Below are 144,179 nucleotides of genomic sequence, written 5' to 3'. Positions count from 1 at the left end.
AAGCCTCTGACTCTTGATTTCAGCTCTAGGCATGATCTCAGGATCCTGAGGTCAAACCCCTTGGAGAGCCAGCCTTGAGCCTGCACGCACCTCTGTTCAGTGCTCAGTGGGGACTCTGCTTGAGATTCTTTTCCTCTGCCTTTCCCTCTGCCCCTCCCTTTGCACATGCTCTCTCTCTCTCAAATAAATAAATAAATCTTTAAAAAAGATGAATGAATACATACATATTAATTATAAAAAGTGACCACATATTAAATGAGATTTTAAGATTTTTCAGAACATAGGGGCTAAAGAGTAACGACAACAATATTTAGGCTATTTTACATACACATTTATTTTAATCACAGAATTTGCACAATTTGCCATGCTGAAATTGGACTTAGACCCTCAGAATGTTTGATCAGGAGGGAACCTTAGACATTATAGTTGGAGGAAATACCTAGTTGTGTTTGATGTCTAATGTCATACAGTAAGTAGTAAGAAAACTTACGTTGTTTCTGAGATACTTCTGTCTACTTCAAGTGCAGAGAATAAAAAGAGAGAGAGAGAGACAACAATGATACCAACCTAGAAGAAAATGAGATTTCGCTGGAGTAGTTTTAAGAGTATCCTGGGAAGTTGAACTCCTTGTGTGAGAAGGTTAGCTCAGGAGATGTAGTGTGCTATGTATCTGCAAGAAGATATAATCATAGCAATACTTCCCTAGGGGTCAAAAATCAACCCATTCAGTTAGGATTGACAGATAAAATATAAGACACATAGTTACATTTAATTTCAGATAAGCAACATTTTCTTCTTTTAGGAGCAGTATATCTCATGCAATATTTGAGACATACACCAAAAAAAAAAAAAATCTTTTGCTTTTTATCTGAAATCAAAATGTGTCTGGGTTTTCTATATTTTCATTTGGTAAATCTGGCAACCCTGTATTCAGGGTGTTTCCTGGAGAGCAGGCATGTAGTTGAATCTAAGCATAAAAGCAGACACCAAGTGTCTCTCAATGCTCCCTAGGAAAGGCGATGTCGTCAATGAGTGGGGGGATATGAAAGGATTTTTAAAGCTATAGTGACTCAAAATTATCTATGCCAATAATCTACAAACTTTAAAAAATATTCTTCATTTAACTCTGGAGTAAGAATATCTTTATGCTATTTTCCAAATATCTCTCAAGAATTCTGTGGGGAGGGAGGTTATAGAGCAATTTTCTGTTAAAATAATTATCTGCAGAATAATAATTATAAGACAATGATTTGAGCATTACAAAAAAAAAAGTCATGGCTTTCAATTTAAGACTAAATACTCTCACCACCATAATACATGCCTAGTTAGGTTAATGTAAAAGATTTTAAATCAATAATCTGTAGCATAACTTCAATTCTTGCACTTTTAAGCACAGAGGTTATAGTCTTTGTTATGTTGACTTTGTTGGGTACTTCATAGAGAACGTGAGATAGATTACTACGTTTGAGTAGTCCCAAAACAATGATTTCTAGTCATTTTCTCTGTCTCAACCCATGTAGCTGCTTCATTATAATATAAATTCATCTTAATTATTCGACTACTTACAAAGGTACAAATTGATGACAAGACAAAATAATAAATCAGTAATGTTCCCAGTGTCATTACTCGCTTCCATTGACATTTCTTGTTCAATTTAATATCATGAGCTTTGTTTGTTTCTACAGGATGGTTTAGGTACTTTTGGAAATTGTAGCAAAGATGAAAAAGGGACAGAGTTGTGATCATGCAACATAAAAAGGATTCGCTCAGGTTCCAAGTGTGGACTGGATTAGTTCAGGTGGGTGGTGGTCACACACTCCCTGGGCCTACTACAATTAACCAACTGCCAGCAAATGGTAAGGTGAGAAATTGTGTTTTAGATTTTAGGTCAGTTTTCCATTCATCTTCACATCTGCACAATAACTCTGTAAGCTAGATTAAAAATGAACAAACCATGACTCAAAGTATTTAAATAAATTCTGATGACTGCACGGCCAGAGACTGACCTTATGAAACTTTATTCCTGGTCTTGCCGTACCAGAACTCAACCAAACTCATGATTTTTTTTCGTCAGCTTCAGGAAAATCTAATTTGTTTTAAATTCTTTCAGGATTTGCAATCCTATAAACAGGTGAATCCCTAGCTAGTGGGGAAAAGGTGGTGAGTATGACTATAAAGGGGTAGCACGTAGGAGATCTTTGCGGTGACGAGGTAGTTCTGTATCTTGATTGCATTGGTAGTTATAAGATTCTATACAAGATCAAATAGCACAGAACTTTACACATGTTTTACCAATATTGATTTCCTAGTTTTGACATAATGCTATAACTAGGTACAATATAACTATTGGGGAAACTGGATGAAAGGTACACCAGACCTCTCTACTATTTTTTATAACTTTGTGTGATGCTATAATCTTTCCAAATAAAATGTTTTAAAAAATTATCCTCTCCATCTTAGAGTCCTGGCAATTGAGATGACAGGTGACTTTCCAAGCTTCATGTCAGATATAACTTATTCTGTCCCTTTTCTTGCAAACAATCCTAGAGAATTTTCAATGTCTACCTGAGAAGCAGAAAGAATTAGAGGTCCATGGAAAGCCTTCTTGACATAAGTAAGATAAATCATTTAGGTCCCTAGTCATCTTGTGATCTATGCCTAACCAGTACTAGTTGTCCAATGCACATTTCTTGCAGAACTTCCTAGAATATGCAGAAGAATAGACCCCAGTAGATAATGATGTTGAGAGAACAAAAAATGTAAGAACAACCAGCCACTATTAGGCCAGGAGATAGCCCTACTCATATCAGGGACAATAAATCAGGGGTAGAACTCCCAGTACTGGTTCAAAGTATTGACCTGACACACATTCTTGAGTTATCTTTGCAGGATTTAAACCTCTGTGAGCCCTCAAATATTAGACAAACTAAAGCCAGAGACTTGATGATGTTAACCCTTTGCTAGCCATCATGACTTCAGTCTGGACTGTCAACCTAAGATGACTTCTGCCCCAATTCCATGCTTACTTCCGCATTGCACAAGTCCTTTCATGGATAAGTATGCAACCTTAATTTGAAACTTCCCCAATTTTGTTGTTTAAGAAGATGCTACTTTAAGGAATATCCCCAGTGTTCTCCTTTACTTGTTGCAAGTAAAACCCTTCCTTTCCCTATTTTTGGCTTGGTTGTCTTTTGGTTCACACCCACCAAGAGGCAAACCCAGTTTCAGGTAACATGCTTAAAAGTTGAATTTGTAGGGGAGGAAAAATAATTCTTTCTTTACCCTTCTAGGTTCTGGGCTGAGCCCCTCTGTAATAAAATAAAGTAAAATACGAAAAGGAAAAAGAAAGAGAAAGAGAAAGAGAAAGAGAAAAAGAAAACAAACAAACAGGTTAACAGGAGAGAAAAAAAGCTTACCAACATATATACCTCTTTACACTTGGAAAACACCCAGGAAAACTGAGCAACTCCTGAGAAACCACCCAAGTTACTATCTTAAATACCATCTTCAACTAAAAACAAAAGAAGATGTTGGGAGGGAGGCAGAAGCAGGTTGTGGTAGATTGTCAGGCAAAGCACAGCAGTGAACAAAGGTAAAATTGTTTTGCAGATTTAAGTCTTTGCCTTCTCCACTGACAAAAGTTTCTAGAGATTTAGTTATCCTCCTCTTTGTGGTACAGAGAGAAAGAAACCCTTAGAAATGGAGATTTATCTTATAAATGTAAGGGTAACCTCTACTAGGTTTCATAGCTTCTGCATCTGCCATTTCTTAAAAATAACCAGCTCAGGATAATCCTTATGCCAAGAAGTCCTATTTTAGGGTTGCCATTTATGCTCCCTTTCAAGACAAACTGGAATCTTTCTACATTCTGATTTTAACTGCAAAGGGAATATTAGCCCAGCAACTGGCCTCCCACATATTCAACATGACACATTGTTATGTGTTGAATTGTGTCCCCCAAAATGATATGTTGATGTCCTAACTCCTTGTACCTCTGAATGAGAACTATGTGGAAATAGAATTGTTGCAGATGTAATCAAGTTAAGATAGTTGATTAGGGTAGTCAATTAGGGTGAGCCGTAATCCAACACAACTGGTGTCCTTATCAGAAGAGGAGCAAAGACACAAACATAGAAGACCATGTGACAACAGAGACCAACTTTGGAATGATGCATCTGCGAGCCAAGAAACTCTAGGGATTGACCATTGTCACCCAAAGCTAGAAATAGGTAAGGAAGTACTATCCCCCAGAGCTAGCAGAGAAGCATGACCATGCCTACACCTTAATTTTGAACTTCTAGCCCCTAGAACTGAGTCAATAAATGTCAGTTGTTGTAAACCACCCAGCTCATGGTAGTTATGGCAGCCCTAGGAAACTAATCCATATCAAGAGGTCCATAAACTTGCCCCAAAGTACCAAATTACTGTTTATAAAAAGAATATTCATGGGACGCCTGCGTGGCTCAGTCGGTTAAGTGTCTGCCTTTGTCTCAGGTCATGATCCCAGGGTCACGGGACTGAGTCCCATATTGGGCTCCCTGCTCAGCGGGGAGCCTGCTTCTCCCTCTACCTTCTGCTCCTCCTGCCTGTGCTCTCTCTCTCTCTTTCTCTCTCTGTCTCTGACAGATAAATAAAATCTTAAAAAAAAGAATATTCATTATAGAGAAAATTAAAAAGGAATAAAACTATTTGATTCCTAAGACCTGTAATAAAGCAAGTCCTCTAAAATATAGTTGTAAGAAAAATTTTATGCATAATTAACACGTGTCTTTTTCATGTAAGGAAAAAGGCAAAATTGAAGCTATAGCATTCATAATACAATATCTTTTATGATACCCTTTTTCACTGGGTTCACATTTTGTCTCACATAATACAAATCATGGGACAAATAATTTTTAAAAACCTAAAATCATTTATTGTTTATAAGATGCTAGTTTTTTAATCAGGACCTTTAATTGAATATTTTCTCCTCCCACATACACACAAAATTATGCATCTGTAACAATAAAATCACAGCAGTTTGTTATATTATGAAAATGTGTTTGTTAATCAAAGAAAACATCAAGTTAATGTATTGTGTTGTGTTAATGTTTAGCTAATGGATACATTTGGTATTATGTGAGCATCTGCTGTGAGGTTTTTGTTAAAGAACTTTCTCCAAAGAATTGCTGATTAAAATTAAAGCTACTGGATTTCAGTAGTTTCATGCAAATCTCTTAAAGGAAAAGGTATACTTGCTAAAATCTAAATCCTTTCTTTGATTAGCTCAATAAAATGAATGACTTTCTGGCAAAGCTTTGAGTCACACACATTTTGACAGACATGTTTAAGTGCACATAAAAACTAGTTTTTAAGAAATGGCTACGATAAATGACCTGATTCATTTCCTAAATAATAATTAAAGTTAACGCTAGACTTTTGATGGTAAAAAGTGCTTCCTGATAATCCTTTATATTTGCATGAGGTTTAACAGATCACCAAACGTTTTTGTATAAATTACCTCAACATTGTCACTAATACGGGAGTCAGTGGATGTTCCTTTCATTTCTGATGAAATTGCATTAGAAGAGTAAAGTGACTTCTTCGAGATATTTAAACTAGTGAAAGGCAGAGATTTTATACTTTATTGCCAGTGCTCTTTTCATTTCTGTATAGATGGCTGTCAACCTATGATCTCTTACACTCTAATATGCTGCTATCTGACAAAATGCCCTCTCATTTTTTCACTCTTTTTCCCCAATCACACTTGTTCTCCAGGGACATTTCAACAACACCTTTTGTTTGATTACTGTTCCATTGTTTCACCTGTTCCACTAGCTAAATCCCATGCCTAAGTATTCACAAATTCTTTAACCTGGGTAAACTGTTGTATTCTATTCTATCATTGTATTTAGATAACTAATCACTGAAGGACAAAATTGTACAACTTGGAAATAAGAATCTCCGATTTTTAATCTCCGTTATACCTATTATGTCACTTGGCAATTCTTTTTATTTTGAATTGGCCCTCTCTCACACTTCTTCCAGGGTTTCTCCTTTTTAAAACTTATCCGTCCATATGAGCTCTTTTGTATTTATTTGTTTGTTTGTTTTGTTTTGTTTGATGAGAAATGGGAGTGGGAAGTAGGGCCAGTTTATCTTTTTCCTTTAAAAAATTATTAATGTATTTGAGAGAGAGAAAGAAATCATGAGTGTGGGGGTGGGTGGAGGCAGAGGGAGAAGACTCTCTGCTGAGCAGGGAGCCTGACACGGGGCTTGATCTCAGAATCCCAAGGTCATGATCCTAAGCCTAAGGCAGACGTAATAGACTGAGCCACCCAGGTACCCCATCTTTTTCCTTTTTTGAGGTATAACTTACCTGTGGTGGTAAGAAGCACAGATCTCACGAATCCAGTTCACTGAATTTTAACAATTATATATATTATATATATATATATATATATATATATATACCACTAAATAAAATATAAAGACTTTCTATTCTTCAGAAATTTCCATTATATTCTTTTCTAGTAAACATCTGCCTTCCAGAATTTGATCAAAATGAGTTCAGGAGAGAATGAAAGAAATATTATTTGAGACAGCAAGTTTACAAAACTATTTCATTAATGACATTATGATTTCAATTGGGCAGTCAATGGAGAAGACTAGATATTCAAGATAATTTATTTTAGATGGACAAAATAACTGTATATAGCTGAGAATGACCATTAAAGAGAGGGATGTTGATGCAGAATACAGTGATGGTAATTGAAAAACTGGTATATTTTAGAAGGCAAAGGATGAAATCTAGTACATATACTGATAGACTAGCTTAGGTAGAATACAAACCTTAGCTTCATTGTGCCAAGATATTAAACAAAGTATATGGATATGGGAATAGATGGAATTAAGTTGGTAGATCTGTCAAAAAAAAAAAGCATGTGGTGATTTTTGGTTTTGTTTTTTCTGATTTTTAATAATGACTTTTAATAATGAAATCAGAAGCATTGCTACCAGCTGAAAATGGGATAGAGAGGGAATTACTTGGCACTTGAAAACAAAAGAAAAGAGATGGAAGAGTCTTCTTGTACAGAGGAGTAAATGTAACAGGGAAACTTCAGGTTGCACTTAGGACTCCTTCTGTGTTAAGGGTCATGATTTTTTTTTTTAAGATTTTACATATTTATTTGAGAAAGAGAGAGAAAAGCACAAGCAGGGGGAGGGGCAGAGGGAGAAGCAGGCATCCTGCTGAGCAGGGAGCAGAGCTGCTTCGGGATTCCATCCCATGACCCCAGGATAATGACCTTAGCTGAAGGCAGCCCCTTAACTGACTGAGCCACCCAGGCTCATGAATTTAAGGGAAACAAATTGGTATGGTTGTATGTTTTCCTCCAACAATGCTCATTGAGAGGGCAGATAATGGAGCAATATAAACTGTTTTGTGCAATTAGCATTGATATTTTCCAGGTGGACATCATAAAGAGAAAGAGGCCAGAGAGCTAAGAAACTGAGACAAAAGGCTGATTACCATAACAGACCATTGGCCTAAATTGGATAAAAAGAAAGTGAGAATGTTGTGTGACTGAAGGAAAGTGAGATGATGGTTGAATCAATGTATGGTTACATCTTTTAAATGCTTTTAAAAAATCAGATTGAGTGTGTATGTGTTCATGTTTGTATTTTTATTATAACTAAATGCATCATTTTCCAAACATCAGAGGGTACCTGCTAAGTGACATATCCAGAAATTTAGGACAAACCCATCAATCTTATTCTTATTTATTGCATATTTTCAAATAGGTTAAAATTTTTGGTTTTTAGACTAAGTATTCCGATCTTAACCTACCATAAACTGTCTTGATCATCTAACTGTCTTTCTCTGAATTTCTATCTTTTCATTTATATCTTTCATTCGTGGAGTAACAGCTGTGCTGACTTGTTCATGTTAAAATTTTGTTTGTTACTTTGTTTTTAACAACACAGTCAAAAGATAATTTCTTAAAATACACATCTTCAGGTAAACATAAACAATCCCTCCAATACAAAAAATTTTTATTTTTAAAATTTTAACTTAAATTAAAAGGAGCTTTTTGAAAAGGTCAAAGTGACTTCCACATTGCGGAGGCAGTGGCCAGTTCTAGGTGAATATGTTGAATCACCCCAAGCATTGAATGTAGTTAATCACTCATCATTCTTGAAATGCCTCTTTCTCATGGCTTCTTGATCCTTCTCTTACTTCGCTGGCTACTGCTTTCTCACAGGGCTCCTTTACTTGAGAGCTCACTCAGTACTTATTCTCTTCTTTATTTCTACTCATTTTATGGGTCATTCATCCATTCTCGTGGTTTTAAATACAATTTATATTATGATTTATAAATGCACTTCTCTGACCCAGATCTCTTCCTGTGAACTCCAGATTCATATATCTAAGATCTCAGTCAACATTTTCACTTAGATAGTGAATAAATTATTCAAACCTAACATATCCAAAGCCACACTTTTTATTTCCCCTCTCAGAATTAAATGCTTGTTTCCATTAATGATACCTTCACTTTTCCAGGTATTCACTCTGAACATCCTGGAGGAGTCAATCATGTTGCTTTAATCTATCAGTATTTTCTGTTAGTTCCACCATCAAAATACAATCATAATCCAATTACATCATCCAAATCCAACATTAGCACCTGTTTTTGTCCTCCCAAATTCATTATGTGGAAATCCTAACCCCCAAGTGATGGGATTGGTACATGGGGGCCTTTGGAGCTGATTAGCTCATGGAGAGGAGCCTCATGAATGGATTATTCATCTCATAAATAGTCACCACAGAGCTCCCTTGACCTTTCTTCTCTGTGAGGAGACCTACTAGAAGTCTGCAATCTGGAAGGGCCCTCACCTAACCATGCTGGCACACTGATCTCAAAATTCCAGCCCCTGGAACTATGAGAAATAAATTTCTGTTGCTTTTAATGTATGCAGTATGTGCTTTTTGTTTTTGACAGAGAAAGAGAGTGTGAGTGGTGGTGGGGAAGGGCAGAGAGAGGGAAAGAGAGAATCTTAAGCAGGGTCCACACCCCAGCACAGGAGCCCTAGGTGGGGCTTGATCTCATGACACTGAGATCATGATCTGAGCCAAAATCAAGAGTCAGATGCTTAACTGACTGAGCCATCCAGGCTTCCCACTGGTTTTTTATTATAGTGGCCCACATGGATTAAGAAAAGGTTCCCAACATTCCATAATTATTTACCTGGATTATTGCTATGGCCTTCTGAATGTTCTTCCTGTTTTTCCCCTTACCTCCTCTAGAGTTTATTGTTTAACAGTCAGTGTAATCCTTTTAAAACATAAATCAGATCTTATCACTACTCTGTCGAAAAGCTTTGATTAGCTCCCTTCTCACTTAGACTGAGAAGTCCTTACCAGGACTAGCAAGCTCTACAAGGCTTGGTCCTGCTGTCTCCCCAACCTCATCATCTCATCTCCAGTTGCTCTCCTTTTCACTCACTCAGGACCAATTCTATTAATCTTCTTGTTCCTCAACACTCCAAGTATGATTCCACCTTAAGGACTCTGCACTTGCTCTTCCCTTTGCCTGAGATGCTTTTCCTTATGATATTCACATTCCTAACCCCAGACTTCCTGCAGGTTTCTGTTCAAATGTCATTTTTCTGGAAAAGCCCTCCCCGAAAAAAACATTAGCAATCCCTACCCTGATACTCCTCCTCTGAAATTTATTTAAGTGTACTGCACTCAAATGTTCTTATTAAGTGTTATACTCTCAGTTTATTGCTAAAAGAGGAGGTAACTAGCACTGTGGTCCAAGAAGCTAATTTCAACTTGGTCTTGAATTAGACACAGATTGTTATGCAGAGTAGGTTTCTGATTCAGGAATTTGAGTCTGACAACAGTCAGGGATCAAATTCCAGAAACAGGTAGGTGAGCGGTGGTAGTTCTGAGTGATCCCAGTGATGTGGACATTCAAATTATTAGCCAGGGTCCAAGGACACTGGTGCCACATTAACTGGACCTCCTGAACACAACACCACCATAACCTAGCCAAGGAGCCCAGCCAAGGAGCTTATCATTCAGCACAGCACTCCCATTTTCATGAAGGTACTAAAATGCTAATCGTGATGAAGACAAGACACAGATTGCAAAAATACTGTGAAAATTAGGTTATGGCTGTGGATCTGAATAAACCTATGAGTTCAGGGCTCAACGTGGCATATAGGATGTTGAACTGACAATAGTATGACAAATTTCAAGCCTCATAGGGCAGGATATTTGAATCTAGTAATGTTAGTCAGAATTATCTGAGCCTATCAAAGCAAGGTCTGTAAAGCAGAAGCCTAGGATAGTCCTGGATTCACTGAAAATCCTTCTTTATTTAGGCAGTTTACTTTTTTAGGGAGGGGACTGTAATTTATGCTTAATATGATGTAATGAGTACACAAGAGGAATAATAAAATACATGAAGACTAAGGACAGAGACAGCATATTTAATTCCCCTAGAATGTCTATTTTGATTATATTACTGCTAGGCACTTAGAATTCATCCCATAAATATGTGTTGCATTGAAGGTACTATATCTACTTTAATATTTATCTGAAAACTATTTTAAGCAAAGATATTAACCAAAACTGTAAAACAAAAAGATATTTAAGTAGTTACAAATGAAACTTTACCATATCCAAAATAATCTCAAGTTACATTAAAAATAAATATTAACTAGAAAAGAATTTAATGCAAGTGGCAGACAAATAACACTATTAATCTTTTATGAGAACATACAAATCTTTAAGATGAAAACATATGCCCCTACAGAAAAATGTGCAAAAGGCATTAAAAGAAAATTCACAAAAGAATAAGTGTAAATGACCCATGAACATATGAATGTTTGTAGCCTCATTAGCAATAAAAAAAAAAAAGTAGAATAACGTGAAAAAAGTTTTTTTCTGCATCTAAAACTAATGATGTCCTAAGATAGCTACAATTAGGATGATTTCACTCTCTGCCCCTGTGGTGTAAACTGATATAACTTCCTAGAATTTCCTTGACAAAATTATCAAGAGGCTTAAATATGTTTATAATATTTGACTCAGCAATTGTGTTATAATATTTTAACCTAGGAAATAGTAGAGCCTTGAGTTATGTATTTTTAGAGACAGCATTGTAATTTGCAATAAGGAAAATTTATAATAGAGAAATCCAAGACTTTTGGAAATTTTAAATAGAGTAAAATTTTTCTAGTTCTGGCATTCTGTAGTCATTAATAGCATGCTTTTAATAATAGCCAATAACTATGTATAATACTAACAGCTAATAATAATTTTTAAATTGTATAGGGTATGTTATAGAAAAAGGCAAGGTTATAAAACCATATACAGTTTACTAACTTTTTTGAAAAATAATTTACACATGTACAAAAGAACACAAAGGCAAATTAAATTGTGGATGATAGTTAAACATTTAGATGGTAAGAATATTGTGTGTTTTTTTTCATACTTTTCTCAGTTTTCTACCTTCCAATAATGAACTTTTTCTACTCCAGCAAAAAAAAAAAAAGTATGATAGTTTGAAAAAAAAAAAAAATAGGCCTCAAAGAACAGAGAAAACAAACATCATGTTATCCTATGACATTTCCTGTTGTCACCAATAAGAAAAAAATCAATGGTATCAAGCTGTTGCTATAAGCCATTATTACGGACTCAATGTCTAGCTTAATTTTTTTTAACAAAAAGATTACTCTGAAAAATCTCAAGACCTTCAAAACACTTGTCATGAGTAAGTCGTGCTGCTCTCTTTTTTTTATTATATTATGTTAATCACCATACATTACATCATTAGTTTTAGATGTAGTGTTCCATGATTCATTGTTTGCGTAGAATACCCAGTGCTCCATGCAGAACGTGCCCTCTTTAATACCCATCACCAGGCTAACCCATCCTCCCATCCCCCTCCCCTCTAGAACCCTCAGTTTGTTTCTCAGAGTCCATCGTCTCTCATGGTTCGTCCCCCCATCCGATTTCCCGCCCACCTTCGTTCTTCCCTTCCTGCTATCTTCTTCTTCTTCTTCTTTTTTAACATACAAAATATTATTTGTTTCAGAGGTACAGGTCTGTGATTCAACAGTCTTACACAATTCACAGCGCTCACCACAGCCCATACCCTCCCCAATGTCTATCACCCCGCCACCCCATCCCTCCCACCCCCCACCACTCCAGCAACCCTCAGTTTGTTCCTGAGATTAAGAATTCCTCATAGCAGTGAGGTCATATGGTACATGTCTTTCTCTGATTGACTTATTTCATTCAGCATAATACCCTCCAGTTCCATCCACGTCATTGCAAATGCCAACATTTCATTCCTTTTGATGGCTGCATAATATTCCATTGTATATAAATACCACATCTTCTTTATCCATTCATCTATTGATGGGCATCTTGGCTCTTTCCATAGTTTGGCTATTGTGGACATTGTTGCTATAAACATTGGGAGGCATGCACCCCTTTGGATTTCTACGTTTGTATCTTTGGGGTAAGTACCCAGTAGTGCAATTGCTGGGTTGTAGGGTAGCTCTATTTTCAACTTTTTGAGGAACCTCCATACTGTTTTCCAGAGTGGTTGCACCAGCTTGCATTCCCACCAACAGTGTAGGAGGGTTCCCCTTTCTCCGCATCCCTGCCAACATCTGTCGTTTCCTGACTTGTTAATTTTAGCCATTTTGACTGGTGTGAGGTGGTATCTCATTGAGGTTTTGAATTGGATCTCCCTGATGCTGAGCGATGTTGAGCACTTTTTCATGTGTCTGTTGGCCATTTGGATGTCTTCTTTGGAAAAATGTCTGTTCATGTCTTCTGCTCATTTCTTGATTGGATCATTTGTTCGTTGGGTGTTAAGTTTAATAAGTTCTTTATAGATTTTGGATACTAGCTCTTTATCTGACATGTCATTTGTAAATATCTTCTCCATTCTGTCGGTTGTCTTTTGGTTTTATTGACTGTTTATTTTGCTGTGCAAAAGCTTTTTGTCTTGATGAGGTCCCAAAAGTTCATTTTTGCCCTTGCTTCCCTGGCCTTTGGCGATGTTTCTAGGAAGAAGTTGCTGTGGCTGAGGTCGAAGAAGTTGCTGCTTGTGTTCTCCTTTAGGATTTTGATGGACTCCTGTCTCACATTTAGGTCTTTCAACCATTTTGAGTCTATTTGTGTGTGTGGTGTAAGGAAATGGTCCAGTTTCATTCTTCTGCTTGTGGCTGTCCAATTTTCCCAACACCATTTGTTGAAGAGACTGTCTTTTTTCCATAGGTCATTCTTTTCTTCTTTGTCAAAGATTAGTTGACCATAGAGTTGAGGGTCCATTTCTGGGCTCTCTATTCTGTTCCATTGATCTATGTGTCTGTTTTTGTGCCAGTACCATACTGTCTTGATGATGACAGCTTTGTAATAGAGCTTGAGGTCTTTGTGATGCCACCGGCTTTGCTTTTCAACATTCCTTTGGCTATTCGGGGTCTTTTCTGGTTCCATACAAATTTAGGATTATTTGCTCCATTTCTTTGAAAAAGTGGATGGTATTTTGATAGGGATTGCATTAAATGTGTAGATTGCTCTAGGGAGCATTGACATCTTCACAATATTTGTTCTTCCAATCCATGAGCATGGAACATTTTTCCATTTCTTTGTGTCTTCCTCAATTTCTTTCATGAGTATTTTAGAGTTTTCTGAGTAGAGATTCTTTGCCTCTTTGGTTAGATTTATTCCTAGGTATCTTATGGTTTTGGGTGCCATTATAAATGGGATCGACTCCTTACTTTCTCTTTCTTCTGTCTTGTTGTTGGTGTATAGGAATACCGCTGATTTCTGCGCATTGATTTTATATCCTGCCACTTTACTGAATTCCTATATGAGTTCTAGCAGTTTTGGGGTGGAGCCTTTTGGGTTTTCCACATAAAGTATCATATCATCTGCTTTATTTTCTATGTGGACAACCTGAGGAATGGTATAGGATTTGAGGAAAATATCAGTTACAATTCTCAAGATTTTTAATGGCCAATTCTGCTTTTTCTCAAATATACAGGATTCACAGTTTGGGTAAAGGATATGAATTAGATTTTGGTCAGTATATAAAACATTTTTTTTTCCTATAAAGTCATTGTACTTTGTATGACTGCTATTGGCCTTATACCAACCACATGCCCACTGAATGATGCAGCAAATACAGAATCAAGACACTTAGGACAAGTTTAGGGGATTCTTATGCACAATCACCTTCTAAGGAGAACAGTAAGTTTGCATTATCCTCCCTGTGGACACTGTCAAGTTCATTGTTTTTCTATATGTTGGCTAACAACATAATTTTTAAAAAAAGGAAAGAAAGAAAGAAAAGAAAAAGAAGAGAAAACTATTACTTTAGCCCTTTATACTTTACTTAAATTTGCCCATAGTCTCTTACATATAATTTGAGTAAACATTCAAAGAGGCTATTTTTAGTGATTTTTAGATGTTATATTATCTGATATCATTAGTCCAAAATTTGATCTATCTAAATATTTGGAGATATATATATTTGTTGTTGTTGTTGTTTAATCCACAAAGAAATTACTTGCTATCCAAGAATTTAAAACCTAAAAAAGACCAAGTTAAACTCAACAACAGAAATAATGTCCTAGTAATTTTTGTACCTTAAAATGTTACAAAAATATAAGATTGTAAATATCTGTGAAATTGATTTTACTCCATTGTATATGTTTTAATTCCTAATTTTATTTTATTTATTTTTATTTATTTATTTATTTTATTATTATGTTCAATTAGCCAACATATAGTACATCATTAGTTTTTTTAAATTTTATTTATTATGTTGTGTTAATTTGCTTTAAATTAATATATACAAATCTATTTTATAAATAAGAGAGCACCGTTCTTTAAGCCTATTTTCTTTACAAAAGAATTCTCAATAAAATTGCATTCAATATCAGTTACCTTAGCACTTTTACAAATATGAAAATTAAATATGATTCCATTTACAAAAAATATTTGTGTGAATTTTCTCAGTTGTGTGTCAAACTGAGTATATAAGTTGCACTACTCAAGTATCTCTGCTACAAATTCATCCTTCTTTAAATGTGACCAAGTTAATCTTCCTAAAGCATAGGCCTAAATAATCACTTTATGCCTTAAGTTCCTTTAATGGTTTTCCATTACTGCTACATTCTATACCAAGAATACTCCTGGGATATTCATCATGTTCAACCACATACCTCCTCCTTAACATTTCCAATCTTCTTTCCCATGGGTTCTTTATTTTCATTTTTTCTCTCCCACCAGAATAGCCTGCTCCCCTTTTATCTAGACTATATCCCAAATTCCCTTACCTTTTATTGTTTTGCCTATACTTTTCCTTCTACTTTTATATCATAATTTCCCCACTTTTGTTGTTGACATATTTCCCATCCTTCAAAAGTCCAAAGTCTTTCCACATGCTTTTAAACTTCATCTTATTTTCTCACTATGAATTGCATTGATTATTCTATGTCACTGGCACATTCTACAATTTGCTTTGGTTATATAGATGTTTATATCAGTCTAATTTTTCCATAATCTGCAGAACTAGCAGAATACTTTGCTCAATAAATATTTGTTGAATTGAGGAGCAAGGATACACTAAATGGATGATGTAAGGAAGGAATGACAGATATAAATGGGTACAGCACAAATATCCCTGAATGAAATGGGGGAGAACATAGAGTTGGACTACAGAGGATGTGGCCATTATGTAAGCCAGGAAAATCACATCCAATTTTAGATACATTATTAGTTTTTTACTAAGAGTATGTTCTATTAGGGCAGAGAAGGATAATGTTTTACCCATCTTTGATTCATTTTCTAGCATTATTAACAAATCACTACTGTTTATATTCATTGGTGGACTCACCTTGAACTCCCCCAATATATTCAAGAATACACTAAGAATTCATTGGCTTTTAATGGAATTTAGAAGTTATGGTTTTAAATGTTCAAAGCCATATAATTTATATTGTTATGAGAACTAAACTGCTTTTTTTTTTCTTTTTCCAGAGCAGTTTTAGGTTCACAGTAACAGTCAGTGGAAGATATAGAGATCTCTCTTATATCCCCAGATCCCACATATACATGGTCTCCCGCATTATCAACATCCCCAACCAGAGCGATACATTTTTTATAATCAATGAACTGACACTGACACATCACAATCACGCAAAAATCCAGAGTTTACATTACTGTTCACTATTGGTGTTATACATTTTATGAGTTTGGCTGAATGTATATAATGACATGTATATACCATGTAGTATCATACCGAGTAGTTTTACTGCCCTAAAAATCCTTGTGTTCCACCTATTTATCCCTCTCTTTCCTCTAATTCCTGGCAACCACTGATCTTTTAACTGTTTCCATAGTTTTTCCTTTTCTAAAATATTATGTAGTTGAAATCATATACTATGTAGCCTTTTCAGATTGGCTTTCTACAATTAGTAACATGCATTTAAGGCCCTTCCATGTTTTCTTTAAGATTTGATGGCTCATTTCTTTTTAGTACTTAATAAAATTCCAGTGTCTGGATGTACTACAGTTTATTTATCCACTCATCTACTAAAGAGCATCTTGGTTGCTTCCAAGTTTTGGCAATTGTGAATAAAGCTGATATAAACATGTGTGTGTAGGTTTTTGTGTGGACCTAACTTTTCAACTTTTTTGGGTAGATACCAAGGAACATGATTGCTGGTTTGTATGGTAAGAGTATGTTTAGTTTTACAAGAAACTGTTAAATGGTCTTCCAAGTGTCTGTATCATTTGCACTTCTACCAGCAATGAATGACAGCTCCTGTTGCTCCACATCCCAACCAGTATTTGGTGCTCTCAGTATTTGGGATTTCGGCTATCCTAATTAATGCATAATGATATCACATTGTTGGTCTAATTTGTAATTCCTTAATGACATTTGATGTGGAACATCTTTTTATATGGTTACTTGTAATCTATATATCTTCTTTAGTGAGGTGTCTACTGAGATCTTTTGCCCATTTTTTAATAAGATTGTTTGTGTTTTTATTGTCTTTAAGAGTTCCTCATATGTTTTGGATAAAAATTCTTTATCAAATATATCTTTTGAAAATATTTTTTTCCTAATCTGTGGTTTGTTTCTTTATCTTCTTGACATTGTTTATTGCAGAGCAGAAATTTTTAATTTCAATGAAGTCTAGCTTATCAATTCTTTCTGTTATGGATCATGGTATCTTAAAAGCATAGTATCTAAAAAGTCATTGTCATATCCAAGGTCATCTAAATTTTCCCGTTTGTTTTCTTCTAGGAGTTTTTTGCTTTTGTATCTTATAGCTAGTTCTATGTCCATTTTGAGTTAATATTTGTGACAGGTTAAAGGCTTGTGTCTAGGTTCATCTTTTTGCATGTGCATGTCCAGTTTTTCTAGTATCATTTGTTAAAAAGTCTATCTTTGCTTCATTGTCTTGCCTTTGCCCCATCGTCAAAGATCAGTCTACTATATTTATATGGGGCCTTACGTCTTTAATTTTTTTGAGTATACTTGACGTGTAATGTTACATTAGTTACAGGTGTATAACAGAGTGATTCAGCTTCTCTATGTGTTATGCTGTGCTCACCCCAAGTGTAGCTGCCATCAGTCACAATACAATTCTATTAATATATCATCAACTATATTTTCTACAGTGTGCCTTTTATTCATATAAGACCTTACATTAAAAACAGAAACAAAAAAACTTCCCATGGTTGTCCTACCCAAAGCATGTAATCACAACATTGACTTATGACATTTAAAATTTTAATTTAAACTTAAAAATTTTGAATATTTAAAAGATAACATTTTTTAGCTATTTTTATATAAAATAACACATTTATTGAAGAAATATTATAAAATCTTGATTAAAGAATAAGGAAAAAATGTTATAACACCATTATCCAGAGATAATTGTGGCGTATGTTGGTACATATATTTTTTTTTACCACTTTTCATATATTTGTGTCATTTTTTTTTCAAAAAATTAGAAACTAATCTTATACCATCTTTTTCACTAATATTCATATTGGAATATCTTTCAATACAAATAAATATACTTCTGCAAAATGTCATTTGATGGCAGAATGCATTTGGTTTATTTTGATATTTTACTTCTTTAGATAATTTTAGGGCTAAATCTTTTTATAATGTTTGATTATTTGATTTGTTATTCTTTTTTTAAAAGATATATATTTTTTTAAGATTTTAAGAGAGAAAAAGAGAGAGAAAGCACAAGCAGAGAGAGTGGCAGGCAGAGGGAAAAGTAGGCTCCCCACTGAGCAAGGAGCCCAATGCAGGACTCGATCCCAGGACCCTGGGATCATGACCTGAGCCAAAGGCAGACACTTAACAGACTGAGCCACCCAGGCATCCCATGATTTGATTATTCTTAATATAAGATCTTCAAAATGACATGTTGGTTCAAATGTCTCTCTCTTTCTATGTCCTCATACTTTAGGGTTTAGTTGTGTTTATCTAAGTTTCTTTCCTGAATCTCCAGGTCTGGATCACTAAAGAACTGGAAGTCTTTGGTGCCCTACTGGTTAAGGCAAATAAGATAAGCAAAAGGGACCTCTGCAAATTATGCTGTCAGGTCACTTACCTATGATACTGAAAAATACTTCTTAAATAATTGCCAATGTGGTCTTTCTTTCTTTTCTACTATAATTTGGACTCAGTCATTAAAACTAAGCTTCTCAGGATTTAAAACAAAAACAAAATGTACCAACAAAGTACCATAGACTGGGAATTTATTTCCTTGCAGTTCTGGAGGCTAGAAGTCCAAGATGAAGTTGCCAGCAGGGTTGGTTTCTTCTGGGAGGCTCTCACCTCCTTGTGGATGATTGTCTTCTTCCGGTGTCTTCACGTGGTCTTCCCTCAGTGTCTATTTCCAAATTCCCTTTTTTTTTTTTAAGGTCACTGTCATATTGGATTAGAGTTCACTCTAATTTCTTCATTTAACTTTACCTCTCTAAAGACTCAGTCTCCAAAAACAGTGACCTTCTGAGGTAGTAAGGGACAGAACTTCAACATGAATTGTGAGGGAATACAGTTTCCTCATATACATATTTTTATATCTTTTCTTTTCTTCTGGAAGAACAATAGTGATCTTATTTTTCTAAGGCATAATGGCAAAGATTTAACATAGGAACATTTTGTCAATCAGTAAACAAATCCTTCCTCGTTTAATCATTAAAATTCATGACAGCTGGTACTGAGTCTGTCTTGTTCATTTTTATCCTCATCGACTAGTATGTTTTCTAAAATAGAGCATGTACATAGTAAAGATTTGTGGATTAGATGAATAAATGAAAGATATATCCATTTACTTAAGAAACTGATAATTGGTGCGAGGGAAAATCAAGGAAGTACTGTGTTGCTTTCAAAGAGTGTGTAATATCAAGGGAAGGATTATAACATTTGAAGTCTGATAATAAAGTCATATTGAGAACTCAAATGCCCTCAAGTGTTAGGGAAGTAATTTAAATGTGTGAAGCAGCTATAAATAAGAAAATAAGCAATGATAAGGCCTTCTAAAAACTAGAAAATCAATGCTAAACCTAATACAAGTATACTTTCTCAAAACAACCACAATGACACTGTGCTACCAAACAAAATATGTCTGAGGGTTTGTTTAGGGTCACAGGATATCGGTTCTCTATTCTTCTTTAGGATATGCAGTTGCATTATTTTATAGACTTATAAAAAGATAATTAAAATTAAACACCCAATGAATAGCATAGATTCTTCAATATATATGGTAGGTATTCTCAAATTTAAAAAAGCACTATAGGCCTGATAATTCAATTTATACATCAAACCATTGCCAGACAGCAATATGATCTAGGCAATCTCTAAATGTCTTCACTCATTTAAAATATGAATTCCATGCAGAAATTTTTACCAATCTATAGTGTGTATTAACTAATGATAATTAACTTAATTTTTCCCAATTATAATAATCTACGTGTCCTTGAATATATATGATTAGCTAATTGTATTTAGATTTTACTGAGACAATTTTTAAAATGTGTTTCCATTGTTCTGCAGCGGCTTATAGGTTATTTACAGAGATTCTACAGAGATTCAAATCACTTTGGATCCATTCCCATGAACTAATGTTATATCTTTGTTTTTTTTCATAGCCACTATCAATTCCCTCCCTGTTGAGTTATTCACGTCTCAAATAAAGAAGTATATTTATCAAATGTTGAATGAATTCCTCTACCAAAACATATTCTCTCATAAAAGAGAAAGTAAATGATGAGTCTTTTATATTCAACATTAAGCCCAGCACTTGATTTAACCTAGGGCTATATGCACATATAAATTTTCATAGACACAGTTAATATGTTTCCATTTTTATAGCCCTCTCAAACTTTTCAGATAGAGGTGAAGGGCTGTTTAATCCCTTCTCTTTGATTTATGAATAGAATATATGCTTACAGAGCTTGACTTCCTGGTTCAACTGTTGGCTTTTTGTTTGTTTGTTTGTTTTTGAATCAGATATTAATTTAGGAAGACATTTTAAGATTTTCAATAAATATTACATGTTGCTGTTTAACACAAGAGGGATTTTCCCTCTCTGTATGAATTTAGTATTCCTAAAAGATTTCGGGAGAGGATTCTCTGAGATGCAAAATTTACAAGATGCAGCCAGAAGCAATGGAAACTTCTCTAAAATGCCCAGTTGAGGACCCTGCTGAGCTAAAACATCTCCACAAGTTTTCCTTCTCATATTTAGAAGAACTGTAAATCGCTGGAAACAGCTACTTCATTTCTGTTCTCTGGCCAGTGCTTGAGTCCTAGGAGACATTCCAGGGGATAGGGGCTTGATAGCTTCAGCACATCCTGTGGAGAACTCCCCATACAAATCCCAGCTGAGGTGGCCGCCTTTGGAAAGGACGTTTCCAGCCGGCAAGAAGACTGCATTATCTCTTCTCCCTAGGGAGCAAGATCCCTTTTGATCAAGTTTGCAGTTACTTCAAGGTCAGAAAGGAGCACCTTGCACTAGTCTTGCTGGCTTTTTCCCAGCCTCCGAGTGGAGTCCATCTGCTTCCTTGCCAGCACGTGTTTAAACCTAAGCAATGGCATTAAGAAGGGAGGGGTCAGGAAAGGGCTAAAACTTAAAAGAAATCCAGGTATAAACTGGTGACCAAATGTTTCACTTGGAGGGGGCAATCCCCGCAATCGAGTCTGTGCTGCTGAACTACACCACCTTTCAGCACCCCAAATCTTTGTGCTCTCTCAGATTTAGTGTTCATTAACTTCCCCCCTTTAGAAGCGCTTTTGCAGGACAACACGTGAAGGAAGACAGTTTCCTGTCTGATAAGATCAGAGTACTTTGCCTCCAGGAAAATTCCATCCATTTATTAAAACAAATTTTAAACTAAAACTTTGAATTCAATTATCTTTAAAAGGAAAAAAGATTTTATTTTATAGGTATTTTTCTAATAATACAAAACCACATTCTATGAAGCACTTACTTTACCTATGGAAATTTGTTCCATGTGCATGTTCAAAGGTTTAATAAATCACCACACATGGTATCATGGGTGATTAGCAAAATAGTAGGTAATTGACTTTTAATTAGCAACAAAACTCCAAAATATTAGCAAATATGGATCTCATCACCTTTTCTGAGGAGATTTTTTTTTTTCTTTCCTCTGATGAGTACCAGCGAGTTTCTCTAGATTCCAAAATGAGATGTAGACATTACTGATGTTTGAAGATCTACTGGAGGGAAACATTGCTGATTGTGGCACAAAGGACAGTGGGGTGAGAGTTAGGGAAGTTGATTTTTCTAATCTGTCACTAACTGTATATACAAGCAACATGGAATGATTGCCTTGCACTAAATTAATGCCTGTGACTTCTTTTCTTCATCTGTACTCTGAGGGAACTTTGCTTTTCCAAGCAAGGGCCGCAGACCAGCAACCCCCAAACCACTCCAGAGCTTTGAAAAATGCAAGCTCAGAGTCCTGGTAACAGAACCACGGATTCAGAATCTTCATTTTAGCAGGTGACTCTGTGATTCATACACCCATTAGAGTTTGAGAAGGCACCATTTAAATTAACTTCAAGGATCCCTTCTTCCATAATCCAAGATGACATGGAATAAAAATCCCATATGGTGTTGTTCTGAATTTAGCTCAAAGAAAGATTCATGTCCTTGCTCTTTGCAGAACTGGAAAGCAGGTGACCACTGTGGACATTTGTATTTTTTTCATGTGAGCACATGTGCATGGTGCTTTTGTGTTTTAGGCTGGGAAGAAGGAAAGTCAAAGTGACTAGGAGAAGTCAGACAATGGAGGGAGTGAGATGATATTTGTTCTCCATCTGTCTTCATCTAGTTTTGAAATTCTAACAAAGAAGGCATATAGTCAGAAGTTGAGTAGCGTCATTATAATTCATGATGATTTGGCCTTTGGCAACAATTCAGAGCAGAAGCACCCTTCCCATTTTCTTCAGGAAGAGCCAGGAACAGCATCTATGGGCATCGTAGAGCAGCAGAAGTAACTGCTGTGCCCAGAAGACTACTCAGGGAGTCATCCTGGCTAGGGAGCATGGCACTGGCAGTAAGCCTCCCTCGGATTGCCTTTAATTATCTTATGGATGTTATAGAACAAATGAAAATGCATAGACGGCTTTGGGAACCCATATACACACTGGGGATGCCTAGAAATAATTGCCCTATAGTCAAGATCTAAGAGTGAATCCATCTTTCCCTTCACACCTGCAAGTGTTTTAGTGGATTGTACTTCTATCCAACCAGTTGCTCAAGCCAGGAACTAGGAATAATCTTTAACTTTCCTTTCCCATCATTCCCACATTAGTCAATGAGCAAGGGTGATCAATTAAAAATCTTAAATACTCTTTATCTCTATTAGCTTCCCTCTAATTCTTACTATTATACTTCCCCACTCAAAGCAATATCATGTCCCAGGACCAACCTTGCAACTTGCCACCTTGAAATTGCTTTGCTTTTCTTCTAATCCATTTGTCATGGTTTGGAAGTCCATTTTTGATCTTGTCTCTGCATAGCTAACTAGTTCCATCTCCTTCCTTTACCTACCACTTATGTGCTATGTATGTATATGAATTTTAGTTTTCAGATGTAGTGTGGTTTAGTTTCCACTCTTAGTCTTTCTACATGTTTCCCCCAGTTTGGTGGGCTATCCCTTTTCAATTGAGCCAAAGTATTACTTATCCAGCAAATGCTAACTTAGATTAAATCAAAATAAAATAATTAATTTGCATTCCTAAAACATATAGATTCTTACAGAGCACATAACAGGTGGAGGTTGCCTCGTTTCAGAGATCAGAGGGGTCCCTAGAGGTTTCCTGGCACCTCATTTTTAACAGTAAACTAGCTAAATGCCCTATCAGAATATTAATAGGTGAATGGTACATTACCTTCACAGAACAATTCCTCAATAGCATCATCTCAAAACCACTTTTTGTTCTTTCAAACAAATAGAATATAAGCTGGAACTAATTATAAGAAAATCTAAGTGACTAAACGGACTGTAATACTATTTCTAGTTAATCATGTTCCCTATATTAATTGTTTATACATGACTTTGAGCAAATAATATCACAAAACAATAATCCCGTTAAAGGTTATCAGAATGGCTTTGCATTAAGCTGTTTCTGGTTGAAGCAGACAACTTTGTGACACAGAAAAAAGCATGGCGAATTATAGCAGCCTTGTTCTCCATGCTGATCCTCTTCACCACCAGTTACATAAACAAGTCTAGCAAGTGGATTAGTAGGCTTCTCTCTCCCTTGCATTCTGGACTTTATTCTAAAAGAGAAACTTTTAACCCCAGAACTAGAGCTCTGCACAGATCCATGGTTTTACTTCACATGAGCTGCTTGTGACCAGTTCTCTCTGATGTTTATCACATGATTGTATATATAGACTTGTCTCAAGATCCAACAATACCATCAAAATGAAGTTAAGTCCTCTGAGATAGCTGAAATTCTCATATTCCCACTCAAGGAGAATTGCTATTTTTGTCCTTTTCAGGAACAAAATTATACCATGGAGTACATGGTCAATTTAAAAGAAAAAAAGACTAACAGTCCTTCTGCAAACATTCTCTCCCTTAGTGGACTCACAATTTAAATTATTTTAAGGGAGATAGAAAAAAAAAAAGAAAAAGACAATACAGAAATTCAGAGGACTATATTTGTAGTACTTTTGGGGTGGGGGTGGGGAGGATGGTCCTGATTGACTCCCAGGTATGTTTTTACCATAAATGGATATCAATTCTAACTCCTCTAACATGCACACGGTTTCCAATACACAGGGAAATCTGAAGCCAAGTGAGCTTTTTGTCTTTCTTCTGGTGAACATTTTACATAGCTGTTGTGAGATGGCGTCTTCAGGAATTCCTCTCTCCGAGATTCTTTTTACTGGACATAATATCCCTCCCAACTTGGAAATGTGAGCAGGCCTATATATTTCCCATTTCTTGACTGTTCTGGCAATTTTCCCTGAAAGGGAGGAAAAGCCCTATAAAATTTCTCTGGGCCCCCCAAAGCAGAAACATCTGCTGGAGTCATGAGTAGCTTGTTGGCGCTGCTGCTCAGTCCCAGCCTGGACTTGATTATCTGCGTTTCACCAGCGTCCATTCACTCGGTGAGGAGCGCAGAGAGGTCTCTGGGAAGACTCATTATAAATAATGAGAACACGGAAGAAGAAAGAGGGAAAAGGTTCAAGCTACTTTGGCTGATGCATTTTGTGAATTTCACAAACTAAAATCATTAGACCACCAAGCTGTTCAATTAGGAATCGAGATTTAAGAAATCAGGCCGTTGCTTTCTGTAAATACAGCTGCTTGGCAAACACAGTGAAAAAGAGTGACAGATTCTTTGCTTGATCCTTTTTTTCCTGCCAGAAAAGAAAAAAAAAATTTAGTTATTTTAAGTGACACTCTGGGGAAAGGATTGGTTGCTGACCTGTCTGGAAGTTGCCGATTGCATGCTACGTCACAGTGGAGCTGCCAGGAAGTAGCATTTTCTGGCTTGAGTGTGCAGGCATTTTTATTCTTTGAAATAGTCTAACAGGTGCAAGTCAAGTCCTGCTAGGAATGCTTATGTATGACAATGTATTGAACTCTTTCCTAAATTAATTCATTCCATCCAATGTACAATATCACTTGTTGCAAAATTTTTGGTGTGCTGTCAGTTCAATCGATTACTTAACAGATGAAAATAACCCTAGTTCTTTGCATCCTCCAGCAACTGACAATTTTATTACTTTTCTACCGTTAGTTTTCTTTTTTTTATTTTTAGATTTTTTTTACTGAAGTATAATTATCAGTGTTATATTAGTTTCCGATGTACAATATAAGGATTCAACAATTCTCTACATTTCTCAGGGCTCATCATGAGAAGTGCACTCTTAGGCCTCTTTATCTATTTCACCCATTTCCCCAACCCCCAATTTGTCCTTTAGCAAACACCAGTTTGTTCTCTGTATTTTGGAGTCTGTTTTTTTTGTTTGTCTCTCTCTCTCTCTCTTTTAATTTGTTCATTTGTTATGTTTCTTAAATTGCACATATGAGTGAAATCATATATTATGTCTTTTTTGACCTTTTTTTATTATGTTATATTAATCACCATACATTACATCATTAGTTTTTGATGTAGTGTTCCATGATTCATTGTTTGCGTATAACACCATTAGTTTCCTAATGTTAACAACAGACAGGGTCAAAAGGCTCTCTGTCATTCTGATAGGATTTGCAGGGAAAACCACGTGAACTGATTAGATTTTAAAGGATTCACATTTTAAGGTAGACCTCATAGGTACACAAGGAAAGTTAAAAACGAGTGAGTCACGAGACAATGTCTGTGGAATCAAGTTCATTCTTGGGGAATCAATGTCTGTGGAAACAAGTTCATCAAGTGCAGGTGACTTATTCTCTGAGACAGAAGTTCTCACACTTAACTGCATCAGAAACCCTGGAGGGCTTGTTAAGGCACATATTGCTGAGTCCCAGTCCAGAGTTTTTCATCCAGGAGGTCTTGGGTGGTGCATTTCTTACAGGTTCCCAGGTGCAGGACAGGGAGCTGGCCTGGGGCCACACTTGGGGACCCAGTGCTCTAAGAGACAGTGGGAGAAGCCAAGGCAAAATCCCTGCACGCTTATCTCTAAGAGTTAGGCTTCCCAGATTTCCAGGTAAATGAACTGCCCTGGGTGCCAAGTGTATCTTCAACTTACTCCACCAAGTGAGGGTCCTATTTTAATGCTAGGATAGCCTAAGGTGATTATTTGACCCAACCATTCTCCTTGTCACATCTACATGTCTATATGCTATATATATATATACACATATATAGTTGTTATTATTATATATAATTATTATATATATAATTTTCTTCAATTGTAGCTTTTTGACAATTGTTGTGATGATTTAGTGACTTTTAATTCTTTTCATATTAAAGTCAGTTCTACCCCATTACCCACCTCACCCTCCCCCTGTAAACACTTAGTGTCATAAACACCACAGGCAAGTCTCACCTTACAAATGAGTTGGATTTCTCATCACATACTGCTATCAACTTACCTGTATAGTCCTGGAGGCAAATGTCAGCCTACCTCATAGGTTTCCTCTCAGACTCACACCCTAGAGCAGAGTGCCCTCTGTCCTGTTCTCCACCAGCACTCACCTGCCTCTGAAACCTTCTCTTACTAACTCCTCATGTTCCCACTTCTTTAATAAACCTCAGCCAACACCTCTGCTCAACAGACACGTACACAAACACCTGATTTGCCTGGAGTCTTTGTTTTGTAGTTTTGTTAATTTTTCACTGAAGACTGCCTTTTAAAACAATTTTCATGATAATGTTTATGCTAATATAGAAGTTTAACTGAAAGCATTTTTGATAACTGTTTTATCCTAATAAACCTATATTTTAGTAGTTTATTATATTCCTATGGCTTATTTTAAATAAAGACTATAAGGATCTTGAGATTTTTTAAGATGCTATAAACCAAATGGCTCCAGGCTGAGACTGATTTGTGAGTACTTGCATCTTTTAATTTTTAAAATTTTATTTTGAACTAATTTTAGATCTGCAAGAAAGTCACACAATGGTATAAATTCTCCTTATGTCCTTCACACCACTTCCTCTAATGTTAATATCTTACATAGCCAAATCATTAAATATAGCAATTATCTATAACTTAAAAACAAAGCAAGGTCAATATAAAGCTTTTATATTGTACACTGATCTTTTTGGATATTGTCAAAAGTGACTGGGTAAAACTGAATGATCATTCAAAGATCCAGGAATAAAGTTCACTCCACACTGATTTTTCTCAATTAATATTTTTCTCAATTTTCTCCCACACTCTAAGGTGTGAGAATTACCATCTCAGGCATGTTTTAAGCCTATTCCCCTCCTTCTTCTTATTAGAACAGCCTAGAAATATAAATAAACATTCGTGATATTAAAAGAAATGAGGGAAGGAAATTTATCATTCAGTGCAGCCTGAGAGGTCCTACAATGCCCATCGCTCATGCCAGACGGATCCACTGAGGACAAAGCTCTAGCTTTGAAAGGGCAAAGCGTGGGCACAGAGGCCTTTGTGGAGGCTGGGGGCACCAGTACTGCACACCCAGACTTCTACAGGCATCTCGTAAGCTATTGTTCTGCACACTCCCGTCACCTCTCACCTGGGTGCCACGAGGAAGTGGGGCACTAATCAGGTCAGGAGCTACTCAACTCCTGTGTCCTCACCACGTGGAGGGATCTCCCGTTGTGGCAGCTCCAGGCACTCTCTCCTCGCCTTCTCCAATTATCCCCTTTTATCTTCTCCTTTTCACAAAACATCTCCCATCTTAAAGAACCACTGAGAGCTGTCCATTTCAATAAACTAAAACATGAAGCTATTCTCTGACTTGCAGGGTGTGGTTGGAGAATGATGTGCTAACCTCAATACATTTTCTCCTTCATAACATACTCTGTAATATATTTATCTTCAAAGCCTACACTATAGTATTAGGAACGTTAAGTATATTGAATTGCTTTAGTCCTTGACAGATTCCATAAGTAAATACTTTGTTAAAAAAAAAAAATTCTGGACACCTGGCTGTCTCAGTTGGTAGAGCATGCAACTCTTGATCTCAGGGTCATGAGATTGATCCCCACACTGGGCAGAGAGAATATTAAAAAGAAAAAATTCTAAGTTTAAAATTACCAAAACTATACAGAAGGAAAAGAGAACTCATATTAAATTTTCAAACTTTTGGTTTGGGGAAAAATAAGAGGGAAGGAGGAAAGCAGGCAAGGTAGTATAGGAAGGGAAGTTAATAGGGGTGTCATTATTGCAGAGATGATCAAATATTTAAAAAGTAAGATGCCTCTAAATCTCTAAAGATAAAGCTGTTCCATTTTGCATATTGCTATGCATTAATATTTAATAATGTTTTAGTTTTATAGATATGGCAGTCCCTAATTTATTTAAATCAGGTTTGGCAAATATATGATACATTTGCCACCATTTTGTATCCATTTGCCATGACAGCTATGCTAAGTGATCACAACAGTCTGTAGTCCTGAATCCTAAGGAATTCTCAGAATCTTTTACCATAATGCTCTGAACACCCATTTGTGGATTGGAGTTAATAAATGGCCCTGCCGAATCTCTGTGTTTGCCTTGGGGAAGGCTTTATCATTTTAGTATATGTTTCATACGTTGACATTGTGTTACTTAAGTTAAACTGAAATGCTATAATAAATATAATAGATATTATATTATATATTAAATAATGTAATAAATGTAATGCATAAACTCAGAAATACATATTGCTGGAATGCAATGGGTGTTTCCTTTCTAGGTAACAATCTAAGGTGTTTATTTCGTTTGCAAGATGTGCATTAACATTAATGCTAATATTCAATGACCTAGGCTCCTTATACCTTGTGACTCCCCTTTAATTGCTTCATCCAGCCAGCAAAAGAGAAAAAAGAACATGGAGGACACAAACACCCATCTTCAAAGCCTTGTCTCAAAGGTAACTCACATCCCTGCCTCTCTCATTCTACTGATGAGGTCTAGTCATGAAGACTCATTGACCTTTAAGAGAGCCTGGAAAATGTATTTTAGCCATGATCCCAGCTGCAATCCAACCACTGTGGATGGCCAGCATGGGTTTGGGTGAGGGCCAGCAAACTCTGAAACAGGTATCACTGTCCTCTGATGGCAGTTGGTGGAATCATAAGCAGTGATTACACAAGACAGCAGTCCATCCCCATCTTCTAGAACATATCATGAGAATGTAGATGTAGGTTTGGACAGTTGGGAAGCAAGCACAGGGACATACTTGAAGACAGGCAAAAAGATAAGGATGAGGGGCACCTGGGTGGCTCAGTCATTAAGCGTCTGCCTTCGGCTCAGGTCATGATCCCAGGGTCCTGGGATTGAGCCCCGCATTGCTCCCTGCTCAACGGGAGAACTGTTTATCCCTCTCCCTCTCCCCCTGCTTGTGTTCCCTCTCTCGCTGTCTCTCTCCCTGTGAAAAAAATAAATAACATCTTAAAAAAAAGATAAGGATGAATTAAACCTTTTAATGCACATAAATACATCAATGTTCACTGTACTATAGGGTCAAAATCTCACACTTGAATACGTGGGAGCAATAAGGATTTATTTTCTAAAAATTATACTGAACTTAAACTGCTAAATTTGCATTAGAATGTTTAGACATTTGTAAAAACTAGAAAAAGTGATGTTTTCCATGACTTCTAAAAGATTTTGTATTTTTATACATTCTAATAAATTGTTATATAACATCTCATTGGTGCCAACAACAGGAGTAAATCCAAAGGAAAAAAATGATTTCATATTTACATAAATATATGTTAGAAACTCCAAAGGTAAAATGTTGGTTATTTTCCACTTTGAATCCCACATATTCTAATAGTTGCATCTCGAGATATTAGAATGATATAGATGTAGTGATATTTCCAATGCCAAGAAAGCCATTATCTGAGAAACAACCTCATGGAAGTCCAGAAATAATTATAAACACATGGGTGATCTGGCCTACATGGGAAGAAAAGGGCTGGAAAGCAATAAGGGAGCAGCGTATTATTTTTTTCAGGTTCATCGAGATCTCTGCAGTTGTGGACTAAAAGTGTGTGCACAGCATTATACACCATATGAATAACATCTCACAATGTCTCCCATCCTGTTTTCTTCTCCCAGACCTTCTATTAGTTTTATAAAATACAAAAACACATGGAAAAACACACATGCAAATGTCCAAGTTTTACATCAGAACCAGAATGTACCCTGGAAAATTCAGCTACGACTGATCATTGCACATAGAACTAGACAACTATCAAAAATTTCCAAAAATTGAACCCTGGACTCCTCTATTTGCCTATAACTATAAAAGCTTTCCTCATCCAGTAAGGTAATCAAATTGAACTTTTAAGTCTCTCAAGAAGAAAAAGGGCAGGGCGACTGGGTGGCTAGTGGTTTGGTTAAGCATCTGCCTTTAGCTCCAGTCATGATCCTGGGGTCCTGGGTTCAAGCCCCACATCTGGAGGCCCATCAGGAAATCTGCGTCTCCCTCTTTCTGTCTGCCTCCCTCCACCCCCCACCGCAACTCATGCTCTCTCTATATAAAATAAATAAAAGTAAAATCTTAAAAAGAAGAAGAAAAGGGACAAACATTTTTAACCTGTTATTCATCCATATTTGATTAGAATTATAAACAACGGTAATATTAATTATAACTATAAAATAATCTACACAAAAGGACTGTTGTGAGAACTCTACGTATATAAAAGCCTAGATCAGTATCTGGCTAGCATGCAGAAAGCATTTTTTTAAAGATTTATTTATTTATTTATTCATGAGAGACAGAGAGAGAGAGAGGCAGAGGCAGAGGGAGAAGCAGGCTCCCCGCCGAGCAGGGAGCCCGATGCGGGACTCGATCCCAGGACTCTGGGATCATGACCTGAGCCGAAGGCAGACGCTTAACAGACTGAGCCACCCAGGTGTCCCAGAAAGCATTTGATAAATATCAACAACTGTTAAATATGGGGGAATATTTGGAAAATATTTCTAAAAATAGAATGAATATATTCGTTTTTATTTTCAAACTCATATGAGAAACGTTAAGGCAAATCCTAGCATTTGTTCATGGAAGAGCAACATGAATGATAATTCCCTTAAAAGTGATCCCCCATATCTGATTGCCACACCATTGCCTCATTAGAAAATGAAACACACACCCACCCTACACTTAGCACATGAGAACTCTGCCAGCATGGAGCACATTAAGCTTCATCAAAATGCTTTTGGAGTCCATGAAATGCTCTGCTATACGGAAGCCACCAGAAGCAATTATTAAGTGACTGGGGAGATAAATGTAGCTATTAATACTGCACACCTGCCGTTCTCCCCTCTGCACTTTGATCTAACAGATGATGATTTGTAATGGCACAACCTCAACACTCGCCCACCTGTAGTTTATTAGGAAACCAGCCAAGTAACAGTATTGCTTCGTTACTAGGAGCAGGGAGCTAGACACACACCGTGAATTTTTGTCATTTCAGAGGTGATATTTTCCTCCAGAAATCACCCTGAGCACCTGCGCTGCCCTTTGGCGAGCGATATGCAAATTAAGCATCCCGGTTGCGCATACATGCTTCTTCCTATTCAAAACCTCTGGCTTTATGGATTATTGTATTGTTTTAAAAATAGATATTAGCATGTATTATTTTTGCACAGTGTATCTTTGCCCAGTTTATGCCCCAGGAAAGTAAACCGCGTTATATTTTTTTCCCTTGGTTAGTGTTTTTTTTTTTTACACACTACTTAAACTTCATCTACAGGTGGGGCCTTTAAAGATATTTTAAAACATTGGAATAACCACATAACTGCTTCTTCAGCTGCAGGAGGAAAGCTATTAGGTTATTTTCGCATTGAACAATGTGGGAAAAAATCGTTGCATGACAAAAAGTTCAGTTGTCATGGAGCATTTGAATTGACTTGGCGGGTTCATCTGTTGGATTATTAGTTAGGTTTTATTTGCCTCAAAATACCCTCACCATAAACAAGCACTGTAGAAGCAGAGACATTTTTTATGGCTATATCTTTAATGTTTTGTTATCATGGAATGAGCATAAGCATCCAGGAACAATAGACAAAGAAACACCAGGAGCAGCAGGAAACTAAGTCGTTTCAAACCAAAAGACTTCAAAGCCCAGGTATGCCTGCTAACATTTTGTGAAAATTTATCATACACTTAATGTCTTAGAGATGAATAAAATAGATGTAAACCAAATGATGCTTTTTTTCAAAGCATCTAAAATATGTATGATTGTATTCTCTTTTTGACATATCTTTTCATTTGTAGACAATACTCTGGTCATTATCATTGAAATTCCAAAATTGTGAGGTAAGTTAATTTGTGGTGTGTGTGGGTATGTGTGTTTGAAAGACACTTCAGACACTTCATCCAGATTTATTGCCAATGTCACTTGGAAACTTTTAATACTTCTACATTTTTTTCTTCCTAGAGTCATTTAAATTTTTCCCATATGAAAAAACAGGAAATAATTCTTTAATCCACTTTACAATGATTTATCTGGTCATTTTCCTTTTAACTGTGGAATCACTTAAGTGACAAGTTCTTTATAACTTGGTACTTGTATGCTTCCATGGAAATTTCAGTAGCTTCATGGGGAAAAAAACCCACTCAATATAGGGATTTGAGTGATTTAGTCTGATTTGACTTTGATAAACTTGACATATGAAATAAACCTACATAGTCTAAATTGAGTTTGTGAGAGTAATCCTTGATATACAATCACAATTCTCAGTCCGCAGGGAAACTACAACATTACAGTGGCTAAAGTAACATAAAGATTTATTTCTGCATGCCCATCACAGGTCAGCTGGGCTCCTATACTGAGCAATGTTTTTGTCAGAGATCAAACCATCAGGGCAGGGAGGTGTAACTTTTCCTCAGGAAGGGTCTGTGAATGATGATAACCTTTATTAAATGTACTCTACTTTGCTACAATTTCATAAGGAACAAATGTTATATATTTATAAGTAAATACATGGAAAAGCATAAATTATTTCTATTTGAGAAACTTGCTAGTTGATCATTTAAAAACTCATCTAAACTATCTATAGAAAATGTACCAAGACTATATAGTGCTGATTTACTTGTTCCCTATAGAAACAATGTATTAAAAAGGCAGAAATAAATGCATTAGAAATTTTGAAAGAGCAGAAAAGCTTATAAGTATTACATAAATCAGTGAGAATAAATGTGTGAAATGATAGACTTAAAATAGCAATATAAAAAGTAAATTCCAATTTACAACTAATGTTTTTAAAATTCCAAGACACACATGACTTTATATCTAAACATTTTCTTTAAATGCAGCAATCAGCTATCTCCAATCTAGTCTATAAGGAGGTGGGAAGTTGCCACTCTGTCCTAATAACAAATAAAAAGCTGAACAACTAAAACATCAACAACTCTTCTTAGATTGTCAGAGAAGTGACTGGTCAAGGTGCTTCCCCCAAAATCAGAGAGACAGAAAAGCAGATAGGGAGAAGCATAGTCAAAGCAGAACCTCCCATGCAGAAACCACCACTGGAACCAATACTGAGGTAGCAAAACATGAACTATAACTGATGAATTGCTACAGGTTTAGTGAGGACAAGATTGAGAGATTAAAAACTCCATGGAGACCCAATCACAGGAGAGCCCTCATATTTACAAGTCTTACCTCCAGAATTTGGAACAGGTAATCACAGTAAATTTCAGAGAAAAAAATCTCCTTATGCTTCTGCTAGGGGGAGGAGAAAAAGAACCATTTTGAAGTACCCTAGAGCATTCTGTTATTAATAAGACCTGCCTTCAAAGACACTTGTTTTCCAGAGACTAAACCATTGGTTTTATCAGAGTCTAATTGACGTGAGGAAGGAAAATACCAAACTCCAGCCCACTCTACCATCCTATCTCACTTAAAGGGGGGGTGGGGAGTGGGAAGCACTTGTGAAGTTCACCGTCCAGAGGCATGGGTTCACTAAATAAAACTAACCACAGGACGAGAAAACACTTTCTCTCCCTCCACGCCTCACCACCACATTACTTAAGGACTATTTACCGCAGTACATTTTACCCAGTATATCATGTCTGGCCATCAAAAAAACAAAACAAAACAAAACAAAACTACATGGCACACTAAAAGGCAAAAAAACAAAACAACAACAACAACAAAAAAAACACCCCACAATACAAAGAGACAGAGCATGCATCAGAATCCGACATGGGAGAGATATGAGAATTATAAGACTGGGAATTTAAAATAACTATGATGAATATGGTTAAGGGCTCTATAGATAAAGAATACAGAATAGAAGAACAAATGGGCAATGTAAGCAGAGAGAGAGAAATTCTAAGGAAATTCAAAAAGAAGTACCGGAAATCAAAAACACTGTTAACAGAAATGAAAAAAAAAAAAAGCCTTTAATGGGCTCATTAGTAGATTCAACATGGCTGAAAAAGAATCTTTGAGCTTTAGAATATGTCGATAGAAACCCCCAAACTGAAAATGAAAATAGAACACAGACTGAAAGAAACAAGAGAATATGTCCAAAGATGTGGGACTACTACATTTCATACATGAAATGGAAAGGCCAGAAGGAAATGTAAGAGAGAAAGAAAACACACACACACACACACACACACAAGAAATATTTGAGAATATAATGATGAAGAATCCCCCTCCCCCAATTAATGTCAGCCACAAAACCACAGTTCTAGGTAGCTCAGAAAGCTTCAAGCAAGATAAATGCCAGAAAAACTACACCTAGATGTACCACATGAAAACTGCAGAAGATCAAAGATTTATTAAACATCTTGAAAGAAACAAAAAGAAAGAAACCTTACTGATAGAAAATCACAGATAAGAAATTTGTCTCTGACTGCTCAGAAACCATGCAAGCAAGAAGAAAGTTGACTGAAATATTTTAAGTGTTTAAAGGAAAAAAAAAAAAAAAAAACCTAGGATTGTATGTCCCGGGAAATTATCTTTGAAAAGTGAAGGAGAATTAAAGACTTTCACAAACACACAAAAATTGAAAGAATTTGTTGTCAGTAGACCCTCCTCACAGGAATGTTAAAAGAAGTTCTTTAGAGAGAAGAATGATAGAGGTCAGAAACTCAGATCTATAAAATGAAAGGAAGAGAACTGAAAAAAAAGGTGAAGGTAAATTAATTTTTAATATTTCTTATTCTTAATTGATCTAACAAAGAACATTTTGTTCAAAATAATAATACCAACAACATACCTGATTATGTGTGCTTTTGTATATTGTATACATATATATAGGTTTAAGTATGTTTATATGGAAGTGAAATGAATCACCAAGGAAGGAACAGAGGAATTAAGATTTTTTTAATTATAAGGTACTCATCCTACCTGTAATGTGCTAATGTGTTATTTGAATGTAGACTTGGATTAACGGTAAATGTACACTGCAAACAATGAGGCAACCACTAGAGTTTTTTTTTTTTTTTTTTTAAATAACGTATAACCAGGGGCGCCTGGGTGGCTCAGTAGTTAAGCATCTGCCTTCGGCTCAGGTCATGATCCCAGGGTCCTGGGACCAAGCCCTGCATTGGGCTTCCTGCTCCGTGGGAAGCCTGCTTCTCCCTCTTCCACTCCCCCTGCTTGTGTTCCCTCTCTCGCTGTGTCTCTCTGTCAAATAAATAAATAAAATCTTTAAAAAAAAAAGATATAACTAGAAAGAAGAGAAAGGAAAGAAAATGGAACCATATAAAATGCTTAATACAAATAAAGGCAGGGGAAATAAAGAGTGAAAGACAAAAATAGGAATAAAAAACAGGGCAACAAATAGAAAACAGAAACAAATATAATAGATATTAATCCAACTGTATCAAATAATCACTTTGACATCAATGGACTAAATGCACCAACTGAAAGACAGAAATTGTTGGAGTGAATCAAAAAAACAAAATCCAACTATATGTTATCTACAACTAACCCATTTTAAATATAAAGACATATATAGATTAATGTAAATGGATGGAGAAAAATATACCATGTTAACACTAATCAAAAGAAAGAAAGAGTGGCTATATCAAATTAAGAGAGAGCAGACCTCATCAGGGGTAGTGTAGAGCATGATGTAACAATTAAAAGGTCAATTCTCCAAGAAGACATAATAATCCTTAACAAGTAAGCACTTAACGACAGAGTGTCAAACTATGTGAGGCAAAAACTAATAGAACTGCTAGGAGAAACAGATGAATCCACTACCATTGTTGGAGACTTCAACACCCCTTTATCAGAAATGGACATATTTAGGAGACAGAAAATCAGTAAGGGCATAGTTCAACTCAACACCACCATCAGTCAACTTGATATAATCGACATCTATAGACTATCTCATCCAACAATGGCAGAATACACATTTTCCCCAAACTTACATGGAATATTCACTGAGATAGAGCACAGTCTAGGCCATAAACCATAACTTAACAAATTTAGAAAAATAAAAATTGTACAATGTCTGCTCTCAGACCACAATGAAACTAAACCAGAACTCAACTATAGAAAGATAGGTGGAAAACCCCAAACTACATCAAGATTAAACAATACACTGTTAAACAGCACATGGGTCAAATATTTCAAGAGAAATTTAAAAATATTTTGAACTAAGTATAAATGTAAATACAACTTATCAAAATTTGTGGGTTGTAGTGAAAGCAGTACTTAGAGACAAACTGATAGCATTGAATGCATGTATTAGAAAAGAAAGATGTAAAATCAATAATCTAAGTTTCCACCTTAGGAAACCAGAAAGAAAGAGCAAATTAAATACAAAGTAAGCAGAAGAAAAGAAATACTAAAAATTAGAGAAAAAAATCAGGGAAATTGATTTCTAAATTGATTTGTAAAAAAGTCTATTTTTAAAAAAGTAATGATCACATATGATTGTTTTCTAAAGAATTTGTAGATATTTGTAAAGGTAAAGGCAAGATTCTTCTTATGTTTAATACAAACATTTCATTTGAAAATCCAAAATTCTCATTTAAATAAATTTTCATGTAGAAATACCAAATTTAATGTTTAGATACTAAGACAGACAATATAAGATCTGTAAACTTTCTTCCTAAGATATGTGATTTATGTCTAATTAAGTTTGGGCATGATTAATATTCCAAATTAGAACTTGGAACAATTACATGTAAATATATTTGATTTCATTTAGGTCTTGCTGCCTAACAAATCACCCCATGATAATTTGCAAGCCCTACAGGAACTTCCCAAGTATAATCTGAAGCCAGCTCCCTGACCCCATCATAGCTGGAGGGCAGAGAAAGACAGAAGAAAGAGGCAAACCCCTCCAGATTCATTGGTGGCAGGTTTCATAAGCAAGGGAACTTACAGGTTTGTCTTGGGTGGCCACAACATGAGAAGCTCTCTGCATTCACCTGACAAATCTTAAAAGTTTATATAGAGGCCTTCCTTGGGGTCATTCACATACACAATCCAGATGGTCTCATCCCCCATCACTGTCTCAAGGCTGTACTCTTGGAGCAGCTTCTAAGAGTGGGGAAGGCAAGCAGAATGCACATTCCAAAGACAGGGGAAGCCTTCAGTAGCCCTCGTCCAGCTCTCAGGTCAACTAATAGTCACATTTTTTCAATGACCTCTCCTAACATCTTAATACTTATTAGCTTTAACAATCACCATTTTCTTGCTCACTGGTTTGTAGGTGAAGAATTAGGGCAGGACTCAGCAGGGACGACTTTTTTTCTGTCCCATCTGTCATTGGCTCTTATGGCTCAATTGGAGATCGAGGCCTCAAGGCCTCATTCACATGCTTAGAAGCTCGATATTGGTTGTCAGCCTGGTTCTTCCATTTATTTCCACGTAGCCTGTCTCTGTGTTCTCATTCTCCAGGGCCTCTTTCTCCAAGAGGTTAACCCATACATCTCAACATTAAAGGTCAAAGTAGCAGTAAGAAAAAGTGGAAACTACGGGGTCTCTTATTTGAGTCTGGCACAATGTCACTTCCACCAAATTTTATTGGCCAAAAGAAGTCAAAAGCCCAGCTCGGAACAGAGTGGAGGGAAAGTTGTCCTCTTGATAGAGAAAGAGGCATGCATGCATGGGAAGAGAAGGAATTGTTAACAGCCATTGCATGTGATAGAGTTATCATACAGTTGAATCTCAGACTATCTTTGCTTTGCTCCAATGACCCCTGACCTTGGACAAGAAAAGGACAAGTTGTGTTAGCTACTGATTTATGGTGTGCTGCTTAAATTGTGAAACTCCTCTAGCAGCATGTGGGTATAACTTGTCTATACTGTTTAGGAATCTACAGAGAGAGAGTTTACACCCAGTTAAACCTACTACACCTGGTGTGGTTACATGACCAGTGGGGTGTAAAATACTCTGCTGGAAGCTTTTGCCCACGCTATCCTGAAACCAAGATTCCTCTCACATATCTCCATGGTTCACTATCGAGAGACAAAGTACATCCTGTGTGACCAAGGAAGGAACCTGGGAGCTGCACCTGGAAGTTTCTGGGGCCCCGATGAGTGCCTGTGTTTTCTTTCCCCTTCTTTACCATATTATTCATCTTTATTAAAGCTTTACATTAGTATACTCAGTGGAATCTTCTGAGTTCATTCAACTATCTAACCCTGTGTAATTGATTCTACCATTATTTTAGGCAATATATTAAAACTCACTCTAAAAAATTGAAGCAATATATTCCTTTACTTAAATAAAACAAACACAAAAAGTTAGTCCCTAGTGAACCACTTATAACCTAACAACAAATTTTTGGTTTAAAGTAAACTTTTCCTTTTCTGTTAGATGGAAAGTTCAGAAAATTGCTTTTTGGTGAATGGCAATTTTACTTCTTCTGATAATAATACTAATAATAATGCCTAAAATGTATTGAGTGTTTACCATAAGCCCAGCATTTAAATCCATTATATCATTTATTTGTCATGAAAATATTGTTACAAACAACACTATCATTATTTATAAAATTCATATATATATTATATATACATATATATTATGCGTAATATATATATATACACATACATATATAGAGGGAGGCCTTACCTGTGCCTATATGTATACATACATATGAATATGTATATATATATAAAATTTGCAAACACATCAATTCTAGAAATACCTTTTCAGTATACCTATATATGCTAAGTATATTATCTCCTCACTCTTCTTTGATAGTGTTTGTATTTATCAGCCTAATAAACTTTGTAAACTTTTTTTTCCAAACCACGTTACCATGGGATATTTCTGAAATATGTTTCCTTATAAACATTATAAGAATAATTAAATTGTTCCTTTAGAATATATTTCTGCATAATTAATTTTGTTTTTCCAAGATATATTTTATCCTAAGTATTTTATTCCACATTTATCATTAAGGAGTCTTCATTAGAATATTAATATTGTTATCAACTAATTTGGAGTCCTAATTTTATGAACACAAGGAAGGGTCCATACCTCTAGAAAATCAAACTCTCTTAGTTACTATCTTTTCTTTATCTAAGGGCTATCTCTCTTCTACAGTGCCCTTAAACTAACATCTTTTCCTTTCTTCATCATAAAAGGAATACTTTTATTACCCAATTTCTCAACACATTTTGAATTGAATCTGTGAAAAAAATTCAGTCAGGACTGCATATTTTTGCCTCCCCTTGAATTTTCAGGAACTCTGTTTTTCATAATCTTATAGTTATAAGGGTCTTTTCTATGTTCCTGGGAGACATTTGTGTATCCTGGAATTGACAACAAAAGTCCCACCTCAAATGTATATCAGGGAAAGCAGATCAGGTCATACATTACAAACATTACATAGAAAATGATGTAATGCATGTTGATTAACATAACATAATAAAAGAAAAAACTGCATAAAACTGAGGACTGACTCCATCAACAGTAAGTCCAGATCGACAAAAGGAACTAGAGCTTCTTGGAGAAATAACTGGTTCTAAGACTAGGGCAAGGAATAAATAGGATGAGCCTGGAGCATCTTGAAGTGTCATAAAATACGGAAGTTTTCAAAACACACACACACTCATGAGGGTATGTCAAATGGACGCAGGAGCCAACAGAAAATGCTCTCAATGGCCAAAGCTGGAACAATGTGAGCAACAAAACAAATAAATATGAATGTGTTTAAATAAATAATGAATAAATACACAAAGGGAGAAGAGACAAATCTCACATGCAGAATAATTCCAAATAATTTATGTAGATACTCCATGCTCAAAGAGGTTGAGCATAACTTCCCACTTCTTTTTTTTAATTTTTTTGTTGTTATGTTAATTACCATGCATTACATCATTAGTTTTTGATGTAGTGTTCCATGATTCATTGTTTGTGCATAACACCCAGTGCTCTGTGCAGAATGTGCCCTCTTTAATACCCATCACCAGGCTAACCCATCCCCCCACCGCCCTCCCCTCTAGAACCCTCAGTTTGTTTTTCAGGGTCCATCGTCTCTAATGGTTCGTCTCCCCCTCCGACTTACTCTCCTTCATTCTTCCCCTCCTGCTATCTTCTTCTTCTTTTTTTTTAACATATATTGCATTATTTGTTTCAGAAGTACAGATCTGTGATTCAACAACCGTCTTGTACAATTCACAGTGCTCACCGTAGCACATACCCTCCCCAGTGTCTGTCACCCAGCCACCCAATCCCTCCCACCCCCCACCACTCCAGCAACCCTCAGTTTGTTTCCTGAGATTAAGAATTCCTCATATCAGGGAGCCTGGGTGGCTCAGTTGGTTAAGCGACTGCCTTCAGCTCAGGTCATGATCCCGGAGTCCTGGGATCGAGTCCCACATTGGGCTCCTGGCTCGGCGGGGAGCCTGCTTCTCCCTCTGACCTTCTCCGTTCTCATGCTGTTTCTCTCTCTCTCTCTCAAATAAATAAATAAAATCTTTAAAAAAAAAAGAATTCTTCATATCAGTGAGGTCATATGATACATGTCTTTCTCTGATTGACTTATTTCACTCAGCATAACACCCTCCAGTTCCATCCACGTCGTTGCAAATGGCAAGATCTCATTCCTTTTGATGGCTGCATAATATTCCATTGTGTATATATACCACATCTTCTTTATCCATTCATCTGTCAATGGACATCTTGGCTCTTTCCACAGTTTGGCTATTGTGGATATTGCTGCTATAAACATTGGGGTGCACGTACCCCTTCGGATCCCTACATTTGTATCTTTGTGGTAAATACCCAGTAGTGCAATTGCTGGATTGTATGGTAGCTCTATTTCAACTATAACTTCCCACTTCTTAAATGTGGGCTGTGTCAAAGTGACATTTCTCAAAAGAATATAGTATGGAAATTTGGAATGGAGGGTGATAGATAACTTTATAGTGGAGAAACCTGACAAATACTAACTCGGGTAAGTGACAAAGGTTAAAATAAACAAGGGTAAGTTATAAGTCATGCTGTTAACATGCACCTTTGATAAAATGTGGTAAAAATGATATTTTTTCTTCATGGTCCTGCTCCTCAAAACCCATACCTCAATCTGAACATGAGAAAAACATCAGATGAATCTCAATAGAGGGGCATTTTACAATATACCTGTTCAATACTCCTCAAAACTATTGTCATGAAAATCAAGGAAAGTCTCAGAAATTCTCATGGCCAAGGGTCATCTAAGACATAAAGACAACATGTAAACATGCAATATCCTGGATGATATCCTGAAACAGAAAGGAATAGTAGGTAAAAACTAAGAAAATCTGAATAAAATATGGACTTTAGTTAATTATAATGTATCGATATTGGTTTGTTAATTGTAACAAATATACCATACTAATGTAAGATGTTAATAGTAAGGGAAAACTCATGTATAGATTATGGGAAGTCTGTACTATTTTCACAGTTTTTCTGTAAAATTTAAAACATTCTAAAAATTTAAGTTTAATTAAAGTCAAAATTCCAACACTGACTGAAGTGCTTAGAGCAGGGGAGAGAATCAATGCATATTCCCAAAAACAGACTAAACAATGAATAAATAAAAAATCATAAGATCAATGCAAAATTAAGAAGATCCAAAAATATCTAATTATCTATGTCTGTGAGTAAAAGTTTGGAGACATTTCAATTGTTATAGTCCATGCCTTTGTGAATACTGCAATTCAAGACCCTGCCAATACTAATAGTTATAAAAAGTCAATAAATTTATAAAGAATTGTATTGTGGGCACTGTAAAACAGGGATATTTCAAAAAGACGTAGGAGTTAGGGTTAAGTACCTTTTACTAGATGCATTTGGGAAAAAAATTGATTGCTAAAAGAACATCAATGGCTTGAAAAAAATAATAGTTCAAAAACATTGAATTAATAAAAATTCTCAAATCCATAGTAATATTTAGAAAGAATGATAAAAGGAAGGAAAAACAATGACATAAAAATCATATTATAACAAAGATATAAAATACATATTGTACAAAGACATAAAAATCATATTATATTAACAGTGAAACAAAAAAAGAAAAACTTGTAAACTAAATACAAAAAGAAAAATGAAATCCATTATGCAAAAATTATTAGAAACCTAAGGATGCATTGGTAGACAAATTAATAAAGACAAATCTTAAAAATAAGAATAAAGTTATAGCACAACATGCAGAAAAACATTAAGACCACAGAAGATGTAAATAGAAAAAGCAATAATTAGTAAAGTGTTATATGCAAAAATAGAAAAAATATTTTAAAAAATATTTAGAAAAATTGGTCATGGACTCAGTCATAAAAACATAAAAATCATAAAAATTGTAATGCTCAAAGTCAATGATCATGCACAATAAAAAATAACAACAAAAGTACAAATGAGAAACAGTTATTTCAAAATTTCAAAATAATTTTTATTAAAGTTATTGAATCATGGTGAAATTTTAAAAGCCCAAATCACTGTACTCTGAAAATAACAAGCTGTGAAGATTTACACAATCAATTTGGGCCAAAGTTATATTTAGAGGTTAAGTGATAGCATTAACATACCATAATTACTAAAAATTAAAATTAATTAATTTTACATTCAGCATTTGAAAAAAATAAATAAATAAAATGAACTAACCCAGTAAAGTGAATTAAAAAATATAAAAATAAAAGCTTTTAAAGGAAAACAAAAATTGATAGCAAAATTAACATACTGTTTTTTTAAACATGATTAAAATAGATATCATTATGCCAAACATAAAAAAATATATTTTTAAAAAAACCTACATTCAACATTTGTAAATTATAAGAACATAAATAACTTTATGCTTTAAAAATCCCTCAATAAAAAGCACAATGATATGGAAAAAGTAAAAATTAGCCACATTCACTTTCTTGTCAATAAAGTAGAAAATGTGAGCAGTAGGCAGAGTTAAAAAAATTATCAAAGTATTGGGGCACCTGGGTGGCTCAGTCGGCTGAGCCCAGATCTTGCTTTCAGGTCAGGTCATGATCTCAGGATCCTGAGATCTAGCCCCCATGATGGGCTCTGTGCTCAATATTGCAGTGTGCTTTCCTTCTCCCTCTGCCCCTCCCCCACCTTGCATGTGTGTGCTCTCTCTCTGTCTCTCTCTAAAATAAATAAATAAATCTTTAAAAAATTATCAATGGACTATGAGAAGAGATTCTGGATGTAAGTTACTTTACACTTGAATTTGTATAAGTATTCAAGAAAAAATTAATTCCTACAATAAAAATCATGGAAAGTTTCTGATTATCTCATGGAATCTATTTGAACCAGCTATTAGTACATATAAATACAGCACTTATATATCAATATCTATTCTAAACACTTATGGCAAAATCCAAAAAAAAAGAAATTCCATGTAGTAATAAATGATTTTACATCCAAAAAGCAAAGATGATTTTATTAGGAAATTAATAGATAATATTAAATTTTAAGTCAAAAAGAAAAAATATCTGATCATTCTAAATAAAAAGTAAAAATCATATGATTAACTCATTGGATGCTAATAATGTGTCACAAATATAATCCACAAGATTTACTTAAAATAGAGGAATTTTTTTTAAGCATTAAGGTACAGGAATATTCTGTTAACATAACTCTCTCTGAAATCAATAGCCAGCATCATTCTTAATATTTATCTCCATGATAAACCAAGATGCATTCATTTAACATTACTTAACATCATTCTATTAATTTTGATGAATAAATTAAGACTCCAAGTAGATATAAGGAGTATGGATATTGGAAGAGTGAGGAAAAGTTACCATTGTTTGCAGATGCGATGCATTCTGACAAAATTTGGCTTTTTAAAAGTCATCTCAAACTTAGTATCTACAAAACTGAATTCTTTCCTAGCATACATTCTAAGTGTTTTTCTATGTCTTCTACACTTAGGAAAATGATATCACATCTAGCCACTAGTTCAAACCAGAAACCAAGGAGGAATTTTGATTCCTTCATTTCCCTTATTATGTCATCCAATGCATAAGTACTTGGGCACCTACTTGTCACTACATTCATCCTTTATCTCTCACTTGGCCATTATGATGATTTCTAAAATTGGTCTACCCACTTCTACCCTAAAGTTCTTCCCTTACTTAGCAGCTCTAGTGTTTTTTTATGTGGATTTTTTTAATTAAGTTTTTAAATTTTAATTCCAGTATAGTTAACATATAGTGTTATATTAGTTTCAGGCATACAATATAGGTATTTAACAATTCTATGCATCATTATTTGGTACTCATCACGATAAGTGTACTCTTAATCCCCTTCACCTATTTCGCCGATCCCCCCACCCATTTCCCCTCCCCTCTGATATGCTTGATTTTAAACTTGAGGTTCTAGTGATTTTTAAGTCAGTTATAAGTCACTCGCTTAACACTTCCCATTGTATTTATAAGTACATCTAAACCCCCATGTACATTATATAGTCTGCCATGATATTCCTTCACTGGGCATGCAATCTAGAAGAACTCCTCTGGTTTAAGTTATTCTCTAACACAACAATCGGAAAGAATCTATTGAAAAAGCATTGAATTAAATTATACAAGGGGTACCTGAATGGCTCAGTGGGTTAAAGCGTCTGCCTTTGGCTGGGGTCATGGGCCTGGGGTTCTGGGATGGAGGCCTGTGTGGGGCTCCCTGCTCAGTGGGGAGTCTGCTTTTCCCACTCCCTCTTTCCCCTCCCCACTCGTGCTCTCTCTTTCTCTCTCTCAGATAAATAAAATCTTTAGAAAAAAATTTAATTATACAAAAATGTCTTTATATAACAGTAACTATCAAAATAACATTATAAAAAAGATATGTTCTAAGAAAAATACAATTAGAGAAAGGTATTCTTAAATTCATACACTTAGAGATAAAAATATAAATTTGAAAAATAAGAGTAATTTAAAATATAAATAAAAATAAATACATATAAAATGTTAAAAATTCTTACCTGATTTCAGATTACAAAAGATTTTTATAAAACATATTACCTAATGATGGCAAGCAGCAGCATAAATTGATTTAACTATCTTTAAAGCAATATTTTGAAACACACTGAAGCCTTAAAATTGTCTAATTTTTGACTCAGTGAGTTAATTTTAAAATATTGATATTTGCCTTAGTAAAGCAGAAAAAAATGTTTATGATACATTATCTTGATAAAATTTTAGCAATACAATACATAACAATAAAACACTCTAAATAAATATGTAATAATGAGAGAAAAATCATAGTATCAAGAGAAAGCAAATAGAAAATTGTACTTTCAGTACAATTAACTGTATGCATTTGAAAATGAAATTTTCATTTGAAATGAAACACAACACCATCAATTCAATAATTATTTTCTGCTGGAATTTTCTGTTGGAGATTTTTTTTAAATGTGCTTTACTAAAATTTGTTAAATTTAACTATTTATTACATTCATATAAGTAAGATAAACAACCTTTAAAATCATCAGTATAATCTGATAATGTATATTTATGAATACAGCATAAAATAGTGCAGAAATTATTTAACTGACTTGTTTTAAAAAAATGAAAATTTAAAGAAGAGTAAAAACCAAATCGAACAAATCAAAGAAAAAAGACATTCTTCTAATTAGAAAAAATTCCTTTGGTCTTTTTTTTCCCCTCCCATAAAATATAAAAATATGATGTCAGGTTCTGGGTAAAAAAAGAAAAAACAAATATTTCAGAAGCACAAAATAATAAATCAATTTTTATTCCCTAAATCATACTCCAAAGAAAGGAAAAGAATGTTGAAGTAGATACTGATCACTAAAAATGGAATAATCCAGACTGGCATTACTCCAATATCCTAATAGAAAATTAGACTCCTAAGAGATTACTGCACTGAATGAGGACGCACCTGAAAATACTTTTCAGGACAAACATATAGTGATAATCAGTTAACAAGGAAATGTGTTTTCTAGGAATCATGTATAATTTGTTAAATACTCAAACCGAGGAATCAGTATGTATACAAATGAGGCAGTTTGAACAAGTTTTACTTCTGAAAGATCATGCACATGAATGAGTGGATTGATGGATGGAAGGAGGGATGAATGGATGGATGGAAGGATGGAGATACATATAATAGAAATAAAAAGAAAATATATTAATTGACATGGAAACCAGCAAGGTTTCTTTTGAGGAAACAATATATAACAGTCATCTTAAGAGCCACAAAAAAAAAAAAAAATCCAAGTCAGGTAAAAAGCTATAAATAAATAACATTTTTCCTTTGAGTTAAATATAGCAAGGATGAGAGTTGCAGACTCAGAAAGGAAATTACATTTTTCTTTCTTAAGGAGTGTGTTTTAAATTTTATTTTAAAACACCAACTTATTTTTGCAAATTGCAGTGTACATAATAATGCTAATGCAATAAAAAGTCCCATAGAAATTTTACATAGAAAATGTGAGAAAATGTAATTAGAGCCAAATAGTAAAAGTGATAATAATATGAGGTTGTACTAATAAGAATACATGAAAGCAGGCTTGTACACCTGACTGTAATTACATCAGTAACACCTGAGGAAATGAAAGTTGATTAATGAGAAACAGATGCTAATTTTGAAGCCTGCAAATTCAAATGTGTTCAATAATGTAAAGAAATGGTATGCAAATGAAGTATAGAATGCATCATATACCAAAAATTATTAAAAAATTAAAAAACTACTATGTTTTAAAGAATTGTGTAAAATATAGCATAGATAGGAAAATGGATTGAAACTAACATAAGTTAAAATATGGGAGCTTTTATTTTTAGTTATTTGAATACTATTTAATGATAAAACTAACAATTTCATAGCTGTAAGAAATGTTAATGTGATTAATTTTGTTATGTCAATTTTACGAATTATATATTTGTTCAAAAATTAATCTGAATCTTAGTCTAAAAGCAGAAACTAAGGTAAAAAAATACGAAATCCACATTTTTTGGAGAGTACATATTCTGCTTGTGACTGAAACTCCAATAAGCCACGTCAACATTGATAGAAAAAAAGCATGTCATAGTAATTCAACATTAGTATAGTTAGAAATCCCATTTGAATTGAAGAAGACATTATGAGTTGATTTTCTTGATTTTTTAATCACTTGACAAAGTTGATTTTTTAAAGACAAAGTCCCTCCACTTCTCCAAGATCTAGAGGTAGATGACACTGACCTACTTTTCAACCTCAGAATAACATCTGCAATTAAGATGTGAGTCTGCATCAACTCCATCATTACATTATGCAGATGAGCTTTCAGAATGCTAACAAGGATGTTTTACTCCTTGAGCACCTGTGCTACAATTTTATTCTTTGTATCAGGAATTGAAGCACCTGAACTTCAGTGGGCCAACAGTATTAGAGAAAAACAGAACTATCAAATTATAATAATCCAGAAAAATCTCTGAAATTCTGTCATTTGAGAAATTTGATTCACTAAGATAGGAAATATTTCATCATAATTGAGTAAAGGGAAAAATGGTATTGAAAATGTGTTCAACTTGTCTAATGCCTTGAATGGTCAACATCTATTAAAGAGCCAGAGACGTCCTTCAAATCAAGGTCCCTGCTTTCCTGGAGGCAATAAAATGCATGACACACAGAGTGATGAATTTCTGAGGTTCCTGGAGAACACCAAGTCCTTGTAGTCTTTTCACATTTTGTCCTTTAAAACATTAGCTTTGCATTTATATCAATTTCTTTGAGAACTTAGTGAGGTTATTAAAAAAACTTAAGTATTTAATATGAGACTAAAATAATAAAATACATTTCTTTGGAAGACAAGTTTAGTGATAGCAAGGGAGGCTAAATCTATTAAGAAGAATCTTTCATTCCAATAAGGTTAGTAGAAAAAAGCATGCTATTTACTTGGAAGAAATATGACTTTCAAGAAAATAAAAATAATTGTTTTATCAGTAAAAATAGTTGTTTTATCCATTTTTTTAACCATTTGAAATTTCATATACTTTTGCCCACAGCAGTAGTATACATCAAGGATTTAAAAAATTGAATAAAAATACAATACACCCAAACCAGTCAATTTCTACAAAGGCAATAAATACAAAAGGAAGTATAGGTTTTCTTTTTTCTGACACAATAAAAGTAATGTCATACTTATTTGAACCGGTTTCTAATATAGCAGGAATAATTCTAAATGAATTTCCATTTTCAAAATAAGAAAAAAAGATTTTTAAAAATTAAATGTATCATAAACAGGGTAGAAAAATTTTTTTCTGCAGTTCCAACTGCTATACTAAATAAACAACCTTTAAGAATTTGAAGTGCTATAGATCACTGTCAGAATTATAGTTGGAGATGGGAGTGCATGGGTGGTGCCTGGGTGGTGCAGTCAGTTAAGCAATGGGCTCTTGGTTTCCATTCTGTCATGACCTCAGATCAAGCTCCACTTCAGGATCCATGCTCAGTGCAGAGTCTGTTTAAGACTCTCTCTCCTTCTGCCTCTGCCCCAGGTCAGCAGGATATCAGGGATATACTGTAATCCTAACCCTAACCCTGACCCCTAAGCACTAACCCTAAACCTAACCCTCTGGAGAGGTCTCTGAAAAGCAGGATACCAGGCATATACCCTCATCTGAACCCTTAGCCTAGCCCTAACTCTGGCCCTAAACCAAACCTTAACCCTAGACCTGAGGAGGAAAATTATTTGTATATGTATTTATGTATATATATATGAATATTACTCAGCCATAAAAAAGAATGAAATCTTGCTATTTGCAACAACATGGATGAAGTTAGAGTGTATTATGCTAAGCAAAGTATGTCAGTCAGAAAAAGACAAATACCATATGATTTCAATCATATGTGGAATTAAATAAATAAAATGAGCAAAGGGAAAAAAGAGAGAGAGAGGCAAATCAAGAAACAGACTTTTAACTATATAGAACAAAAGATGATTACCCGGAGGGAGGTTGGTGGGGGATGGGCTAAATAGGTAAAAGGTAATAGTGCACTTGTTGCAATGAACACTGAGTGATGTATGAAAATGTTGAATCACTATATGGTATCCCTGAAACTAATGTTACACTGTATGTTGACTAACTGAAATTTAAATTAAAACGTAAAAAAAAAAAAAAAAAGAGTGGGCGCCTGGGTGGCTCAGATGGTTAAGCGTCTGCCTTCGGCTCAGGTCATGATCCCAGGGTCCTGGGGTCGAGTCCCGCATCGGGCTCCCTGCTCCTTGGGAGCCTGCTTCTCCCTCTGCATTTCTCTCTCTCTCTCTCTGTCTCTCATGAATAAATAAATAAAATCTTTAAAAAAAATAAAATAAAAATAAAAAAAGAATGATTTGGTCTAGTTGTCAGTTGACAGAAATAAAATGGGCAGTAATTAAATGTAAAACACTGAGTTCAGCAATGGTATCTTATCTGCTATTGGGCATCCTTAGTGTAAGAACCAATATTTACCTACATTTCTAGCAGAGTATATCATATAGGAGAAAAAAAATAAATATATCTGAATTTCAAAGTGAATGAATGAAGGAATAAGGGGTTAAAATATATAAAGTGTTTCCTTAAAAAAAGAATTCATGAAGGATGCATGAATCTACGTTCATTTTATGCACCTGTTTTTTCCTCCTATATTTGCTATGCCTTTGTCTTCTCAATTTCCAAAACTGATTTTCTTTAATGTTCTCTGAGCTTCTAAAAAATAGTGGAAGCAAGAGTAGAATTGAAGCCAGTAGTAATGGCAAGTTTGAAATGAAAGTTATTGTAGATATATCCTTTTAGAAAAATTTCAAATACATGTTTTCATACAATAGTTTCCCCATGTTTTACATGTATATACTTAAAGAAGATTTCTTTTAAAAGGTTATTTAATTCACCAGATAATTATGAGTGGAAATTTATAATATAAATATGTAATAAGATGATGGCATATTCTCTCTCAAAATAATTAAATCAAAAGACAAATCTGAATCTCTAAGATAGGCATAAAAATTTTTTAAAAACTCAAACATCTTTTTACTTATAATGGAATTGACTAATCTATATTTCTGCTTGAAATGTTTTAGTTTGTCTGAATTACTGTTGTGTGTTCTGAGCTAATTCGTATATAATGGTAATAAACATGTTTATACAGAATGGCATATCAGGAAAGGGATTATCTATCAGCATTTCCAAAGATTTCTAATGACTGCATATTTCCCTCATTAAGGATAATTGGCATTTGATATCTAGTAAATAAAATATCAAGCCTTAAATATAACTATGAATGTAAAATAGAAACTTTAAGATCCATGTAGTAAAAAAAGTGTTGTGTGTATGTCTGAATCCTTTGTCCTCTACTGGAAGGGAGATTTGAGAAGGGTAGGACACTGGACCCCAGATTTTTAAAATTTTGTTTTATTTCTACTTACCTGCCTATTACAATATTCATAGCATAATTAACAACACAGGCAGCAACAGATGTTAGTCAAGATGCAGAGAAAGGGGAACCCTCTTACACTGTTGGTGGGAATGTAAACTGGTGCAGCCACTCTAGAAAACAGTATGGAGTTTTCTCAAAAAGTTAAAAATAGAAGTACCTTATGATCAGGCAATTGAACTAGTAGGTATTACCCAAAGGATAAAAAATACTGATTTGAAGGGGTACATGCACCCCAATGTTTATAGCAGCATTATCAACAATAGCTAAATTATGGAAAGAGTCCATCAACTGATGAATAGATAAAGAAGTTGTTGTATATACACACAGTGGAATATCACTCAGCCATAAAAAGAATGAAATCTTGCCATTTGCAATGACATGGTTGGAGCTGGAGAATATTATGTTATGTGAAATAAGTCATTCAGAGAAAGACAAATACCATATTATTTCACTCATATGTGGAATTTAAGAAACAAAACAGATGAACATATGTGCAAGGGAAAGAGAGAGAGGTAAACCATAAAACAGACTGAGGGGTGTTGGAGAAGATGTAGGTGGGGGATGGACTAGATTGGTGATGGGGATTAAGGAGGGCACTTGTCCTGATGAGCACTGGGTGTTATATGTAAGTGATGAATCACTAAATTCTACTCCTAAACTAACACTACACTATATGTTAACTACCTGGAATTTAAATAAAAACTTGAAACCAACAAAAAAAGAAAGAAAATACCTGAACCAATTAAGTAATGATTAAAAGTAGCTGGAGGAAAAAAAACAAATGATTTGCAAAGAAGAAACAATAAGACTGATTTGTTAACAACAATGAAGACAGAAGAGGGGAAAACTGTATCTTGAGTGTGCTGAGAAAAAAAATACTGTCCATCTAGAATATATTCTCAAGGAAACTTCCGTTCAAAAACAAGGATGAAATAGAGGGGCACCTGGGTGGCTCAGTCCATTACGTGGTTAAGCATTTGCCTTCCACTTCAGGTCATGATCCCAGGGTACTGTGATCCAGCCTTGCATTGGGCTCCCTGCTCAGCAGGAAGTCTGCTTCTCCCTTTCTCTCTGCCCCTCCCCCACTCATTCTCTCTCTCTCTCTCTCTCTCTCTCTCTCTCATTCTCTCTCTCAAATAAATAAAATCTTTAAACAAAGGATGAAATATACATATTTTCAGACAAAACAAAACAAAACAAAACAAAATCAAGAGAGTTAACAGGAAAATGCCTCACTAAGCAAAATTCTAAAGGATGTCCTTAAAACAGAAAGAAAATGACCAGGAAGGAAGGTCTGAGGTATTAGAAAAAATGATAAGCAAAGAAACTGGTAAATCCCTGGGCAAATCTAAGCAAATATTGGATATATTTGATAATATCTAAATGAGAGAATAGTCTACATGTTGGGAGGAATGTCATCTTAGTTCTATTGTTCCAAAGAAAAGAAAAGAAATCGGTAAATTTTAAGATTCATTTAAACTTTGTTTAAATCATTAGGCACATTAAAATTTCTTTTTTTTAATTTTATTTTATTATGTTATGTTAATCACCATACATTATATCATTAGTTTTTGATACAGTGTTCCATGATTCATTGTTTGCATATAACACCCAGTGCTCCATTCAATACATGCCCTCTTTAATACCCATCACCAGGTTGACCCATCCCCTCACCCCCTCCCCTCTAAAACCCTCAGTTTTTTTCTCAGAGTCCATAGTCCCTCATGGTTCATCTCCCCCTCCAATTTCCCCTCCTTCATTTTGCCCTTCCTACTATCTTCTCTCCCTCTTTTTTTTTAAACATATAACGTATTATTTGTTTCAGAGGTACAGGTCTGTGATTCATCAGTCTTACACAATTCACAGCACTCACCATAGCACATACCCTCTCCAATGCCTACCAACCAGCCACCCCATCCCTCCCACCCCCCACCACTCCAGCAACCCTCAGTTTGTTTCCTGAGATTAAGAATTTCTAATATCGGATGGAGAAAAGATGGCAGAGGAGTAGGGGACGCTATTCCAACTGGTCCCCAGAATTGAGCTGGATATCTACCAGACCACTCTGTGCACTCATGAAATCAGCCTGAGATGTAAGAAGATCTGGATCTCTACAAACATAATATCGCAGGCAGTTGGTTTCGAGGTACGAAGCAGGGAGCCGTGATTCTGAGGACAGATTTCAGAGGATAAACGGCAGTGGGAGGGAGCCTGGCTGTGGGGATCCTACACCGCCAGTGAGTGACAGCCTCACGTGCTAGGGACAGGGCACAGGCTCGCAGACTGGTAGCCACGGGGAAAGGACTTCAGGGCAGCCCCCGGGACCGAAACCCGGAGCAGCAGGTCGCTCATGCGAACCGGGAGCAGCTGGAGGTTTTAGAAGCACAAAGGGCAGAGACGCCGTGACCTGGAGGCAGGACTGGGAGTGCTGCGGAGGGGCGCACAACCCAGGCCGCTGCAGTTTATAGCAGCACGGACAGAAATGGAGAGACTGTGGCTGGAGAGCTCACTGAAGAACAGACTGCGATCTCTCTGCTCTGAGGCAGAGGGTGGGAAATGGTCTCCTCTGCTCCGACTCTCAGAAGAGACACGGAAAGCCACCAGGGAACAAAAGACCCCCCAAACCGGTTTTGTAGCTGAGAATTTCCCTAATCTGGGGAATGAAACAAACATTCGTGTCCTAGAGGCAGAGAGGACCCCTCCCAAGATCAAAGAAAACAGGCCAACACCCGGCATGTAATAATAAAACTCTCAAATCTTAGAACCAAGGAAACCATCTTAAAGGCAGTTAAGGGGGAAGAGGTTCCTTACGTACAGAGGGAGGAACATCAGAATAAAGTCAGACCTATCCACAGAGACCTGACAAGCCAGAAAGGCCTGGCAAGACATATTCAGGGTACTAAACAAGAAGAACATGCAGCCAAGAATACTTTATCTGGCAAGGTTGTCATTTAGAATGGATGGAGAGATGCAGAGCTTCCAAGACTGGCAGAAACTGAAAGAATATGTGACCACTAAGCCGGCCTTGCAAGAAATATTAAGGAGGGTTCTATAAAAGGAGAAAGACCCAAGAGTGATATACAACAGAAATTTACAGGAACAATCTAAAAAAACAACATCTTCACAGGCAACATGATGACAATTAACTCATATCTTTCAATAATCACTCTCAACGTGAATGGCGTAAATGCTCCCAAAAAATGGCACAGGGTTGCAGATTGGATAAAAAGACAGGACCCATCCATATGCTGCCTACAAGAGATTCATTTTGAGCTGAAAGATACATCCAGACTGAAAGTGAAGGGATGGAGATCCATCTTCCATGCCAGCGGACCTCAAAAGAAAGCTGAGGTAGCAATTCTTATATCAGACAAATTAGATTTTAAACTAAAGTCTGTAGTTAGAGACACAGAAGGACACTAATCATTCTTAAAGGGTCTATCCAACAAGAAGATCTAACAATTTTAACTATCTATGCCCCCAACATGGGAGCAGCCATCTAAGCCAACTGTTAACCAAAATAAAGAGTCATATTGATAACAATACATTAATTGTAGGAGACCTCAATACTCCACTCTCAGCAACAGACAGATCATCTAAGCAGAAAATTAACAAAGAAACAAGAGCTTTGAATGATACACTGGACCAGATGGACTTCACAGATATATACAGAACATTCCACCCTAAAACAACAGAATACTCATTCTTCTCTAGCGCACATGGAACTTTCTCCAGAATAGACCACATACTGGGTCACAAATCAGGTCTCAACTGATAGCAAAAGATTGAGATTATTCCTGCATATTCTCAGACCACAATGCTTTAAAACTGGAACTCAATCACAAGAAAAAATTTGGCAGAAATTCAAACACTTGGAAGCTAAAGACCACTCTGCTCAAGAATGTTTGGGTCAACCAGGAAATCAAAGAAAAACTTAAACAATTCATGGAAATCGATGAGAATGAAAACATATCGGTCCAAAACCTATGGGATACTGCAAAGATGGTCCTAAGGGACCTAAGGGAAATACATAGCCATCCAAGCCTCATTCAAAAAAAATAGAAAAATCCCGAATTCACCAACTAACTCTACACCTTAAAGAACTAGAGAAAAAGCAATAAACAATGCCTCAGCCACGCATTAGAAGAGATATACTTAAGATTAGAGCAGAGATCAATTAATTAGAAACCAGAAACACAGTAGATCAGATCAACAAAACTAGAAGTTGGTTCTTTGAAAGAATTAATAAGATTGATAAACCACTGGCCAGACTTATCCAAAAGAAAAGGAAAAGGATGCAAATTAATAAAATTATGAATGAAAGGGGAGAGATCACGACTAACACCAAGGAAATAGGAACAATTATTAGAAATTATTATCAACAACTATATGCCAATAATCTGAGCAATCTGGATGAAATGGATGTCTTCCTGGAAACCTATAAGCTGCCAAGACTGAAACAGGAAGAAATTGACAACCTGAATAGGCCAATAACCAGTAATAAGATTGAAGCAGTGATCAAAAACCTCCCAAAAAACAAGAGTCGAGGGCCTAATGGATTCCCTGGAGAATTCTACCCCACATTCAAAGAAGAAATAATACCTATTCTACTGAAGCTGTTTCAAAAAATAGAAAGAGAAGGAAAACTTCCAAACTCATTCTATGAGGCCAGCATTACCTTAATCCCCAAACCAGGCAAAGACCCCATCAAAAAGGAGAATTTCAGACTGATATCCCTGATGAATATGGATTCCAAAATTCTTAACAAAATCCTAATTAGTAGGATCCAACAATACATTAAAAGGATCATCCACCACAACCAAGTGGGATTTATCCCCGGGATGCAAGGGTGGTACAACATTCGCAAATCAATCAATGTGATAGAAAACATTAATAAGAGGAGGGAGAAGAACCATATGGTCCTCTCAATTGATGCAGAAAAAACATTTGACAAAGTACAACATCCTTTCCTGATTAAAACTCTTCAGAGTATAGGGATAGAGGGAACATTCCTCAAGTTCATAAAATCCATCTATAAAAAACCAATATCATCCTCAATAGGGAAAAGCTGAGAGCCTTTCTCTTAAGATCAGGAACACGTCAAGGATGCACACTCTTGCCACTATTGTCCAACATAGTACTAGAAGTCCTGGCAACAGCAATCAGACAACAAAAAGAAATAAAAGGTATTCAAATTGACAAAGAAGAAGTCAAACCCTCTCTTTTCACAGATGACATGACACTTTATGTGGAAAACCCAAAAGACTCTACCCCCAAATTACTAGAACTCATACAGCAATTCAGTAATGTGGCAGGATACAAAATCAATGCACAGAAATCAGTTGCTTTCTGTGGAAAGAGAGATTAGAGAACGCAACTGTGGAAAGAGAAATTAGAGAAACAACTCCATTTACAATAGCACCAAAAACCATAAGATATCTCGGAATAAACCTAACCAAAGAGGTAAAGGATCTATACTCCAGGAACTACAGAACACTCATGAAAGAAATTGAAGAAAACACAAAAAGATGGAAAAATATTCCATGCTCATGGATCAGAAGAATAAACATTGTTAAAATGTCTATGCTACCCAGAGCAATCTATACCTTCAGTGCCATCCCGATCAAAATTCCAATGACATTTTTCAAAGTGCTGGAACAAACAATCCTAAAATTTGTATGGAATCAGAAAAGACCCCAAATTGCCAAGGAAATGTTGAAAAAGAAAAACAAAGCTGGGGGCATCACGTTGCCTGATTTCAAGCTATATTACAAAGCTGTGATCACAAAGACAGCGTGGTACTGGCACAAAAACAGAAATATAGATCAATGGAACAGAATAGAGAATCCAGATATGGACCTTCAACTCTATGGTCAAATAATCTTCGACAAAGCAGGAAAAAAATATGCAATGGAAAAAAGACAGTCTCTTCAATAAATTGTGCTGGAAAAATTGGACAGCCACATGCAGAAGAATGAAACTCAACCATTCTCTAACACCATACACAAAGATAAACTCAGAATGGATAAAAGACCTCAGTGTGAGACAGGAATCCATCAAAATCCTAGAGAACATAGGCAGTAACCACTTTGACATCGGCCACATCAAGTTATTTCAAGATACATCTCCAAAAGCTAGTGAAACAAAAGCAAAAATGAACTTTTGGGACTTCATCAAGATAAAAAGCTCCTGCACAGCAAAGGAAACAGTCAACAAAACAAAGAGGCAACCCACAGAATGGGAAAAGATATTTGCAAATGACACTACAGATAAAGGGTTGGTATCCAAGATCCAAAAAGAACTTCTCAAACTCAACACCCAAAAAACAAATAATCAAGTCAAAAAAATGGGCAGAAGATATGAAAAGACACTTCTCTGAAGAAGACATACAAATGGCTAACAGACACATGAAAAAATGCTCATCATCATTAGCCATCAGGGAAATTCAAATCAAAACCACATTGAGATACCACCTTACAACAGTTAGAATGGCAAAAATGGACAGGGAAAGAAATAACAAACGTTGGAGAGGTTGTGGAGAAAGGGGAACCCTCTTACACTGTTGGTGGGAATGCAAGTTGGTACAGCCACTTTGGAAAACAGTGTGGAGGTTACTCAAAAATTTAAAAATAGAGCTACCCTATGACCCAGCAATTGCACTCCTGGGTATTTACCCCAAAGACACAGATGTCGTGAAAAGAAGGACCATATGCACCCCAATGTTCATAGCAGCAATGTTTGCAATAGCCAAACTGTGGAAAGAGCTCAGATGCCTTTCAACAGATGAATGGAAAAAGAAGATGTGGTCCATATATACAATGGACTATTACTCAGCCATTAGAAAGGATGAATACCCAACTTTTACATCAACATTCATGGGACTGGAGGAGATTATGCTAAGTGAACTAAGTCAAGCAGAGAAAGTCAATTATCATATGGTTTCACTTATTTGTGGAACATAAAGAATAGCATGGAGGACATTAGGAGAAGGAAGGGAAAAATGAAGGGGGGTAATTCGGAGGGACAGATGAACCATGAGAGACTATGGACTCTGAGAAACAAACAGAGGGTTTTTTGGTGGGGAAGGGGGATTGGTTAGCCCAGTGATGGGTATTAAGGAGGGCACGCAGTGCATGGAGCACTGGATGTTATACAAAAACAATGGATCGTGGATCACCACATCAAAAACTAATGATGTATTGTATGGTGACTAACATAACATAATAAAATTTAAAAAAAACTAAAAAAAAAGAATTCCTCATATCAGTGAGATCATATGATACAAGTCTTTCTCTGACTTATTTCACTAGGTATAATACACTCTAGTTCCATCCACGTCGTTGCAAATGGCAAGATTTTGTTTTGTTTTGTTTGGCTGCATAATATTCCATTGTATATATATATATACACCACTTCTTTATCCATTCATCTGTTGATGGACATCTTGGTTCTTTCCATAGTTTGGCTATTGCGGACATTGCTGCTATAAACACTGGGGTGCACGTACCCCTTCAGATCCCTACATTTGTATCTTTGGGGTAAATACCCAGTAGTGCAATTGCTGGGTCATACGGTAGCTCTATTTTTAACTTTTTGAGGAACCTCCATGGTGTTTTCCAGAGTGGTTGCACCAGCTTGCATTCCCACCAACAGTGTAGGAGGGTTCCCCTTTCTCTGCATCCCCGCTAACATCTGTTGTTTCCTGACTTGTTAATTTTAGCCATTCTGACTGGTGTGAGGTGGTATCTCATTGAGGTTTTGATTTGGATTTCCCTGATGCCAAGTGATGTTGAGCACTTTTTCATGTGTCTGTTAGCCATTTGGATGTCTTCTTTGGAAAAATGTCTGTTCATGTCTTCTGCCCATTTCTTGAATGGATCATTTGTTCTTTGGGTGTTCAGTTTGTTAAGTTCTTTATAGATTTTGGATACTAGCCCTTTATCTGTAGTGTCATTTGCAAATACCTTCTCCCATTCTGTCGGTTGTCTTTTGGTTTTATTGGCTGTTTCATTTACTGTGCAAAAGTTTTTATTTTGATGAAGTCCCAATAGTTCATTTTTGCCCTTGTTTCCCTTGCCTTTGGCGATGTTTCTAGGAAGAAGTTGCTGTGGCTGAGGTCGAAGTTTGGGAGTTTTTTGATTACTGCTTCAATTTCCTTAGTGTTTATAGGTCTGTTCAGGTTTTCTATTTCTTCCTGGTTCAGTTTTGGTAGCTTATACATCTCTAGGAATGCATCCATTTCTTCCAGATTATCTAATTTGCTGGCATAGAGTTGCTCATAATATGTTCTTATAATTGTATTTCTTTGGTGTTGGTTGTGATCTCTCCTCTTTCATTCATGATTTTATTTATTTGGGTCCTTTCTCTTTTCTTTTTGATAAGTCTGGCCAGGGGTTTATCAATCTTATTAATTCTTTCAAAGAACCAGCTCCTAGTTTCATTGATCTGTTCTACTGTCTTTTGGTTTCTATTTCATTTATTTCTGCTCTGATCTTTATTATTTCTCTTCTCCTGCTGGTTTTAGGCTTTATTTGCTGTTCTTTCTCCAGTTCCTTTAGGTGTAGGGTTAGGTTGTGTATTTGAGACCTTTCTTGTTTCTTGAGACAGGCTTGTATTGCTATATACTTTCCTCTTAGGACCGCCTTTGCTGCATCCCAGAGATTTTGAACAGTTGTATTTTCATTTTCATTGGTTTCCATGTATTTTTTAATTCTTCTTTATTTTCCTGGTTGATCCATTCAGTCTTTAGTAGGATGCTCTTTAGCCTCCATGTATTTGAGTTCTTTCCGATTTTTCTCTTGTGATTGAGTTCTAGTTTCAAATCATTGTGGTCCAAAAATACACAGGGAATGATTCTAATTTTTTGGTACCAGTTGACACCTGATTTGTGACCTAGGATTTGATCTCTTCCGGAGAATATTCCATGGGCACTAGAGAAGAATGCGTATTCTGTTGCTTTGGGATGGAATGTTCTGAATATATCTGTGAAGTCCATTTGGTCCAGTGTGTCAAAGTCTTTATTTCCTTGTTGATCTTTTGCTTAGATGATCTGTCCATTTCAGTGAGGGGGGTGTTAAAGTCCCCTACTATTATTGTATCATTGTTGATGTATTTATTTGATTTTGTTATTAGTTGGCTTATATAATTGGCTGCTCCCATGTTAGGGGCATAGATATTTACAATTGTTAGATCTTCTTCTTGGATAGACCCTTTAAGTAGGATACAGTGTCCTTCCTCATCTCTTATTATAGTCTTTGGCTTAAAATCTAATTTTTTTTCCTTTAAATTTTTTATTGTTATTTTAATCACCATACATTACATCATTAGTTTTTGATGTAGTGTTCCATGATTCATTGTTTGTACATAACACCCAGTGCTCCATGCAGAACATGCCCTCTTTAATACCCATCACCAGGCTAACCCATTCCCCCATCCCCCTCCCCTCTAGAATGCTCAGTTTGTTTTTCAGAGTCCATTATCTCTCATGGTTCATCTCCCCCTCCGATTTACCCACCTTCATTCTTCCTCTCCAGCTATCCTCTTCTTTTTTTTTTTTCTTAACATATATTGCATTATTTGTTTCAGAGGTACAGATCTGTGATTCCACAGTCTTGCACAATTCACAGCACTCACCATAGCACATACCCTCCCCAATGTCTATCACCCAACTACCCCATCCCTCCCACCCACCCCTACTCCACATCCCTCAGTTTGTTTCCTGAGATTAAGAATTCCTCATATCATTGAGGTCATATGATACATGTCTTTCTCTGATTGACTTATTTCACTCAGCATAACACGCTCCAGTTCCATCCACATCATTGATCCTAAAGGAGAACACAGGCAGCAACCTCTTCAACCTCAGCCACAGCAACTTCTTCCTAGAAACATCGCAAAAGGCAAGGGAAGCAAGGGCAAAAATGAACTATTGGGATTTCATCAAAATAAAAAGCTTTTGCACAGCAAAAGAAACAGTCCACAAAACCAAAAGACAACCGACAGAATGGGAGAAAATATTTGCAAATGACATATCAGATAAAGAGCTAGTATCCAAAATCTATAAAGAACTTACCAAACTCAACACCCAAAGAACAAATGATCCAATCAAGAAATGGGCAGAAGACAGGAACAGACATTTTTCCAAAGAAGACATCCAAATGGCCAACAGACACATGAACAAGTGCTCAACATCGCTTGGCATCAGGGAAATCCAAATCAAAACCTCAGTGAGATACCACCTCACACCAGTCAGAATGGCTCAAAATCTAATTTGTCTGATATAAGGATTGCCACCCCAGCTTTCTTTTGGTGTCCATTAGCATGGTAAATAGTTTTCCACCCCCTCACTTTCAATCTGGAGGTGCCTTTGGGTCTAAAATTAGTCTCTTGCAGATAGCATATTGATGGGTCTTGTTTTTTTATCCAATCTGATACCCTGTGTCTTTGATTGGGGCATTTAGCCCATTTACATTCAGGGTAACTATTGAAAGATATGAATTTAGTGACATTGTATTGCCTGTAAGTTGACTCTTACTGCATATTGTCTCTGTTCCTTTCTGGTCTGTATTACTTTTAGGCTCTCTCTTTGCTTAGAGGACCCCTTTCAATATTTCTTGCAGAGCTGGTTTTGTGTTTGCAAATTCCTTTAGTTTTTGTTTGTCCTGGAAGCTTTTTATCTCTCCTTCTATTTTCAGTGAGAGCCTAGCTAGATATAGTATTCTTGGCTGCATATTTTTCTCATTTAGTGCTCTGAATATATCATGCCAGTACTTTCTGGCCTGCCAGGTCTCTGTGGATAGGTCTGTTGCCAATCTAATGTTTCTACCATTGTAGGTTACAGACCTCTTATCCCTGAGCTGCTTTCAGGATTTTCTCTTTGTCTCTGAGACTCGTAAGTCTTACTATTAGATGTCAGGGGTTGACCTATTTTTATTGATTTTGAGGGGGGTTCTCCATGCCTCCTGGATTTTGATGCCTGTTTCCTTCCCCAAATTAGGGAAGTTCTCTACTATAATTTGCTCCAATATACCTTCTGCCCCTCTCTCTCTTTTTCTTCTCCTGGGATCCCAATTATTCCAATATTGTTTCATCTTATGGTATCACTTATCTCTCGAATTTTGGCCTCATGATCCAGTAGTTGTTTATTTCTCTTTTTCTCAGCTTCTTTATTTTCCATCATTTGGTCTTCTATATCACTAAATCTCTCTTCTGTCATTTATCCTGGCAGTTAGAGCCTCCATTTTTGATTGAACCTCATTAATATCCTTTTTGATTTTGACTTGGTTAGATTTTAATTCTTTTATTTCTCCAGAAAGGCTTCTCTAATATCTTCCATGCTTTTTTCCAACCCAGGTAGTACCTTTATAATCGTCATTCTGAACTCTAGTTCTGACATCTTATTAATGTCTGTATTTATTGGGTCCCTGGCAATCAGTACTTTCTCTTGTTCTTTTTTTTTTTTTTTTGAGGTTATTTTTTTCTGTCTTGTCATTTTGTCCAGAGGAGAATAGATGAATGAGAGAACAAAATGCTAACAGGGTAACAATGACCCCAGAAAAATATACACTAAATAAATCAGGAGACCTGAAACTGGGAGAAAAGAAAGAGAAAGAAAGGAAAAAGATAAAAAAAAAAAAGACCATGATCAAATATGATCAGGCTGGTCAATAGATCAGTGCCACACACTAGATTTTGGGCATATTTTAGTCTGTTAGAAGAAACTGCCTCCCAAAATTTTGAAAAACTTATATATGTCAATAAGGGTAAATATGATGAAGGGATGGAATATGACTGTAAAAAGGAAAATTATAAAAGATTTTATAAAAGGAATTGATAAGATAAGTAGTTGGTTGAAAAAAGAAAGAAAAGAAATTAAAAAAAAGGGGGGGAGAGAATGTGATCAGGCAGGAGACTGGAACAAAGCCATACACTAGAGATATAGGGTATATTTTGGTCTGTTAAAACAAACTGTATCCCAAAATTTTAGAGAGAACAACTTATATATGTATGTTTGTAGGTGTTCAGAATGGTTTGGTAGCTATCTAGCTGAATTCCTGGGACCAGACAAAATTTAGGTCTCCTACTCCTCTGCCATCTTGCTCCTCCTCCCACATTAAAATTTCTATTTCCTTAAAATATTATATCGGTGCCTGGGTGGCTCGCTCAGTTGAGCATCAGCCTTGATTTCAGCCCAGGTCATGATCTCAGGGTCCTGGGAAAGAGCCCCACATTGGGATCCCCACTCAGCTCAGAATCTGCTTGTCCCTCTCCCTCTGCTTCTCTTTCTGCTCTCTCTCTCTCTCTCAAAAAAATAAATGAATCTTAAAAAAATCATATAAAATAAAATATGATAAATACCATATACAATATCCAAACCAGCAGAGGAAAAACCTTGAAATAAGAGAAAAGTAAATAATACAATTAATCCAAAATAAGGCAAAGAAGGAAAAAATATACAAATTGTAGCACAAGAAGAAAGCATAAAATAGTAAGAATGAATATTTCAGTAATTATGATAAATATAAATGAGTTACAACTTCAAATAAAATATACGATTTAAGACTGTAGTTGGTAAATCAGAAATATGTTCATTACCTGAAACATGTCTACAATATAAAGATACACAGACTTTTTAAGATGGGAGAAAACATATACAATAAGTTCTAATAAAAAAAAGTGATGGTATAATTATCTTACCAAAAACATATATCATACTAAATTGTCTTTGTTAGACATAAAGTCACTGTAATGACTAATTATTAGAAAGTGAAGAATAAATAAAATGGACTCCTACGTCACACTGTAAAAATTCTTCACGGATTAAGGATCTAAGTATAAAAAACAAAAACATTAATCTTTCTAACCAACATAGCTGTAAACTTTGGGGTAAAGGAAGATTTTCTACACAAAAAGTACAAATTATAGGAGAAAGATTTATGAATTTGAATATATTAAAACTATGGATTTCTGTTAATCAAAGAATGCCATAAAAACATGAAAAAATATGAAAATGAGAAAATATTTGCAGTACATAAAACTTAGAAAGGAATAAGTATCCTATATATATATATCATATATATATGATACACATATATATATAAACTCCTAAATTTATATAGAAAGAGACCAAAAAAATAAAATGAGTGGGAAAATAAATTAATAGGCACTTCATAAGAAAAGAAAAAAATAATGTGTAATAAACATGCCAAAAAGTATTCAAATTCAATAGAAACAAAGGAAAAGCAAAATGGCTGAGATACAATTTTAATTCCACCAGAATAGCAAAAATTGAAGTCAGTATGAAATATTTGCAAGGGAAAAACAGAATTCACTTACTGTTTATACTGAGAAAACATTGGTACAACTAGATACACATGTAATAAACCAAAAAGAAACATTTTAAACTGCTGGACCACTGATGAGAGAATTCTACACTAAGATGTAATCAACTATAATAACTTAGCAACTCTAAGTTATATTTGAAAAATCATAGAATTGCTAAAGTAGAAACTCTAGAAGAGAAATAAAATTAAAATAACACTCTTATAATTTACACTAATACAAAAAAATCTACCTATTGCAAAAGGATGAGTAGGTAAGAACAGTACAAATATTCATAACCTCACACAATCACAACTATTATGAGCATTGGGAACCAAATTTAATTAGTAGAATGAAGGATGCAAAGATGTCAATAGTTCAATTAAGAATTAAGAAAAACTATAAGTTTTTAATCCTCAAAAGATGACTATGTTCCAGATGTTTTTGAAAGTATGGGTAAAAACCCATCCTGTAACTAAGTCTATCAGTCTTAATTAATAAGGAAGAAATGTGATTTTCCTATTCAACAGGTTTCCTATGTTTATTTTTACAGTGATGACTCTGACTATGCAGATGATGCTCATGAAGATCTATGTCTCCATACAAATGTGAATATGTATTATGGAATCCAAATTGATCTTAAATAGACATAAAGTTTTTCTTTAATAAAATCGCTTAAGGTACAATATAGTGAAAAAACTTCAAAATTAAAAATTAGTCCTTTTATATGTGTCTTTCAAAAGAGATTTCAGGATTGTATCAAAATTTAAACATTTCAGAATTGTTAGATATCTATCAACAGTTTACTTATGTTCAATTGTCGGTGACTATAACTTTAGCTTCTTATCTGTTAATTCATTCCCTTTGGCAGTAAAACTCAGATCTATTAGGTTTCTGATACTAAAATATCGTTCTTCTTCATCAAGTTACTATTTAATTATACATATTCTTGTCCACAATTGTCTTCCATATATTTGTATGGAAATATTAATGTGTAAAGTATGTAGTGTTAATCAGCAATGAATTAATAACTCAATTACATAAAAGTTATATTAACTATATAATCATGTTTGTCACCAATTCTCTGGTTAATTGTATTGATATAAGAGAACCATTATCCATGTCCCAATATTAGAACTCCAGAAAGAATGTGACCTAATATGACATGAATTCTCCATAAGTCTGGCCAAAGTGTTCATCAGGAATTAGAGAGGGTTATATAAGAAAGGAATTAGGAGAGTATCACACAATTGGAAGAGTCTGAGGTTGGTGGGACCAGCCTTTGTAATGGCAGTGAGTATGAAGACTAGCAAGATGTACAAAGTAGAATCAATAAGTGATAAGTATGAGAGAAGAGAAAGCTACCAAAGGTGACTCAAAGGTTTCTAATGTAAGAAGTTGGGTAAAAAAAATCCTACCAAAGGAAGAATACATTTGGGGGATAAGAAAAATATGAATTCATTTTTGGATACAATTGGAGTTAAGATGTCAGAATATTATTTAAATCAACATGTCTAGTAGGCAATTAGATATATGGCACCAAATGCAGAACAAAAATTGGAGCCAGAAATACATATTTTAATGGGATCTGAAGCCTCAGCGTTAAATGTGCTTGTGTGAGTAAACAAAACATTGATGGGGGCTAATAGAAGAGTGTGTCAAAGACAGAGTCATAAAAAAAAATGACAAAATTTTAGAGGAAGGCCAAAGAAGATAATATATGAAAATATAGATCAGAGAAAACATATGTCACTTAGGCAAGGATACCACTGTGGCAGGTGGTCCAGTTGGAAGAGATTGACCAAAACTTATTAAGTATGAATAGCCAAAAAGTCAGAATTCACAAGAGGAGGAAATCATGGCAGGCTAATATAGTCAAAAATGGCTTTATGAAAACCTAAAACATGGCTTGAAGTTTAAAAGTTACGTAGAATGTAGATAGGTAAAAAAATAAAGAAGAGGACATATTTGATGACATAAATAATACATGACAAAGAACAGTAGTGGGAGTAAGCATGGTTCTTGTAATACAAGGACTACTACAGGTTTTCCCTTGGTGAAAGTACTGGATAGGTATGGGCTAGGTTGGAAGAAATGGGACGACTGGGAGAGAAAGTTTATAATTAGCAGCACAGAGAAAAAAGAAGTTAATGGAGGCTTTTGTGTAGGGAAGCAATGTATAAAGCTGGCATCCAGTCATGGATTTTCCAGAAGTAATAAATAGATGTGAGTTTAAAAAGCAAGCTAGGGAACTACTCTTATAAACCAGGAATGAGTGGTAATGAATTTGACTAGGGTGGTAGAACAAGAAAAAAAGGAGAGAGTGGGCTCCAGAAATGGAAACATTTTAAAATAAAAAGTAAATAAACTTAGTGCCTGATCTCTATTTCCCAAAAATTAGATGAAAGAAATGAATAAGTCAAAGATGATTCCAAAATTTAATCCTTAAGTGACTGGGAACTTAATAGGGAGAGGAGATCGGGTAAGAAGCACTAATTTAAAATGGGAAGTATATGTTTGTTTTGGTATCTGTTAAGCTTATTGTGCTGGAATCCATCCAAGAAAATAATGTTCTTTGGGCAACTGGTAAAGGAGCTGGAACTCGAGTAAAAGGACTTGAATTATCTCATTAGAAATATAAATATGTGACAACTGATGATAACTTACTCTAATTTTATAGCCATTTGATTATTTTATGTATTTTAACCATTTCAAAAATATTATCAGGTATGTAATAAAAATTTGAAGTATTCCAGGGAAAGTTTTTATCTCTTTATTTGTCATTAATCTTTTTTTTCAAATTTAAATTCAATTAGCCAAGGTATAGTAGTATATATATATATATATATATATATATATATATATATATACACACACACTATATATACATATATAGTATACATATATATAGTGTATACAGTATATATACTATTAGTTTTGATATAATGTTCAATGATTCATTAGCTGAGTATATCACCCAGTGCTCATCATATTATGTGTCATTTAATCGTTACAACAAAACTTCAATCTAGATCTTATTGTTATTAACTATATTGTAAACATGAAACCACTGTGAGATACAGAGAAGTTAAGTGACTTACACAAGTTCATGTAGTTACAGAGTAGGATTAAACATGGTTCTCTGAATCCAGAGCTTGATCAGTAGGCACCACGCAATACTTACTGCAGATGCTAAGGGTAAATAGACTCCAAATATTCATAGAATGGAAATTAGTTGATTCTGCTAAAATTGAAGGACTGAATAATTTATTTCTAAGTTATATGGAAACACCATGAAATAAAACCTGTAAGATAATTGGTAAATAACGTATGATAAAATTGACTTTCTTGGGGGGGTGGGGGAATGGGTTAGCCTGGTGATGGGTATTAAAGAGGGCACGTATTGAATGGAGCACTGGGTGTTATACGCAAACAATGAATCGTGGAACACTACATCAAAAACTAATGATGTAATGTATGGTGATTAACATAACACAATAAAATAAAAAGAAAAAATTGACTTTCTTCTTCCAGAAAGAGGAAACACTTCATTTACTCAGTGTATATTCATTAAGGAAAACATATCTTAAGCGGTAAGTGTATAAATATTATCAGTGTTTATGTAGATTTAATTTTTATAAACTTTAGTAACTTCCTTATATGTTTTCAAAGACTAAAACAATGGTTTTAACTTTGCACTGAGTTATATGCAAATTTTCCAGTTACTGATTTAGAAGTCGTTTTTTAAAACTATACATCACCTGGAAATTTTGAATACAACAATTTGCCCTTCATAAACAATGGTTATTATAACAAGACAATACAATTGAAGATAAGGCTGCATAGTAATAGTGGATATTTGAAACTAGAACAATGAGTTTTCTCAAGATAAATTTTTCAATACACTCCTACAGTTCTGAAAGTAACTATGGGGCACGTACTCTAATTATGTGTTATAGAAAATGAATAAAAGATGTTCTTCAGAAACAATTATAAAGTAATATTAAAACTCCTTTGTTCTAATCTGGAACAATGTTACCACACATTTAATCCAAAATAAATTTTACTTTATAATATTCAGGGTCACATACAAACTAATATTAAAGCTCAAATGTATTATCCACACATACACACACAATAAAATATGGCATCCACTGTTCATGATTTTTTTTGTTTTACAGGCAAAGTTAAACTATCAACATTTTCTTCATTTTTTTTTCCACTGTGGAAACATAGGACTCGTTTCATATATTTATATCCTACAGGCTACATATTAGCAAACTCCAACTAGGCTTTTGTAAGCAAATTATATGATATGTTTCTTAAGGTATCTCTAATAAATAGTAAATATGCTTTAAATATTTAAGTTGAATAAATAGTAAATATGCCTTTAAAATAGAGATCTTTATTTCTTAGATTAGCAGGAATTTGTCGATAGGACTTAACAAAAACTAGAGCAAAAACTATCAAAGTTCAGATTCAGTTAGAAATTTAAATGAGTTTTTGGCATTGATAAATTGAATAGTCAGGGTACTTGGTAGAAATGTGCATGCTGCTTACTGAAGCCACTTTATTACTGCCTAGAATAACTAAGTCCTGCTCCTCCCTGAGTAGATTAAAATAGAACCTGTAAGAGGTTTAAATACATACCTGTATGAGACAGTAGCCATCATCCTACCTTTACTGGATTTAATATTGACTAAGTGTTGTTCGTCTTATCTCTAAGGAATTTGGACCCTGATCCTGGAACATAGGACAGATTAAAAAAAGAAAAACAAAATCCACTGTTAAACAGTTAGGTTTTTTTTTTTACCCTAGCATCCCAGTGGCGCTTCTAAATTAAAAATAATAGACTTACCAAATCATTTCCGAATAATGAGGTAATATCAGTTTCTCTTGTCAAAGAAAAAAATGCCTACTTCTATACCAGTAATGTAGAAATATTTAGGTTATTATACATTTTCTTGGGTTAAACAAGAAGGCATTATGAAGTGTTTAATTAATAATTCATCTTTATCCAAAGCCTGATGGTTCAAGGTGAAAGATACACTAGCCACGAAACAGTCATGTCATAACTGCAAAACTTCCTTGCCCACCTTGCCTGAATTGTCACCATGTCCTGCCAAGACCACTTCTTAAATATCAACATGAAAAACATTTGTTCCTTCCTCCCAACTACCCACCAAGTTACATAACCCACTACTTTAATTCAGGCCCTCATCATGTTTTACTTATAATAATCTTATTTTAAAAGTTATTTTTATGGGGGCGCCTGGGTGGCTCAGTCGTTAATCATCTGCCTTCGGCTCAGGTCATGGTCCGGGGGTCCTGGGATCGAGCCCCACACCGGGCTCCCTGCTCGGCGGGAAACCTGCTTCTCCCTCTCCCGCTCCCCCTGCTTGTGTTCCCTCTCGCTGTCTCTCTCTCTCTGTGTCAAATAGATAAATAAAATCTTTAAAAGAAAAAAAGTTATTTTTATGGAGCACCTGTGTGGCTCGGTCAGTTCAACAGTCGACTCATGATGTCAGGATTATGAGATCAAGCTCCACCTTGTGCTCCTTCCTGGGTGTGGAGCCTGCTTAAGATTCCCTTTCTCCCTCTGTGTCCCTGCCCCCTCCCCCAACTTGCAGGTGCTCTCTCTCACTCTTGCTCGCTCTCTCTCTCTTTTTCTCTCTCAAAAAAACAAAAAAAAAAGTGATTTTTACCAATATATTTATTTGGACTCATTATGCTTATTATTAAATATAATGTCTAAAACAAAAAGAGGAAACCTCTTCATCTAATTCTCCAGAAGATGTAACCAGTTTTATAACCTTATAGGCATTTTCAATATAAGTACAAATATATATGTATGTGCAATCAAATTTTACAAAAATTAATCCATGCTTTATTCATTGTTTTCTATTACATTATACGTATGCATGCATGTGTGGGTTGTTAATACTAGATTGTAATTTTATTATGCTCTTTGGATAAATCTTTGTATTCAGTACCTCAGTGTTACAAAATTAATTTAAAACCAAAGCAATATCAATAATGATAAAAACTTCTAAAACTTCATACAAAATTTTGAATGGACAATTTCTTTTTTTTTTAAGATTTTATTTATTTATTTGACACAGAGAGACAGAGACAGCGAGAGCAGGAACACAAGCAGGGGGAGTGGGAGAGGGAGAAGCCGCTTCCCGCGGAACAGGGAGCCCCATGTGGGGCTCAATCCCAGGGCCCTGGGATCATGACCTGAGCCGAAGGCAGACGCTTAATGACTGAGCCACCCAGGTGCCCCTGAATGGACAATTTCTGATGGGCCATTTTTTCACTTTACTATGTGGGTTCCTAAGAATCAACTGATAAATGACAACATTTTACTTGTTATAACATATATATAGTAATCCCATTTTCCTATTTAGATATTCCTTAATAACTTTAAAATTATCGGCTTATTTCTGAAACTTACTATATCCACTTAAAACAGATAATTTAGCAAGTTGGATTTTGGATAAATTTTAAAGCAAATAACCAAAAATTTGCATAAATTAAAGCAAGCTATTTCTGCACACCAAATTTGCACTCTGCGGTATTGTGAGATCACCACAGAAAATATACTTGAAAATACTCTTGGGGGAAAGGATATTTACCATTTATATCCTTTAACATGGAACATTGTTTTGTTGAAAACCAAAGGGAGACCATTAACTGGTCTTTCTGGTTGGACCTGGGTGGAAACCAGGGTCAGGGTCAATAATATTTTCTTAAGTGTCCATGATATACTTCAGACAGGACAGTTCCCAGAAAACTAAATATCTAAGGACTAATAGCATGAAAAGCTTTCTACTTCCACTTGCCCAATGACATACAACATTATGTACATATTATGTACAATATTAAAATTCTTAAATATTATAAATACAGGCAAAGTTTGAAGATATTGCAGATTTGGTTCCAGACCACCACAATAAAGCAAATATTGCAATAAAGTGAGTCAAATTTTTCTGTTTCTCAATACATAAAAAAAGTTAGATGTATACTATACTGTAGTCTATTAAGAGTGTGATAGCATTATGGCTAAAAACAATATACATATCTTAATTAAAAAATACTTTATTACAAAAAAATGCTAACATCACATGAGCTTTCAGTGAGTTGTAATCTTTTTGCTGGTGGAAGGTCTTGCCTTGATGCTGATGGTGGCTGACTGACCAAGGGGGATTTGCTGAATGCTGGGGTGACCGTGGCTATTTCTTAAAATAAAACAACAATGAAGTTTATCAAATCAATGGACTCTTCCTTTCACAAACGATTTCTCTGTTGCACGCGCTGCTGTTTGATCGTGTTTTACCTACAGTAAAACTTCTTTCAAAGTTGGAGTCAATCCTCTTCAACCCTGCCCCTGCTCCATCAACTAAACTTATATAATATTCTTAATCCTTTGCTGTCATTTCTGCAATCTTTATAGCATCCTCTCTAGCAATTGATCTATCTCATGAAACTACTTTCTTTGCTTATCCAAAAGAAACAAATTCTCATCCATTAAAATTTTATCATGAGATTGCAGTCACATCTGCAGGCTCCATTTCTGATTCTAGTTCTCTCGCTATTTCCACCACATCTGCAGTTGCCTCCTCCACTGAAGTTTTGAACTCCTCAAAGTCATCCGTGAGGGTTGGAATCGACTTCTTCCAAACTCCTGTGAATGTTGCTATTTTGACCTCTTTTCATGAATCACAAATGTTTTTAATGGAATCTAGAATGGTGAATCCTTTCCAGAAGGTTTTGGTTTACTTTTCCCAGATCCATAAGCAGAATCCGTATGGCAGCTATAGCTTTACAAAATATATTTCTTAAATGAGACTTGAAAGTCAAAATTACTCCTGTATCCATGGGTTGCAGGATAGATGTGTTGGCAGGCATGAAAACAGCATTCATCTTATTGTCCATCTCTATCAGAGCTCTTGGGTGACCAGGTGCATTTTCAATAAGCAGTCATATTTTGAAAAGAATCTTTCCTTCCGAGTAGTAGGTCTCAACAGTGAATTTAAAGTATTCAGGAAACCATGTTGTAAACAGATGTGCTATGATCCAGACTTTGTTGTTCCGTTTACAGAGCATAGGCAGAGTAGATTTAATGTAATTCTTAAGGGCCCTAGGATTTTTGAAATGGTAAATGAGCAGAGGCTTCAATTGCAAGGCACCAGCTGCATTAGACCCTCACAAGAGAGTTGGTCTGTGCTTTGAAGCTTTGAAGTCAGGCATTGACTTCCCTTCTCTGGCTATGAAAGTCCTGGATGGCATCGTCTAATAGAAGGCAGTTTTGTTTACATTGAAAATCTGTTGTTTGGTGTAGCCACCTTCATAAAAGATCTGAATTCTTCCAACAACCAAATGAGCCTGGAAGAGACCCTGAGATCCAGAAAAGAACTCAACCTAGTTGACATCTTGAATTTAGTCTATGAGACTTTGAGCAGAGGATTTTGACCAGGCCCACACTCTTGATCTATGGGAACTGTGAGATTATAAATATGTTTTACTCCCCTAAGGATGTGATAATTTGTTGCACAGCAATAGAAAACTAATACAGACCCTGATGGCTTTTGTTCAGGACTGTATTTTCCAGAATGACGGTTTGGCAGGTGGCCCTGGAATATTAGTCTCTCCCCACAAATTTGAAGACAGGGTTGCTTACTCACCAGTATAATGAATGTCTCCTCCTAGAGCAAAGGGCAAATTTACTTACTGACCATAATAAAAGATTCAGGCTCCCTAAGCCCAGGGTTCCTCAGCAATGATGCAAAGCCATCCCCTGTGAAGCATATACCTAGCCGCCTCCATGTCACCCCCATGGGACATGGAGTACAAGGAAAACTAATTCATACATGAAGATCCTTCTTGCTGTGCTGTTAAGTATAAAGACTTCTGAACAGGAACCTCATACCCTCGACCATTATCCATGAAATTGGCAGGCTGACTTATTAGTTTGCCCATAGGGTAAAATCTCAGAACCTTCACAGTTTTTGACAAGCTCTGCCTTATTCACTTTTGTATTTCCAATCTCTAATATAAGGCCTAGCATGATGCCTAACATCTAACAGGAGAGCAACATAAAAATTTTAAAGTAATAAATTAACTAATGAATCCACTACAACTTCTATAATCTAAAGGAACTTTTCCTCATAAAATATTATGTCTTTTATAATCTGTTTATTTAACTTAAAATTCAATTTTCTATATCTTTATTAATTAAATTTTAAAATAAGTAAATTTTACATATAATTTTTTATTCCCCAATAGATCATATGCTTTTTGAGAACATGGATTTTTCCTAGATTTTATATATATAGTAGCTATAGAATATAGCATTTAATAGATTGTAAGTATCTAATAAATGTATCAATTGATTTATTAAATTTGATTTTTACATAGTCACACACAATGTCAGAAGCAGATCTTTCCACATCATTTGCAACTGATCTCCTAACTAATCTACCCATTTTTAAATAATGAATAAAATGTAATCACTAGGGATTTGAATAATATTCAACATTTTTAATATTATGACTTCTGGTGATAAGCACTTTTTTTGGAAATATTTGATTATCAATATGAGTGTCATTAATAATATCCTCACACTTTACTTATGGCATACAGGCCTGGGATGCTATGTTCTCAAGAAGGTTAATTTGGCAATGTTATTATGTTAGAATAAATTCTAAAAAATTATTTTTCTCCTTTTCTATGTGTTGAATGACATTCATATTAATTATCTAATACTCACTAGGTAGGATAGGTAATGTGTTATGAATGAGGAAAGTAAAACATATGAGGGGCCTACATCACACACAAACACACACACCAATGAAAGACTATTACTAAAAAGTAGGTCTCTTGGGTAACAGCCCAGAGAATCTTTAGGTATGTCATCTGTTTTATAAGCTGCATGCCATAAAGGAGAACCCATGGAAATCTTAACTGCAAAGTTAGAGAATGTTATACTTTGGGCTTAAAATATAGTCTCTAAGACTCTTTAGTTCGGCAAAATAAACGCTCTTGGATTTGGTAATGGTCTTGGTATCTTCTATCTTCATTTCAAGAGTTCAGTTTAATTTAGAATCCCCTGAGATGAAGCTGGAAGGAAAATTTGTTTCAGTATGCACCTGTCTCTAAAGAAAATTATCATTAGGTGAGAGACAGCCTAAGTATAGCAATTTATCTAATTTGAAAGTTTCCTCCAATAAGTGCCTTTGTTATTTACACTTGATGCTTAAAATTCAAAATGGCAGTTTCAGCAGCAGCTCAAAGCTACTGGAAAAATGAGAACCTGGACATCTCTACCCTAACACCCTGATACTTCTATCCTAAAAGTATCCAATGATAAATTTTAGGAGGCCTTTGAATCTCCTGAAATTTTATGTATGTGGTTATTTTGTATCATGAGCATATATTTTAGGGAAAGTGTATACAGTTTCAATCAGATTCTCATGGCCTAAGGAAAGGAATTGAAGAGTTTATAAGGATAGACTGGTTATTCTAGAATCTAGATTAGTAGATGACAAAATGTAAGGGCATTTTGAAGTTTTAATGAATAATTGTCATTCTTGTTGTAAAACTGTGTGTAATTTATTATATCATTTTTATTGAGGAAAACTTTCTTATAAATCGAGTTATTTAATCAATAAGGGTATGTCCATTCACCAATCCTTTCCTATGATTACACACTGAACTTTGTTAGTAGTAACTGGACCAGCTCCAAAATCTTGATTTCAAGCATCCAATTCTTTCACTCATCCTTCTGTTGAGGAAAAATAAAAATCAGACCAGCGAGAGACCAAGGGACATTTCAGAGAAATAGAAGAACACGGATTTATTTTACACAGGTGGACCCAGATGAGCTCGTGCTCCAAATTCTGGGCCCCGGGCAATGAGGTTATAGCGCTTTTATAGGGGACTGCAGGCAGTCAGGTTCCAAGGGCTATGCTGACTACTGGTAGGTGGGTTTAAACTGGGGGACGGGGGGCTGCTTTAGGCGGGGACAGTAGTGCCAGGAGCCTGTGGAGGGAAGTCTGTTTACAGAAGCAGAAACGACTGGTTATCTCTTGCTCCCAGTAGGGCTTCTGGTTATCTCTAGCTTATTGTTAGTAACTTTCCATCTTCTGGGGCCTCCTGGCCTGGGCCTGCTCTGGGTAATTTTCCTCTTCACTCCAAGCACACAATCTACACTGCCTACACTCTAAAAATTCTTCGATTTTTCTGGATCTCCATTGCACATTTTTACTCTCCATCTCTCACCTCAGGTTTGTTTCCCTTTGTAATCAATTTAAATTTCATGGTCCATTATTATAATCATTTCTGTGCATGTACCCACAACTCCTTTGCTCATTTCTCTCATAATTTATATTTACTTGACCAAAGCCCCACCCCTGAAGATGCTAAACCTCAAGATGCCTGTTTCAAGGATGGACTGTTTATAAGCTATCTCAGGCTCACTGTTCCAATTGTGCATGATCCTGTTATCCATCACCTCTCACCTAATCTAAAAATTTGTTCTTGAAATCTTCACTTTCTCTCCTGCATCATGATTTTCCATATTATAAGGCAATTTTTATAATTATATAGACATGCTTTAAAGTAAGATTGGGAAGTTTTCAGTAGAGATACACTTAGGATAGGGCGGAAGAAGGGAAGAGCACATTTGTAAAAGGTATTTTCAATAGAGATACTTTAGTAGCATATCACAAAAGATAACCTGGCTAAGAAGGGAAACACAAAGGAGGAGCTTGTGCAGTGAAAAGGTGATGAAATCAATGGATCTCTACTCCTGATGGAGTTTGAAGAATTATTGGATACTGTAAAAATGTAAATGAGCTGGAAGTTGGGGGCCAGAGAGTAGAATGATTAAAATTGAGATAAGCTGGGATATAATTATTTTTAATGGGAATATCTTCAGTGGTGAAGAAGTAGAGTGGAAGAAAAGCAACTGAGGGGATCACAGTACTGGTGGATAATTAACGTGGTGACTACCGAAGACACTAAACATCCAGGCAAGAGTAATGATGAGAAGAAAGGCAATGATCTAGACATTAAAGCCTTGCAGAAATGTGGTGTGAGGGTGAGAATTGACAGGGAAATAAGTAGATGACATCAGCAAGAAGAGTTTAGTCTGAGGTTTAGTCTGATAGCACGCACTTTGGAGAAATTGAAATAATGTGGGAAAGAAAGGAGAATTTGTTTGGAAAAACAGCAAATGGAACACAAAGGAAACCACCCACCACAGGACTTGAAGTCACATGTGAAAGAGAGAGAGAGAGAGAGAAGGAAAATCTTCCCCACTTGACAAAGCTGTAGCGGAAGTGTGTCCTCAGGGAAGAGTTGAATTTCCAGAAGAAGAAATAGAAAGGATATTCAAAAGTAGGTTGACAAAGACAAGGTTACTAGTCCTCCAGATTTCAGGGTGCTCTGGGGGTTAAAGTGTCATGAAATCCTTGGGGCATCTATTAGGATGAGCTATTCTAAGTGGATATTAAAATTATCCCTCATTTATATTCACCAGCCCCAGGAATATAGTCTAGTCTTTTAGTGCATTCATAAACCATTTAATAATTTTACCTGATTAAATATATTTATGTTTGAATCTCAGCCAAGAGACTGAATCAGAACTTATTCATTTGTGAGATAACACACTTACAAAGAGAATAGAGCTATCGTGTGTGTTCAGTTGAATTTATCCTTTATAGATTCAACATGAGGTAATTAAATTTTTATCCAATCTGAATAGCAAATCCAAAATACCATGATCAAAAATATAGTAAAGGTTTTGCAGACTTGTTTTTGTCTTGAATTATTTATTACTAGTTGCTTAATGATAAAATTAAATCAAAAACAAATTTTTCATTGTTCCAAAGAATTTACTTAGCATTTCATCTACCAAAAAATCTGTTTTATAATTGATACCCAACACTAGGAATCAAGAGCACCTATACAAGGAAATGTGTAATTACCAATATATGCTCTTTTTACAACTAAAAAGTCGTTTGTGAAATTGGTTAATGTCAGCAAGTGCAGGATGAATAATGAACTGGAATAAAGGGAACTGTATCTTTTTACAAAATTGTGTCATTGCATTCTGGTAACCTTATGGCCATCTTCCCACAATAGTGTGTATATGTCAAGGGACTTTAAGTATAAGGTTCAGCTGGTCAGGCTGCCTTCTGGTAATTTTATAGCTGAAGAAGGATAACAAAACAATGTCACTAAACAAAAGAAAGTATTCTTAACTTAGTTTTGCTGGAAAAAGAAAAAACCCAAAGCCTATTAATTTTACTTTTATTTTTAGTTAGAACATTTCCTATAGCCAGTGCCAACTTTTGATTCATCTAGAGAATGAGCATGTAAAAAAGGTAAGAGTAGGAATAGTTAATAATTGCATAGTAATAATAGAAAACCGTATTAATATATTCTCTAAGGGGGGCATTATTATCTCCTCTATTTTACACATGAGGAAAAAGAGGGATAAAGAAATTAAATTATTTGTTCAAAACCTTAATAGCCAATAACAAGCTTTTCTGATGCTATGCCTTCTCATATCACAAGAACTTAATGTTTAAACATCTCACCCTAGGATGTTTCTAAAGCCATTTATTTAAAATATTAATATGGCACATGAAAATAAGAGGCTAAATGTGATAGATAAAGAAATTAGAGATTACAAAAAAAAGGAAAAGAAAACATTACACAAAAGGGTTTGTCAACAATGAGAGAAGCTTGAAGAATGCATGCCGGAGAAAACAGATTGGTTCAGTTTGAAAGCTATGCAAAGAGAACTGGGGTTTAAAAGGATTTAGTGGGATCAAGAAATTGTTTAGTGGAATAATCTGGAAAAGAAACATAAAGAATAGCAAGAGAAAGCCAAAGGCTTTCTTTATTCTGTCAGTTTTTATTTTTGACTGTGTTATGCTTTGCTGACTTGCCTTGCATGTGGGCTGACTTCTATTTGGTATGTCCAGAAGGGACCTTCTGACTTCCAGCATTCAGTTCTGAAAGAACAATTTGAAAGCCAATAACTGGAGTTTTCCATTTTTTGACTGGTCATTTCATGTTTTTAATGGACTAAGCTGGAATAGAACCAAGTAATTTCCAAATGACAAGTTATTTCCCTAGAAGAGAAATAATTTATTCTGAGGACAGGGCCTGGCAACTATGAATCTTAACAGTAAATCCATTTTTCTTTTTTTAAAATTGTCTTTCAAAATGAGTTTTAAGGTTGAGAGGTTATTTTTCAGATTTTTTAAAAGTAATGCAAGTAGGAAAAACAATTTATATTGCTAATTATCAAAAAAATTTTAATACATAGCTATCTGCCCTGGATTAGCTAGGCTTAAGCTATAAATAATTAAAGCATGTATAGAAAACTTGTCACAAACAATGTTATGTACCTATCTTGATATTAAGAGAAATTTATATTTTAAAAGACTTACATTCACATCTGAAAAGTATCAGACTTTAGATTAAATCAATGACAATAAATTCTGTAGCAACTTGAATTATGGAAGAAGTAATGTTCAAATTATTAGTAAATAACAATGTTACAGAGGTACAGAGGACTTTTTGTAAAGTATAAGGTGTTCAGGTCAATGTTATTATTATTGCAGTCAACTGCTCAGAAAAACCACAGTTCAATTTAAGAAACAAATAAGCATAGGGAAAAAAGAGAGAGAAAGGCAAATCAAGAAAATCTCTTAACTATAGAAAACAAACTGATGGTTATCAGAGGGGCAGTGGGAGGGGACAGGTTAAATAGGTGGTGGGAATTAAGGAGGGCACTTGTGATGAGCACCGGGTATTGTATATTAAATACTGAATCACTAAATTGTACACCTGAAACTAATATTACATGGTATGTTAACAAACTGGAATTTAAATAAAAATTAAATAAATAAATAAACAAACTTAAGTGTAGTTGAATATTGGGAGGGGGAGACCACAGTTCATTTACATTTATTTTTCTTTCTTAATATTTGAGAGTATACTTACTTTTCTGTTTTACTTTCTTGATACAGCAATTGCATTTCTCAAAGATTTATTTTATATAACAATTTTTGTTTTACTACTCAAGATTTATAATAGAAAAATCATAGTTTTGCACCCATTAAGCCTCATTGCCCAGGTAAACTTTTTAACAAAGGTCTATTAGAGTGATGTGCTTTTTTGCTACCCCAAAACTACATGAAATTTAGTAAACATGAAAAATCAGTAAAATATAATATTCTGTACTGAAAAGATGCAAATAGTTCAGAATTATTTTTTTGCCTTCTAAACGATTACCTATAATGAATTAACCAAATATATTATTTAATGCAAACAAGTAGTTGATTGATAATTTTTTAAACCAATTAAGCTACCACATATTCAAAGTTGGGGCAGTGGTTTTGTCTGTTTGTCTGTTTTGTTTTTTTTCTTTTGTGACCTACCAAGGATCTACAACTGAGCTTTGTATCATAGCCTCCAAAGTATTTGATTAGGCTTTTGGATACTGTTTAGGAAGCAGGTAGAAAACTGTTCAACATTGCCTTCATGCAGTGATGCTTTTATCTGTTTCATTTTTCTCCTATATGAGAGATAACAAGGAAGTTCATGTATGCATACATTTTCAGAAACTGCTTCAGAATATACAATATAATTGCTTTGTGTAGGAAGCATTGACTGAATGTTTTGTTTTTGTTGTTGTCTGAAAGCCAGTTTTACTTTTTCCCTGTAAAACTTTGGTTTTGAAATAACTGCAAAAATCTCTTTTGAAGTTGATCAGTTCTGAGCTGAAGTAAGTTCTCCTGTTCTCCTGGGAAAAGACCAAAAAAAAAACCAAAAAACAAAAAACAACCACCCCTCCAGATGATTTCTAGAATTGTTTTACTTTGTTATATGTTCAGTATCCAAAATTCTAACCAAATTTTTAATGATATTATTGATATAGAGATACTTTTGAAACTTTTATCAATTTAGATCCCTATTATATAGCTACACAGACCAAATATTCATTAAAATATCTAGAAGGCCCAAACTTTGAAGATTATTAATATTTTGAGTATAGTTGTTCTGCCATTTACACAGTAAACCACCATCTCTGATAATCTTTGACATATTGCCAACTAGTATGTACTCTGTAAATTAGTTCAATATGTTCGCTCAAAATATCCATTTAACTGGAAATGTCATAACACAGACAATACTTAGCACTATGAAAAGTGAAAATGAGTTTTTTTCTTTACTGTTTATATGTAGAGAGAGTCATTAATTTATATTATTGGTTGGTACAATCATATTGGTTGACAAAGGTATAGTTACTCTCATATTTCCCTTCATTGTGAATTTTGAGCTATTATACTACTTGTCATTTAAATAAAAGTACCAATTGTTTTCCCCTTTTATATTGTGATGCCTCTTTTATTTTATTATTATTATTTTTTTTTTACCTTGGCCCTTTTTTCATTTTGACCTTAAGTGAATAAATACAAGAAACAATCTAAATGGTACGATTAATTTAATGGTAAGATCATCCAGGCATTAGATTTTGCCGCTCTGTTGGATAGGAAGTAAACATTAAAGGCAAATGAACACTCAAAAATACTGCATCATCATTCTGTTTGAACCCTAGAGGTACTAAAGGTAATCAACCAAGGGGAAAAGAGATGGAATCAAAATGTACAAATGGCTGTAGTATATTTGATGTCACTTCGTTCTTTGAAGGTTCTGCTTATTGTCAGAGAAAGCAAATTCTTTCAAAGCATGAAAATTGATTTTTGTTTTGTGATATTGTTTTAATGGAGACTCTTCTAACAAAGTATCCAAGATTTTCAAACTATTGAGTTTGCTTTAAAAGGCAATAGGGTTTAGCCTGGGGCCAACAGGTAAAAATCTATAAAGACAGGCTAAAAAAGATTAAGTGCTCTCTTGGGAAGAACATAATTAAGAAAGATTTCACTGAAATACACAGAACTGAACATGATAGAAATAATGTCAAGCAGACTATTTTCCACTTAAAGAAGATAACAAGATGAGGGTTCAGGAATGGGACTGGGGGAAAAAGGAAATTCAAGGCAGATGTCAGGAAGTACTTTTTCATAAAATGGATCACAAGTACTTGGGAAAGAAGTCTAAATGGAAAAACTAAAGGTATAGTGAAATCACTGGCTGTAGGGGTTGAAGAAACTTTAATACACATTTTAAATGTGGAATATAAAATAAGAGTACATAATTATTTTTATACTTTGACATGCTTATTTTTAAATTCAATTAAACATCCAAAATAAAGTCATGCAAATCAAACTAATTATAAATTATTAAAAAGCAAAAAAAAAAAGGCAGTACTAGTTTTAGTAAATAAACTCCTTGACCTACTACCTGTAAATCATTAACTCAACAAAGTGACTCTGGAATTGACACTGTCCTTTTTATTCTGAGTGATTATGACAGTGCCTCTCATCAGGCACCTATGTTCTGAGTTTTCTTAAATACAATCACTTTACTTAAAGTCACAGAATCATATACTTTTAAGAACTGTCAGTATCATAAAGATCATTATATTTAATTCTTTATATTCTTTATTTTTAGAGAAATTAAATGAATACAAATTACACTGCAGAGCTAGTGTTCAAAATCAGAACTTCTTTTTTTTTAATACTTTTTATTTATTTATTTGACAGAGAGAGATAGTGAGAGCAGGAACACAAGCAGGGGGATTGGGGGAGGGAGAAGCAGTCTTCCCGCTCCGGGGGAAGCCCGATGCAGGGCTCGATCCCAGGACCCTGGGATCATGACCTGAGCTGAAGGCAGACGCTTAACGACTGAGCCACCCAGGCGCCCTCAAAATCAGAACTTCTAACACCTCCTCATAATTTCATGTCCAAGGGGACCTCAGAAACAACAGGTCCAAGATTCTTTTCTTCCTTCCTCTCCCAAATGGTCTGGATGTACTATTTTGCACATTTCTATCCCCACACCCAGAATCTTCAGTTATTCTTGGAAGCCCTTGTTCTCTTTAGTGTGGAAGAGGTTTTTTTTTCTCTTTTTATAATTAATTTACAATGTGATGTTAGTTTCAGGTGTACAACAGCATAATTCTATGCATTACTCAGTGCTCACCTGATAAGTGGAGTCACCATGTGTCACCATACAACGTGATTACAATATTATTGACTATATTTCCTATGTTGTACTTTGGGGAAAAAATTTTGAAAAATATAACCTGTGCTTTGTCATTAGACAGAATTAGAAACATTTTAATTTAAAAAATTATGACATCATGCTGGACTTTCATTTCATAATAAATATCATACAATCATTTTGATTTTGAAATTATATCTCTTATTTTTTACACTGAAAATCTTGGTTCCTGACAAAATTAGCAAAATTATTTATATGCTTTTTTTCTCAACACACACACAATATTTCAAAAGAAAATTATTAATATTGCAACTAACTATGAGTCTTATGTTGATATTATTTTTAGAATACAGTCCATTAAGTATACAAGTCCATATCGAAATTCTCAAAAGCATCAGAAGTAGTTACTTTCTCCAAGCAGTATGTCAGCAACTTGAAAAACATACATTTTTCCAGTTGGCTTCCTACTTTTAGGAAATTTCTTCCATTGAATTTTCCTTTTCAATTCCATTTTATTTTTTGAATATTTAGAATTTTTTTGTTTTTTATTTTATTTTATTTTTGCTTTTTTTTATTATGTTATGTTAATCACCATACATTACATCATTAGTTTTTGATGTAGTGTTCCATAATTCATTGTTTGTGTATAACACCCAGTGTTCCATTCAGTACGTGCCCTCTTTAATACCATCACCAAGCTAACCCATCCCCCCACCCCGTCCCCTCTCGAACCCTCAGTTTGTTTCTCAGAGTCCATAGTCTCTCATGGTTCGTCTCCCTCTCCGATTTCCTGCCCTTCATTTTTCCCTTCCTGCTATCTTCTTCTTTTTTTTTAACATACAAAATATTATTTGTTTCAGAGGTACAGGTCTGTGATTCAACAGTCTTACACAATTCACAGTGCTCACCATAGCACATACCTTCCCCAAAGTCTATCACCCAGCCACCCCATCCCTCCCACCCCTCACCGCTCCAGCAACCCTCAGTTTGTTTCCTGAGATTAAGAATTCCTCATATCAATGAAGTCATATGATACATGTCTTTCTCTGATTGACTTATTATTTCAAAGTCAATATTAAATAACAAGCAATAGTCAGAGAAATGTCCCCATCCTGCCTTCTCTCCCAAGGTCTCCCCTCACAAAGATAATGATTTATATTAATTAATTTCTACTTAAATCTTGTTATGTGCAAACTTGTGGAAATACATACAGTATTGTGGTAACTCTACTTATCCAGTTGTGAAAACCTGAAATCAGAGAATCATTTGGTCTACTTGTTTTGGTTTTTTCTCATAGATTTTTTTAATCTTTTCTCTCTACAATACGCAATAGTGGATTTTTTTCACACCTAACAGCCATCAACTATTACCCTACCAACAATCATTTCTCCCTCCAAAAGATCATCCACAGAACCTAAAGTCATTTTTTTATTTAAATACATACTATGATATCTTTCATTGATTCCACATTGCCTCCAGAGCCAAGATTTAAATTCATATTTTCACAGCAAAAATTAAATTCCTTTCCTATTACAAATATTTGCCTAAGTCTAAGATGTCTAATTTTTAATTAATTAGTTAATTAATTTTTATTTAAATTTTGGTAGTTAACATACAGTGTAATATTGGTTTCTGGAATAGAATTCAGTGGTTATATGTCACTTACATATAACACCCAGTGCTCATCACAACAAGTGCTCTATTCAATACCCATCGCCCATCTACTTCCCTCCATCAACCCTGTTTGTTTTTGTTGTTGTTGTTGTTAAGAGTCTCTTATGGCTTGTTTCCTTCTCTCCTCCTTTTTTTTTTCTTTTCCCCCTTTCCATATGTTCATCTGTTTTCTTTCTTCAATTCCACATATGAATGAGATCATATGGTATTTTTCTTTCTCTGACTGACTTATTTCACTCAGCATAATACATTCTAGCTCCATCCATTGTCATTGCAAATGGCAAAATTTCATTCTTTTTGATGACTGAGTAATATTCCTGTGTGTGTGTGTGTGTGTGTGCCTGCCTGCCTGTGTGTACACACTACATCTTCTTTATCCATTCATCAGCTGATAGACATTTGGGCTCTCTCCATAGTTTGGCTATTACTGGTAATGCTGCTACAAACATCAGAGTGCATGTATCCCTTCAAATCTGTATTTTTATATCCTTGTATCCTTTGGGTAAATACTTAGTAGTGCAACTGCTGAATCATAGGGTAGTTCCATTTTTAACATTTTGAGGAAACTCCATAGTGTTCTTCAGAGTGGCTGTACCAGTTTGCATTCCCACCAACAGTGCAGGAGTGTTCCCCTTTCTCCGCATCATTGTCAACACCTGTTGTTTCTTGTGTTGTTAATTTTAGCCATCCTGACAGGGGTGAGATGGTTTCTCATCATGTTTTGATTTGCATTTCTCTGATGATGAATGATGTTGAACATCTTTTCATGTGTCTGTTAGCTATCTGGGTGTCTTTTTTGGAAAAGTGTGTATTCATGTCTTCCCATTTCTTAACTGGGTTGTTTGGTTTTTAGGTGTTGAGTGTGGTAAGTTCTTTGTAGATTTTGGATACTAACCCTTTATCAGATATATTGTTTGTAAATATCTTCTCCCATTGCATATCCTGACTATTAGTTTTGTTGATTGTTTCCTTTGCTGTACAGAAGTTTTTTATCTTGATGAAGTTTGTATGGAACCACAAAAGACCCTGAATAACTAAAGCAATTCTGAAAACACACACACACACACACACACACACACACACACAAACTAGAGGATCATGATTCTAGATTTCAAGGTATATTACAAAGCTGTAGTCATCAAGACAGTATGGTACTGGCACAAAAACAGACACATGGACAAATAGAACAGAATAGAGAAACCAGAAATGGACCCACAACTATATAGTCAACTAAACTTTGACAAAGCAAGAATATCCAATGGAAAAAGACAATCTCTTCAACAAATGGTGCTGGGAAACCTGGACAGCACGATGCAGAAGAATTAAACTGGACCACTTTCTTACACCATACACAAAAATAAATTCAAAATGGATGAAAGACCTTAATGTGAGACAGGAAACCATCAAAATCCTGGAGGAGAACACAGGTAGAAACCTCTTTGACCATGGCAAAGAGGTTTAGTCTTTTACTAGACACGTCACCACAGGCCAAGGGAAACAAAAGCAAAAATGAACTAAGATGTCTTAATACCCAATGCATTTCTAAATCATCTTCCTTTGCTACCAATTTACTTTTGTTCAAAAAAACCTTCATACTGGGGTGCCTGGGTGGCTCAGTCATTAAGCGTCTGTCATCGGCTCAGGTCATAATCCCAGGGTCCTGGGATCAAGCCCTGCATCCGGTTCCCTGCTCGGCGGGAAGCCTGCTTCTCCCTCTCCCCCTCCCCCTGCTTGTGTTCCCTCTCTCGCTGTGTCTCTCTCTGTCAAATAAATAAATAAAATCTTTCAAAAAAACCTTCATACTACATAAAAGTACATAATTATATATTATACAAGAAGAAATATTGGCATACAATAATAAAAATGAGTTTCATGAGCCTTAATAATTTTTTTAATTTGAGTTGCATAATACATATTTAATGATAAGCCCTAAAAGATTAAGCACTATTTTTTAGCCCCTGGTCTACAGAGTTCCCTAAATCCTTAGTATAGCACATTTGGGTGGACCCATGAATTCAGATGCTTTGGGTTCTAGATCTAAGACCTTAAGCAACATTCAGAAAAACTGAGATCTCATGTAAAGGTGGAGATATATAGTAGGATGCATGGAATTCACCAAAAAAAACTTCTTACAAATTTTCTACATTCTCCTTTATATATTTCATACCTTGTCATTAAAGTCTTTTTTAAAAGGTTTTATTGTCTTAATTGCTACACCCAAGGTGGGGCTCAAACTCACAACCCCAAGATCAAGAGTCACATGCTCTACTTACTGAGCCAGCCAGGCACCCCTTGTCACTGAAGTCTTGAACAAAGGGTTTCCTAGTGAGCAGAACTATCTTTGATTTCATATAACTGTTGTGATCCATAAACACAAATATTTGTGGGTCTTTGATTTAAAGTTTTAGCCTAAAGCAATGTCTTTAATGGGACATAATTAAGTTTTATTATTTGTGGTGTGTTTATCTTCCTAATACTCATTTTATTATTCATGAAACTTCCAAATTGAGACACTAAACATACACACTTAGCCTAATATTGAAAACCTATTGATATTTTAATCTAACTGTCCTAACTTGGCAAATAAAACCCTTGGACAACAATCTAGTTATGTGCCAATTTCCCTCTGTAAGTACAAACCATGTTCATCTAATGTATTTTTGGCTTATAAAAAGTAGTAAAGTGCCTATATTGAAATCATATTACACACTTGGTGAATGTGCAATAATTATGTTAATTACATACTTAAAATTTATTCATTCATAAAGGGTTTTACTAACCATTAAATTCAATATTTATGCCAGGCCATGGGGGATAGAGGGCATCAAAATGAATAAAACTTGCATTACTCTTCTTTTTTTTTTTGCATTACTATTCTTAGGGAGTTTACAATACAGAAAGGGAGAAAGCATAATAGTAACTGTTCTGTAAAGTATTATAAAACAAATGCTATAAAATTCCCTTTCCGCTCCCCACTAAAAGAACCAAAGCAGATGAGGAGAAAACAAAATCACTTAAGAGTTTTGTGGTAGAATTTTAGTTCTTAGAAGAGAGAGCTTGAGAGAAGCAGCATAGGTAACAGTGTCCAAGGGAAGGCTAAAGGATGAAGGAGGGGTTGCTAGGTCTTTTTTTTTTATTGTTATGTTAATCACCATATATTACATCATTAGTTTTTGGTGCAGTGTTCCCTGATTCATTGTTTGTTCATAACACCCAGTGCTCCATGCAGAACGTGCCCTCCTCAATACCCATCACCAGGTGATGGGGTTGCTAGGTCTTGATAACAATATTATGGGAGAGGACTTCAGGTCAAAGAGGCTTATGCCAAGGACAATGATTGTGGATGACGGGAGCATGAATGGTACAGTTAATAGAATAGGAGATGTTTTGGGGGGACAATGTTAACTTAGAAACTGGACTAATCATGGGTCAGCCGGTCTTTATATTTCACCTGAAATCTCAATGTGTTATTCTGTGTCTTATTTAAAATTGAATCAAATGAGAATGTTTACTGTTGCTGATCAACCTCTCTCAGAACAAAAGTGCATCAATAACTGTGAAGGGTTTGAGATTTACCTTACTTACAAGTTAAAAACAGCCTGGCACAGTTTCATGGATTCTGGCAGAAAACACAAGACTCTATGGTCAAAGACAAAAGACATTATGATCCCCTGTAATAGCAGTAGCAAGAGTGTCAGTATTTTCTTGAGTTGGTTCCTCAAGTCCTAATTCCTGCAGGAAGTTCAAATTTTTAATAATTTAATGTTTGGATCCAAGATGATACCTATCAAAGATTTCGGCACTAAGTCCAATTATGTGTATTGAGAAAAAAGTTCCACAGATAATTTTGATTTACATTCTTTGCTAAAGCAATTCAATAATGGGTAAATTTGAAAAATGTTCATAAGCTTAAATAGCATTGTAAGTAAATCAATTCATAGTCAGGTCTTTATTGTAAGTAAACTTTGTATGTGTTGAGCACTATACCAGAAATAGAAAAGAAATCTTAAATGAAGTCTTAATCTTAAACTTTAAGTGGGAATATAAAAATGTAAGTATGAATCAGAAATAAATTAAATAATTGTAATAGAAATCAAAAGTTTAGTAGGCATGTAAATAGAAAAAATTTAAAATAATATATCAGATTATGGTTTATTGTTAAGAGTTGGTTACCATATGTGAAAAAGAAGCAATTTTGACATTCAATACTTATGTGTTTCTACATAAATGTGTTTCTACATGTAATGAGAGGCAATAGACATAGTCATTAATAGTACGCACTCTGGAATCAGAGCACCTTAGCTGTAATCTAGCTGTTTGTCCCTAGGCTTCCTTAGGCCTCTAAGTCCTCATCCATAAAATGAGTATAATAATTGCACTGAATTCATAGATTGATATCAAGATTAAAATATTAAGGGTTTTAATATATCTTCCTTCTCCAAAGAAGATATATATATAGCCAGTAAGCACGTGAGAAGATGCTCAACATTATTAAACACTAGGGAAATGCAAATCAAACCCATTATGAGATACCAGTTCACACCATTCAGATCACTAATATCAAAAAACCACACAGCAGCAAGTGTTGGTGTGGATGTGGAGAAATGGGAACTTTCATACATTACTAGTGGGAATGTAAGCAATACCACCACTCTGAAAAAGAGTTGGCAGTACTTCAAAATATTATACATAAAGTTGCTATATAACCTAGCATTTTTACTCCTAGGATGTACATACAAAATTTATGAAAACTTACACACACACACATGCAACTTGTACATGCATGGATAATGGAAACAGCCCAAATGTTTATCAACTGATGAAAGAACAAAATGTGGTCTATCTATATGATGGAATACCATTTGACAATAAAACAGAATTAAGTACTGACACATACAATATGGATGAACGTTGAAAATGTTGTGTTAACGGAAGAAAGCCAGACAAAAAAGGGCACATATTGTATGATTCCATTTATAGGAAATGTCCAGAAAAGGCAAATCTACAGAGACAGAAAGGAAATTCATGGTTGCCAGGGACTGAGGGAAGATATGAGGTAAGAGTAAGGAGTGACTATTTGTGGGTACAGGGTTTCCTCTTGGCATGATGAAAAGTTCTAAAATTGATTTTTGCTGATGGTTTCACAATTTTATAAATACAGTAAAAACCATTGAACTGCATGTACATCTTAAGTGAGGGAAATTTGTAGTATGTAAATTTAATAACAATAAAGGTTTTTATAAAGATTAGAAATTAATATAAGTAAAATTCTTATAAGTGTCTATGACACAGTAACTACTCAGTATATCTTAGCTTTCATGGTTATTTCTAAGTACCAAGTGCTTGTCCCCTATCAAGGCACACATAAATAACTGTTCATTTACTTGACCCTATTTCTTATGAGATGGTAAATGCCATGATATTAGGTACCATACTGGATTTATCATATCTGCAATATCCACACAATGTAAGATCTATTATAGACATATTATAGTTATTTAAAAAGAGTGGGTGGGGGGAGGGCAGAGGGAAAAGGATGGAAGAAGGAAGGCAGGAAAGCAAGAGAATTGCAAAAACAGGAAATGAAAATGGTCTTTTCCCTTGAAAAACTCACATTTCATCAGGGAGAGAGACATGCATGCATTTAATTAAAATACAGTTGCAACATTTTGTTGAGGAGTAAGTAAGGGTGACAAATAATGGTGGCTCTCTAAAGGAGAGACTTTGCAGAGGTTTGGGGAGGTTGTGGGTAGGAGGGTATTCTGTGCAAAAGAAATAGCATAAACATAGATGTCGAGATGTTAAAAGGCATAGAATCCATAAGAAAAAATATGTTTACTTGTGGCCTCAGTATTTCGTTCATGGAGAAAATTGAACAACATGAACCCGTAGTGGAAAATTCAATTCAGACTTAGTAAGACTTGGTAAGTCATTGCATTCTTTCTATCGAACAAAATCAACTCAAGTTTTTTTCTATTTTTGTTTTTCTGTTGTTATTTTTATTTATTTACATATATATTTTACATTTCAGGTATTTTTACAGTTATTTGGAAGAAAAAGAAAGATAAAAGACTTCGCTTTAATTTTGCTAGCTTTGGGAATTTGGTATGGTGGCTATTTATGTAGAAATGATGGTGTATAACATATTTTATCACTCTGCTGTGGGAAATTCGAGCCAGTCTCCATGCTATAAGGCCCTCTGAATAATTAAGACATAGAACTGAGATTCAGTAAATCACAGTGCTAGCTCCTGGGTTGGAAAGGGCCTTGGTTTTTCTACCCCCATTCAGTGTTGAATCCCCTCTACAACATCGCCACCAAGTGGTCATAGAACCCCTGTGGGAGGAGCTGGCCTGGGTTTACTTTACAAATAAAACTAGGTGAGCTAAACTTTAAATATAATCATTAAAACGTAGCATGTTTGGGTTAAAACATGGACAGTACTTAAATTCGATGACCCAATTTTTAAAGAAGACTCATCTCTTTTCCAAGCAGAGAAGATTTGAAACAGCTGCTCTCTGTTAAAAATACTCATTTTTAAATATTGCTTTCCATTCAGTGTGTTTTGGACCCAAGACAGGAAAGAGAAAGAAGACAAGAATTAACGAACATGGACGGAAGTACAACAAAAGGAAAACAGGAAAGAAGGAAAAGGAACAGACAACACACTAAAAATGGCATAGTGTCCCTCTTCTATTTGCCTTTGCATTTTATTTTTACTTAAGGGATTGAGCACACTGTATTATAAAAGATTTATTAGTGTCACAAGTAATGTTAGATCAGCTAGTGTTTTTATCAACCTAAGCAATAAACACTTCAACATTTAAAACACTTGGCAAGACAGAGGCAGAATTTGAAATGAGTTGAAAGGAACGATCACAAATAATGAGGTATGTGCTGCTTGCTCCTAAACGTAGAGTTCTGGCTTCTTCTGCCAACTCAGTGTTCGGGAGGTAACTGTGTTAAGCCGATGCTACAAATCCTTATTTCTTCATAAAACAACTACAATAACAAAAACAAAAGTAAATAAAAGACTTGATCCATTTCTGAACCAAAACACAACTTTCTGTGGACAAAAGAACATAAATCATTTACCCTATGAGAACAGCAGGTAACAGTACTCATTCCTTATCTCAATAAAGACAGAATTATTTATGGATAAAAAATAATATTCCCTCTCACTGAATAATGTATAGAATTGTTGACTCACTATCTTGTACACCTGAAACTAATATACCACTGTATGTTAACTACCCTGGAATTAAAATTTTTTAAAAACTGAGAGTTTGTAACTCTATGTCCCTCTTTTCTAAAGAAGTCACGCTATTCAAGGGGAAACCATCAAACCCTAGAGAACATAAAATGTGGTAGCAAGTTATGTCATGTCCACATACTATTGTCAAAATTTTATTCCTTCACACACTGCAACATTATTTCTATTCATTTATATATTTTTATACCCTGCTTTGTTCCAGACACCCACACCCCAAAAGGATTTAATGCATAGTCGAGTGACTTAGAGTGAAGAGAAAATAGGAGAAGGGAAATTATAAAACTGGGCCAACAAACCATACCAGGTGGTCCAGTGAAGTTGTTAAAAGCCAGAGATGGTCATTACATGAACCTAAAAATAGCCTCTAAAACCTTTCTTCTCAGCCTCATTGGACCATAATTATTGTCATTTCAAAATTGCTCATTACACTGACTGTGTCTCCACTCTCCATGGCTGCCATCCGGTGTCATTAGACTCTTTTACTGCAGTTTGTCAGAATTATTGAACGTTGCTCTTTGGTACCCCTGCTGATGGGGAAAGTCAGTATAGCTTTTAGGACTGGGTGTGGGAAAGTGCCCTGAAATGATTGACTCATGTTTCCCTTTGAATCTAAGGTAGAGAATATATTTCCTATCACAGACTTCTCTGAGAACCCACTCTTCATGAGTCTTAAGCTAGTGGGCTCAGCACCCCAACTTTTACAACTGGCCTGGAAGCATACCTTTTCCTTTTGGTGTGGTACGATCTTTGTTTTTATATCTCAGTTAACTTGCATTCTGGGAATGTTACTACACAACAACAAAGCAAATTCGGTTTGGTTTGGTTTGGTTTGGTTTGGTTTGGTTTGGTTTGGTTTGGTTTGGTTATGGAGGAGGAAGAGAGTAGATGCTTAACCAAAGAGAATGAAAAGAAATTTTGAAATATAAATCCCCCCCGTGCAATTTTCAACTCATTTGATTAAATGGAAAGGTATTTTAAATGTAGCCTATGATTAAACACAATTGAAGATTTGATAAAATTTACCAAAAACAAAAATACAGTCTTCTCCATATGACTTGAATCACAGCACCTCATCTAAATATAGTCCCTAAAAATACCAACAAATAGTAAATACCTACAAATAGTAAAAGCCAACTATACAGCATGTACAACTGCAAAGCACTTACATTATGCTGTTTGAAGAGTTTATACATAATAATCCATTTACCCTTGCCAAAACCTTGAGATAGGAATTATCCTTATGTGACAAATGAGGAAACTGAGGCACAGAGAAATGAAGTAACTTGCTTAGAGTCACACAGCTGGTTAGTGGAAGAGCCAGCATCCACACATATCCTGCACTCTGGTTCCCAAGCCCCTGATCTTGTCTCCTAGACTATTCTGCCTCTTAGGCAGGAAGTTTCTGTGCTGACATATCTTCCAGCATGGTTTTGTCTTATCATAATTTATTTGATCCCAGAGCCAGACCACTGTTACTTTATTTGGATAGCATTTAGATAATCTGAGATTATTTGGGTAGACTGACAAAACAATAAACTAGAATTAATCTGGGTGTGGTATCTCTCTTTTATAGAATTAGTGAAGCCATTTTAACATTCTGTGGCCTGTTTTTTCACTTATAAAGTTGGAATTTTCATATAATATGTTTCCCAATCATAAATGGAAACTGAGCATGAATGTGATTATATAAGCCAAGATAGTTAAAGTCCCTGCAAGCTCAGTGTTGTATGAAGTAGTACTCGAATCAGCAGGACATCTCCCTAAGGATTCTGCTTAGTTTATTCTCAACTAATATAGTACATGGACCATGAGTATAGGATCCTCTGGGATGCTTGCAAAAATGTGATTATGGGATCTTTACTGAGACATACTCTATCAAAATTTCTGGAAGTTTAGCACCAGAATACACATTTTATTAAACTTTCATGTGATTCTTGTATACTAGAATTTGATAATCATTGCTCTTGAATAAGCCTTGTTCTCCAACCGCTGGCACATTTAATTCACTAGGGATCTTTGAAAAAGCTAAACCAAATGAATCAGAATCTTAGGTAGGCATGGGACCTGAGCATCTGATATTGTTAAAGGTTGCCACCTCTTCATGCCACTGATGCACTCGGGCCTGAGAACGACTGCCTGCCTTCAAGTTCATGAAAGTGATGGAAAAAGAAGCACGCCCTTTCTGATTTCAGTAATCTAGAAATGATTATTAAATCACTAACTCTCTAAAAATGATCATCTTTGCCAGACTATTCTTTCTAATTTGTGAAAATATTAAAGTCAAAATGCATATTCCAATCTTACTTTTACAAGAATAAGTGACCCAGAAGCTACCGTGTTGATTTCCTTTTTACTAGTAGAGTGGGAGTCTCCATGTAGACTCGTGATCATGTAATGGTAGACTTGATTACATGGCTTTTGGGGTTGTTTATAATTGTGTTTGTGGAGTTTCCTGCCCTGACAGTATATGAACATACTAGAGAATGAAATGCTTTTATATACCCTAATCTTCAAGCCTAGTTATGCTCTTGAGACTTAAATACTATTCATGAGTGATGCTACACAGCCCGTTAAATCTCCTCACTTTTTCCATATGGAAATGTTTTGCTTAAAACTGTTCCCTAGGGACAGAGGGGGGGAAAATAAATTATTTTTAAAATATGTTGGGATTTTTATAGGGTCATGCTATATACTGTATACTCAAGTGACTATTCTGAATGGACTGTGATGACCCAAGACTTTAATTTTGTGATTTAGTCTGACATTAACATCTTAACTTCCCAGTTCAACAAATTCAAGTTCAACGGCATAATGAAGGTGGATGCCACACTTAATGCTGCTTTCAGAATGTATCTTAGGGAAATTGATTTAGGCCCTTTTCATCCTTGGGAAATATGATTTTATGCTCCTAACTTTGAAAATGAAAACAATACGTAATAAGAGGAACACAGAAATACACAACAAAAATGAATGGGGCTTAAGAACCAATTGACCGGAGACAAGTCCCTGAGTCACTCTGGTTAGCAAAAGCAATAGATCTCTAGAGAGAAAAGCTGATGATCAATAGAGAAAAGTAAATGTGGCATTGCACAGAGAAATATTACTGCAGTTTCTGATAGTTAGCTTAGCTTAAAAGGTTTAAGAACCATGTCATACTTCAAGATAAGCCAGAGGAGGAGTTGCATTGCCTTGCACACAAGTGAGGACAAATCAAATTTTCTTAGCCAACAGAGACACCCATGGATTTGAAAAGGCTTGCAGATGGTATTCACAAATGACACTTTGGAGAAGATGACATCAGCTTTATAGGCGAGGTAAAAATCCAGGGGCTGGGATTTTGACAGCATGTGTTCCATTTAATGACAATAAAAACAACTTTATATACTGTATCGCACATTGTACTTACTATTCTATGAAAAATAATATGATATAGGAAACAAAGGCAAAACAAACCCACGTATGGGTAGGCAATGATATGTTTCCAGGGGCATCTGGGTGACTCAGTTGGTTGATCATCTGCCTTCATCTCCTGTCATGGTCCCTGGGTCCTAGGATCGAGCCCCGCATGGGGCTCCCAGCTCAGTGGGGAGTCTGCTCCTCCCACTCCTGCTCCTCTGCATGTGCGCTCTCTCTCCCCACCCCTGTCAAATAAATAAATAAATAAATCTTTAAAAAATGTTATGTTTCAAAACACATTGATGTTCATTTTTCTTCATTTAAATTATATCACATTCTTCCATGTCACCTGGCACGAGCCTACCCAGAATTAATCAATCGGTGATTTCCATGATGACCAGGTATCTTATGTAACTACCCCACTCCCAATGAGCAGAAGCTTTCAATAGTGACCATATTAGACTCACAGTCCAATAAGACTACACTGGACGCAGCAATGTAGAATCAATTTCGCCATCATATTTCAAAACTATACAACTCAGAAGGTACTGGTCCATGATGTGATAAGGAGCTTGCTCTGGAAAATAAATTAATGTACCATTTCTGTCATCAAAAACTCTAGAGGGGAGGAGGGTGGGAGGTTGGGTTAGCCTGGTGATGGGTATTAAAGAGGGCACATTCTGCGTGGAGCACTGGGTGTTATGTCATGGAACACTACATCAAAAACTAATGATGTAATGTATGGTGATTAACATAACAATAAAAAATTTTTAAAAAACACCTCTACCCAAAAAATGTTAGCCAAATCTAACAGTGTGCTTTGTAATGAAATGGATGAACATCCTGGTGTGAGCTCCTTATCTTGGTGCAGACCAATAGCAAATAGTTTACAAACTTGGTAGCCATCTGAGGACTAGGTTTACTCTGAGTAGCATTGTTTAAAATATCTATTTACATCTATAATGTCTGTTGTGAGTTGAATGGTACCCCCGCAAAAGTTATGTCCACATCCTAACCCCCAGACCCGTGAAAATGTGACCTTATTTGGAAAAAGGACTTTTGGACATACAATTAAGTATCTTGAGATGAGGTCATGCTGGATTATCTGGGTGAGTCCTAAATTCAACATCAAGTGTCCTTACAAGAGACACAGGAGGAGAAGACACAGGGAGAAATTGGAGAAGGTGATGTGATAGATGAAGGCAGAGATTCAACTGATGCAGCCCCGAGCCAAAAAACACCGGGAGCCACCAGAAGCCAGAAGAAGCAAGAAGGGATTTTCCCCTAGTGACCTTGGGGGTTGTGTGGCCTCCAGAGCTGTGAGACAATATATTTCTGCTATTTTTTTTTTATATTTCTGCTATTTTAAGCCACCCAGTTTGTGGCCATTTTTTACAGTAGCCCTAAGAAACTTATAAAATGCCATAGCTTCTATTGTTATATTAACTTCTAAAAATATCATTACATGCATTCTTCAGGAATATATTTTTATAAATAAAACGTGTATTATATACACATATATACACATAAATATATGTAAATTCATATATACATTATACATATATATATCAAGAAAGTTATTTGATAAGAAATAAAATCTAATGGTTGCAACACACATTTTTTAAACTTCTTATACTTAATCAAGGGATTCTCTCCTATTTAACTCAAGTACTTTTAGTTATCGACTAAGCACGAGAATTAAATTAGCCACTTGTCACAAATATTTCTACGTTATTTTTTAAGTAGAAGGGACAGTTTTGTAAGTGGAAGGGGCATTTTCTTTTCCACAGAAATGTCATGCCATGAATTACAAAAATAAGGAATTAGACAAGGAATTTATGGTATGTGTCCAATATTTCTGAGTTTCACAGATTTCTTCTGATTTTTACACATGCATGGAAATACACATAAACATATAGAAATATAAATCTGTACACTGCTGTCACTAGGGATGAAAGTTGGGAAGATATTACTATATGAGTTCCTGATTTAAGTGTAAGAAATGTCCTCAGTGCTTTACTTCCAAGTGCAAATGATTACAAGGACACACTATAATTAGTCCAACCATTTTATTTTTTGTTTCCTCCTCTCAATAGGGAAGGAGTAGTTTAAAGCATATCACAGCAAACCACAGTGTACAAGCTCTGGATTTCTAATCCTTCAGGAATAAAATCCTTTCAGGGATCTCTCACCAATATCACTTTTCTCTTTCTCAAAGCATTTATCCTACAATTCACCACGTACTGTTGCACCTGCATGGTATATTCACATTCACTGCTGGACCTGCCAAAAAGTGACTTGCAGTCACCATGTTTCTGTTCAAATTAGCTGGGCTCTCTCTGTCTGTGAAACATCTGCTTTGAGTGATACTGTAGCAGCTGTGATGATCTAATAGTAAGCTAAGCACTTTAGTATTCAATTGTACAAAAGGGGCTTTGAGGAGAATGATAAATGACCTAAATTAGATGACGATTTTTAAGTACCTAATTTTAACCTTTGCCATAATGAATGCTTTTTCCTCAAGCTTCTTTGCACCTGTCGCTCTTGGAAAGCGAATAAAATGTGCCTGCTTGTTGTTTAGTTCAAGTTGCATTCTCAACAGATTGTTAAGCAATGCCTGAAATAGTGAAACGAACCACCACATTCTGCCTTTTAAGAGCTTTCTCTCTCTCTCTCTCTCTTTATTTTTTTGAGGTTCCTCTAATTTCCTATGGTCTCAAAAGGCAGAACTTTCTCCAAAGAAGCATATGTACCATAGAAATAAATACCATATAAACCTACATATACACCTTAAGAAATTTTTTCATACTTTAACATATTTTATTTTTAGACTAATTTTTATTTCTTTAAAAGCTTTTATATACAGGAAGACAATGTTTTGATTTAATTTTTTAAAAGATTTATTTACTTATTTATTTGACAGAGAGAGAGACAGCAAGAGAGGGAACACAAGCAGGGGGAGTGGGAGAGGGAGAAGCAGGCTTCCCGCCGAGCACGGAGCCCGATGCGGGGCTGGATCCCAGGACCCTGGGACCATGACCTGAGCTGAAGGCAGATGCCCAACAACTGAGCCACCCAGGCACCCTGTTTTGATTTAATTTTGATCAATGTTTTGATTTTGATTTTAAATTAGCAGGTCTACAAGGTTAGGTAAATGTGTGCACTAAAATAATACATGATATTAAGAAGGTATTTATCCATGTCCTTCAAATTATAAAGGTAATTGAGTTCTACTCTTCAAATCAATCCCTTCTATCTCCCCCACTCCCACCCTTTTTCATACACATATTGGAAAGAGAATAATGAAGTCATTCTTGCCATCTTGAAAACAATGGAATAGTAATATCATGTTCACAAAATACTTTCAGAACAGGGGCGCCTGGGTGGCTTAGTCGCTGAGCATCTGACTCTTGATCTCAGCTGAGGTCATGATTTCAGGGTCGGGGGATCGAGCTCCATGTGGGGCTCATTGTGGGGCTCCCTGTGGGGCTCGGCACTGCTTGAGATTCTCTCCCTCTCCCTCTCTCTCTCTAAAATACATAACTGAATCATACAAAATACTTCCAGAACAACATAGTATCTCTTTCATTCCTCACAATGGAATCACTGAGGTAAGTTTTACCTGTGACAGATTCAGATTGTTTAATTTCACATACAAAGTGAAATCTGAACTAATGTACAGGTTTGCTTCTGTTTTGTTTTTATTCTTTTTATTACATGCTCTTCCCACTACATAAAACTGGTAAAGGAAAGGGAGTCTGAAAGCATAGTTTCAACTATTGGTCAAAATGCTTTGCCTTCTGTGTGTGAAAAGGCATAAAATACACCATTCTTTTATGAATGGTCTTTATTAAATTACTTTTCCAAAATTGTCATAGTAATACTTACACACAAGAACTGGTAAAATAGCACAATGGTGTGTGAAAAAAGCTAATATATATACTCTCCTCAAACCTTTCCCATTTACATCCCTGTCTCCCCTAGATCATCATTATGTCAAATCGTCTTTGTCTTACGCTAAAAAATGCACAAATGTATATATACATCTATAGGGTTTTATTGTTCATGTGTCTTTTTAAGAAAATGTATTAATATTGTAGACTTTACTCTTCAGTTTGTCTTTTCTTTCTTAATAATACATCATTGGCATATCTCAGGTGAATAAAGAACGTAACCTAAGACGTACTCTCAATTTAGGCTTTCACTGGCATTTCCTGCAGCCCATAGTGAAGGAGACATTCTGACCTACTGGCACCTTGACCCCTTCCTTCAGAATGTATTTTCATGTTTCATCCTGTTATCAGTCCAGGTCAAAACGCCGACAGGCCCCTGGTATATGCCAGGGAGAGGGACTTCTACTTATTACTGTACTTTGTCATATCTTCTTATTTTGCATGATTACAAATTCAAAAGCATATACTTCTGTTTTACCTTATCTTCTAGCATTTAGAGGGCATCCCTTCTTAGAGAATGCCTCGCTCCTGGGTACGTATCTACTCATTAATAAACTATTTACATTGTTTCCAGAATTTTTGCAAAAAGAATGACTACAAGAAACATATTTAATGTGACATAATAGGAAATGTGGGTACACATACGCATTCTTTAACTTTTATAGGATAGTTTCCCAGGAGTGGGACTATCGAATTTATGTCAACATTTACGAACATACCTTTTTGATCCAGATCTACCATATAAATATGACTGCTTTTTCAATTTCTGCCATTCTTATAGAAAATTTTTATCTCATTTTTACTTTGATTTGCATTATCCTGACTACTAATATTTACTATTTAGATTTGCTCTTCTGTGATTTTCCTACTCATATCATTTCTTCATTTTCTTTGTTCTTGGATTTTGTTCTTTCATCAACATTATAGATAGTGATCTGTGCCGCAAAAATGTATCTATACAGCTTTTTTATCTGTTGACATTTAAAACAAATTTCCTACAGTTTAGTAATTTTATCTGTTTTTTTTGTCTTCCAAGTTTCTGGTCTCGTTTTAGAATTCTTCCCTGCCATATGCTTTATGTCTTTTAGAGTTATTGAAATATTTCAAGGGGTGCCTGGGTGGCTCAGTCGGTTAAGCATCCAACTCTTGATTTCAGCTCGGAGCATGATCTCAGGGCTGTGAGAGGGACCCTTGTGTCAGGCTCCACACTCAGCAGGGAGTCTGCTTCTCTTCCTTAAATCTCTGCCCCTCCCCTCACTCACGTGTGCACACTCTCTCTTTTTTCCTCTCTCTTTCTAAAATAAAGAAATCTTTTTTTAGAAAAGACATATTTCAATTATTTCCGTGTATACATAATTTATTATAGGATGCAGTATCTTGGAGTCTGTTTTTATTTTCTCTCAGGGGACAGTTAATGTTGTTAATGAGTTTGTTGAAATCTCTGATATATTTGTTGAGAGAGTTAACCCACCATGGGCCCTGGCATCCCTGTATACTCTTTTTTTTTTCAAGTTTTTCTTTAAATTCCAGCTAGTTAACACACAGAACAATATGAGTTTCAATGTAGAATTTAGTGATTCATCACTTACATACAACACCCAGTGCTCATCACTATAAGTGCCCTCCTTAGTACCCATCACCTGTTTAATCCATCCCCCAGTCCACCTCCCCTCTCTTGACCATCAATTTGTTCTCTATAATTAAGAGTCTGTTTCTTGGATTGCCTCTTTTCCCCCCATGTTCATTTGTTTTGTTTCTTAAATTCCACATATGAGTAAAATCATATGGTATTTGTTTTTCTCTGACTGACTTATTTTGCTTAGTATTATACTCTCTAGTTCCATCCATACTGTTGCAAATGGCAAGATTTCATTCTTTTCGATGGCTGAATTATATTCCTTGTGTGCAACCCACACAAGGAATATAATTATTCCTATATATATATATATATATATATATATAAAACCTCTTCTTTATCCATTCATCAGTCATTGAACATTTGCATTGCTGTATATTCTTGCTGAATGTACTAAGAATGAAAGGCACTACCCTGATGCACATAATTTTTCCAGGTTGAAGTTGCAGCAACGTCCTGGTGGGATGAGGACCTCTCTCCCTCTGAGACAAAGAGCCCATGTTTACTTGCCTCTCATTATACAAGTGGCAGATTCCTCAAACACAGTCTTCCTGCTCTATAATACAACCCATTGCAAGGGCAAGCATGCACCCAGGACATCCATTTAAACACACAAAAGGACTTGGAAAATAAAAGGAAATGATGCAAGCATTGCTGTAACATCAGAAATAAATCCTTTTTCTCTCATCCAGGAGTCCCATGTCTTCTGTCAGTATCCATTTAACAGTAATAGGCTAACTTAAGCTTGTAACTAAAGTAAAATCCCATATGCAACAGCAGTAATATAGATAAATGTATACACCCATGCACAACCATACATATATAAACATAAAAGTTTAATGATTATATTTCAAGATCTTATATTCTTTCTTTAAGTTTCTATTTTAATTCCAGTTAGCATACAGGGTTATATTAGTTTCAGGTGTATGATACGGTGATTCAACACTTCCATACATCCCCGAGTGCTCACCACAACAAGTGCACTCCTTAATCCCCATCACCTATTTCACCCACCCACCCCCACCCACCTCCCCTCTGGTAACTACCAGTTTATTCTCTCTAATTAAAAGTCTGTTTCTCAAAATGTCTCTCTCTTTTTCTCCCTTTGCTCGTTTGTTTTGTTTCTTAAATTCCACAGATGAGTAAAATCATACAGTATTGTCTTTCTCTGTCTGACTTATTTTGCTTAGTATATACTCTCTAGCTCTATCCATGTTATTGCAAATGGCAAGATTTCATTCTTTTTTATGGCAGAGTAATATTCCATTGTGTATACATACCTCCTCATCTTTATCCATTCATCAGTCAGTGGACACTTGGGCTGTTTCCATAATTTGGCTATTGTAAATAATACTTCTATAAACATCACGGTGCATATATCCCTTTGAATTAGTATTTTGTATTCTTTGCATAAATATCTAGTAGTATTTATCCAGTAAATCCATTGCTGGATCACAAGGTAGTTCTATTTTTAACTTTGTGAGAAAACTCCATGCTGTTTCCCACAGTAGTTGTACCAGTGTGCAGTCCCACATACAAAGCACAAGTGTTCCTTTTTCTCCACATCCTCGCCAACACCTGCTGTTTCTTGTGTTGTTGATTCTAGCCCTTCTGACAGGGATGTGGTGATATCTCATTATAGTTTTGATTTACACTTCCTTGATGATGATGAACATCATTTCATGTGTTCAGGTTGTTGGCTATCTGTATGGCTTCTTTAGAGAAGTGTCTGCTCGTGTCTTCTGCCCATTTTTAATTGGATTATTTGTTTTGGAGGTGTTTATATTTATAAGTTCTCTATATATTTTGGATAAACCCTTTATCAGATATATCATTTGCAAATCTCCCATTCCATAGGTTGCCTTTTAGTTCTGTTGATTGTTTCCTTCGCTGTGCAGAAGCTTTTTATTTTGATGTGGTCCCAATAGTTTATTTTTGCTTTTTTTTCCCTTGCCTCAGGAGACATATCTAGAAAAATGTTGCTATGGCCAACATCAAAGAGGTTACTGCCTGTGTTCTCTTCTAGGATCTTTACGGTTTCAGGTCTCACACTTAGGTCTTTAATCCATTTTGAATTTATTCTAGTGTATAGTGTAAGAAAGTGATCCAGTTTCTTTCTTTCACACGTTGCTGTCCAGTTTTCCCAACACTGTTGAAAAGTCTGTCCTTTTCCCATTGGACATTCTTTCCTGTTTTGTTGAAGATTAATTGGCCATATAGTTGTGGGTTTATTTTTGGGTTTTTTATTCTGTTCCATTCAAGATCTTATGTTCTCGATTATGTTTATCTATTGATCTAATTTTGAGAATATGTATAAAAATGGATGCTTAAAACTGTGCTTAATCAAATTCTCCTTGGATTTTGCTTTATATATTTGATTGCTAGATTGTTTTAACCACAATGTTCTATGACTCTATCATCTGTTTTGTGAGTGTATCTTTTACCGTGAAATAATTCATATTTTCTTCCTCAATAGTTTTGATATCAAATTACTCTGTCATTAATCTATTACTTTCAGATTCCATTTTGTTTGCATTTTCCTGTTACAATTTACCCATTCCTTAATTTTGAAACTATTGTTTACACTTTAATTCAGGTGTACCTCCTAATAATTACATCACTGGCATTTTTAAAAATCAAAATTGATAATCTTTATTTGTTGCAATCATAATTGAATTATTTATACTTTAGTTCCATTTTTAAATGATTTCTATCCTAATTTGTTTACTACTTTTACCAATATCTACTGTTTTGCTTTGTTTTCTTTCCTTACATGTTATGGCTTGAATGGATTTTTTGTGTAGATTATTTATTTTTCAAAATAATACTTTAAAATGGACATTATCCACATTTTTATGGGTGAAAAAGCAAAGGCTCCTAATGGTGCATTGACTTCACTCAAGATACAAGGCTAAGATTTGGTAGATCTAGGATCTAAACTCAGGTCTGTCAACTCCAAAGACCCTTCTCTTTCCATTATACCTCTTACCGTTTGCTAATAAAAACTAGTGAAAATATTTTAAAGCTTTTCTACTGTCATTTGAAATTTGCTGCCAAGTATGAAACTTATCACTGAAAAGATAATGTTGTACTTTTGACATTAGCACAACTTCTTCTATAGCTTCCCCCATGTTGGAGAGGGGAAGCCAGGAACAGCATTGCCAAATCCCCTTCCTCCCTGGGTCTGGGTTAGAGCTGCCAGTGTGGAGCCTTTGGTGTGAGAGCTGAAAGGTGGGAGATGGGAGAAGCCATCATTCCCCATTGGCAGCTACCAGCAGACACATGTGAGGTTTTGGCAGTTTCCGGGCTGTGAAAGTCAACTGGACAAGAGCCTTCTAGATATTTTCAAGAGCCTCTAGGGACCATCTGGAGAACCACTAGTTTTGAAAGTACATTTTTAAAAATCTTTAACCCTCTTCACCCATTTTTCATACCTCCTACCCTGCCTCTGGTAACCAATGGATCTGTTCTTTTTATCTATGGGGTTTTTGTTTTGTTTTGTTTTGTTTTGTTTTTAGATTCCACATATAAAAGAGATTGTATGGTATCTGTATTTCTTTGACTTATTTCACTTAGCCTAATTCCCTCAAGATCCATCTATGTTATCACATATAGCAGAATTTCCTTATTTTTAATGGCTGAATAATGTTCCACTGTGTATATACCACAATTTCTTTATCCATTCCTCCATCAATGGACATGCAGCTTGCTACTACATCTTGGCTATTGTAAATAATGCTGCAATGAACATGAGGGGTACACATACCTTTTTGAGTTGGTGTTTTCATTTTCTTCAAATAAATGCCCAGAAGTGGAATTACTAGACCATGTAGCAGTTCCAGTTTTAATTGCTTGAAGACCTTCATATTGTTTAACATTCCCACCAATAGGACAAGGATTCCCTTTTTTCCACATCCTCACCAACACTTGTTATTTCTTGTCTTTTTCATACTAGCCATTCTAACAGTTGTGAAGTGATATCTCATTGTGATTTTGATTTGCATTTCCCTGGTTGCTAATGATGTTGAACATCTTTTCATGTGCCTGTTTGCCATCTGTGTGTCTTCTTTGGAAAAATGTCTATTCAGATTTTCTACCTATTTTGAAAGCACATTGTTTCTTGATTTGATTTATTGTATTACTTCCCCCCCCCCGTTAATTTAGAAGTTTCTGCTACGATTTACATTTCTACAAATGGTTATGTATTAGTCTGCACAGATTGTCATAACAAAACACCATAGGAAGGTGGTTTAAACAACAGAAATTTATTTTCTCACAGTTCTGAATTCTAAAAGTATAGATCAAGATGTTGGCCAACTCAGTTCCTGGTGAGAGCTATCTTCCCAGCTCTTAGATGACTCCTTGCTGTGCTCTCACAGAGTGGCGAGAGAGAAAGCAAAATTTCTAGTATCTTTTCTTATAAGGACACTAATCCTGTAGTGAAGGCCTTACTCTCCTGAACTCATCTAACCCTAAGTAGCTCCCAAAGGTCCCATCACATTGGGAATTAGGTCTTCAACATATAAATTTGGGGAGACACAAACATTCAGCCCATAACATGTTACTTATCTATTTCTTGTACCATATCTAAAACTAAATTTTTCTAATAATTATATGGAAATAAATTTAAAATATCATCTCAATTAAGACGCTTTACTTATCTATGTCATTTTAAACCCACTAGTAAGAAAATTTTAGAATACTTTTATTTTCCCATTCTCCCATACTTCCCCTCTCAAATATTTGATTTTACAACTTTTGTTGAGATAATTCTTAATTCTCAACTCTTGAGATTTACATTTGCAGTCTGCCTCTTCTGTTTTATAATCTTTATCCTTAAAAGTGTAAAATCTCAGTCATATTATCATCCATTTAAGTTTAACTACACATAAAAGAGTCAGTGCTTATTACTGACTATTAAATTTAAGTTTAGAATATTCTTCAAGCATTTCCCATAGATAAGGTGGTGTTTTTTATGAATTTGTGCTCCTATTTCTTTCACACTGTTATGTAAGTGATTTTAAATAAAAAAGCCAGTATGTTTAATGGTGAATCTGGGACAAGATTCTGCTTCTTTCCGTCCGAGACACTTCGGAGTGTACCTCAGTTTCTTCATGTATAAATTGAACATAATAAAATAATCTATCTCAAAGGATTGATATATAGTCCTTTAAATACATAAAACAATGCTTAGCATATTGAGCACAATATGTTAGCTTATATTAACTGGGTATTAAATTTTTTTGAGGGGGGAGAGGCAAAGAGAGAGGGAGAGAGCAAATTCTTAAGCAGACTCTATGCTGGGACACCCCCAGGTAGGGCTCGATCTCACAGCCCTGAGATCATGACCTGAGCCGAAATCAAGAGTTGGATGCTTAACCAACTGAGCCACCCAGGCCCCCCTGGGTGTTAAACTTTTGATGGATAACATTTTTCTAACAGTAGTGTGTGATATTATTCTACCATCATATACAAACAGACCTCATTTTATTGCACTTCACAGATACTGCATTGAAGTTACAAATCGAAGTTTTACAACTGAAGTTTCGAAGCTGTGTTGAGCAAATCTATGGTGCCACTTTTCCAACATTTGCTTACATCATATCTCTGTGTCACATTTTGGTAATTCTTGCAATATTTCAAGATTTTTCATAATTATTATATTTGTTATGGCTATCTATGATCAGTGATTAATGACTCACTGAAGCTCAAATGATGATTAGCATTTTTTAGTAATAAAGTATTTTTAATTAAGGTATGTACATTTTTTTAAACATAATGCTATGTCTTAATATTCTAAAGACTAGTGTAAATATAACTGTTATATGCACTGGGAAATAAAAAAAATTCATTTGACTTGCTCGTTGCAGTGGTCTGGAGACCAACACACAATATCCTCAAGGTGCACCTGCAATTTCCAGAGTCACAGAAGTTTGGTAATAAGCTGACTTTTTTTTATATTGTATTATTTAAAATATTATATTTATACTTAGAATTCAGGATTTTACAAATAATTATAATTTTTTAATTTAATCTCGCCTTGTGTTTGGAAAGTCTTTAAAGATTGCAGATCCATGTCTCCAAGAGAGAAAAACTGTTCTTTTGTTTAATTATATGAGTTACATAAAAATTTGCTTTTTAATTTCTAAATGTATTTGTTATAACTTTTAACCATCATTTTGTAATTAGTTACTAGGGTAATTGCATATTGATCAGAAAATACAACCTGTATTACACTGATTCTTTCAAATATTAAAATTTCCCTATGGATTAGTATGGAGTCAGTTTCTATAAAAATTCCATGTATATATAGCCTGTATTTTAGTAGAGAGGGCAAGTTTCTATATATATATATATTTTTTAAGATTTTATTTATTTATTTGACAGGGAGAGAGTGAGAAAGGGAACACAAGTAGGGGGAGAGGGAGAGGGAGAAGCAGGCTTCCCGCCGAGCAGGGAGCCCGATGCGGGGCTTGATCCCAGGACCCTGGGATCATGACCTGAGCCGCAGGCAGACGCTTAACGACTGAGCCACCCAGGCGCCCCTCTATATATTTATTAGATCCAATTTGTCAATGTGCTATTTTATGTTATCAAGAATTATTTCTTTAATTTTTTGTTTAATGAATTTGTGAAGAAATTACATAAATCTCCCAAGATAAAAGTGGATTTAGCTAAATTTTCCATTTAATATTTTTATTTTTTTATATATTTAACATCTATGATTTTTATTCAAAAATATTACATTTGGGGTTATTTATTATAGTATCTCTTTACACTTTAAATTCTATTCTGTCAGATATTGATATTGCAGCACTAACTTAATTTTTTAGCAATCTCTTTATTTCTACATTTTCCATGCAGATTTCTATGTGAATGCCTCAATATTATCTTCCTATTAACCACTTATCTCTTCAACTAAGGCCAGTAAAGCAATTATTCTATTACAGACTTTTAAAAAATCTTTATTATTATTATTATTTTTCCAGCTTCTTTAAGTTTATATCTCCCTACTTTTGTTTATTAATTTCTTCATTTGTTTTCTTTGAGAATTTTAAACGTATTTTCCTATATGTTTTCAGAATACTATCATAACATTTGAATTTTTTTTGGAAGCACATTCTTCCATTTATTGCACTTACTGCCTATCCTTTGTGAAGTCAAAATTCCTCCACCTCTTCTGGAACTGTAATCTGAAAGGTTACCACACGTGTGTGTGTGTGTGTTCTATCTCCTTACGCTCCCACTTTCCCGTTTGGTAGTTTAACAGTTCTTCAACTGGCCTAACACAGTCCCCAGTACAGATCCAAATGTAATAAGTTAGTAGCTTGAAGATGTTCATCCACAAAAACAAAACAGGTCCACTCAGGAGCTGGGGTATAGTCTAGCCCAGATCCTATTGTGTAGCCATTTATCTCTCTGATCTTTCTTGTCATCTCTCTTGCCAAGTAGAACAGTTAAGTATCACAACACTGAGCAGTGGTTGTAGCTTATTTTAGCCTTCCAGCCTGGGGAAGGGAGCCCTCACACTCTGCTTTCAGGTACTGAGTATGGCTTCTAATTCTCACTGTGTTGGAGGAGCTTCCGTCCTTGTTACCACAGAGGAAAAGAATCGTGACAACCACTGTTCATTTATGCCCAGAACCAGGCACTTTTCAACTCCTGCTGCACGTGTGTGTGTGTGTGTGTGTGTGTGTGTGTGTGTGTGTGTGTGTGTGTGTGGCTTGTCCACAGAAATGTTTAGATTGTTTTACAACATGGCTATATCTTCTTTTTTAATATAAAAAAAACTGCAGTGGGAATGAGTTTTAGAACTTTAAGAGTTACAATGTTATTTTAACTGGAAGTGCTTAAGTAACTTCTATCCTACCTTTAGGGTATATATTTATAAATGCCCTTTATCCTTTCTTCCTCAGCTTTGAGCACATCATGACCCAATAGAGATCTAAATAGCTACAAGATGTTTTGATGTTACTCATAAAAATACCTTGATGGTCCCAAAATATACCTTCATTCCAAATGGAAATATGTGCCACATACATTTTATTTTTTGCTTCAAAACATTCATCTTTATTTTTCAAATTTATTTTTTACGAAGTATAGTTGACATGCAATATTACATTAGTTTCAGGTGTACAACATAGTGATTTGACATTTGTATACATTATGAAATTATCGCGAACAAGTCTAGTTACCATATGTCACCATATACAAAGTTATTACAATATTATTGACTCTATCTCTATGCCCTGCTTTGCATCCCTGTGACTTATTTATTCTATAACTGGAAGTTTGTACTTCAATCGTCTTCACCTATTTTGCCATCCTCCCACCCCCTAAAATTCATCTTTAACTATACCACAGCCTCTAGCAGAGGTGGTAATTTTAAAACTAATTTTGGAGGATTATAACCTCATTCCCATTTGTTTCTCATTAAACAAAATAGCTAAACAGCTATTCAAAGGTTTTGTCAGTATAGGCAGATTTGGCCATTCAAATTAACACTTTTTAATCGGAGGGAGAGATAAATCATGAGAGACTATGGACACTGAGAAACAAACTGAGGGTTCTAGAGGGGAGGGGGGTGGGGGATGGGTTAGCCTGGTGATGGGTATTAAGGAGGGCACATTCTGCGTGGAGCACTGGGTGTTATATGCAAACAATGAATCATGGAACACCACATCAAAAACTAATGATGTATTGTATGGTGACTAACATAACATAATAAAATTAAATTTAAAAAATTAACACTTTTTATAAAGAATACAATTTGGTGAGTGGTTAACCATTTAAATCTCTAACAGAGAATATTAATGTCTAGTATAGTAATATAAGAGATAAATTTGAGGAGGCTATAGTAATCATCTATCTACCTTCTTTTTGCTAATCCATTATCACTTTCTCCTTTTTGAGTTGGAGCAGATATATATATATATATTCTCATTAAGATATCAAAAATAATGGCCTATTTATGAACATAATATAAAAGTGGATCAAAATTCCTTGCCACTTAGGATATTGCATTTATCACACATAAGATAAAAATCTTAAAGTAATATCTGATCTTCAGTCGGAAAAAAAAATTCTGTATTATTTTACTTTTAAAAAATTTATTTTCTGAGTCACTGAATGGAAGTTTTCAAAAAAAAATGTCCTCTAGTTCTATAATGAGATGAGAAAATACAATGGTGTTTGGTGACAAGTAATTTATTAATTTATAAGTTGTAGAGCTTTGTAGTAGAATGTGTAAGAGAACAACCTCATGGGCCAGACTGCAGGTTAAATCCTGGCTCTCCTACTTAATAGTAATGTGACTTTGGGAGAGTTATTCCACTTTTTCTCAGCTTCTGTTTCTTTATGTTTAAATAACATAATAATAATATTTATCTCATACAGCTATTTCCAGAAATAAAGGATTAAATATATTTAAAAAGCTTAGAACAATACTTTGTCCATAGTAAACATTAGGTAATTATTAATATCCCCATGGAAACATAAAAATTCTTTATATTTGCAAAATCAATCTGTTACTAAATAATATGGAATTGTCTTACCAGAGAAGAGATTACTCAGCGATGTTTCCTTGCAAACTGAAATATCCATTTCTCATGGTGTATATATTTTGACTTCTATCTTAGAGAAAATTTGAGGCCTTTAACTTGTAAGGTGAAAGGTAGAAAACACCATTATCAACTCAATTATTTTTGTCTGTTTTCAAAGGTGATGATATATTTCCTTTTATTCAAAACATGAAATATAAAAATTAAGGAATTTCTCTCAATTACTTCATTTTTCCTCTAGTCTAAAATGAAATATTAGTATAAATGCCATAGAAGAATAAACACACAAATATAATAATTGCCTAAGGTGAAAATGCTATAAAACTATATTAGTATCTTGTATAGTAGGATAACAAAAACATATGCAGAATGAATGGTAGAATTGAATAATCACCATTTGGCAACAATTGTTGCTAGCATTTATTGTAATAATTATTTCAGAATCTTCAATTAAATTAATAAATTAAAAATTCAACAAAATTTATTCAATAAAATTCAAAAAGGAAATGAAATATTTACATAATCTCAAGCTATCTACTCACAAATTATTCATTAATAAGGATGAAGAAAAATAACACATAAACAAAGTTATTTTATCATACAGAAACTGGGCAATCACTTTTTAATCAAATCTACATTCTACACCACCTGATGGGACACAGCGAGAACACATCAAATCCTATGCTATCCCTGCCCCAAATGGATAACCCGAGGCTACGCATGAAAAAACATCAGACAAATATAAATTGAGGGATATTCTATAAAATGACTGACTCACATCTTCAAAAATGTCAAAGTCATGAAAGTCAAGGAAAGATGAGCAACTAGGAGACTAGAGACACATAACAAGTGGGTGCCTTGCATGCTCCAGGATTGGTTCCATTACAACATTGGGCAACTGACAAAACATGAATGGGGTTATCTGAGTGAGTCATGTGCAGTTATTTGTGCTATTTCCGCAAACATTTTGTAAATTGAAATTGCTCCAAAATGTATTACTTTAAGAAATAAATGAAAAAAGCATTAAAATAAGAGTTATCTGCATTTCTCACAGCATATGTGTATGTGGAAAAGGGATTGAACTTCTAGAAGCTAGAATTCTCTGCATATACTATGTACGTCAATGGAACCTTAAACATACATAAAACAAAATTACGTTTTTATAAGTTATCCATAAAAATTAAAAGCAAAATGAAACAAATGAACCAAATTGCATATCAAGTTAGTGGTATAATCATACAATGACTTTAAAACACAGAGATTTGACTATAGATATACCCTAAAAAGAAAAAGAACTTCAGAAAAATATCGATCTCTTTTCTGTAATATGTTTTTTATGGTAGCAATGTTAGTTTTATTCTGAGTCTGGTGCATAGGTTTGTATATGCTGTGGGATAAAACAAATGAGTAATTGTGTTAGTGTCATTGAGAACACAAAAAAGGAGTTATAAATGTAAGATGGATGAGTTTAATAACATCTCTCTGCTCCTAATTTGAATTTGAAGTAATAGTAATATATGATATATTTTCTCTTAAAATATTCATATTTTGTAGCTCAGACTGCTGAAAAAACCATCTACTTACTATTTCCCACTAATAAGAATTGGGATTGTGGAAAACTGTATGAAGCCAGATCTGAGTCAAGAAATGTCCAAAATGATCCTGCAACATATTGTCAGAGCAGAAAACAAGGAAGCCATCAAAACTATTTCAAATGGATTCAAGAGCCAAAGCTTAATTTTTTTCCCTTATAAATATTTGAAAAAATTATCTTTTATATAGGAAAGTGGGCTTTTTCAATTAATAAAATTATTTTCATAACTTTTTAGTATAAATCCAATATTTTTCTGGATTAATCTTCTTAGTGTTTTTAAAACTGTATTATGTTTTCTTCTCTAATGTTCAAATAGTTTATCTTTAAAATATAATTATGATTTAAAATAATTTATACAAATTTAGAAATAGGCTGTGTACGTGCACGTGTGTGTGTGTATGTATATTGCACGAGGCTAAGATGTGTCCCTGAATAGTGTTCAGAAAAGGAATATAGCTGGGAGCCTAGTTGCAATATCCATCTAGAGAAAGATCTGCTCCCAATCTCTGAGATCATAGTGAAAGTAAATAGGCAGGTACATCTTAACAAGACAACAGTCCTGCAAATAAATAGGCAAGTAGTAAGGCTTCTATGAAAACCTTGTAGATTCAAAACATATAGATAGGCTTTGCTAAGGATAAGAACTAATTGTATCAGGAAAATTTTTTTTCCTGAAAATAGTAAATCAGTATCTGAGACTACATACATATAGTATTTGTGGCAAAACTGTCTAAACTACAAAATCATGTCTTTGAATAAAAATCTGCATTTTAGCACTAGGGATTTGATAAAACTAAAAGTGTCCATTGTACTTCCCTAAAATAAAGGTATTTGTAATATCAGTTCAGTTTCAGGGGAAAAGAGTGAGAACAGAACCCAAAAACCGGTGAATTGTGGCATGAATGGCAGTGAAAAAGTAGGGACATGAAAGAAGTAAAAATTTTGAAGGGGTTTGGAGAGGGCTGGAATAGACACTGGAGGGATGAGATGAGACCAAACAAAGGGGTGAATATCAGGGATATGAGTATATGGAGATATTTACAAGAAGAATATAGTAGAGAGAGAACTTGAAGGTACAGAGGATAAATGGGTAATAGGTAGTGTGGTCCCTTAGGAGCAGAAGGTAGTCAATTTTGGTGGCCTGGGGGAAGGATTACCTTTCACTTTGGAAAATCTATTTCTATTCTATTTTAGAGGAGAGTTGTAAAAAGAACAAGATGAGTGAAATTATAGGTAACTGTTCAGGTTTTGTACTTGAATTGTGGAGGAGAGCACATCTGACAATCCTTGTTGTAAACAGGTAAACAATGAAGTCATCTCCAGAGTTTGACTAAGGGTCCTGGCAGAATCAGAGACTTAAGAGAAGCAAAGAAGAAAAGGAGAGGGAGCTAAGTCAAACAGAGGAATTTCTAGACTGCATAGCAGACCCAGTTAACGTTAGATAGGTTGGATTTACAACTATCTACACAGTTGGTTAGTGTTTTCCTTTCCTTTCTTTACCTTAAAGTGAAAGGCAACCTGGTTATTGGTTTATTATAGGTTCAATTGATTTGGCATTGGAGATTGCCCAGGTGGTGCTTCAAAGAGACAACAAGGAATGAGGATATTGGCCAGTGTTATAGAGGTGAATATAAAAACTCAGAGATCGGGTTTTACTTGTTAAATAGTAAAAATGCCATGTTATTGCACAAGTTAGTGTTGGTTTTATAAATACAAAGTGATACCTAAACTTTACTGTGAAATATGATCTAATTGTATTCTTTTTTTAATTTTATTATGTTATATTAATCACCATACATTACATCATTAGTTTTTGATGTAGTGTTCCATGATTCATTGTTTGCATATAACACCCAGTGCTCCATGCAGAACGTGCCCTCTTTAATACCCATCACCAGGCTAACCCATCCCCCCACCCCCTCCCCTCTAGAACCCTCGGTTTGTTTCTCAGAGTCCACAGTCTCTCATGGTTCGTCCCCCCCTCCGATTCCCCCCCCTTCATTTTTCCCTTCCTACTATCTTCTTCTTTTTTTAATATATAGTATATTATTTGTTTCAGGGGTACAGGTCTGTGATTCATCAGTCTTACACAATTCACAGCGCTCACCGTAGCACATACCCTCCCCAATGTCTATCACCCAGCCACCCCATCCCTCCCACCCCCCACCACTCCAGCAACCCTCAGTCTGTTTCCTGAGATTAAGAATTCCTCATATCAGTGAGATCATATGATACATGTATTTCTCTGATTGACTTATTTCGCTCAGCATAATACCCTCCAGTTCCATCCACGTCATTACAAATGGCAAAATTTAATTCCTTTTGATGGCTGCATAATATTCCATTGTATATATATATACCACATCTTCTTTATCCATTCATCTGTCAATGGACATCTTGGCTCTTTCCATAGTTTGGCTATTGTGGACATTGCTGCTATAAACATCAGGGTGCACGTACCCCTTCGGATAATCCTCAGAAGTTTTTAAAACTACCACATTGTATGTATATTTTGTCCTAAAGTCATGTAAAAGACTTACTTTCTGGCCCGAATTAATGATTACTTAAAGATAATTTTTGTAAACGTGTAATTATTTTTCTTTGGCATGATACTAAGGATTATATTGTTATAATTTTTGTGCTATATTTGAAATAAAATAAATTTTAGAATATAAAAAAAATCTTCATTTTAATCTCATCCTGTGAAGAGCTGGTACAAACCTCAAAAATTCAGAGGAAGGGGGCCCTGGGTGGCTCAGTTGGTTAAGCGACTGCCTTCAGCTCAGGTCATGATCCTGGAGTCCCGGGATCGAGTCCCCCACTCCCTGCTGAGCAAGGAGCCCACTTCTCCCTCTGACCCTCCCCCTCTCATGCTTTCTCTCTATCTCATTCTCTCTCTCAAATAAATAAATAAATAAATCTTAAAAAAAATTCAGAGGAAGGAAGGAAGGAAGAGATAGCGAGAGAGAGGGAAAGGAAAGAAAGAAAGAAGAAAGAAAGAAAGAGAGAAAGAAAGAAAGAAAGAGAAAGAAAAAGAAAGAAAGAAAGAAAGAAAGAAAGAAAGAAAGAAAGAAAGAAAGAAAGAAAGAAAGAAAGAAAGAAAGAAAGAAAGAAAGAAAGAAAGAAAGAAAGAAAGAAAGAAAGAAAGAAAGAAAGAAAGAAAGAAAGAAAGAAAGAAAGAAAGAAAGAAAGAAAGAAAGAAAGAGAAAGAGGGAGGAAGGGAGGAAGGGGGAGGAAGGAAAAATATATTTTATTTTAAGTGACTGATTTGATCATCTTCAAAAGTTCCTGCCCATAATTTACTGGAGGTGGGGAAAAACTTTTAATCTTATATTTCAAATGTGGCCCAATCTTGTCACCTAAAATTTTCTGACAGGCATTGTTCAGTGTATTATGGAAAACAAATGTTCAGCCACTCAGTCTCCTTACATAGCTTCCTTCACACGTTTATCTCCCCTAAATGACAGGTGGAAGTAGGGAGTAAAGAAGGTTTATTTATCTTCATTACAACAGAAGAGAGGGGACCTCTACCTCCCTGTCTCCTCCTGCTGTCCCTAGTCCACCTGAGTTGCTCTGTGCAGCTGAATCTCTAGCTGCTGTAACTCTGACCTGGTTATGAGGTTCGCCAATCAAAGACCGTTGGCTTTCCTCAAAACCCAGCTCTTGTGAATGCCACAGACTCCTGGAATCTGGCTGCCACTCTCTCCTGCCCTAGCACTCATGGTCAGCTCTGCAGATACAGGCACAGAATCACCTCACCTCATCATCACACCCTCACTTGGAATCCCTGAGCCAAAATGGCTTACTCCTTGTCTAAAACCCATGAAATGAAAGGAGACAGGAGATTGCTAAACCTCAAGGTTTCCCTCTGCCACTGGTAATACACTATGGAGTTGGTAACCCCACCTCCCAAGCTGATACAGGGGCTATTTTGTGATCACATCCTTTCAGAATTCTTAGAATCAAGTGGACACAAGCCTTCAACTCCAATACTTGTCTAACACAATTCTGTCTTATTTGGGGCAAAATTGGGACACATATCTGATCATTTTGCTCTCCAGTATTTTTCTTCCCCACCCCCTTTTCTATCTGACCATCCTACAGTTCAGCCCATTGCCCTTGCAACAAATCCTCTTTCAATCAGATAACTTAATCAACGACAGGGGTCTCTTTTAAGGTCAGATAGAGACACAAAAGTTGGGGGAGAAATTTTCTTTACATGGCACCCTAGCTTGAGGGTCTCTATCCAGTCTTATAATCTAAATTTGAATATGAAAAATCACATTTTACTAGTTGTTTTTCTCTATTTCACCAAATCCTTGTTTCTGCTCTGGCAAATAGTTACCTCAAGCATACTAGGATTAAGATCTTATGTATAAAAAGGTTAAAAAAGAAAAGCACAACAAAATATGAAACTATTATTACTTTTCTCTTGTTTATTACAATAGACAATTTTTGAACACTATTAGGTACAACAGGGGAGCAGTGATTTAGAATTTCACTGTGATAATTTGTAGTTCTTATTTTTTGCTACAGTGATTTATGAGTAGACAATAAAATGTTGTTTGTCTCTTGTCTTTTATATGAGCACATAGCATAAACATCTTTTAATGGATAAATTCTTTTCCCACAACCAAATATCTTAAAAGATTATTTTTTCTAAATTTTATGTTTAGCAGATTGAAGAGAAATGACAAAAATCAGAGAACCATGGAAATTTTAGAGCTGACAGAGACCTAAGACATAAATTTAATCTCCCTCCCAAATATTTTATTATCGTGTAAACATCATGGATCAAGTCCAAATTTTTGGGTTGTTAGCCAGAACTTTTTTTTAAAGATTTATTTATACCAGAACTTTTAAAATGTAAGCTTAGAGAATATTAACACTTAACTGATCAGCCAGCTATACTGAATATGAGATTTCTGTTAATATTTTGCTATATTAAATATTTTGCTATATAAAATCTATATAAATATATTTTACTATAAATTCTAGACTACATAGAATACGTGATGGATGCAGTAAGATTAATTGAAAGGGGAACAAAGAAAAATTAATATAAAGTAGCACTGAAAGGAATGCACCTACCTGATTTCTTTTAAGAATACTTCTGATGAGGCAAATATGAGCCATGTTGATATGAGCATTCTTGTACATGTATTGTAGTTGACAAGTGCAGGACTTGCTCGAGCTTAGGCACCCAGAAGTAGAATTCTGGGCCATGGGGTATGTATAACTTCAAATTTAACAACAATTTTCAAAAGAGGTTGCGCTTATCTATATTCTGACTAACTGAGAATTCCAGAGGCTCCACACTCTTGCCACCCCGGACATTACCGGACTTAATCAATTCTATGAACCTGTTAAGTCTGGGGTGAAATTTTGTTGTAGTTTTAATTTGCATTTCCTTGAGGTTGAGAGCCTGAGAATATGCTAATTGGCCAATTAAAAATGTCCTCTTTTGTGACTTGTGTCTTTAAGTCTTTTGGCTCTATCCCTGCTAGACTGATTTTGTTTTTTACTTATCTATTTGTATGAATTCTTTTTATATATTGGATACTCTTCATTTGCCAGTTAGATGTGCTGCAAATATATCTTCAAATTCTGCAAAAAAAAAAAAAAAAAAAGAATACCTCTGATGAGCACTGGGTGTTATATGCAACTAATGAATCATTGAACACTACGACAAAAACTAATGATGTACTATATGTTGGCTAATTGAACTTAATAAAAAAATTTTTAATTAAAAAAAGAATATCTTTGTATTGGGATGCCTGGGTGGCTCAGTCGGTTAAGCGTCTGCCTTGTTCAGCGGGCAGACTGCTTCTCTCTCTGTCTGCTACTCCCCTGCTTGTAAGCTCTCTCTCTTTTGCTCTCTCTCTCTCTTTCTCTCTGGCAAATAAATAAAATCTTTAAAAAAAAAAAGAATACCTTTGTATTTACTAGTGGCCGTGAAAAAAATTTCAGTTGTACGAGTTCAGAATCTAAACAAATGTCATTCCATAAAATATGTGATCACTTATAATTGTGGGTGAGAAAAGGACAAAATTCTGGAAAGAGTCTTACTCCTTGGAAAATGAAGGAAGGGACAGTTAGCAATAAAAGATAATCATATATCATAGGTTGATTGTACCACATTTGCAATAAAAGAAATTATAAGAAAGTTATTTTCCATTTTTCTATAAAATATAAAATAAACACTGAAACTGAATTCTAAGCCTTTAAGTCATAATTGCAAATCATAAACATAAAAAGAAATTTGCTGATGAATTTACAGTTTTAAATTTATAACATTGCTTTCAATAGAAAAAAGTGCAGGAAAATATGTCAATATTATATCTCTAAGCATATATCTATGTTATATGTTATATACTTTAATACGTTCCAAATATAGATTATGTAATGACAACACAATTTGCGAATCTCATTGATCATATCAATAATGTTATTTAATCCTCTAGTTCCATCCACGTTGTTGCAAATTAGAGGGTGTTATGCTAAGCGAAATAAGTCAATCAGAGAAATACATGTATCATATGATCTCACTGCTATGAGGAATTCTTAATCTCAGGAAACAAACTGAGGGTTGCTGGAGTGGTGGGGGTGGGAGGGATGGGGTGGCTGGGTGATAGACATTGGGGAGGGTATGTGCTATGGTGAGCACTGTGAATTGCGTAAGACTGATGAATCACAGACCTGTACCTCTGGAACAAATAATACATTATATGTTAAAAAAAAAAAAAAGAAGGTAGTAGGAAGGGAAAAATGAAGGGCAGGAAATCAGAGGGGGAGACGAACTATGAGCATAGACTCTGGACTCTGAGAAACAAACTGAGGGTTCTAGAGGGGAGGGGGTGAGGGGATGGGTTAGCCTGGTGATGGGTATTAAGGAGGGCTCGTATTGAATGGAGCACTGGGTGTTATATGCAAACAATGAATCATGGAACACTACATCAAAAACTAATGATGTAATGTATGGTGATTAACATAATAAAATAAAATTTTTAAAGAAGTAAAATAAAAGAAAAAATAATGTAACATACTGCATTAACAGAATAAACAAAAACCACATGATCAGATAAAAAGATATTGAACAGTCATTTGAAAAATGACCATACATTTCCTGTAAAAACCCTCAATGAACTAGGAATAAAAGGATTTTTCTCCAAAAAAATAATAATAATGTTACTTAATCAATTTTTTAAATTCATAGTATTTGTCATAAACGGTACTAAGGCCTGGGTCTAGACCTATGTCCTCATGGAGTTTATGAAATAATAATAATGCAATGTAACAAGTATACTGAGCAGTTAATCATTTAAACTAATGATCTACTTAAAATGTTGTCTTTGAAATCTCAGAGTTACATCAGTAAGAAAATAATTTAGATTTGCTAAAAAGTTGGTCAAAATCAAGTTGGCTACAAAGACTTTTTTTAAAAATGAAAAGCAAGTATATCAAATCATCATTTTATACACTTTAAGTATACACAATTTTGTCAATTATATGTCATTAAAGCTGAAAAAAAATTAAAAAAAACATTTCTGTGGTAAGTGTTTCACTGATGTTTTCTATTCTTTTCTCAAACCCAGTGAGTATACTTATGATTGCTGCTTTAAATTCTCCATCAAGCATGTTACTTATTTCTTATTTTTTTCAGGCTTTCTTATTCTTTCATTTAGAATAAACCCAAAAATGAATAATCCAATTTAAAAATGGGCAGAAGACATGAATAGACATTTTTCCAAAGATGACATACATATGGTCAACAAGCACATGAAAAGATGCTCAACATCACTCATCATTTTAGGGAAATACAAATCAAAACTACAATCATACCTGTCAGAATGGCTAAAATCAAAAACACAAAAACACAAAAAACAACAGGTGTTGGAAAGGATGTGGCAAAGAGGAACACTCTTGCACTGTTGGTGGGAATGCAAACTGGTGCAGCCACTCTGGAAAACAGTATGGAGGTTCCTCAGAAAGTTAAAAATAGAACTACCCTATGATCCAGCAATTGCACTACTAGGTATTTAACCAAAGAATACAAAAATACTAATTCAAAGGGATACATGCACCCCAAATGTTTATAGCAGCATTATGTACAATAGTCAAATTGTGGAAACAACCCATGTCCATCAACTGATGAATAGATAAAGAAGGGGTGGTAGGTATATACAGTGGACTATTACTCAGCCATAAAAAAGAATGAAATCTTGCATTTGCCACAACATGGTTGGAGCTAGAGAGTATTACGCTAAATGAAATAAGTCAATCAGAGAAAGACAAATACCATATTTTTTCACTCATATGTGGAATTTAGGAAACAAAACAAACAAGTAAAGGGGAAAAAGCAAGAGAGAGAGAGAGGGGCAAACCAAGAAACAGAGTCTTAACTATAGAGGATGAACTGATGGTTACCAGAAGGGAGGTGGGTGGAGGGATGGGTTAAATAGGTGATGGGGATTAATAGAGTACTTGTTATGAGCACTAGGTGTTATATGGGAATGTTGAATCACTATATTGTACATCTGAAATTAATATTACACTGTATGTTAACTAACTGGAATTTAAACAAAAACTTTTAAAAAAACAAACATTAAGAGTGTTCCTTGACTCTCTCTATGGTGTCATATGAACAGGCACCAGGTACAAGGAATGAGAAGGCTCTCAGAAACATGTTCCACGTGCATTTCAACAAAATGCCATATTATATTATTTTCCTCCTTAAAGACATAAAATATTACATAAGAATACAAAAAACAGCACCTGTTTTCTGCTAGAATCCTACTTGCAATAAATCTGAATCTAACAATTGAAGACTAAAGGCAAGTGTAAAGTCTCCAGGAAATATGAACCACCAGATGTGCTGGTTGCCAACCCTTCTATCCCACAAAACTACTCTCTGATTGCTGAAATCAACATCCTCTGAGAACAATGGCTCACGCCAAGTATCTGCTTGGAAATTAAAATTATAATCATACAAATATTACTTATTCAAGTCTTCTAAATATTGAGAAATTAATTGGCTGACAACTGTTCAAATATAACTATATATTATCCCCATAAGAGAGTTCTGTAGATGAAAGGTGAAGAATTTGATTTCTGCAATTACAGACATGATCTCAGAAAAATTTGATTTTTGAATATTCCTATTTAAAAATCACTGATTAGATCTTAAACCCTAAATTTGTTGTACATTCCTAGTTTTCCGCTTGTAAGTCCATTCTTTGGTATTGAATTAAAACTTCCAGTAGGTAGTAACGTGACATGAAAGATAGTACTGCTTGGAATTTCTCAGGTAAACAAATGCTGAAAGTTTTGCTGATACTGCTATTCAATCTTTTATATTTTTCCTATGTGATTATTCAAATAAATGTAGAACAAAAGTTGTCAATACTTCAGGTCTTTACTAAGAATGTCTAAAATGGGACACATTCTGTATTGACTGCAGAAACACTGTAATTGATTTGCATCTCGACATTCATATTGAAAAAAATTTCTTTTCTAATGTTACACAATAGAGTGTTGAACATGAACCTCTCTTGGAGAGACATAATTATTTCCATATGCAACATACATCTGGTTAGGAAATAGAATCTTTCTATGCACATTTATCAAGACCAAGGCCTTCTATCGACTGGCTCCTGAATTTTTCCAAGTTCATCTCTCATTACCACCCAACATGTCCATTGTCTTCTACTTACTATTCAAACAGAGGGAATGAGTAGTTACTGAGTATGATTGACTGGGGTTTGGCCTATGGCTGTAAGACATGTTATGTTTGTGATGATTTGCCTGCCCTCATTTCCTCTTGGGAATAAATGCTAGAGAATAAAATTAGCCTAAGAGCGCTGTGTCTGTAGGATTCAGAGTACAGTTTTGCCTTTCATTAAACTTGTTTAGAAGTCCAATTTCTTGAAATTTTCACACCCTACAATTTTAGTATTTTCAGTGTTTTAGCAGCATCTGATACTGAGAAATGATATTAACCACCTCCAGACTCACACAGGATAGACTACATTAGTTTAGCATCTGAAACAGGAAATAACAACAATAATACTACCATTAAATATTTCTGCATGATCATAATATATCAGACACCATGCTAAGATCTTTAAATACATTTTATTTTTATAATTTGTATGTGGAATAAGTAATGGTTATTTGCATATTTTATGGAAGGAAATGGGCATAACTGATGCAATAAGTGTATAAATAATTTAATTAAGGGTACATTGTTCAGAAACAGAAATACCCAGTTACAACCTCACATCTTTCTGTCATCAAATCCAGACTTCTAATCATTTTACTATACTACAATCCCTACCTTATAACCTCCATCTCAAATCCAGCATATTAGAATTACATTTTCTTATGCTTATTTGAAAGCTATTCATTGCTAGTTAACATTATTTTAATATTTAGCAGGTTTTTTAGTGTCTTGAGGATTATATTTTCATTTTCTATTGTATTAATTTTTATTTTATTCTTTTTTTCTTCTAATTGTGCCATTACTACTGAGACTTAGTAAAAATGTCTTAGCTAATGCATTTTACTTCTAATTACTTTTATATTTTAGTTTTTTTATATTTAATAATTCAATTAATTTAGCTTCACTTTTTCTTATAATCACATTATCTTTCCTGGTGATTTTAGATAACTAATGACTACCAGGTAATGGGCACACTAAAAGGGGCAATGACTTTATCAATGTATCTGTTCAATCATTATCCACAAAACCCAGGTAATCTAATACTAATTATTTTAGCTTCATAAGTTCTTTAACAAAAAGTAGCTATAATTTGTTGAATGTTTAGCAGTATTAATTATATTAAAAGGCATTATTTTCATTGAGTCCATTGCTTATAATTAAATAGCAATTAAGTAGTAACAACTCATTTATCATATGAGGAAAGAGGGGCCATAGAGTTTAAATAACTCATCCAAAGGCATTTAGCCAGTAAGACCCAACCTAGAATTGAACCTAGATGGATTTAAATACAAAACGTATATCTTTTCCAATACAAGGAACTGTCATCCTGGTATCATGATAGACAATATTTTCTACATGGAAAGATTTTAACTTTCAGGCTAAGAAGTTTACAAAATTTAAAGAAGTTGTCTGCCACTTTATAGAAGTCATTCTGATACCTGATATTATTGATATCTTCAATTTAATCTTGAATATTAACAAATTATGATATTATAAAATCTGACTACAAGTATCCAAAGGTGTTATAATGCATGCAATAATGCATCACTATTCAGGTGGTAGCTCAAGCAGAAGAGGCCCTAACTTATATCTTCATTAAGAAGTGAGAACTTCTTTGAAATTGACATCAGCAGTACCAAAGTTTGGCTAAAGCTCCCTGGATACCTCATTAAATTAATAAGTTAGTAAAGAAATAGAAGCATTTGCTCAATTAAAAACATAAATACCCACTGTATACCTGCTAGAATGACTTAAAGCCAAACACTCACTACACCTAATGCTCACAAAATGTTAAGTAACAGGAACTCTCATTCACTGCTGGTGGGCATGCAAATTATACAGCCACTTTGGAAGACAGTTTGGCAATTTCTTACAAAAACAAACACACTTTGGGGTGCCTGGGTGGCTCAGTTGTTAAGCGTCTACCTTCGGCTCAGGTCATGATCCCAGGGTCCTGGGGCCCCACACTGGGCTCCCTGCTCAGCGGGAAACCTGCTTCTCCCTCTCCCACTTCCCCTGCTTGTGTTCCCTCTCTCTCTGTGTGTCTTTCTCTGTCAAATAAATAAATAAAATCTTTTAAAAACACACACACGCACTTTTAGCATATAAAACAGCAATTGTGCTCCTTGATATTTACCCAAATTAGTTGAAAGCAGGTTCACACAAAACACAAAAACCACCACAGGATGTTTGTAGCAGCTTTATTCATAACTGCCAACATTTAGAAGCAATCAATATGTCCTTCAATAAATGGATGGATAAATAAACTCTGGTACTTCCATACAATCAGTGTATACCTCAGAGTTAAAAAGGAATGAGCTATCAAGCCATAGAAAGACATGGAGGAAACGTAAATGAATATTACTATGTGAAGGAAGCCAATCCTAAAGGCTGCATGCTGTATGATTTCAACTATTTGACACTGGAAAAAGCAAAACAATGAAGGCAGTAAAAAGATCAATGATTGCCAGAGGCTGGGACATTGGGTGGGAAGAGGGATAAATAAGTGAAGCACAAGGGATTTTTAGGGCAGTGAAACTATTCTGTATGATAGTACAGTGATGGATACATGTCATTATACATTTGTCAAAGCCCACAGAATGTACAACACAAGGAGTGAACCCCAGTGTAAACTGTGGACTTTGTTTGATAATGGGTCAATGTTGATTCATCAGACCGGAACAAATATGCCACACTAGCTCAGGATGTTGTGAGCAGGACTATATGTGTCTGGGGTGGGGTGTATATGGGAACTCTCCACACTTCCTAATCAATTTTGCCGTGAACCCAAAGTTGTTCCAAAATATAAAGTGTATTAATTTGGGGGCATCAGGGTGGCTCAGATGGTTAAGCATCTGTCTTTGGCTCAGGTCATGATGTCCAAGTCCTGGAATCGAGCCCAGCATCGGGGTCTCTCTGTCTCCCCCACTGCTCATTCTCTCTCACTCTCTTTCTCTGTCTCAGTCTCTCTCTCAAATGAATAAATAAAATCTTTAAAAAATATATAAAGATACAAATGAACTAAAAGCAAAATATATATCATATGAATACTAATCAAAAGAATGGTGGAGTGACTATATTAATAACTCCAAATCATGGGGCACCTGGGTGGCTTAAGTGGCTGCCTTCAGCTCAGGTCATGATCCCAGGGTCCTGGGATTGAGCTCCATGTCCGGCTCCCTGCTCAGCAGGGAGTCTGCTTCTCCCTCTCCCTTTGCCCCTCCCCCCACTCATGCTCTCTTTCTCTCACTCTACTCTCTCTCTCAAATAAATAAATAAATAATCTTAAAAAAAGAAACTCCAAATCAGTGTTCAAAACAAACACTATCACCACAGATAAAGAGTTTCAATTCATAATGATATGGAAAACATAACAATCCTAAGTGTTTATACATGTAAAACAAAATACTATTAGGAAAACAAGGAGAAATAGACAAAATTTCAATTCCAGTAGGGAGATTTTGACAACCCTCTTTCAATAATTTAAAGAACAATTAAAGTGACAAATTCTTTAAGGATAGCATTAGATGTTATACACAACTAACGAATCATTGAACACTACACCAAAAACTAATGATGTACTATACACGTGCTAATTGAATTTAAATTAAAAAAAAGATTGCCATTTGCAACAACATGGATGGAACTGGAGGGTATTATGCTAAGCGAAATAAGTCAATCAGAGAAAGACATGTATCAGACGATCTCACTGATATGAGGAATTCTTAATCTCAGGAAATACACAGGGTTGCTGGAGTGGTTGGGGGTGGGAGGCATGGAGTAGCTGCGTGATAGACATTGGGGAGTGTATGTGCTATGGTGAGCACTATGAATTGTATAAGACTGTTGAATCACAGATCTGTACCTCTGAAATAAATCATACATTATATGTTAAAAAAAAAAGAAGGTAGTAGGAAGGGAAAAATGAAGGGCAGGAAATCGGAGGGGGAGACAAACCATGACAGACTATGGACTCTGAGAAACAAACTGAGGGTTCTAGAGGGGAGAGGGTGGGGGGATGCATTAGCCTGGTGATGGGTATTAAAGAGGGCACATATTGAATGGAGCAATGGGTGTTATATGCAAACAATGAATCATGGAACACTACATCAAAAACTAAAGGTGTAATGTATGGTGATTAACATAACATAATAAAATTTTAAAAAAGAAAGGATACAGAAGTCTTGAACACCATCACCAACCAACTTGACCTAAGTGACATTTACAAACCACTTCATACAATAGCAGAACATAGATTATTTTAAGTGCGCATGGAACATAGATCAGAAAAGACTGTATTATGTGTCATAAACAAGTATCAGTAGATTTAAAGGCTTCAATCATATACAGTATTTCTTCATGCAAAGCATTTTTACTGTAGAATTAAATTAGAAATCAATAACAGGAAGCTTTCTGGAAAAGTTTCAAATATTTAGAAATTAAATAACACACTCTTCTAAACCATGGGTTGAAAAGAAACCAAAATAAAATTAGAAATCACATTGAGCTGAATGAAAATGAAAACACAGCACATCAAAATTTGTTGGATACAACAGAAACAGAGGAAAATTAATAACCTTAAATGCTTATATTGGAAAAGAAAAAGGTCTCAAATCAATGACCTCAGCTTCCACCTTAAAAATTATAATAAGAGGGGCACCTGGGTGGCTCAGCCGTTAAGCGTCTGCCTTCGGCCCAGGTCATGATCCCAGGGTCCTGGGATCAAGCCCCACATCGGGTTCCCTGCTTCGCAGGAAGCCTGCTTCTCCCTCTCCCACTCCCCTTGCTTGTGTTCCCTCTCTCGCTGTGTCTCTCTCTGTCAGATAAATAAAATCTTTTTAAAAAATTATAATAAGAAAAGTAAAAGAAGTTCAAAGCTTCAGATAAGAAAGGAAGGGTAATATATGAAAGGAGGAAAATATGAAATATTAAAGTGGAAATCAATGAAATAGAAATCAGAAAAAATAGACAAAACGAATGAATCAAAAGGTGATTCTTTGTAATGATCTATGAAACTGATAAATCCATAGCCAGACTAATCAGAAAGAAAGAAATAGACATCAATTTTCAATTTTAGAAATGAGAGAAGTGACATAATGACTTATTCTCCAGATATTTAAAGTATAGGAGGTTATCATGAACAACTTGATACCATTGAATTTTAGAAGTTTGATGAAATGAACAAGTTCATTGAAGGGCACACATTACAAAAGCTCATTTAAGAAAAAATATATATTAGCAGCCCTATATAGATATATGCAACTGAATTTATAGTTTAAAAACCTTTATACAAAGTTATGTTCAGGCCTAGATGGCTTCACTGTTGAACTCTACCAAACTATTAGGGAAAAATTAAAAGTTTTGTGCACCAAAAAACAAACACAAAACCAACCCCTTAGATCTATACCTCCCTTCACCAAACTTAACTCAAAATGTATCATAAACTTAAATGTAAAACTACAAAACTTCTAGGAGAAAATCTTTATGACTTTGGGTTAGGCAAGTCTTCTTAGGTATAACATCAAAAGTATAATCCATAAAAGAAAAAAGTGATAAATTGGAGTTTATTAAATCAAGAACTTCTACTTTTCAAAAGACACTATCAAGAGAATAAAAATACAAGCTACAGACTGAGAGTATATATTTGCAAATAACGTAATTGGACTTGTATCCAGAATACACAAAGAACTCTCAAAATTAAAAATAAGAAAATAAACAACCTAATTTAAAAATGAACAAAATATAAGAGCATATTTTTCACCAAAGAAGAAACATGCATGGCAAATAAGCACATAGAAAATGTTTGACATCATTAATCATTGGGGAATGTATATAAAAATTACAGTGAGATGCCACTCCACACCTACTTAGAATATCTAAAATTATTAACATTGAACAAATCAAGTCTCTGTGAGGACGAGGAGCAACTGGAAATCTCAAAACCTGCTGGTAGGAATATAAAATGGTACAATCACTTCAGAAAACTATTTGGTGTTTTCTTAAAAAGCTAGACATTGGCATGCCAGTCAGTCAAGCACCCTACTCTTGGTTTCAGGTCCAGTCATGATCTCAGGGTCATAAGATCAAACCCTACATCAGACTCTGTGCTCAGTGTGGAGTCTGCTTATAGTTTCTCTCTCCCTCTTCCTTTGCCCCTCCCCTTGCTTTCTCTGTCTCTCTCTCTCTCTCTCTCTCTCTCTCAAATAAATAAATCTTGAAAAAAAAAAGCTTGACATATACCAACCATATGAGTCATATATTCCATTCATTTATCCAAGATTCATGAAAACATATGTACATAAAAAGACTTATACAGAAATGTTTATAGCAGGTATCTGTAATAGCTGAATATAGAAACAACTCAAATATTCATCCTCAGGAAAATCAATGAATTGTAATATACATAATCCATAGCATACTACTCAGCAATAAAAAGGAAAGAAGTATCGATATACTCAACATTGTGGATGAATCTTAAAAAAAAAAAGCAAAATATTGGAAATAGAGGAAGTGAAGCCAGCTCATAAAGAAAACCTTTCAAGAATTTTGCTATAAAAAGAATTGGATAAATGGAGAAGTGGTAATACAGGAAAGTGAAGACTAAAAGAGTTTATTTTTAAGGTAGGAGGAAAAGCTTATATAGATGCATGACACCATGAAAGAATCTGCAGTGGGGGGACATATTGATGCAGAAGACAGAGGGTAGCATTTCTCAGCCACCTTCAGAGCAAGTGAAGCTATTGGCCTTAAGAAAAGACAAAAGATTTATCTAGAATACAGGGAGGCTGGACAGCGTGTGTGGGTACTGGTTTCACAGGGAGGCTGGACAGCGTGTGTATAGGTTTCACAGGGAGGCTGGACAGCGTGTGTGGGTACAGGTTTCACAGAGAGGCTGGACAGCATGTGTATAGGTTTCACAGGGAGGCTGGACAGCGTGTGTGGGCACAGGTTTCACAGGGAGGCTGGACAGCATGTGTGGGCACAGGTTTCACAGGGAGGCTGGACAGCGTGTGTGGGTACAGGTTTCTAGCAAACAGGTAGAGAAAGTGGTTAGAGATTTTAAAATGTCTCTTCTGATTTTCAATTTTCTCACAAAAATTAGAAAGATGGTCATCAGGTAAGAGTGAGGAATGAGAGAGAAAGAAGAGAGGTGTTAGATTTTGAGAAGAGGAGTAGGGAGTGGGAGAGTGGATGGACTAGATACAATAATTGTCAGGAGCTCAAGGAACTGAGAGGCCATTGTTTCAGAAGTGTTGGCCTCGTGTACTGAAATCTCCAAGACGGGGTTTTAGAGTGATGGTAAGTCAGAAGCAAAAGTTTTCAAAATACAGGACTAGTTGGAGCGGAAATGGTAGGTTATGACCTAACAGCAGCTACATTGTTAAAACAAGGACGGTAAGGGATAGTATTGCCTGGTACGTGAAATTCAAAGTTAATGGGTCTTAGGGAAGAGGGAAGGAGAATGGTCTAAAAAACAGCAATTTATATCAATGAAGACACTTGCCTCGCTTTCAGGCTCAGTGCTATGAAATAGCACTATGGAGGCAGCAGTGTTCTCGAAGGAGATTTGAATTTGTTAGAGCAGGAATTAAAGGCAATGTTCAGAAAAAGTTTGAAGATACAGGGGATTTTCTTTTTCTAATACTGTTCTATGTGCTCCAGAAGACTCAGTGGAAGGCTTTCAGAAGTTGGGGGGTGGCTGAGAGATAGAGAATTGCAAATGTGCAGAGTGACCAGGAGCGAGAAATCACAGAAGATGAGGAGGCTTGGGAGTCTAGGCTTCTCGTGGCTACCTGTGTGATCAGGACAGAGACACGCCGGTATTATTTCTAGTAACCTAAAGACAAGTAGAGGTGAGGCCATGATACTTGGAGAAAAATTTGGGATTGATAGAGGCCAGGGGGCCTCCTCTCCATTCTTGTAGGAGGGAACACAGTAACTAGAGAAGAGGTGTGATAATTAATAATGGAAACCTTATTTAAAATGGAGTCAGGAGGTCAACTGGAGGCGCTCTCACGCCCTACCACTCCTGGTCATCCAACAAGAAGAAGAGTATCTTGCTAATTGATACTACCTATTTTAGCTACTGTTTTACTCCCCTAGCAGGAGGAAGAAAGGTTTTCTCCTCCCCCAGCAATACCTTAGCCAACTCCACCAATGAAAAGCCGCTATACTTCAAATTCCCAGTTCATTCCAGTGGACCTTTTGTTCATAACAGCTCTCTACACTCTGTGCTTTGCTCTATAAGAGAGCGTAGCGTGTTCCTTTTCTCTGTTCTCTGGACTTGCCCGTGGTTTTGTTGTAGCTTGCTTATCCTGAATCGCAATTCTCTGCTCTTCCTAAATAAACTCATTTTTGCAGTAAAATAACTGGCAGTTTTATTTGTGAGGTTAACAGGGGCAATCACGTCTGGAGGCTTTCTTTGACACTTATCGATGGAGGCTGAGAGGTCTGGATAGAGACCTTCTTACTTTTAGTCCACAGTACCTATTCTTGACTTCTACAGACAAGATTAATTTCCCTCCTAAGTGACTTCAGTACCACTGCCTGAATACATGATGGACTATCTAAATGGTTCTTTCTCATCTCCAGTGACCAAGTGGTAGAGCCGGGACTTCTGTTAGCGCCACTCAGCAATTATAACCAATTAAAAGTCTTCGTAGAATTTTTATGATTATTTTTTCATTCTGTAATTTTCTTTATACTGATGTAATAAACCTATCTTACTTATACAATGTCTAAAAAAGATGACGATTTAAATTCAATGACTATTCAGCAAAAAATTCTAAGCTGGCTGACATCTTTCCAAGATACAGTGCTCTCGGGTAGAATCAAAGACCAAATCAGTATACCATGTTTTCTTCTCTGCTGAATGGAATATAATTGTGTGGATATCAATGAATGGTAAGTGAGTTTTAAAGATATAATGCCTTAAACATGAGAACAGTTACCTAATACATTTATTTAATTCAATGACAATATTACCACCAACACATGTGTGAAGCACATTACAGTTTATACTGTAATTTCATGTTTGATTCTCCCATAATATTGTGCACATGTTATTTTTACTGCTTTGTAGGTAAGAAAAATGGATTCCAAAGAGTTTAAAGGTGCACAGGTGGGCTATGCTGAAATTCAAGCTTTCCTTTTACACTGTTCTTTCCTTTTCAGAATAGTCAATACATTGAAAGAAGAAACTGAACTAGAGTCTGAGTCTTTGGAATCCTAGTCATGAGTCCTTAACCTACATCTCTGTATGTAAAGGACAATTTGGAACATTTAAATTACTGTTTTTCTTTTGGCTTAAGTGGGCCATATGTATAATATTCTCTCTCTCCCCTCTCTCTTCTTTCCCAACTAATCTCTTTCCTGTTATGTTTATTTCTGCCTACTATATTCTATTATTTTGATTTTAAGTTGCAAGCTATGGATGTGAAGAGCAATAGAGGGGTTCTGTTTTTCAATGCCTCTAGAAATTAATTTAAAAATCTCTGGAGTGATTGATTTGGTTCACCACACTAAAATCATAATGTTAGTCATACATGTCTCAGAGGGTGAATATAATTTAGAAAATGTTGACATGAAATTTGCATATAGACAGTATTTGGATACTAAATATACTTAATTACATTCCATGAATATATCCCCATTTCACTTTACTTGTGGCAAGAATATGAATATTCTTTCACTGATTGAGCACAAAGAAAGCAGCTAATCCCTTTCTTTTTATTTTACATTACTGCAAATGGCGGAGAAATATATTTAAATACACTTATCTGTGAGTTAAATAAAAAGTAAAATAAAATTTCAGGATAAAGTTTCTTAGATTTATCTTGATGTAAAAGTTGCTAATATATGACTACTGCAAACTTTGAGAACACTGATGCCCCATTAAATGTTAAGGAGAGTACCAGGAAAAGGTTCATGGTAGTAACCTGCAAAGAAAAGGAATACATTAAACAGGAGCGCCACATCATGGATTTTTTTTTTCTCATAAAACTGTAAAACTAATCCGTTTGCACTTAAGTAGTGAGTAAGTTATTCATGAATAGGGACTTAAAGCTCACTCCAACTTGAATATTTGGGAAATAAATTAACACGTAAACTATTGCTAAATCAGAGAGATGATTAGATTAGTTATGGAAGAATTTTAGTTCCAAAAGGTGAGAAATATATGCAAAGTATACGAGCTCTTGGTGTTATTAATTTTGTTTCAAATCCAATGGGGCTTCATAGTTCCATTAGAATATTTCTTGGGTAGTAAAAATATATAGGATCTCCATTTTCTCAAATATTTCATTTCCATAGCAGTATCAGGGATCACAAGCATTAGATTCAACCCATGGGAAGACTCTTACAGAGCTTTCCCAATCTATCCATTTGGATACATTATTCATATAGAAAAAATATTAATTTTTCTTCTTATTTGGGAATACTATCTTTTTTCGAATGCTCTTCTGACTGCTTTTCCTACACTTAACTTGGCCACCTTAAAATAAACCTAATAGAATGAGTAATAATCCCCCTTGGGACAATGGGTTTACAATATGTATATAACCGTCCACAAGGAGGGATATGATGTCTACTATTTAGCAACAAGCCAAAGATGGTAATAAAATCATTAGTTCTGTCAATATAAATGCTAATAGAAAAGGAAAATTGGATCCATGCCTGGTATCACATTTTCTCCGATAGGAAATTAGAGCAGAGAAATCGAATCTGACAAATCTTAACATTTATAGACCCACATCAAAATTGTAGTCTAAAATACACAATAAACGGCAGAATGCTTCTTAATTAAACTGTGCTTTTGTTAGGTCAGGATGAATAGCTTCTGCTTGGTCAACAAAGTGATCCACAGTCTCCCAGAGGGATCCTTAAAAAATATAGTACAAAATAAAGGCCATAATGTTAGCAAAAATCAAGCTGACAAGCCTGCACTAATTATCTTTGGTATTACAACACTGCTAATAGAGCTGCAGTCTGAAAGATAATAGAGGTGAACTCATTAGCAGTGCCTTGAACTAATGTTTGTAAGGGGAGCATTTATTGTCTGCTAGTCCTTGCATAGTTCAACATTTTACAGCAGCATATTAAACAGGAATCTGACTTGATTTGTGAGCATTTTTTTAACCTCTTGGTATAAATGACTTCATTTGGGGAGAAACAAATTTCAGCAAATTGGGGAGTCTATAAGACTTTAAAGGCAAAGCACGCAGTTGATGAAAGAAATATATTTAAAATGTTTCACTTTTGATAAAGGGCTTAAAGGATATCCAAAGTCAGTCATGGAAATCTCCCCATTAAACTTTACCTATATAAACGGAGGAAAAGTCTATAAAAGATATAGAGATATATTTTAGCATTTTCTACAATTTGATTATTTTTAGTGAAATTTAACCTTATTTTAGTAACACTAGTAGAAATGATTTCTATTGTTTTATAAGGAGAAGCGTGTGCTTTTTGTGTTTGGAAAATAACGATGGAATAACCAGTGCAACCAGGTTTTTGTTGGTTCCTTTAGTTTAGTTTGCTTGCTTATTTGACTGTGGGGGCATGACTGAATTAATTGGGGACATAATCTTTTCTATTTCTATTTGGCCATATCTATTCAGTCCCCTCCTCCCATCACTTGCCCATCCCACATAGGCCCATCCTCCTGTGTAAGATTAAGAATCTGTATGTATCCACCAAGATGCCCCATGACCTTTGAATAGCCACCATTTGCAAATGAATGTGTAATGTCATTCCAACAATGGTTTATTTCACAAATGTTTCCTGTATAGGACTTTTTCTACTTGCCTGCAGTAATTTCCTGTAGAGATTTTCTTCAGTCAACTCTTACTTTATTCAAACTAGTTTTAACTAAGGAATTAAACCAAATTATAAGTTTTCTCTCTCTGAAATTGCATTTCAGTGCCCGTTCTTGTATGGTAAATTTTTGTCAGATATGCAATTTTAAAGACCCTAATGTTATCAAGGTCCCCGTAAAGGAGAAATACATGTTACCTTCAGGTAATTATCTTTAGGTAATTTTTCAATTTCTATATATTTCTCAAAAGTAAAGTTAATGTGTTTTTTTTAAGTAATATGATTCATATTGTATGGGTATTGAGGAAAATTAGCTATATTTATAAAATGTATCATGCTTCTTTAAAATTGTCCTCAAATCATTTGTTAAATTAATCCCCACTCATTTCAAATATATTTTCCCACTAGCTATTTAATATCTAAGACAAATGTTAACATGCATCCACAAAAACAAGCAAAACAAACATTATAAATACATAGCTTTATATAAAAGATAATGTAGAAATTTAGTAGCTGTGTTTCAGAGCATTACATATGTATGATTTTTTAGTTTTATGTTTTGAGTTTTTGTGTATGTCGTTTCTGTATTCATACGTGCACCTGAACTTAAACATTTTGCAAATGGGTAGTTATAAATTTTGGTTATAGATTTAAGAATTTTGTAGATGGATAGAATTCATATATCTGAAGTTACACAAAGTCTGAGTCGAAAGTGCTGGAAAATGAAAGCAAGAAAAGTTACATAACCTTTTCCTAGCTGGTTAGTAAAATTCTAATGTCCTTAAAATTAATGTAGAATTTTAGGGTGAGAATCTAGGAGAATTATGACCTTGAAGAAGTACATTGTATTACCTACCCATACTGCTCCTATTACTCCACACCTAATGAGAGCAGCCGGATGAATCTAGCCTCAGCCAGACCCAGTGGTTTTCTCTGACATACGACCTTAAAGTGCTCTGGGAAGGACAGCTTGTCTGTTTTCCACCGTCTGAGAGAATGTGTCCACCTATAAGGAGTTTTTCTATGTCTCAGTACTTTCTTCTTTAACATAGATCATCAAAAATAAATTTTAACTGATTAATTTCTTCCGTAAGTGGGTGGCTTTATTATAATTCATTTAGCAGATTTCATGTTTTTAAATTTCTTTTAATATATTTCAAACCCTTTAGATGGCTTCTGAAGACCAGGGAAATTGAAAGTAGAAGCAATAACCAAACATTGAGGAATACTGCTAGTACACATAACATACACATAAACACACTTACACAAACACACACATGCAAACTTTCCTTCAGCTGCTCCCAGAAAAAAGTACATGTTGGGTGCCTCTGTCATTGTCCACATCTAAATATATTAGTAAAAAATCAAACAGTAAGAACCAACGGCAGCAACTTCTTTTTTAAAATAAAATAAAAACAGAACTTGAATGTCCAGTCTTTGCAAATCAAATATTTTATTTTGCTCATGTACCTAAAGTTCCACTTGTAATTATCTCATGTGACTGAAGGAAAAAAAACACTGAAACTATCTAATGAGTTTGCTGAATAGATTAATGCAAAGTAACTAAAGCATTTTGAAAACATGGCATGCCTTATGAGTGCAAATGAACAACGAAGTTGTTACTAATTAATAACATGCAAACAGGTTTATTCTTTTTTTAGTAAATAAAATTGCCATTCAGTATATTGCAAAGCAAAAGAAAGTTTAAGTATGTTTACTTTGGCAAAACTTTAAAGATTACTGGACTCAAACAGGAATAGTTATCATCTGTTGGAACCTGAGAAAACTGATAGAGTTCTTTTAGAAAAATTTTCAGTTGACGAAGTGGTCACCACATTTGTTTGTTCGTTTGTTTGTTTGTATGTTTTTTTGTAACAGAAAACATACCCCTCATTTTTACCATTGGGACAGAAAAATTTAAGATAGATAAAACAGAAACATCAGTACAACACAGATAGATCCTCCAGACCCCCACGAGGGCATGTGAAAGGACAGAGGAAAGGAGGGAAGACTGGCCAGGAGGGGTGCAATACAGTTTTTTTTCAAGGTTGTCTTGGCCCAGTTTTGAGGCGCCAGCCAGAAGACTGCAGTGCCCCTTCTTGAGCCACTAAGTCTATACCCAGACCACTTGTTATTGGGCTTTCACATACTGGTTTATACACACTATGCATCTTCCCTAATATACCCAGGGCCAGGCACCATGCAACTGGGGCTAACCCCAGACCCTCAAAATCATGCAAATTAACCAATCCGTGGGGATCCTGGAAATCTAGCTATCCCACTCCACTTGCCACGCTTACACTACCCCTTACAGTTCCAACTTGCTGTTCTCCTGTCCCTGGGGGCAACCCTCTGTATGGCCCTGCTTGATGGCCACTTCTATTTTAGAACTGCAAGAAACAAAGAGCTCTGCCTTTTATCTATCCTGGTGTCAGTGTTGTGTCCTGTCATCACAAGAATCTATATCATAAAATAAGGAGTCTCAGATGTTGCCCATTAAAAGAGTCCTGGCATCTAAACATAGCAAAAATGAGCCTGCACTGAGGTCATTGTCTTGGTGTGGCCTAGAGGAGCATGACCTTGGAACAAATGAAATGGTAAATACAGAAAGGTGGCAACTGGGCCTTCCCAGCAGCAAGTTCTCTTGAAGGAGATGGAAGTTGCCCATCTCACAACGGTGATCCCAACCCTACTCCAAGGACAGATTTTTAGTTAATCTGTGCATGAAATTCCTCTGTGACTGTTATTGGCGCAGGAGTAGACTCGTGGTTTCAATTGGCCGTCAGACTGAAGGAAAGAATGGTAGTCCATGTCTGTGATGGAGTTTCTCCTCTCTCCTTCCAGCCATCAGCAAAAACACATATACTCTCAATTGCCACTGTTGACAGATAACTATTAACCATGAATGGAGCCAGCATCAGGATGAAGCCCATGCTTTGTGGTGACACTGGGAGCCTGCCTGCCTCTGGACTTCAAAGTATGTGTAGTCAGAATCTGGGTATCTTTTGGTCCTCTACATCAGGAAACAGCCTATGGAATTTCATTTTTAATACTTTACACATATAGGTGCATGTTTTCACAAATATAAGGTAAAAGTTCCCTAACACTCAAAGCAATCTAGTCAGTGAAACCTCAAAGAAACTTCAATATGGCATTTTTCTCTCTCAACAAATGCACTTCATCCAGCTCTGTTTGTTCCTAGATGGATTGAGGAGACAAACAGCAATGAAATACATTAAAAACAAAGTTTACAAAGAAATCTGATCTAACAAGCTCTTCTAATCACTCCTGCAAATATTGGCATATTTTGACATTGTAGTTTTAATAAATGCAAGAATCTGCTACAGTTGATTATCTGCTTTACATTTGAAGAGTGTATCCATCATTTGACTTGAATTAACAATGCAAGTTCCTTAACTGGACAGTCAGGATCAGGAAGCTGGATACATGTTCAAGAAGAGCTTCTCGTTTATTGACTCCCTCATAGGAACTAATGAGATTATCATTTAGGGTAATTTTGCTTCCTCTACTGATTGAAATATTATGATTGTACAGTATTGACTTTCCTTGATAATAAAACGCAATTGGATTATTAAAACTTATTATAATGACTTGGGATTTGATTCTTGATTATTTTAAGAAACTATATTCTTTTTAATTCCTGACAACTTTATTTTCTACATAGGGTGATCTGAGTTACCTTGGCTTTTTTCATAAAGTCAAGACATTTAAAACTTAAACTATAGAAGACACTGAATTCAAAGTTTTAGACTTTCTTTTAAAAGGAAATTCCAAAAATTTCCTGAAAACTATGACTGGTTAAGTTCTTGATGACTAGGGACGAAAGGAGATATGTTCTGAGGAAATGAAAAACCGTAGTACTGAGAACAATGCTTATATAATCTATAGCACTTGTGATTGCATATGCATTTTCAAAAGCTCCACCTGTCTCATTTCATTTGTATTCCAATTTGAGACAGGTGTTATTTCCTAAATCTTATAGATAAAAACATTGAATTTTAGGTAATTTGATATTTGTTCTAAGTTAAAGACTTGGTTCATGGCAGACCCGGAATTAGAATCTATTGCTCTTTTCCTCCTTAGATTGCTTCATGGTTCAATCCAAACTCAGGCTATAAATTAATTAGAAAATTATTAATGCACTGGCTTGTATATACATAATATGTGTAACATATTTATATGATAAATTTTGAAATAAATATTGTTATTACTATTACTGGTTGACTTTTCCAACCCATTTTAATGTATATTCATTTGTCTGGGGCTTCTCATACCCTGCATTTGCTTTCAGATGTTATTTGAAACAAGTAGATAGAAATAAGGTTTGCAGGGGCCCCTGAGTGGCACAGTCCATTCCGTGTCTGACTCTTGATTTCAACTCAGGTCATGATCTTAGGGTCTTGATCTCAGGGTCATGAGATCGAACCCCGTGTCAGTCTTGGCACTCAGTGTGGAGTCTGCTTAAGATTCTCTCTCCTTCTTCCTCTGCCCCTCCCACTCGTGCTCTCGTGCTCTCTCTCTCTCTAAGAAAGAAAAGAAATAAGGTTTTGCTATCACTTCTTTTAAGAAGGGCCACCATTATGGAATCCTAAATGAAATGCCTTCTCCAAATGATAATCTTTTCATTTCTTTTTCTTTTTTGTTGTTGTTTTTGTTTTTAGTACAACTATAGCTACAATATCTGGCACAAAAGGCAAAATGGGCATTTGACATAAATTCTGGTATCCTAGGGTCCAGCACGTGTTCCCACAGCATAGGGCAGACAGGACATTAGTTCATTACTTATTTTATATGTGCTTCCTAGAAAGCTGAAGGATCTAAGGGAATCCTGGACTGTTCTAATTGCTTTCTAGTTTCTACTGTTTACTAGGTCATAATTATTCCTATTAAACATGCATTCATTAAATCACAGAAATTATTTCATGGGGCTTATGATGGAGACCACTCATCCACTAACCACACTGAGTTCTTTGCAGAAGCAGCTAGGTAAGTTAATAAATGTTCCTAAAACACAGAAGTAGCAATCTCTGAATCCAGCTTCAGTATCTGAAGTCTTTGTAGTCAGTCAGTGATCCCAAATGGGATGAAAAGTAGCCCCAAATAAAATATTAGTATAATTCAGCCCCAAATTCAGAAAGAGTTTACTCAGACAAGGTATCTTCTCTTGTATCTGCCAATAAATATGTGATTTCCCAGGATAGGAAGGGAGAGCAAGAAGCTCATTCTTTTTCTTTAAACTTCACATATTAAAGATGCAAATGTGGACAGTAAGTAGCATTCCCCCTCTTTGACAACTAAATAAGAGGGAATAAAAAACATAGATTTTCTCATTTTGAGAAAATCTGAACCATTTTCTGGTTCCTTCTGCTTAATGTGTCATCTTTATATTATTCACATTAAAATTTTGCCAGTTATCACTTCTTTAATTCTTTGTATAAATGTTTCATATGATGGAGTCCCCAGATGTTGAATATCTATATGGCAATGCAGTGACCAAAGGACTGCTACCTTAGTAGAAAATCATCTTCTTTGTTGTTATGTAAAAGCCAAAGTCAACTTATCATGTAATAACATGGTTTATTAGAGCAACTTGAATATTCTAGAGATTAAATGCCATTTCCATTCCTTTATTTTCTTAAGATTTTATTTATTTAGGGTGCCTGGGTGGCTCAGTCGGTTGAGCGTCTGCCTTCGGCTCGGGTCATGATCCCAGGGTCCTGGGATCGAGTCCCGCATCAGGCTCCCTGCTCTGTGGGGAGCCTGCTTCTCCCTCTCCTCCCCACTTGTGCTCTCTCTCTCACTATCTCTGTCTCTCTCTCTCAAATAAATAAAATCTTAAAAAAAAGTTTATTTATTTATTTATTTGAGACAGAGAGAGAGAGCAAGAGCAAATGGGGTGAGGGAGAGGGACAAGCAGACTCTGTCTGCACTGAGCACGGAACCTGATGTGGGGCTCAATCTCACGACCCTAAGATCATGACCTGAGCAGAAATTAAGAGTCAGATGCTTAACTCACTGAGCCACCCAGGTGCCCCCATTCCTTTATTTTCCTATTCAACAAATATTTATTGAATGGCTACTCGTTCAGGTATTGCTTGAGATTAACAACTGAATAAAACAAAAATCTCTCCTCCTTTTATGTGAAATATATAAAGACTAGCAAATTCATGTGGGATAAATCTAATAAATTACAAGCTGACAAAGGTGGTGTGCAGACCATCACTTTGTCTTTGCTGAGAGCCCTATATAGACATAAATAGGGAATTTCTAGGTATTGGAGAGTAGGTATAGATAATGGAAGGTGGCATAAAGTGTCTTTCAGATGCATCAAAAGGAATATTGCATAAATATGGTATGTCAGGAATTTCAGGACTTGAAAATCCCCAGATATCTGGACCTTCTTGACTGCACTTCCTGAGTAGCAGTATAAATGATCACTTTACAGAGCATAGATTTTTTTCATGCATGATGACCTGACCATTCCAGTTAGTGTGAGGGTAGCCATTTGTTCAGAGTTCCTCAGACTGGAAGTTTACTCATCCTGCCCGGCTTGATGACCACTGGTACTTTCATCTGAGAGACAGAAAACAGACTTAAGAAAGCTGTTCTTACTCATGAATGCCAACACAACTGCTTAAAAATGCTTATCCATGGAACTAATTGAATCTAGAAATTTCTTTGCCACCATCCTCAAACCCAGTACCAGTCTTCTTGGACCCTTTGCATAAGCCATAGATTTAGTCCATCTTCCAATTCTAATGTAAGGAAGATGTTTAGAGATATTTCTTCCCTTGACTTGTTACTTCTTTGCTCTATTTTCCTTTTATTTCTGGGCCTGAGCACCACTTTAGTCAGTATACTCCAAAATGTAATCATTTTCCATATATTTCCATTGGAAATATAATCATTTCCATTCTATATTATTTCCATATTATATAAACTATAATCATTTCCAAGTACTCCTCTATATCTCTCATGAGTCTTGTGTTTTATTTGCCTTTCATGTTCTTTAAAGAATGGGGTTTTGTTTAATAACAAATAAAATTTTGTACAAAGAACATTCAAATGGGGTGCTTCATATTTCTTGAATAATAATGGAATATTTACTATTAATATTAATGGATGGAATAGAGAAAGTCCCACAAATGAATGAGTAAGACCATAAGAAAAATAAATGGCAAATTTTAATATAACTGCCACAAGCGAGTGTTATTCCTTTTTAATGGTTCAGAAGCAAAGCCCACCAAATAGGCCTCATACTCTCATTGCATTGTGATCTACCTTCATAATTTTCCTATATTAAACCCAAAATGATATTGGAATAATCCTTCTCTTTTCAAGCTTTAAGGATAATGAATTTTTTTGAATTTCAATTCAAAGGGAATCTTCACAATTCCCATTGAAGCAATCTTGCTGATCAGCAACATTTGGTGCAAATAGTAATCAAGCTTCAAAATTATGCAAAACATTCCCTATTTCTCAAGAATTTCACTGAATTATTTAAAACTCAGTGTTGGAAACAAGCACCAGCTGTGGTGTGAAGGGGGTGGGGATTTGTAACTATGCACAAAGGATTGGAATGCTCAGTGAGTACGATTCACATAGCTGCATGTCCTTCTGGATGGACTGCGGTGAAATCACACTGAAACCTAACTGCTCAACACACATCAATTACCCAAAAAGGATTTTTTTTTGGTATCCAATTAAAAAGTGTTTTGTCATAATACCTTGCCATCTGTCTAAAACTTTGAAGAAAAGTTACATAACTTGAGTTTAGTGGTATGGGCTGTGTATTAATATGATATTAATTGTATAAGGCGCTGCTGGCTGAAATGTATAGCAATGGCATAACCCCAAAAGGCACCAAAGCAAGGATAAACATCATTGTCTTCCCAAAAGATTGTCACTCCATGAGTAACAGTACATGATAATTTGGTCAATAAAAATAAAGTCATAATAAAGACTAAAGAAAAAACCAAAATAAAAAACCAAGGGGTTATTAAACAACTAAATATTAATTTCACTTATACTTCAAACATACCGGAGATGGCAGACTTTGTTGTCATGGTACATCTGCGTTATACGGCAATATCGGACCAAATTCCTTAAGTCAAAACTGCAACTATTGTGATGCTTCTACCTTTGATTCTACCAAAATCCCAAGAAGAAAAGGAGGAAGAGGAGTAAGAATGCATTCTTGATCTGTTTGCTGCAATAATACTACCTTATTAACCTTTGATCTAGAGAACAACTTATCAATTATGCTTCAAACAGGACAGTAATAGTCTAACATTCTTGATCTTTCTTCCCCTTGATCACTGCATTCTCTTACCAAAAGTAAATACTATTTCTATGATTCACATCTTTCTCTTGAGTTAGGAGATAAGATAAACTCAATTCAATGTATATTTATCAAAATTCTATTATGAGTTCTTAGAACTTTGGGATATCCAGAAGAATAAAAATGATCCCTGTCCAGAAAGAATTTAAAATGTTATTAGTTAAGAAGTGTGATTTACCCATCTAGACACCTGAAGCTATCGACCTTTAAGGAATGCCTATATTACTCATGAATTTCATGATAATAAATAAAAATCTAAAAAATTAAACCTCTGAGGGCACCTGATGGCTCTGTCAGTAAAGCATGTAATTCTTGATCTTGGGGTTGTAAGTTCGAGCCCCATGTTAGGTGTAGAGATTACCTAAAAATAAAAAATCTTAAAAAAAATTAACCTTCTGAGTAATATATATTAAAACAGATATGAGGGAATATATCTTTCTTGTTGATACATTAGGAAATTGCTTCCTCCGTGAGTAGGTAAAAACCTGTCCAAAGCGGTGATGAATCTTTTCAGATCTTTTCATACACTAGGGACCATGAGAGGAACAAATAGTCGAGCTTAGGATGTTACTCAATTAATTTGAAGACAATTGTTTTTCCTGGCCTGAGTAGGACTTGCCAAAGCAGCTTCCTGCTTTGTGCCTTCTTTCTCTCAATGGAGGAGACAAGAAAAATGAGAAGTTGTGAGGAGACTGAGAAAAAAAAAAAGATCTTTATTGGAAAAGAAGTAGGCACCTCAGACATCTTGAGTGGAAAAAAAGGGCAGGAAGATCTGTTAGCAAAGAGAGTTTGGGACAGATCCTAAAAATTGGTAGATATGAGTTCAATGGTAATTTAATTAGCTTGATTCCAAAGACTGTCAGTTAAATAAAGAAACTCTTAAGATACATTTTTTTTCTCTTTCATGCAATGAAAGGAAATGACTCTATTATATGTTTTCTTACAGAGCATGTGTTTAGTCATATTCTGAGTAATTTTGCTTGAAATAATGCAGCTTTATTGAAAACACGAGCAGGAAACAAGAAGTGTTTATGTCTCAGATGAGGATTGTCATGAACGTTTTGCACAATTTCATTGTACAACGTGTCCACGCTAAGCGTATGTGACATTCTAAACTGCCTGTGGGAAAGCATGAAACCAAAGAGAAATTAAAGTAATTCCTAAACTAGAGGAAAGGACTAAGCTTTCGCTCATTTTATTTCTCTGTTTATTTCAGTATTATGAATAAAATTGTGTTGCTGTGTCGATAAATACAAAAGCAAGAGGGATCTGAGCATTTTTGTTTTATACCATTGTATTTTTAATGTGTGCTTTTTTCAACCTTTAAAAAATAAAGAATAAGGGCATCTGGGTGGCTCAGTCATTAAGCATCTGCCTTCAGCTCAGGCCATGATCCCAGAGTCCTGGGATCAAGCCCCACATCGGGCTCTCTGCTCAGCAGAAAGTCTGCTTCTCCCTCTCCCACGCCCCCTGTTTGTGTTCCCTCTCTTGCTGTCTCTCTCTGTCAAAATAAATAAATAAAATCTTTAAAAATAAATAAATAAAAATAAAAAATAAAGAATAGACTTCTATGGGCAAAATTGTGAAAAATACTTAAATTGATACAGTATGTTAACATATGCAGATTCCTTTTACCCTCATAAAGTAGTTTAATCATTATACCCACTGCTAAGTGGGTATCAATGTCTTAGTTTTACAGGGAATTGAAGAGATTAAATGTTTTTTTTTCAGAGAACCATAACTAGAAACTGGCAAATTCAATATGCAACTCAGGGCTCCTGATTTTATGTTCAGTACTCTTTTTCCACTACAAATGTGTACTGTGTTGCTCTCTTTTCTTCTTTATTTCCTCTCCCCCACTCTTTTAAGCAAGCAGGACTTCTGTTAACTCTGTTTTTTTCCCTCAATCTTTGCAGACTTTACCCTCTTGTGTCAGGCAAAGTCATCTAAGTAACAGATTATTTGAATACTCTGACCCTTGGCCAACTCAAACATGGTACTACTAGAGGAAACTTATGCCTTTATTGAGTCCCTAACATCTTTAATGTTAATTACCTAAGAATGCCAGAAGAGGCCTGGCCAAGGAGCTGTCTGGCTACATGAACTCCATGTTCCCTAAGGAGATACACACTAGTGGGAGAGGCAAGCCTTACATTCTAAAGGCCACAGCATGGCTAGTCACACTTATTCAGAGCTGTAAACCTCCCCCCTATATAATTTCTTCTTTTTATTCTCCCTAGTTTCCCACACAGTCCCTCCAGATGGTATTTTTCCACCTTCCTAATACTTTTGATCCTTGTTTTTCCTGAGAGACCAGTTTTGTTCTGTTTTTAATCTGTTTCTAAAATATAACTTCACATACTAATATAGTATATTCTCATTTGCTTTCTGTTACACTCTTTCCTCCAATCATTGATTTAGCAAATATTTGCTATGTAGCCAAATATGGGCTATGCTGTGGAGGACAAAAATATGCCATCTTTCAAAGACTTTTTTCCAAGACAACTTTCTCTAATTTAAAGAGAAATATAAGTACAAGTTGTGCAATTTCTTAATAAGCAATTCAAAAAAAAAACCTTCAGGAACACAATAATGGTAAGAACATAGTGAGAGAGTAGGTGTGGATGGGATGTTAGGAGGGTTAATATTTGAACTAATTTTAAAGGTAAAATCAGGAGATTGAAAACACCATGGCATTCCAGAGAGACGTTGCACAATATGTAA

Source organism: Zalophus californianus, chromosome 1 (assembly GCF_009762305.2).
Source record: "Zalophus californianus isolate mZalCal1 chromosome 1, mZalCal1.pri.v2, whole genome shotgun sequence".
NCBI classification, from domain to species: domain Eukaryota; kingdom Metazoa; phylum Chordata; class Mammalia; order Carnivora; family Otariidae; genus Zalophus; species Zalophus californianus.
This window is presented reverse-complemented; position numbering follows the sequence as displayed.